The sequence below is a fragment of the Bombina bombina genome, chromosome 5 (assembly GCF_027579735.1).
Source record: "Bombina bombina isolate aBomBom1 chromosome 5, aBomBom1.pri, whole genome shotgun sequence".
Taxonomy (NCBI): Eukaryota; Metazoa; Chordata; class Amphibia; order Anura; family Bombinatoridae; genus Bombina; species Bombina bombina.
This window is the reverse complement of record NC_069503.1, coordinates 172026119-172170297: the sequence shown is the minus strand read 5'-3', so window position 1 is coordinate 172170297 and position 144179 is coordinate 172026119. Positions and strand designations below refer to the sequence as shown.

The window sequence follows — 144179 nt, the reverse complement described above, 5'->3', positions numbered from 1 at the left end:
AGTCTTCATCCGATTGGGGCAGAAGAGGTCCTCTATCCAGCAGAAGTATTCATCCAAGCGGCATCTTCTATCTTCATCCTTCCGGCGATGAGCGGCTCCATCTTGAAGACCTCCGGCGCGGAGCCTCCTTCCAGCACAACGGACTAACGATGAATGACGGTTCCTTTAAATAATGTCATCCAAGATGGTGTCCCTCGAATTCCGATTGGCTGATAGGACCTCACATTCTATTGGCTGATCCAATGAGCCAATCAGATTGAACTTCAATCAATTACATCAGCCAATCGGATTTTTCCTACCTTAATTCCGATTGGCTGATCAGCCAATCGGAATTCGAGGGACACCATCTTGGATGACGTCATTTAAAGGAACCATCATTCATTTAGGGGTTAATACATTTATTATAGTGGCAGCGATGTCAGGTCGGCAGATTAGGGGTTAATAAGTGTAGGTAGGTGGCAGCAAAGTTGGTTGGGGGCAGATTAGTGGTTAATAAATTTAATATAGGTGTCGGCAATGTTGGGGGCAGAAGATTAGGGGTTCATAGGGATAATGTAGGTGGCGGCGGTGTCCAGGGAGGCAGATTAGGGGTTAATAGTATAATGCAGGTGTCAGCGATAGCGGGGGCGGCATATTAGGGGTTAATAAGTGTAAGATTAGGGGTGTTTACACTCGGGGTTCATGTTACGGTGTTAGGTGTAGGCATAGAAAGTGTTTCCCCATAGGAAACAATGGGTCTACGTTAGGAGCTGAACGCTGCTTTTTTGCAGGTGTTAGGTTTTTTTTCACCCAGCTCAGCCCCATTGTATCCTATGGGGAAATCGTGCACAAGCACGTTTTTCCAGCTTACCGTTACCATAAGCAACGCTAGTATTGAGGATTGAAGTGGAGCTAAATTTGCTGAAAGATCACTTTTCTGAGTCTAACGCAGCCATTCAGAAAACACGTAATACCAGCGTTGGCTTAAGGGAGCGCTGGAAAATAAAGGCTCGTTAGCACCGCAGGTCTTTACCGACAAAACTCGCAATCTAGGCGAGAGAAAGTCCAGCACTGTGCAGTCCCCTTCCGTGTTTTGTATATATATATATATATATATATATATATATATATATATATATATATATATATATATTTTATATATACTGTATATTATATATATATATATATATATATATACAGTATATATATAAATAAATTTCATAATGAATTTAAAGGGACATTATACACTCATTTTTTCTTTGCATAAATGTTTTGTAGATAATCTATTTGTATAGCCCATAAAGTTTTTTTTTTAAATTAATGTATAGTTTTGCTTATTTTTAAATAACATTGCTCTGATTTTCAGACTCCTAACCAAGCCCCAAAGTTTTATGTGAATACGCTCGACTACCTACTCCAGCTTGCTCCTGTTTGTGTAAAGGGTCTTTTCATATGCAAAAGAAGGGGGAGGGGGGAGTGTCTTATTTGCCACTTGCAGTGGGCTTTCCAGCTACCTTTTCAACAGAGCCAAACTGACAGCTTCTAAGTAAGTTTTTAAACTGTTTTATACTGGATTTTTATATCAGTATCTGTGCATATTATTCTTTATAGTAGTGTCTATTACATGCAGTTATATGAAAATGAGTGTATACTGTCCCTTTAAGGTTGCCCCAAACCATGCCCTCTCCACGCCCACTTAAAAAGTGTCTAGGGTTTTTTTGGGCAAAAGGTGGGAACCATAGATGTCAGGCAGACATGATTCGCTACAGAAAATCATGTCCGCCCGTCGCTTGATAATTCGGCCCCTTGGTCTTAAAGGACATGGTTTGTAAAATTGTATAATGGGCAAACCTCAGGTTTTGTTGTTAAATACACTCTATATGCTGTGGCATCTGGATAAATATTAGTATTAGTATGTCCTTTTTTTTATGTAAGCTTTACAGAGTATAATGCATAAACTATGAATTACTAACTGGCCAGTGTAGCATAACTGACATAGCGTTTTTAGACTTTTATCCTCTTTGTATCTAAAACTGCAAATGATAAAATGAGAATGTCCTTAAAGGGACACTGAACCCATTTTTTTTTATTTTGTGGTTCAGAAAGAGCATGCAATTTTAAGCAACTTTCTAATTTACTCCTATTATCAAATGTTCTTCATTTTCTTGGTATTTTTATTTGAAAAGCAAAAAAAAAAGTTTAGATGCCGGCCCATTTTTGATGAAGAACCTGGGTTGTTCTTGCTGATTGGGGGATAAATTCATCCACCAATAAACAAGTGCTTTCAAATAAAGATAGCAAGAGAACGAAGAAAATTTGATAATAGGAGTAAATTAGAAAGTTGCTTAAAATTGCATGCTCTATCTGAATCACAAAAGAAAAGAAAATTGGGTTCAGTATCCCTTTAAATGGTGCTGGGCTTATATGTTAAGACTAGTGATGTTGCAAACCTAAAATTTTCAGTTCGCGAACGGCGAACGCGAACTTCCGCAAATGTTCGAGAACCGGCGAACCGCCATAGACTTCAATAGGCAGGTGAATTTTAAAACCCACAGGGACTCTTTCTGGCCACAATAGTGATGGAAAAGTTGTTTCAAGGGGACTAACACCTGGACTGTGGCATGCCGGAGGGGGATCCATGGCAAAACTCCCATGGAAAATTACATAGTTGATGCAGAGTCTGGTTTTAATCCATAAAGGGCATAAATCACCTAACATTCCTAAATTGTTTGGAATAGCGTGCTTTAAAACATCAGGTATGATGTTGTATCGATCAGGTAGTGTAAGGGTTACGCCCGCTTCACAGTGACAGACCAAACTCCCCGTTTAACGCACCGCAAACAACCGCAAACAATCCATTTGCACAACCGCAAACTCCCCATTTGCACAAGGTTGGACCTGAGCTCTGCAATGACGGCATTCTGTTGGTGGCAACAACATGCGTTGATTGGTGTGCTGTCTGGCTGACCCCGGGTTCCGATGCATGCCTGACTGTGCCACTAGCTCCTTGCGACGACCTCCCCCTGCTTCCAACTCGTCTCCTCCTCCTATCTGTTTCCCCATCTGAACTTTCCCCCTGTTCTTATTCTCTTCTAGCGGGCACCCACATGACATCCACGGACGCATCGTCATCATCAACCACTTCACTTGTATCTGACAACTCAGCAAAGGAAGCAGCAGCGGGTACAACATCATCATCATCACACCGTGTGTGTCCATGTGTGTAATGCTGCCTAACTGAGACATATCCCTGTTATCTACATCCTCTGGCAATAATGGTTGCGCATCACTCATTTCTTCCAACTGATGTGTAAATAACTCCTCTGACAGATCAAGTGAAGCGGCTGTGGTGCTAGTGTTGGTGGTGGCGGCAGGCGGGCGAGTGGTAACTTGAGAGGTGCCCGAAGCTAAGCTGGAGGAGGATGGTGCGTCAAGGTTCCAAGCGGAAGCTGTAGAAGATTGGGTTTCCTGTGTTAGCCAGTCAACTATGTCCTCAGAACTTTTCAAGTTCAGGGTACGTGGCCTCTGAACACTGGGGGGTGGCCTGCCTCTACCTGTCATTTTTTTTTTGATTAGTGGTACTACGCGTGCAAGCTACTGTGACAACAGATATGAGTGGCACTGTGCACTGGCAGAAGCCTGAAACACACTCTTGCAGACAACTAACTGCTATTCAATCTATTACAGTCAAAAAAAATTTTTTTTTTTTAAATGTACACTACTGTTATACCAGATATGAGTTGCACTAGGGTGACACTGTGCCCTGGCAGGCCCTGAAACGCACACGTGTGAAGGAAACTGACTGCTATTATTTCACAGTCAAATTTCTAGTTTTTTTTTTAATGTACACTACTGTTACACCAGATATGAGTTGCACTGGTGTGACACTGTGCCCTGGCAGGCCCTGAAACGCACACGTGTGAAGGAAACTGACTGCTATTATTTCACAGTCAAATTTCTAGTTTTTTTTTTAATGTACACTACTGTTACACCAGATATGAGTTGCACTAGGGTGACACTGTGCCCTGGCAGGCCCTGAAACGCACACGTGTGAAGGAAACTGACTGCTATTATTTCACAGTCAAATTTCTAGTTTTTTTTTTAATGTACACTACTGTTACACCAGATATGAGTTGCACTGGTGTGACACTGTGCCCTGGCAGGCCCTGAAACGTACACGTGTGAAGTAAACTGACTGCTTTTATTTCACAGTCAAATTTCTAGTTTTTTTTTAACCCCTTAATGACCGAGGACGTACGCCATACGTCCTCAGAAAAAATACAGTTAACGCCTGAGGACGTATGACGTACGCCCTCAGTTTGGAAAGCAGCTGGAAGCGATTATTGCAGGATGCCTCGATATCGAGGCATCCTGCAATAACAAATTTTACCCCTCCGGTGCAGAGAGAGCCACTCTGTGGCCCTCTCTGCACCGGGCATCGATGGCCGCATTCGTTGGTGGGAGCTGAAGTGGGAGGCGGGTGGGCGGCCATCGATGCGGTCCTTGTCAGAGAGGAAGGCGGGATCAGGGGCGGGATCACCGGGGGCACGCGCGCATGCACGGGAGGAGGCGGGCGGGCGCGTGCACGGGGAGGGAGCGGGTGGGACCCACTACACTACAGAAAAAAATGTTTTTATAAGTGGGAGAAAGCCAGGGGTGCAAAATATTTAGTACTTGGAAATCTAAGTGATCTGGGAGCGGGTGGGGGGAAGCCACACTACAGAAAAATGAAATAAAAAAAAAAAAAAAAACATTTTATTGGCAAACTGGGTACTGGCAGACAGCTGCCAGTACCCAATATGGCCCCCAATATGGCCCCCAATAAGGCAGAGGGGGAGGGCTAGGAAGCTGTTTTGGGGGGGATCAGGGAGGTTGGGGGCTAAGGGGGGGATCCTACACAACAGCATATGTAAATATGCTAAAAATATATATATATTAAAAAAAAGATACCTTTTTTTTTAGTACTGGCAGACTTTCTGCCAGTACTTAAGATGGCGGGGACAATTGTGGGGTGGGGGAGGGAAGAGAGCTCTTTGGGAGGGATCAGGAGGTCTGATGTGTCAGGTGGGAAGCTGATCTCTACACTAAAGCTAAAATTAACCCTGCAAGCTCCCTACAAGCTACCTAATTAACCCCTTCACTGCTGGGCATAATTCATGTGTTGTGCGCAGTTGCATTTAGTGGCCTTCTAACTACCAAAAAGCAACGCCAAAGCCATATATGTCTGCTATTTCTGAACAAAGGGGATCCCAGGGAAGCATTTACAACCATTTGTACCATAATTGCACAAGCTGTTTGTAAATAATTTCAGTGAGAAACCTAAAGTTTGTGAAAAAGTTGACTATTTTTTTTAATTTGATCGCATTTGGCGGTGAAATGGTGACATGAAATATACCAAAATGGGCCTAGATCAATACTTGGGGTTGTCTACTACACTAAAGCTGAAATTAACCCTACAAGCTCCCTACAAGCTCCCTAATTAACCCCTGCACTCCTGAGCATAATACACGTGTGGTGCGCAGCGGCATTTAGTGGCCTTCTAATTACCAAAAAGCAATGCCAAAGCCATATATGTCTGCTATTTCTGAAAAAAGGGGACCCAGAGAAGCATTTACAACCATTTGTGCCATAATTGCACAAAATGTTTGTAAATGATTTCAGTGAGAAACCTAAAATTTGGTTTGCATTTGGCGGTGAAATGGTGGCATGAAATATACCAAGATGGGCCTAGATCAATACTTTGGGTTGTCTACTACACTACACTAAAGCTAAAATTTTCCCAAAAAGCTCCCTACATGCTCCCTAATTAACCCCTTCCCTGCTGGACATAATACACGTGTGGTGCGCAGTGGCATTTAGCGGCCTTCTGCTATTTCTGAACAAAGGGAATCCCAGAGAAAAATGTACAACCATTTGTGCCATAATTGCACAAGCTATTTGTAAATAATTTCAGTGAGAAACCTAAAGTTTGTGAAAAAATTTGTGAAAAAGTGAGCAATTTTTTTTTATTTGATCGCATTTGGTGGTGAAATGGTGGCATGAAATATACCAAAATGGGCCTAGATCAATACTTTGGGATGTCTTCTAAAAAAAAATATATACATGTCAATGGCTATTCTGGGATTCCTGACAGATATCAGTGTTCTAATGTAACTAGCGCTAATTTTGAAAAAAAAAAAATGGTTTGGAAATAGCAAAGTGCTACTTGTATTTATGGCCCTATAACTTGCAAAAAAGCAAAGAACATGTAAACATTGGGTATTTCTAAACTCAGGACAAAATTTAGAATTTAGAAACTATTTAGCATGGGTGTTTTTTGGTGGTTGTAGATTTTGGGGGTCAAAGTTAGAAAAAGTGTGTTTTTTTCCATTTTTTCCTCATATTTTATAATTTTTTTTATAGTAAATTATAGGATATGATGAAAATAATTGTATCTTTAGAAAGTCCATTTAATGGTGAGAAAAACCGTATATAAAATGTGTGGGTACAGTAAACGAGTAAGAGTAAAATTACAGCTAAACACAAACACCGCAGAAATGTAAAGATAGCCCTGGTCCCAAACGGACAGAAAATGGAAAAGTGCTGTGGTCATTAAGGGGTTAATGTACACTACTGTTACACCAGATATGAGTTGCACTGGGGTGACACTGTGCCCTGTCAGGCCCTGAAATGCACACGTGTGAAGGAAACTGACTGCTATTATTTCACAGTCAAAAAAGTGTTGTTTTTTTTAAATGTACACTACTGTTACACCAGATATGAGTTGCACTGGTGTGACACTGTGCGCTGGCAGGCCCTGAAATGCACACGTGTGAAGGAAACTGACTGCTATTATTTCACAGTCAAAAAAAGTGTTGTTTTTTTTATTGTGCACTACTGTTACACCAGATATGAGTGGTGGCACTGGGCAAGTGGGCACAGTATACGCTGTGAGTCTGACACACACGCTGGCAGGCAGGCAACTGCAATTAGATTACACAGGGAAAAAAAAAAAGCAGACTGATGTTCTAGCCATAAAAAGGGCTTTTTAGGGTGCTGTCCTTACAGCAGAGATCAGATGAGTCCTTCAGGACTGTAGTGGATATTGAATACACTAGCCTAGCTATCGATTTCCCTATTAAATCAGCAGCAGCTACACTGTCCCTCCTCTCACTAAGAATGCAGCTTCCGAATGAATCTAAAATGGATGCTGTCCAGGAGGTGGTAGGGTCTGGGAGGGAGGGTCTGCTGCTGATTGGCTGGAATGTGTCTGCTGACTGTGAGGTACAGGGTCAATGATGACGAATAGGGGGTGGACCGAACATCGCATGCTATGTTCGCCGGGAACTATTCGCCAGCGAACTATTCGCGGCATCACTAGTTTAGACTGATATCACACATTATAGAGTTAATGGTACTTTGAATCACTGAGTTAAGTACATGTAAACATCAATAACACCACCTGATATTTTGATTTTACCAAGTATTTTTTAGCTATGTATGTAAATACCAACGTCTGAACAACAGTCAAGATTAGAAAAACAGAAATAATGTAGCCAGAAGCATTATCATTAAAACATGGTTGTCAGATTAAAAAACACTATCCAAACTTGTGAATCTTTTGTACATTAAACACAAGAAGCACAAACGTAGCACAAATGAATGGAACATATCTTTTTGCAATTTAATTACATGGGGTGGAAAGTGGACCATGAGGTCACATGGGCTAAAATATAAAGTGCAATAGCTCAGAAACGAAACCAGCAACAATGTTTTGTTTTTGCGGCACAAATCAGCACAAACATAGCACAAATAAAAGCTGTGTTTTTTTCTTGATTTAATTACATGGGGTGGAAAGTGGACAGAGATGTCACATGGTCTAAAATATAAAGTACTATATCTCAGAAACAAAAATGTTTATTTTCCCGGCACAAACCAGCACAAACAATTGGTGTATTTTTTTTTTACTATTTAATCACATGGGGTGGAAAGGGGGCGGAGACTAATGTCACATGGGCTAAAATATAAAGTGCAATATCTCAGAAATGAAAATATTATGTGCAATATCTCTGAAATGAAACCTAGCACAAACTAATGGTATATTTGTATTCACAATTAAATTGCATGGTGTGCCAACTTCACACAGCTAGGGAAAAGTAGTAGCTATGAAGGAATTTATCTGTATAGCCAGGGACACGATTTCATTACGGTTATCTTGTAGTAAAAACATGTCTACATACATTTTAATAAAGGTTTTTACTATCAGGTATTAGCCATTCACAGCTCCCGTGCAACCTAAGCTCATCTCTTGTATTTTACATACTGTGCTGTGTATGTTTATATTTTTATAGAAAGGGGCATACAAGTGTCAAAGATAAAGCTCTAATGTGTTTAGAGAATTTTATTATTGCACTTTTACTTTTTTATAGCTATGCAAAAGAGTTAAACACATAGAAAAAGGGAGCTTCAGAGCAAGCATGCACTACTAGGAGCTAGTTGATTACATCTGGTTAGCCATTGATGAGAAGCATATGTCTGTAGTCACCAACTAGCTCCCAGCATGCATTGCTGCACCAAGAGAGCAATGTCAATTTGATGACAGAAGTAAGATAAAAAAAGTCTTGTCAAATTGTGTGCTCTATCTGAACCATGAAACTTTCATTGTGACTTTCATTTCTCTTTAAAGATGCTAAACATAAGTAAGTACAATAATAATATTCCCTCCCTAATTCTGGTCTGAAACTCAGTAATTACTCATTTCAATTTAACAATGCGCGCGCAGCCAAAAGAACCCACCTGGATGCAGGGTAAGCAAACCCGAAGCATTAAAAAAAAAAAAAAACATGCAACCGCCCGCACGAAATATTGAAAAAATACATACCGCCCGCAAGAAATAAATAAAAACACATAACCGCCCACACGAAGTTTAACAAAAAAACTACTCGCCCGCACAAAGTATTAACAAACACCTAAACCACAAACCCCCACATTGCAAAATAATAAAGTAATTATCCCTAATCTGCAAATAACATATTTAAAATATTAACCCCTTAACCGCCAACCCCTCAGATCGCAATAAACCTAATTAACCTATTAACCCCTGAACCGACAAACCCCCACATCGCAATAAACCTAATAACCCATTAACCCCTAAACCGACAACCCCCCAACATCGCTATAAACCTAATTAACCTATTAACCCCTAAACCACCAAACCCCCACATCGCAATAAACCTAATTAACCTATTAACTCCTAAACCGCCAACCTCCCCACAATGCAAATAACTAATTTAATTACTACGCCACCTAAGCTAACACTCCCTAAATTAACCCCAATACTAAGTTACACTTAAATAAAACCTAACATTAAATTACAAAAAATAATCTAAAATTACAAAAAATTTAAAACTCTAAAATTCCAGAAAAAAATAAACAAAATTATCAAAAATAAAAAAAATTAAACCTAATTCTTATGAAAATAAAAAATCCCCCCCAAAATAAAAACACCCCCTAAAGTAAACTACCAATAGCCCTTAAAAGGGCCTTTTGTAGGGCATTGCCCTAAGTTAAACAGCTCTTTTACATTTTAAAAATTACTAAATCCCCCCTAACAGTAAAGCCCCACACACCAAACTAAACCAAAATAAAACAATCACTAAACAAAACCCCAAAAATAAAACTAAATCCTAACACTAAGCCCCAAATAGGTACTCCCTACATCCGGAGCGAAGGAGGCATGGAGCTGACTTCCCCGATGCGTGGATCCTCAGTGGTGGTCCTCTGCGGCAGTCCTCAGCGGCGTGGAGGTTCCTTTTCATGCGATAGTCCGTCGCACACTGAAGATTGAATGCAAGGTACCCCATATACCATACGCCGCTGGTGAGGACCGCCGCTGAGGATCCACAGCTCCGCACCGCCTTCGCTCCGGGATGAAGATAGAAGATGATGGAGCCACCTGGAAAAAGACCTCAGCCGGACTTCAGGAACGGTGACTCTGAGTACCTATTTGGGGCTTAGTGTTAAGATTTTTCTTTAAGATTAGGGAATTAATTGCCTGGAAAAGAGCTGATTGCCCTTTTAAGGGCAGTAAAAGAGCTGAATGCCCTTTTTAGGGCAATGCCCATACAAATGCCCCATTAGGGGCAATGGGTAGTTTAGTATTTTTTACTGTTAGTTTTTTTTATTTTGGGGGGTTTGGTGGGTTGGGGGTTTTACTGTTAGGGGGGATTTAGTAATTTTTAAATGTAAAAGAGCTGTTTAACTTAGGGCAATGCCCTACAAAAGCCCTTTTAAGGGCTATTGGTAGTTTAGTATTAGATTGGGGGTGTTTTTATTTAATATCATTGTGGGGTGGTTGGTCCTACTGAAACTAGACGTCATCTTGTTATTGGTCCATCCATCTTTACTTTTTATTGCTCTTCTTGCCCTCATTTTACGCCAACAGGTATTTGCCCCTTTCAAGCTACTCTCCCCATCTTTATTATTATGAGTTATTTGTAGAGTGCTAACAGATTCAGCTGATCATCTTCATCATGGACTCCCACAGGAGGGAGAGGGATATATATGTGTGAAAGTGCTTTTATTAACAAAGGGGAGAACATATGAAATGTAGGGTGAATAGATCATATTTATCTCCTTATGTAAATCTAAGGCTGTAGATTTCTTTTTTTTATTATTTAAACTTTTTTATTTTTTTAATGAGGTGATTGAAGGAATCTTGAACCACTAAAATAAAAAAAAAAAATAAAAAAATAACTGATTTACTCAAGACCAGTAATAAAGTAATTTACACACATTTTGTTTTTTTATAGTACTGTATGTCCAACCCTCTGGCAACTGAGGGGTTAAATATTTAGATGACACATCTCCACTAAATCTGCTTTTATTTAGTCAACTTGTGACTTTGATATTAAGACATGTTCCCAGTATTACGTTGCTAAGAAGCTACACCCACATGCTGCTCTATTCATTTCATTTTCCTTTCCGCTTCTATTACTTCAGCCTGATGTTTATGAGCACTTTGATATTGCCAGGACTATCTCTTGAGCTGAACTCTTTTTACAATATTCCCAGTAATAACTCATTAATTATTATTAGTAAATTTCCATACAGTGGATTTCTTTTTTTTTGCGTTATATGTCAGTTTATATTAAAGGGACCAAAAATGTTTCTTTCATGATTCAGACAGAACATGTGATTTTAAACTACTTTCCAATTTATTTCTATTATATAATTTGCTTCATTCTCTTGGTATCCTTAGTTGAAAAGCATACTTAGGTGCAATAATGCACTGCTTTGAGCTAGCTGATGATTGGTGACTGCACACCTATGCCTTTTGTTATTGGCTCACCTAATGTACTATCTCCCAGTAGTGCACTGCTGCTTCTTCAACAAAGGATACCAAAAGAACTAAGCAAATTTGATAATAGAAGTAAAGTGGAAAGTTGTATAAAATCACATGCTCTATTTGAATTATCAAAGAAAATATTTCGGATTCAAGTTCCGTTAAGGTATGATGCAGTCAATGAACAGATATTTAGTTTATTGATGTATTTCTCCTTGCTACATTTAAATGAAGTTGGATTTAGTATATAGTACTGTAGTTGATGCATATTAAAGTGACATTGATCACTGTTTATACAGATAATGGGGGATATTTATCAAAGCGTCAATCGCGGTGCATTCGCTGGTGTCAATACGCTTGCAAGACATTGCTGCCAAGGAACTGCATACGATACCCTTATTTATCAAAAATTCAGTCAAAAACACACGCATCAAGTACGGCGCAATGAGCATCAGACTGTTGATACATAAGAGTCATCGATGTTGCGGATATTCTGTTTTTTTCCAACGTTATTTCATTACTGTCCATGAACATGCACATTTCTCTAAAGCTAATCTTATTTTTCATCTGTTAATGTCCAAGAAATAGCTAGATGTATACCTGAACAAACCATAATATCTCCGTTATTTTCAATGTATTTGTTATACAAAATCTGATATGATATTTTCACATAAATGAATGTGTGTTTGTATTTCTAGAAATCATGATATGCCCATCTCATTTTTAAAAATGATTATTAATTCTAGAATTTGTACATATATCTTTGCACATACTTGTATATATATATTTGGTATGTCAGAAATCTTTTGCAAACATATTTACATGTCCCTAAATTCTTTTTTTTGTTGTTCTAAACAATGTTTTCTTTCATATCTCTGTGTTTATTTATACCACTTTATGTATATAGTGTAAATATATTATTATTCTGAGCAGGAATATAACATGTCATCAGGGTATCATATGTATTTATTTGCAATCAATGGATATATTAATAGCTGGGCCAGTTTTCTCTCTGCACCTGTGTAACCCTTATTGCAGTGTATTTTTTAACACCACCCCTACACAGGTGTTACAAAATGGCCTGGTATATAAGATGACATTTCTTAATGAAAATGAAATACAAGAGAAGTAAGAAAATCACTGAATATAGCATGACAGTAAAGAGGTGATTTTAATTTCTGCTATATCTGATTCATGACAGTTTAATGTTTGCTTAAAAGGGTTATCCCTTTGAGCTATCAAGGCCTATTTATCATATGTCTGTCAGACCTGATCCTGAATTCCGGCGATTCCTGTCTGCCTCATCAGAGCAGGCGGACAGGGTTATGGAGCAGCGGTCTTTAGAAACACTGGGCCTCAAGCTCCATTAGGAGCTTGATAGATAGGCCCCACAATCTTAAGATTATATTGAATCAAGCATCATTCGATTTTTAAAATCATTGTCGAAAATATTACACTGTGTGTCCTAATGTCAGCATCAATGTTAATTTTAAAAAAGTTTAAAATTTACTTTTATTATATAATATGCTTCATCGTCTTGCAGCATCGAACATAACCTTTCTGTGTTTTCAGACTCCCATTGATTTCTATGGCATCCACGGCCTCAACGGTGGCGGTTTGAATGATAGGTGCGCTGCGTTGGAATAGACGCGAGCATACATGTTGAATGTTTGATAAATTTGAAAAATCGTCAACTAAAGTCAAATGTGAATTCGAAACATTTGGGATGATGCAAGCATCGATCTGCGTCGGATTGAGATTGCGGGAGTGTATATTACGTCACACATTTCAACATTTGACAATCTTGTTAAATATGTCGGATTCAATTTGCGTTGAATATGGCGTGCGATTCAAGCGGATTCCATCATATTATCAGTTGAAGCTTTGATAAATATCCCCCAATGTGTATATTAGTTACATTAAATTTTAAGTTTGATTTTTTGATGAACCTAACCTTGGAATAAAGTTCTAACTGATTTCCTTATATTAAAAACTAAAGAAAATAATTATACCTTGTGCAGATAAGGGGGATCAGCTAATAATTTTCTTCAGTATTTTCCTCCAGAATGACATCTAGGGCCCGATCCAATATAAATCTTCGCCTGCAAAAGCCGGCGACGCCAAAATTTGTGCTGGTTTGGTATCACACGTATATTTCTGCCTTCGGCCGTAGTTTTTTGGCCCATAGACAGGTATACCAAACCAGCGCAGTTTGGTATCCAATATACAGCGTAAGGACTTATGTGGCGAAAATGGAGAAATCTTACTCCATTTTCACCTCACCACAAATTGCAGGCATAGTAAGCCTTACGCTGTGTATTGGAGCCCCGTAACTCCCTAAACTACCTGCAAAAAAAAACTAACACCAAACGCATGCGCAATGTCTATCTACCTGTCAACCGCGAACTGCAAAATAAAACCTAACACCTAACGCATGTGCAATGTCTATCTACCTGTCAACCGCGATCCCCCGCCGCAATCCCTAATAAAGTATTTAACCCCTAAACCGCCGCTCCCGGACCCCGCCGCCACCTACATTAACTACCCCCTAATGTGAGCCCCTTACTCGGCCACCACCTACATTACCTACCCCCTAATGTGAGCCCCTTACACTGCCGCCACCTACATTAACTACCCCCTAATGTGAGTCCCTTACTCCGCCGCCACCTATATTAACTACCCCCTAATGTGAGCCCCTTACACCGCCGCCACCTATATTAACTACCCCCTTATGTGAGCCTCTTACTCCACCGCCACCTACATTACCTACCCCCTAATGTGAGCTCCTACCCCGCCGCCAGCTATATTAAAATTATTAACCCCTAATCTAATCCCCCTACCCCGCCGCCAGCTATATTAAAATTATTAACCCCTAATTTAATCCCCCTACCCCGCCGCCAGCTATATTAAAATTATTAACCCCTTATTTAATCCCGCTACACCGCCGCCAGCTATATTAAATTAATTAACCCCTAAAATACTAAAATATCCCTACCACTAAACCTAAGTCTAACCCTACAAATAGCCCTGAAAAAGGCTTTTTGCGTGGCATTGCCCCAAAGTAAACAGCTCTATTGCCAGCCCTTAAAATGGCTTTTTACGGGCCATTGCCCTAAAGTAACCAGCTCTTTTACCAGCCCTTAAAAGGGCTTTTTGCGGGGCATTGTCACAAAGTAATCAGCTCTTTTGCCTCTAATCTAAATACCCCTACACCGCCGCCACCTATAATAAATGCATTAACCCCTAATCTAATCCCCCTACACCGCCGCCACCTATATTAAATACATTAACCCCTAATCTAATCCCCCTACACCGCCGCCACCTATATTAACTATATTAACCCTAATTATATTAGGGTTAATATAGTTAATATAGTTATTATATTATATATATTAACTATATTAACCCTAATTATATTAGGGTTAATATAGTTAATATAGTTATTATATTATATATATATATATATATATATATTAACTATATTAACCCTATCTAACTCTAACACCCCTAACTTAATTATTATTAAAATAAATCTAAATAATATTAATAATATTAACTAAATTATTCCTATTTAAATCTAAATACTTACCTATAAAAAAAAACTTAAGATAGCTACAATATAATTAATAATTACATTGTAGCTATTTTACGGTTTATACTTATTTTACAGGTAACTTGGTATTTATTTTAACTAGATACAATAGCTATTAAATAGTTAATAACTATTTAATAGCTGCCTAGTTAAAAGAATTACCAATTTACCTGTAAAATAAATCCTAACCTAAGTTACAATTAAACCTAACACTAAACTATCATTAAATTAATTAAATAAATTACCTACAATTACCTACAATTAAATACAATTAAAAAAAACTATTCTATAAAACAAAACAAAAAAAACACTAAATTACAAAAATAAAAAAATATTACAAGAATTTTAAGCTACTTACACCTAATCTAAGCCCCCTAATAAAATAATAAAGCCCCCCAAAATAAAAAAATGCCCTACCCTATTCTAAATTAAAAAGTAACTAGCTCTTTTACCAGCCCACCCAAACCCCCCTTAAAAAAAACCTAACACTAACCCCCAGAGGATCTCCCTACCTTGAGTCGTCTTCACCCAGCCGGGCCAAACTCTTCATCCAGATGTGGTCCTCCATCTCGGCGATGTCTTTATCCAAGCGGCAAAGAAGAGGTCTTCCATCCCGGCGATGTCTTCATCCAAGCGGCAAAGAAGAGGTCTTCCATCCCGGCGATGTCTTCATCCAAGCAGCAAAGAAGAGGTCCTCCATCGGGGCGAAGTCTTCCTCCAAGCGGCATCTTCAATCTTCTTTCTTCCGACCTCCGACGCAGAACATCCAGCTGGCCCGACGATTGAACGACGAATGAAGTTTCCTTTAAATGACGTCATCCAAGATGGCGTCCCTCGAATTCCGATTGGCTGATAGGATTCTATCAGCCAATCAGAATTAAGGTAAGAAAATCTGATTTGCTGATTCAATCAGCCAATCAGATTCAAGTTCAATCTGATTGGCTGATCCAATCAGCCAATCAGATTGAGCTTGCATTCTATTGGCTGATCGGAACAGCCAATAGAATGCAAGCTCAATCTGATTGGCTGATTGGATCAGCCAATCGGATTGAACTTGAATCTGATTGGCTGATTGAATCAGCCAATCAGATTTTCTTACCTTAATTCCGATTGGCTGATAGAATCCTATCAGCCAATCGGAATTCGAGGGACGCCATCTTGGATGACGTAATTTAAAGGAAACTTCATTTGTCGTTCAGTCGTCAGGCCAGCTGGATTTTCCGCATCGGAGGTCGGAAGAAAGAAGATTGAAGATGCCGCTTGGAGGAAGACTTCGCCCGATGGAGGACCTCTTCTTTGCCGCTTGGATGAAGACATCGCCGGGATGGAAGACCTCTTCTTTGCCGCTTGGATGAAGACATCACCGGGATGGAAGACCTCTTCTTTGCCGCTTGGATGAAGACATCGCCGGGATGGAGGACCAAATCTGGATGACGAGTTCGGCCCGGCTGGGTGAAGACGACTCAAGGTAGGGAGATCTTCTGGGGGTTAGTGTTAGGTTTTTTTAAGGGGGGTTTGGGTGGGTTTAGAGTAGGGGTATGTGGGTGGTGGGTTGTAATGTTGGGGGGTGGTATTGTGGGGTTTTTTACAGGCAAAAGAGCTGATTACTTTGGGGAAATGCCCCGCTAAAAGCCCTTTTAAGCTGGTTACTTTTTAATTTAGAATAGGGTAGGGCATTTTTTTATTTTGGGGGGCTTTATTATTTTATTAGGGGGCTTAGATTAGGTGTAAGTAGCTTACAATTCTTGTAATATTTTTTATTTTTTGTAATTTAGTGTTTTTTTTTGTATTATAGAAGAGTTTTTTTAATTGTATTTAATTGTAGGTAATTGTAGGTAATTTATTTAATTAATTTAATGATAGTGTAGTGTTAGGGTTAATTGTAACAGGTTAGGATTTATTTTACAGGTAAATTGGTAATTCTTTTAACTAGGTAGCTATTAAATAGTTATTAACTATTTAATAGCTATTGTACCTAGTTAAAATAAATACCAAGTTACCTGTAAAATAAGTATAAACCGTAAAATAGCTACAATGTAATTATTAATTATATTGTAGCTATCTTAAGGTTTATTTTATAGGTATAATATATAGGAATAATTTAGTTAATATTATTAATATTATTTAGATTTATTTTAATAATAATTAAGTTAGGGGTGTTAGAGTTAGATAGGGTTAATATAGTATATATATATATGATATAATAACTATATTAACCCTAACCACATTATGGGGTAAAATAGTTAAATTAGGTAGCGGCGGGGTAGGGGGCTCACATTAGGGGGTAATATAGATAATGTAGCTGGCGGCGGGGTCCGGGAGCGGCGGTTTAGGGGTTAATAACTTTATTAAGTGCGGCAGGGTCCAGGAGCGGCGGTTTAGGGGATAATACATTTATTATTAGGAGAGTGAGGGGGGATAGCGGATAGAGGGGTATACGTGTCGGGCTATGTTTGTGAGGCGTGTTAGACAGTACGGGAGATTTAATACTTTAGTCAGTTTTTGTAGGCACCAGCAGTTTCTAAAGTGCCGTAAGTCACTGGCGACTCCAGAAATTTGTACTTACGCAGATTTCTGAACATCGCTAGTTTGTCAGACTTACGGCACTTTAGCATCTGACGGCGCCGTATATAAGATAGCTCGAGTTGAGAGCTGAAACTACGGGCGGCGCAGGTTTCCACGCTTGCGCCGAAACCTGCGCCATATATCGGATCGCGCCCCTAATATTGGGGTCTATTCCAATCCACAGACAAGTTGTACAAGATGAAGCACATATGTTTATTAGTGTTTTCAAACTCAAACAATCGGAATACCTGATATTTTTATGGTCTCATAATGTATTGTTTTTTATTAATGAAATTACAGCTTACATATCTTTGATTTATCTAATTCTAATTAATTTAAAAAAAAAAATCTACATCCCGCAATATTTCATTTGTCCAGCTCATTCTAGTCAATACTCACCGGAAAAGAACTCAGCACGTGGAAGTGAACCCAACTTTTCTTACTTACCTAGGTAAAGGTTAGCTGCCTTCAATTCTTCCTTATGCATAGTGGACAGACCTCTCTCCCCTCTTTTGGTTTCCTGGCAGCCTGCTTAGTGTTTGGGGAGTGTTGGCACCTGTACAGGGATGCTTTGGTCAGATACCCTGTAGCCTTGCACAGATTTTTGTGGACAGGTGCCTTGTAGTCTTGTTTCATTTACCAAGTGTCCAGTAGGCTCAAGCAGGTTCTTCCTAGTGCCTAGTGGTACTGGACCTCAGACACTCTTTCCCTGGTAGACTAGTGGTGAATGCCATCTCGAGTGCATATGGACAACCTCTTTGTTTACATTGACACTGAAGTCATTTTTTACAGGTCTCACTTTTGGGACTATGTGGAAGTATTGTGGGAGTGCATATGCACATAGGGTCACAGAAGGTCATGTTAGGTCATGAATGCATGCTCTTGAAAATAGCTGTTTACGCAACAGGACCTCTGTATAAAAAAGTCACCAAACAACAAAGGTCTCTATTCCGATTTATCAATGTCTGTCCAACATGATACGCTTTTAACATTGCACAAGCAGTTCTGGTGAACTTCTTGTGCAATGCCACCCCCTGCAGATTCTGTCAATCAATCCGATTGTATAGGTTTGGGTGGATTGCAGACCGCAGCCTCAGAGATAGCGGACCACTTAAGGAGCAGCTGTCTTAAGACTGCTGCTTCATAACTGCTGTTTCTGGTGAGCCTGAAGGCTTGCACGGAAACAGGGGTATCAGGGGCCATTCGGCCCTTGATAAATCAGCCCCTAAGTCTTCCCTTTGCAAATGCTCTGCAAATATTATAAAACTTTTAATGCAGAAAAATTGGCCATAACGCTGGAATGGCCAGGAATGCATATTACAAGTCGTGTCAGTATAGCTGTAATGCAAGCATTTTAGCCTGTAACCCAATGTCCATTCCGAACTCAAAAAATTACGTTTTTTTGTGGGGGATTTTCATAGCACCAGTATTACATGTTGTGCATTCTGGCTAAAAAGCTTGTGTTACAGCCTATACCGACACGAGCCATACCGCCATCTGAGAGCAGTAGTTATGAATTTTGTATAACAAAAATGTTTCACAAAATTCATAACTAAAATGTTACAAAGTACACTAACACCCATAAACTACCTATTAACCCCTAAACCGCCACCCTTCTGCATCGCAAACACTATATTAAATCTATTAACCCCATATCTGCCGCCCACCCACATTGCCAACACTATTTAAATATATAAACCCCTAAACCGCTGCTCCCCGATATTGCTGACACTACTAAAAGTTATTAACCCATAATCTGCTGCTCCCCGACATCGCCGACACCTAAATAAACCTATTAACCTCTAAACCGCCGGCCCCCCACATCACCAACACTATAGTAAAGTATTAACCCCTAAACCTCCAGTCCCCCACATCGTAACTACTAAACTAAACCTATTAACCCCTAGACTGCCGCCCCCCTATATCACAAAACACAAAATAAAAATATTAACCCCTAAACCTAACACCCCCCTAACTTTAAATTAAAATTACAATATAACTATATTTAAATAAATAAAAACTTACCTGTGAAATAAAAATAAACCTAACATTAAACTATAAATTAACCTAACTATTCTAATAAAATAAAAAAATACTACCAATTAAAAACCTAAATTAGACATTTAAAAAAACCTAACACAAAGGAAAAAAATAAAAAAATCTAAAATTACAAAAAATAATAAACACTAAATTAAGAAAAATAAAAAACACTAAGCTTACAAAAAATAATAAACGAAATTATCGAAAATAAAAATAATTACACCTAATCTAATAGCCCTATAAAAGTAAAAAAGCACCCCAAAATAAAAACACCCCCTTACCTACAATAAACTACCAATAGCCCTTAAAAGGGCCAATAGGATGAGAGCTACTGAAATCCTATTGGCTGATTTGAACAGCCAATAGGATTTCAGAAGCTCTCATCCTATTGGCTGATTTGAATTTGAAGAATCAAATCAGCCAATAGAAATGCAAGGTACGCTATTTTGAAACGGCTACCTTGCATTCAGCTTCAGTGTACGGCGGTGACCGTATGAAAAGGACGCTCCGCGCAGGATGTCTTCCAGTATAGCTCCGTTCCGCACCGCCAGGATGAAGCTTGAAGTCGTCCCCGAGATAGATAAAGGTGTCGCCGCTTGGATGAAGACTTCTCGCCGCCTGGATGAAGATGGATGTCCGAACTTTAGGAACCGCGAGTAGATTTTATGGGGTTAGTGTTAGGTTTTATTTTATTTTTTTTTGGTGGGTTTTTTTTTTAGATTAGGGATGGGCACTTGTAAAAGAGCTGATTGCCCTTTTAAGGGCAGTGAAAAAGAGCGGAATGCCCTTTTAAGAGCAATGCCCATACAAATACCCCTTTAGGGGCAATGGGTATTTTAGGATTCTTTAGAGTTAGCTTTATTTTATTTTGGGGGTTGGTTGGGTGGTGAGTTTTACTGTTGGGGGGACTTTGTGTTTTTGTACAGGTAAAAGAGCTGTTTAACTTAGGGCAATGCCCTACAAAAGGCCCTTTTAAGGGCTACTTGTAGTTTATTGTAGGTTAGGGGGTGTTTTTATTTTGGGGGGGCTTTTTTTTATATATATGGCTATTAGATTAGGTGTAATTGTTTTTATTTTTGATAATTTTGTTTATTATTTTTTGTAATCTTATTGTTTTTTTCGTTTGTAATTTAGTGTTTATTATTTTTTGTAATTTTAGATATTTTAAATTTTTTCGTGGTGTTAGGTATTTTTAAATTTGTTATTTAGATTTTTTAATTGGTAGTTTTTTATTTTATTAGAATAGTTATGTTAGGTTAATTTATAGTTTAAATGTAGGATTTTTTTTATTTCACAGGTAAGTTTTTATTTATTTTAAGATAGTTATATTTTAATTTAAAGTTAGGGGTGTGTTAGGTTAAGGGGTTAATAGTTTAATTTAATTTTTTGCGATGTGGGGGGCTGGTGGTTTAGGGGTTACTAGGTTTATTTAGTGGCGGTGATGTGTGGGGCTGGGGGTTTAGGGGTTAATAACTTTATTTAGGTGTTGGCGATGTCAGGGGCGGCGGATTAGGGGTGTTTAGACTTGGGGTTTATGTTAGGGTGTTAGGTTTAAATGTAACTTTTTTTCCCCATAGACATCAATAGGGTTGCGTTACAGAGATTCTTCATTCCGCACTTCAGGTGTTAGTTTTTTTCTAACACTCTCTCCCCATTGATGTCTATGGGGGAAAGCGTGCACAAGCACGTCAAATCACCCCTTGGATTTTGTGTGGTATGGAGCTTAACAAACCATATCACACAGCACAAGGGAGGCTTTTCAGTAATTTGTAATGGCAGCGCTATGGAGAGTGAAATAAGGAAACTTTTTGGCGTTAGTTTCGCACCCTGTTTAGCACAAAACTCGTAATCTAGGCATTTGTTTGGTAATTAAAGACTCTGCTCATATACACTCTCCAAACTTATATTCAGGTGCCAGGAACTCTCCCTTACACACAGACGCACAGACAGCCTCCTACTGTTACGTACACACATGAAAGTACTTTTCCTTACACCCCAAGGTCCTTTGTTCCTTTAAACACACCCACCAATTGCTTCCCATTCCTTGCATATATAGGTACTTTTCCACCCACATGCAAACCCACAAATACTTTTTCTATCCTCACACACCCCAGGCATTTTCCTACTGTTACTAATGCCCACTAGGTTCTCTCCCACCCATGGGCATCCTCCCAGAAGCACTTCCACCTTCTACACACCCTAGTAGGCATTCTCTCACAATTATATAAACACAACCACATGAATTCAAACAAAATTTGCGCTCTTCGGCTTAGCACGACTAAAGACCTCACGTAAAAGGTTAGGGATAAATAAAAAGTTGCACCAAACACAACATGAATACATTAAAATAAAGTGTTACACTCATATAGACACTGTCTGATGTAAATTATTCACAAAAATATTAAAAATAAAAAGTTAGAGGGGCTGAGCCAACTAGAGGGGCGGAGCCAACTACCAACATGGATGGTCGCACATGAAGAGAGCTCTGAACACTAGCAAATTAAAGAGGCCAACTATTACTTAATAACTGGTAAACAACTACCACAATAGCCTTCTAATAGCTCCTAAACTACTCTGAAACTAATTTGCCACCTCTCGGAGTTGTACGTTCCTGCTGTGTCTATAGGACCGGGAGACACGGGGACGAAGTTTTGCGGCCTTCTTTGGGTATTGAATATGGAGGACCCTTACGCTACGCTACAGTCCTTGCTTAAGCATCTAGAAGATAAGATGGACAACCACTTTATTGATCTCGCAGCAGCATGTAGAGGCGTAGACAGAGATTTTTCAGATTGGCCTAGTACAGTGACGCCGGCATCCATTAGGGTGGGAGACCAAACTGAGCCGCTTCATAACGATCCACCTTCAGACTGCACTGAATCGACGGGGAAGTTTGCGCTTCTCCCAGCAGCAAAAGAGCTTTGTGAGAGTCAGATGGCAGTAGCGGCGGAACAACTCCTTAAACTGAAGAAGTATAGGGGTACTAGGATTCCTGCTGACAGATTCCTGGCTCCCTGCGATTCTAACTTGTTTTCAGATAAGTCCTTGACTTCTACATACTTCGGGAGGCTAAAGGCCCACAGCATTCTTGATACCTATGGCTGCTGTAGCAGCGCAACTCACCTAAGCTCCCCTGAATACTTGTGCTACATCGCGTCGCTTGTTTTACGGCCGGATGGGACCCAGCTGGGGTTGAAGCTGCTATGGAACACTGTGGCTATCCAGATCGCCGGGCGGGGCACGGGATGGATCCGCCTGGGAGTCGGCTAGATTGGTGCTTTTTACTCCGACTGGGTATGAGATCAGACTCACACGGGACGTGCTCTGGCCTTAGCTCCCCTGAGGATAGACTTTAGTCACTGACACCAATGATCTATACCCGCTACCACTGTGGACACTTCACTCACCTATACATACCTCCCTCTGACATTAGGTACTACTATAATTTACCGAGTACTGTTGCTTGTTATTTTGACTTCAGTGAACTTTTCTCTAGTTCGGGACTATACTTTGGCCCAAATTATTTTGCCTGCTTGTGCGATACCTATGCCTTGCTCATGTAATCCATGCTGGGACTCTAGAGGTTTATTCTTGGGGATCTTGTCAAAGAACAGGGTTTGACTGAATACTCGACAGGGTTATGCTTTTTTTGAGCCAGCTATACATGTTTTATTGTTATTCGCTTATGCTATTTCTTCAGTGAGGTTCCGACTGCAGCAGTTTTAACTCTAGCTCTTCCAGCCTACTGGTTATATGTCACTCTGTAACGGCTTGGACAGAGCCATATATTGACTTAACATTTCAGTAGAGCTTTTTAACTTATAATTAAGGCAAAGTGATTAATACCGCTATGTGTTATGTTTCATCCATTGTTAAACGTATATTCTAGCTCTTAAGTCCTACTATTAATGTGTATAAATGCTGTGCGTACATACTTCACTGTATGAGAGGTCAGCTGTCTCTGCCCTCATGTTTATTTTTATGTAGAGTCCCCTTTAGCTTGTAGGTACAGCAGGGAAGTGCCCAGTGCCCTCGTCATATCTTGCTCACACAGAACTAGCCTTGAAGCATTGCAAACCCTCATAAGTTTTAACGGTCTCACATATAAACAGGACAGCACCTAAGACTTGGCCACTCATTATTAAAAACCGAATTTTCTATGTTATCATGCAACATTTTTTTTTATATCTTATATATACCATATATTTTGCAGGCAATTTCTGTATAGATTAATCCAGATGAGTTGCAAAGTTTGCCATGTCTTTGACAGTATGTGTATATATATTTACTGTTGCCTACTACCTAGTCCTGATGTAAACATAAAGGGGTGACCTATTACAGCTATAAAACATATAAATTGATTCCTGTAAAACATGAAGAGCAACTACATAGATGAGTCTTATTGCTCTTGCTAGCATAAGTGAAGTTTTGGCCTTCACCTCTGATCTTACTATGGATGTCATTCATTTCTCTCTCCCCACATGGGTATAGCCACATAAAACTTTAATATACACCTATGGTATTTTATGTACATGTATATGCATAGATATGGGTATATATATGTTTATATATATGTCATTACTATTTCTTCTCCCCTTAACATATGTGTAGCTATACTCCCTTATCTAAGTACTTTTCATGGCTCCATACTAATCTCTACATGCACTGTACTGTCAGGTCATATCAGTTATATAGTTGTGTTTCACTGCACAACCATTTTTATACAAAACTTAATTTTATACATGGGGATACTCCCATATCATCTACATCGATACTTGTCATATATATCCTGGAGCTCAGACTATTACCCCATGCTCTAATATCAGTGGTCTATGGTATGAGTCACAGGACTATTTCTTGTATCTTTCTTATACCACACTATTACATTAGGCTAGCTACCAATCATTATATTCCTTATAGCCATCAAATTTATCGATTTTGCTATCTGAAGAATATTATTGTACCATAGGTTTCTGTATCAAGGCTTACACTAGAGCTGATATTGATCCACGAATGTAATCCTGGTAAACCCTTTGTCTTTCTCTTTATTAGATTGACCCTACCTTTCCTACAATTCAGAACTGGAAATTTTTAAGCTTATTCAGATATATGGAACTGCTCTCCCCAAATGATACTCTTTAATCTGACTCAATCTACAGCGACCCTTATAGGTTGCTTTCATACTTCTCCCTATTATAGCTGTTCATATTACATTATAAGGACCCGGAATCAATCCTATTGTACCGGAGAGATAGAGAGCTTTGCCATTGCATGTGATACCCTAACTCAATTTCCCCAAGGTATTAATAGAGAGTAACTTTACTAGCATTGTTTTGGAAAACTTAGAGACCCAATATTTAGTAACCACCATTCTGATTTGCGGACTGGCTCCGCCCTCCATCCCCATTCCCCCCCCCTATTCCATTTTGAGTGGCTCTCGCTCCGCTGCACTCCCTCCCCCCTTAAAACTATAAAACTAACTCCCCCTGGCCCTATCAGTAACTGAATAGATATTGTATTTTACTATTTCTATGGCTCGGAGAGGACCATTTCTAGCTTATTATATATATAAATTACACAAGACCGTGATACCTAACTATATTCTCATAGTTTGGAATTTATTCATTTTGCTATGTTTTATTAAACATCATTATATTTCACCCTGTTTATACTCCAATAAACAGTGAGAGTTAATACTTTATACTAATATGTACTGTATGGTAAGCGGTCTACAATGTAAAGTTTAATGAAAAATGAGAAAAACCCTCTCAGATAAGCAACCTCTAGATGAAGATTACACTTAGATTTATGGAAACATTATTAGTATGTTCTCTTTCACCTCACTTAACCAAGTCTATTGACAATTCTTTCTTAACCATAGGACTAACTGCTTAGTAAGATGTACTGTTGACTCTTGTATTGTTGTGATGAGTTTGACTCGCAGATCTGTTGCGTTTATTTGATGTTATTGTAATTTCTCAATAAAAACTTTATTTAAAAAAAAAAAAAAAAAGTTATAAGAGTTGAAAGGTATTTGAATGAAAATGACTATAATGCATATATACATACATATGTGTGTATGTATGTGTATATATATATATATATATATATATATATATATATATGTATATATGTGTATACATGTGTATGTTTATATTATGTGTGTATATGTATATGTGTATGTATATATATATATATATATATATATATATAATTATATATATATATATATATATATATATATATATATAATTCAAAAAACCCACAAACAGCAAGCAAATAAGTTGGAAGTGTCACTCTCTGGATTTTCACAACAGTGTTTTTAATGTGATGTTTCGGGGTAGTTAACCCCTTCTTCATAGATATATATTTTACAAAAAAAATCATATATACATATTTAAAAATAAATCGCATTTTCTTTTATGTGAAGAGCATTGTAATGTAAAATATTCCTAACAGCCTGCAGGTAGCGCAGTTGGTCTAATGCTTGTCAGGTTAGCTCACAAGCGTTAAGTGATATATTTTTTTTAGTTTGAGTGCTCCATTGAAATCTAGGGGGAGAAGAAGTTAGCTTGCGTCAGCTTACGCTTGCACGCAAACAATTTACTTTCAACTTGTAATAAGCGGGTGTTAAAAGGTTACTTCTGGCGGTGTTTGTGTGCGAGTAAAAGTGCTAAATAGCACACCACTTGTAATGTGACCTTTTCTTTTGGGGAGCTAACAATTCTGAGCTTTTGTTGAAGGTTGAATGCACTACTGGGAGCTAGCTGAATACATCAGATGAGCCAATAATAAGAGCCTTATATGCGAAGCCACTAACTAGCAGCTAACTCCAAGTAGCGCTTTGCTACCCCTGGGCCTATCTAGGTATTCTTCTTGAAAATGATAGAAAATTAGTTAATAGTAGTGTGATGAGAGTGGGAGGTGACGTCACTGGATGGGGGTGTGGCTTATAGTTGTTATTGTCTATGTCGCAGTTACTAAATTAGATGTGTTGTACAAGCTGTATACTTCTATGCTCTGCAATAAAATAGTGTTGTACCTTCTATGCTGTGTCCTGCATTTCATGACATGAAAGTACTTGCCTACGCTTCTGTTTCCTGAGTAATGACGATGTCGAAGTTTACCCCACATGAGCCTTTTGATTTCTCTCAGCCTGCAGCTTGGCCCACATGGTGTCAGCGGTTTCAGCGCTTCAGGATTGCTTCCAAGATGGACAAGGAGAGTAGTGAAGTACAAGTTAATTCTCTTTTATACTCTATGGGGAAAGATGTGGAGCCAGTGTTCAATGCTTTTACTTTCCAAGAAGGGGAAGAATTTGTCTTTGAAATAGTTATGAACAAACTCAGTGCTCACTTTGTGCCCAAAAGAAATGTCATTCATGAGAGGACTTGTTTTCACAAACGTGCTCAGCGTGTGGGAGAATCTGTGGAGTCATTTGTGCACAGCCTGTATGAACTAGCTGAATTTTGGTGTTGCTAAAGAAAAGCAAATCAGAGACTAAATAGTCACAAGAATTGCAGATGCTGAGGTCTCACTGAAGCTACAGTTGGAGGCTGAATTAACGTTAGATGGGGCTTTTAAGATGGCCCGCCAGAGGGAACTGGTGAAAAAGCAAAGTGCTGATCTGAGGTCTGAGAGTATTGTGGATGAAGTGCAGCAGTTCAGGAGAGCTACAGGTGAAAGGCACAGTGTGAGCGGCAGACCAAGGGTAACAGATAGGCCCAGAAGCGAACAGGCGCAGCAGGCTCGCTGCATGCGGTGTAACCGTACCCATGATCAGAATGTCATATGCCCCGCTAATGATAAAAGATGTAGAAAGTGTAACCGAATGGGCCATTTTGAAGTGGTGTGTAAAACTGAATACATTAAGGAGATGCAGGTGGATAGTGACCAGGAGGGTCAAGAAGTGTCCTTTGTAAGGTCTGTTGTTGAATGGTCTGGTTCAGACGAAGATTGGCGGGTTACCCTTACTGTAATGGGAGCCAAAGTTGTCTTCAAGATTGACACGGGAGCAGACATCAATGTTATGTCCCTTGCAGCATTTATAAAACTGCCTTGACAGCCTCAGCTGGCGAAAGTTACAACGAAAGTTCATAGTCCTGGTGGCCGCAACGATTGTGTGGGGAAATATTTGTGCCAGCTGCGAGTACAAGCCAAGGAAATTCACCATGTGGGTACATGTGATTAGAGGTCAGTATGTTAACAACCTATTGAGCAGAAAAGCAGCCTGTGGTTTGGGCCTGGTCGCCAGAGTAAATGAGATTTTGGAAGACATGTTTGGTGAATTGGGCCTACTGAATTGCAACCCAGTCCGAATATCACTTAAAAGTTATGCAGTCCCACACAGCATTACCACTCCTCGTAGAGTTCCATTCCCGCTTATGCCTCAAATGGAGAAGGAACCTCTGCGTATGAAGAATATGGGAGTTATTGAAGAGGTTGTTGAAGCAACTGACTGTTGTCCCCCCATTGTTCCTGTTGTGAAGAAAAATGGGAAGGTACACATCTGCGTAGATTTGAAAAGGCTGAATGAGGCGGTGAAGAGAGAGAGATATGTGCTGCCGACGCTTAAAGACATAGCTCTGAAACTGGCTGGGGCAAAGTTCTTCTCTACACTGGATGCTTCCAGTGGCTTTTGGCAGATACCTCTAGATCCACAATGCCGCAAACTGACCACCTTCATTACACCGGCAGGTAAGTTTTGCTTCTGCAGGCTCCCCTTCGGGATATCCTCTGCTCCTGAAATCTTTCAAAGAGAGATTAGTTTCCTCCTAAGGGACCACGAGGGCACGGCAGTCGTCATGGACGACATTCTAGTGTGTGAGTCTACATTGTAAGAACATGATCAGCGATTGAGCTGTGATGAATTCCCTCCTAAAGGACCACAAGGGCATGACAGTCATCATGGATGACATTCTAGTGTATGGGTCTACATTGGAAGAACATGATCAGTGATTGAGCTGTGTGCTGCACACCATTAGAGAGTCCAGGCTGAAATTAAATAAAGAGAAATGTCATTTTAGAAAATCTGAGTTATGTTACTTTGGGCATATCATCAATGGAGATGGCATCAAGCCGGACCCTGATAAAATCCTTGCTATTGAACAGAGGAAAAAGTCCTTCTGATGTACACGAGTTGAGACAAATATTGGGCCTTGTGAATTATGTGGGCAGGTTCCTTCCAGATCTATCCACAGTACTACACCCAATCACAGAGTTGTTGAAGAAAGATGTTGCCTGGGTCTGGGGTCCTTCACAGAAAGAAGCTTTTGTACAGGTCAAGTCCTTGCTGGGGTCTCCCCAGTGTTAGGGTTCTACGACTCTTCTAAAAAGACTGTGGTTAGTGCTGATGCGAGCAGTTATGGGTTAGGGGCCAACGTCCTGCAGCTGAATGAGAACAAACTACAGCCCATCACCTACTGTTGCCATACACTGACGACTGCTGAGTCAAAATATGCCCAAATTGAGAAAGAGTGCCTGGCTGCAGTTTGGGCCTGTGAGCACTTCCAGCGTTACCTAGTGGGTTTAGAGAAATTTAGTCTGGAGACTCACCATAAACCGCTAGTCCCTCTAATAAACTCCTAAGATATTGACAAAACACCCCTAAGATGCCAGAGACTTCTGATGAAGCTGCTCAGGTTCAATGTTCAGGCAGTGCATGTGCTGGGAAAACAACTGGTAGTGGCAGATACACTTTTCAGGCTCCCGCTGGCTGCTGCTGAAGAATCCATTTTGTCAGGGAAGCTAGAGCAAATAAGAAAGGAGACACATTTAGATACAGACCTTCAAGAAGTTATTAAGTACATAAAAGAATGTCGGCCTGAGAGCCGGGCAGCCTGGATGTCTTTAAGTTCTTACCAGTCAGAGAGGTCACAGCTCACAGAGCTGGATGGGTTGGTGCTGTTCCAGGACCGTTATTCCTGGTAGCATGCGGCAGGAGATGTTAATCAGGATTCATGATGGCCACTTGGGCATTACAAAGTGCAGAGAAAGGGCAGCTATGGCAGTATGGTGGCCTGGGATCAGTTCCGACATTGCAAGCCACTTGTCAAAATGTGCCTTTGGCCGGGAATGCCGGCCTACTCAGAGAAGGGAGCCCTTGATTTCTACTCCGCTGACTGCAGGCCCATGGCAGAAAATAACTGCTGATTTGTGCGAACTGCACAGGAAAAAGTACCTAGTCGTGATTGACTACTATTCCAGGTATTTGGAGATTGCACCTTTGAATGAGATCACCAGTCAAGCCGTTATCACTCGTCTCACGCGCTTGTTCACCCGGTGCGGCATACCAATGGAGTTAGTGAGTGACAACAGAATGCAGTTTGCTTCTTTCAGCAGTGAATATGATTTTGTCCATTCTACGTCAAGTCCATATTACCCGCAGGCCAATGGAATGGCTGAAAGGGCAGTTCAAAAACAAAGTTCATTTTGAAGCAATCTGAGCCATACATAGCCATACATAGCTCTCTTGGCCTATAGGGTGACTTCCATCCAAGCCACATGTTTTAGCCCGGCACAGCTGATGCTAGGACATCAGATTTGCACCACTTTACCATCTGTATGTGTCTTCCAGTCAACCAGCACTGTTCCTTGGGATGAGGTCCTTAGGAGGGATGAAGATGCTAAAAGGGATTATCAATTCTTCTACGACAGAAAACACTCTGTGAGGCCCTTGCAGGAGCTTAATGTGGGGCAAAGTGTCAGAGTTAAACTGGATTATGAGAAGAAATGGAAGACGTCTGCTACGGTAATTGGGCGTTCTCCAGAACCAAGGTCTTATGTAGTCCTTACTGATGGAGGGACAGTAACACATCGAAATAGAAGACATCTTCAGCCAGTTGCGCTTCCATAGGCTCCTATAGAATCCTTGTTCTCATGCTGTGAGACACGCCATAAGAACTAGCGCAGCGAAGGGGGTAAGTCGCAAAGTAATGTGCAGCAAATTGAAATATATATGTATATGAATATATATTTCAAAGATGACTCCAACTCATATAACTTGTCTTTTCAAGAGCATTTATTTTCATACACGTATGAACACATAAATATATACAGTAAGTATATAAGCATATACATATATATTTATAGAGAACACATAGTTCCCCATAGACTGCAATGTAAATGCACTTTTCAGTACCTTTTTTTCTAACACTCCATACCCGCTCACTTTAACACCTAAAAACTGCTTTGTGCAGTTTTTTTCTTTATTAAAATAAATGCTATTTTTTTTTAATAAACAACTATGGGGCACATTTTGCAAATTAACCAGAGTTCTGATCTCTGGTTAATTTCCGAAGGGCTAATTGCTACTGCGAGCTCACGGTAGCAATAATCAGTCACTTGTAATGGCTCGTTATTTATTGCACACCAGTACATGGTTGAATTTTCCTGTTTACGGGCGTCCAATAAATTAGCGCTCCACTTGTAATCTAGCCCTAAACCAGCTAATGGTAATCTTTGGTTTAGCAAATAAACACCTAGATTACAAGTTGTGCGGTACGGCTATACCGCTGAAAAATTGGCCTTTGCGAGCGGAATATTCAGCTCACCCGTATTACAAGTCACGGCGGTACGGCTATTCCACTAGTGTTTTAGTCTATACCGCAACGATCCATTCCGCACTCAAAAAATGGCTTTTGAGTGTGGAATATTCAGCTCACCTGTATTAAAGCTTGTGCGATACGGCTATTCCGCTAGTGTTATAGCTTATACCGTTACGATCCATTCCGCAATCAAAGACCAGTAGTAATGGATTTTGCGAAACAAAAATGTTTCACAAAACTCATAACAAAAATGTTACAAAGTACACTAACACCAATAAACTACCTATTAACCCCTAAACCGCCACCCCCTCACATCACAAATACTATAATAAACCTATTAACCTCTAATTTGCCACCCACCCACTTCGCCAACACTACAATAAACCTATAAACCCATATTCCGCCTCCCACCCGCATCGCTAACACCTAAATAAAATGATCGGTCCCCCGAACTGCACTCCATACTCAATGCCTCTTTTAATGCATGCTAGTATCTTATTAGCCTTTGTAGCCGCTGCCCTGCATTGTGCACCCATCTTTAGCTTGTTTTCTATTACTACTCCCAAATCTCTTTCCTCCTGTGTTTGGCTAAGTCTTGTCCCATTTAAATAATACGTTGCCTGCTTATTTTTACTTCCAAAATGTAGAACCTTGCATTTTCCTGTATTAAATCTAATTTTCCATTTACCTTTCCATTTACCTGTAAATTAAAGTTACAATATAACTACCTTAAAATAAATAAAAACGTACCTGTGAAATAAGAAAAACCTAAGCTTAAACTATAAATAAACCTAACATTACTATTTTAAAAAAACAAAATATACCAAAAATAATAAACCTAAATTACTAAATTAAAAAATCCTAACACCACGGAAAAAAAACCCTAACATTACAAAAAATAACAAACTTTTAAATTAATAAACGAAATTATCCATAATAAAAAAAATTAAACCTAATCTAATACCCCTATAAAAACAAAAAAGCCACCCACAAATAATAAAAATCCTAATCTAACAATAAAATACCAATATCCCTTAAAAGGGCCTTTTGTAGGGCATTGCCCTGAAGAAATCAACTCTATTACATAAAAAAACTACAAATTAACCCCTAACATTTAAAAACCCCACCCACCCAACCCTCAATTTAAAAGGGCAATCAGCTCTTTTGCTGCCCAGTAAAAACTAAAAAAAGCCTAATCCAAAAAACACCCCTCAAAAAAACAAAAAACTAATGCTAACCCCAAAAAATGTACTCACCATTCCTGAAGTCCGGACATCTTCTTCCAGGCGGAGCAAAGTCTTCATCCAGTCAGTGAAGATCTACTTCCAGGACAGCACCATGTTCCATCTTCATCCCGGTGGCACGGAGCGAAGGCCGCGCAGAGCAGAGCTGGAACGGCGTTCGCGCAGACATCCGATGTGGAGGGTCCTCTTCATGCGATCGTCCACCGCACACTGAAGATTGAATGCAAGGTATCCGTTTTATATTGGGGTACCTTGCATTCCTATTGGCTGAAATTTTCAAATCAGCCAATAGGATGAGAGCTACATAAATGAGAGCTACCGAAAACCTATTGGCTGTTCAAATCACAGGTACATTTTTATTTATTTTAAGGTAGTTAAATTGCAACTTTAAATTAAAGTTAGGTGGGTGTTAGGTTTAGGGCTTAATAGTTTAATTTAGTTTGTCGCATTGTGGGTGTTTTTAGCAGTTTAGGGGTTAATAGTTTTAGTTGAGTATTTGCGATGTGGGTGTTTGGCGGTTTAGGGGTTAATAGGCTTAGTTTAGTGATTTGTGATGCGGGGGCGGCGTATTAGTGGTTAATAGCTTTATTTAGGTGTTAGCGATGCGGGTGGGTGGCGTATTAGGGGTTAATAGCTGTATTTAGGTGTTAGCGATGAGGGTGGGTAGCGCATTAGGGGTTAATAGGTTTATTGTAGTGTTGGTGATGCGGGTGGGCGGGGGATTAGGAGTTAATAGGTTTATTGTAGTGTTGGCGATGCGGGTGGGTGGTGGATTAGGAGCTAATATCTTTATTTAGTGTTGGCGATGTCGGGGGACGGCGGATTAGGGTTATTTAGACTAGGGGTTTATTTTAGGGTGTTAGATTTATAATAAACTTTCTTGTCTCCATAGACATCAATGGGAATTGCGTTATAGCGATCGCCATTCCGCAATCACAGTTTTTTTCTAACACTTTTTCTTCATTGATGTCTATGTAGGGATATATGCACGAGCACATCAAGTCAGCACAAGAAGGTTTTTTTTAAAAAAATAATGGCAGCGCTATGGAAAGTGCGGTACCGCTAAATGTTTAGCGTTATTTACGCACCGTGTTTCACTTGTAACTTGTAATCTAGGTGAAAGAAAAAAATGAGCTCTTATTATGTAATAAAATTGCCTCTAAATTAAGAATACCAATATATAATTGGTGCAAGTCAATGCTCAGGAAAGAAGTCCAAATGGATCCATAGCAAAATGATGAAAATACTGTATGGCTGGACTCCAGCAATAAAAAAATAATCATCAAATCCTTGGCACTGAAGGGATTAATTGCTTGTCTTTCATTTATATAATAGAAAAGATTAATGACTATTTAATGCAGTTAGATGTCTGCAAAATGATAATATAATGATGAAATCAATATTTGTAGGGTCATTTGAGGGAAACTCTTAGAGGCAACTCTCACAATAAGGTACCTCTGTATTGCAAAACTGTTGATACTTTTACAAGAAAAGTTTTGAATTTTTTATAATTAAGATATTACATTGTGACTGAATAAATTATGAAACCAAAATTGAATAAAAGAAAAATGATAAAAACACATGTTGTTAAGAACTCAATGTCTCTTAAAAATCCAGAACCCAATTTGGCTCTTAATGACCAAACCACAAACAGTAGACAAGTCATTTAAATCTATTTGAATATTTCAATGTGTTTCTCTTCGGGCCACAACATCTTAAGCAAGGAGACAGGAATCTTCCCAGTAGGCTAATAAAACTAGCATTTTATATACGGACACATCTGCTCATGATTTATCTAACAAAAAGACTTCAGAACATTCAGAATACAATGTATATTATGTATACTGTATGCTATGTTGTCTAGTGATATTGCCATATCTAACAGACATTTTATTCAGACTTTTTGTGAAATGTTTTGTGCAAGTCTGTGAAATTGATGATTAAGACGGGACTTCTGTAGTCAAAAGGCAGGACTTTAATCATTTTATTCTATTAAAATATAAGATTTGTGGATTAAATAATACCAGAGTAATGTTTCTTTTATTACAAATGCATGCAAATGAAAAAAACTATTTTTTAAGTCTGTATGAATTATGCCCTTGGTGAGAAACCTACATAACCAGCGGCATAATTTCAAAGGTTTCAGTAAAGACTAGGCCCACATTTCTAAAAGATCTATTTAGCCCTACAATTAGTAGCATCATCAGTGCACAGACGGCTGGTGGGCCCTGGTCCCACTTGTATCCTGTCTGGCCCCTTAGTGTGCCCTCCTGCAAAAAAGGGCTTACAGTTTATGGAAAGTGCATAGATTTGCCTTTAGAATTGTTAGGGTTGTCAGGTGTCCAGTATTCAATCAGTCAACTATTTTAGCAGGTTGTTGTTTCGCTGTCTACCACTTCCAATACAGGTACTTTATCTCAACCATTTTCAAGCTATTTCCACGTCATACATTTGGGAGCATTAACCTCCTTGGACATCATTGAGACGACTTCTGCTGCTTTTGGTTGGGGGAATGTTGGTTCCAAGGGGCATATCTATCAAGCTCCAAATGGAGCTTGACGGCCCGTGTTTCTGGCGAGTCTTCAGACCGCTGCTCCATAACCTGTCCGCCTGTTCTGATGAGGCGGACAGAAATCCCCACAATTCAACCCGATCGAGTACAATTGGATTGATTGACACCCCCCCTGCTGGCAGCCGATTGGCCGCAAATCTGCAGGGTGCGGCGTTGCACCAGCAGCTCACAAGAGCTGCTGGTGCAATGCTGAATACGGAGAGCGTATTGCTCTCTGCATTCAGCGAGGTCTGGCGGACCTGATCCGCACTGTCGGATCAGGTCCGCCAGACCTTTGATAAATAGGCCTCCACATGTCCATTACTACTATAAAGCAGCTATGCTCTTCGCATAGTCGTTTAAGAAAGACCCTTCCAGGTGGAGACAGATGGAACAAGCTTCACTCCCAGCGGGATTTGAGCTGGTAGATCTGATCTGGATTCCAGGTCATGAGCCAGTGCTTCTAAGCATGACTAACTAAATTTTTAAGTCCTGTTTACAGTGCTGGAAATCTAATAGACATGAAAAATTCACTGCCCCACATCCTTCTGCTCATTCCATTCATGCCCTTCTATTCTGCCTGAGGGATTCACATCCAAAGTTGTGGGAAGATAATGGCTTTATACACTAAAGAGACACGGGGGGGGACATTATTGACATTATCGCATTTGCTAGAGAGAAACCCACTTCCTAGGTGAATGCATTTTGAATATATTAGGTTCCTGGCATCACTGAGATCCTGGGGATTTCCTATGCAAGACTTTAGACAGACAACATTGTGGGAGCAGAAATTTTTGGCTGCTAATTACCATACAAGGCTCTCAATTTTTATTATCAAATAATCCTTAATTGTCCAACTATCATTTAATCAAAATCTAAACAAAATCACTGTTACTCTAATAAAATGATACAATATAACAATGAACAAACTTGAAAGGATACAGTCATTTAAACTGATATCTTACACTCCTGTGCTGGTAATTACCTACTCTACACAGAGCTTCACTACATAATATTTATTTTTTCCCTGATGTCTACAGCCCAGCACAAGAGCAGAAGACATCAGTTTAAAGGACTATATCCTTTCAAGTTCTGAGTACATTAGAGTGTGCAATTCCAATTTATAATTTTCTCATTAAATCAAGACAGATGAGGGAGTCTGAGACTAAGTGGGATAGGGAATTCATGGAGATACATTTTGCATTGCCATTTCCTATACTTGATTGGCCATCCACTGTGCAAAACTGTATGAATTATAGCTGCAGCTTCTCATTAAATGGCACAGGGTCCGTGATAAACTTCATAGCATCCTCCCACCTTGTACAAACTTATGTTGGAGGGGCTGCAGTGAGATTGGTTCACACCTCTATACTTGGTGGAGCAGCCCTAAACTACAAAATTATTGGACTTCTGTGATGCTTTTTTTTGTTTGCATTAGGTCTATTCAGCTTCAGAGGCGCTCTTTTATCTGGGTAACTAGAGGCTCTCCAAGCAGGCCAAATACTTATCTTTGTACATACTATTGGCAGCTACGCTGACAATAGCACGTAAGTAGTTGAAGCAGGAGGAGCCCACCTGGAACTAAGCCCTGGAGATTATCACAATTAAGGAACACTCCTTTATGACAGATGGCTGAGTGGCCCTTCCTAATTCAGTATGGGTTGCCTGGGATAAATGGGTAACTAAAACCTGAAAAATAAAGCTGTGGAGTTTTTGTTGTTTGTTTGTTTTTTGCCTTTTCTTTCTTTTATTCTCCCTTTCCTCCTCCCTTGAACTTGACATAGCTGACTCTTGGACCACATATAGGTTTCAAGCCAGATTTTTATGACGTTTTCTGGAAAGTTTTAATATTTGTTCTGCTTTTTGGCCCCTCAGAAGTCATGACACAGCTGCCCTCTATTTGAAAATATTATAGTTTTCATTTTTCTTTTAACTTTCTTAGATGCATTGTTATATTGATGTTCTTTTATGCTGTTATCTGATCGTGAAGGTTTTGGCCTTTGGACTAAAATATGGACTGAAATTATATGGGGCCATTGATCACATAAAAGTGACTAGTTAATGTTACAACATAATCTAGGATTTATGACCCCTGCTTATTTTTAGTTTTGGACTCACTCAGGCCATGAGAAACGTTTAAGGACACTAGCGCAGTAATGTCTGTGGATTTCTAAGGGAAATGTTAAAAAAAGTGCACTTTCTCGCCCAGATAAAAAAAATTAAAATAAGAGAAGGCTCAAACCTGAAATATTCTGCATGCAAACTATACTTATCTAGGTACCCTCTAAAAAGATTTAGGACTGAGACTCAAACCCTTTCCATTATAAATTGACCATAGAAGTGGACCTTTTAGCGATTTTCATAATTACATTAGGATTAGTTCTAAGTCTAACAATCAAGAATATGAAAATTATTTATATATGAACATGTATCTTGTAATGTGATCTAGAGATTAGTTTTTGTTCCAAGGAGCTAAGACCATCCTAACCTGAAATATTGAGGCTTCTTTAAACATCTGTATAACAAAAATGTATTGTGCGCAATGAAACAAAGATGGCTGCTGTGGTTAAACTAAGTAAAATACAAATAAAAAACTGGTGGTTTTGCAATACCAAGACATAGAGGTAATAACTCAAAAGCAACCAACTTTACAATTATTGGACAACTTGAGATGGACTGACCCAGTTACAATTGATATGCTGGTAGCCAAGAGGAAGAGTGTAGTCACTCATGCCAAAGGTTCGCTATCCCTGTCCAAAGTAGAAGTAGAGATGGCTTGCAACAGCTTTTCTTGAAACATAAAATCAAATATGTCACCAGACTCATATCAACACTTATAAACAGAAAAATTATAATTTTATCATGTATTGCCTTATAAGCATAACTATTATTTACAAAAGTCATATAAACATCTTAAACTTCCCTTTACAAGAAAATATCACCATAAAAATATTGTATGGTAGCCAGATATCCCCAACCCCCAACTGAGAGGTTGAATGCCTGTAAATATTACTACTAATTAATAAACAGCAACCTAAAAGAATTAAACAAATCTCCTAATCATAGAATTAAATAACAGCACAAGAACAATAAGGACGAAATAATTTCAATGCTGTCTCAAGATGTGGCCACAAAACATTATGTCCTCATCTTGTATTTTATTTGTTTAATTATACAATTAGTCTTTTTTTTAGTCCTAATTTTGAACTTAATATAATGCAAATATCTCTTATTTGTGGGAAAAAATAGTGGTGACAATAAAATGACAAACTGTTAGTGGTGATACATCCCACAAGTTCAGATGATTTTGGCATAATATTCATCTGACAAGGTTGTAAAGGGTGACCCCCAGTTGCAGTTTCAGAAACCTTATAATGGGTCAATTACTCCTGAATGGAGTCGTTGGTGTTCCACAGGTGTGGAAAAGATGGATGGAGGTGAATTTACGGGAGTTTAATGGGCAGGGGCAGGGCAGGATGCAGATGTTATGAGGGCAAAGCCAGGTGGTCCAGGGGTTTAGTAAGACACTTGTAGCCTGCCTAAAAGGACTGAGGCAGGGAGTAGTAATTTACTTTCCCCTTTTTCCCTCCTGTTCAGCCCAATAGTGGTGCAAAATGAAAGAATGGTGGTGTTTGCTCCCTGCCTTGAGCCGCCTTTGGTGATCCCTGTGCACATTATTTCATAATAAAGGAGCATAATAAAGGTATCTATCTATCTATCTATCTATCTATCTATCTATCTATCTTTATATCTTTATATCTATCATTTATCTATCCAGCTATCTGTATGTATGGCTGGCTGTCTCACTGTCTTACTGTCTATCTATCTGTTATATGTTTTGAGTTAACTGTGAAATGTTGACCATAACTCTCTAGAAATGAACTTTGTATCTGCATTTCGTTTTAGCAGGTTAAAAAATTAATGCTAAAATTGCCTTAAGAGGGCAGGCCTGTTTCTGGTTTCTCTTGCAGTGTTTCTGATACTGTGTGTTCCTCCCACACTCCCTCTTATGGACAAATTTGTTAACATCATCCCTCTGCAACTACTGTATTGGCAACTTCTGGCAACTACCTGTCTCTCAGTGATGATGTAACACCAGTTTACTATATAACCATCACCCAGTCCATTTTGTCTCCGCCCTTGCTGGAGTCCAGATCTACCAAGTGCACTCTTGTATTTTGTTCCTGTTCTCCATGTAGGACATTTACTGACTGTTTTCCTAGTTCCGGGCTCTAGCTATTGTTCCTGTAGTTCCTACTCTCTGTGTTCCCTGACCTGGCTCAGCTGTCTACCCGCTTTGGCAACTGTTCTCTGGCTTAGTACTGACTTCGTCCTGGAAATCCCAATTGCTGTTTATTGTTATTTTAAATAAAATTGATTTACATTCTAACTTGCACTTTCTGTTTCCCTCTGTTTCTTGCCCTGACCGGCACCAAATGTTGCAAGTGATCATTTGATATACTTGGGTACTTTTGTGTATTATTAGCAAATAAATGTAAATACAAGTTCTGTAATCTTATCAGACTGACCACTATGATGATACAAGGGTTGAACATGATGTGATATAGTGGTGATCCTTGAAGGACTAAGAACTTAACTTTTGTGCTTATCTGTATCTTAACGACTTTAATTTGATCTTATAAGGAAAAAGATCAAATTAAGTGCACAGCCTATGTAGTGTAGCAGCTTTTGTAACACACCCCAGATTATATTGGACTGTTCCAAGGTACCAAATTGACCTGATAGATCTAGAAAAATCAGGGCCCTATTTTCGCCACTAGCGATGGGTGAATGTTTCTAAAAATTCAAAATTCAAAACGAATTTTGATACATTCGTTCGTTCCAATTGAATTTTGAATGTTTATATAACAATATAACATTCTATTTTCAAATTTTTTAGTAATTCGAAAATATTTGTTCGAATAATAGAATGTTTAGCTATGTATTTTATATCGCATTCAATTTCGAAATGTAATATTCAAATTCGAAATAGTATTTCTAGTCTAATACTGTGTTTTATAAATCTAATATTCGAATTTGAAATAGTATTTCTAGTCTACAACTGTGTTATATAAATGTAATATTCAAATTCGAATGTCACATTTAAATTCAAATATAATATTTGAAGACTGTAAATAACATTTGATAATAGAATTTTTAAGAATATTCATTCTTATCAACATTCGATTTCTACAATAACATTCGTTCAAACATTCTAATTCTAATATAAACACATTCGCCCATCCCTACTTGCTACATGTCAAGATTATGAGCCCCATGTACTAAGGGGCGGGCGGATAGATTCTCAACTTGCAAAGCTGTCCACCCGCCTTCGCTACATACAGGCAGCGGATCTGTTTGTCTGCTGGCCTATATGTATCATTACACACTCATCGCAGTGTGTAATACTCGCCCCTTCATTCACACGACCTGACTAGAGGGGCTGTCAATCATTGAGAGTGAGCAAGTTCTCTGTGATTTTCCCTCGCCACCTGTATATATATATATATATATATATATATATATATATTTATTTATATATTAGCTATGGATTATCACATAGGCTATAGTGATAAAATAACTTCCCTAAATGACTAGAAAGGTCACACCTAGGACTTTAATATTCCCAAAAAACAAAAGGAGGGAGTATGAAACATTTATATAATAAAACAAGTATTTTTTGTGTCTAGAAGCTGCAAACATTTGTCCTAAATTATTGAAAATACTGTATATATACCAACTATGGATTATTGCATAAATCTCTTGTTTATAAACTTCATAAACACGTCTATTTTAAATAGTTTACAGAAATGAATATATCTCTATTGGCTTCATAAACATACCTATTAACTAAATCTAGGGAGGTGAGAAATATCTGAAGGATGTAAACATAGCTATAACTAGTACTTACATAGTCTATTGATTGTATAAACAAGACAATAAAAGATTACATATACTATCCTATATAATCTAGAGAAGCAAAAAATCTCTGTAGGTAGCTGTCCTATAAATGAGAACTATAGACCTTCATTAGGTGTCTCTGATGAACTAAATAGTGTTTCTGACCACAACTATGGAGTTCTAATAAGTCTATCCTCTAAGAACATTAAGAAGATAAATAGCTCTTACAAATGAGTACTTTATAGATTTAGCTTTCACACAGTCAAGTCTTCCAAAATGTGCAAGGGTTCAGGTATAGCTTAAATGGGAACAACACTAATAAAGGTGAGATAAGATATAGTTAGCTATGTCTCTGTAAGGGCATCAGCAGAATCAAATCCCTTGTCTACAAGGAAATATGGCAACTAAATAATGGTTATCTACTACGGACTTGTAAAGGTTGCTACTAAAGTACACTCTAGTTTCTACTTGTCTCCCAGTAGAATATGTAACAGAGGATTAAATAAACTAGTGCTTAAGAGTTAATATCCCTTGGCCTTCTTCTCCTACTATCTACTTCCCAGATAGAAAAGGTGTGTAAAGTGAAGAAATTATGGAGATTAGGCGCTTAATCAGCAGAAGGGATAAAGGAGTGTAGTGGAAATAGTTAATATATAAAAATGAACTAGACTATTGGCAGAATAAACAAAAATTCTTTGCAATTTATTTTCAAATAAAAACATGATATTATCAAGATAAAATAAATCACAATTCCTAAGTGTTGCAACACTATATCGATCAATTTATAAAATTTCTAAAACTAGAATATACTTACGTTCCATGCACCAATAAAAGGTTAACCACTCTTTTGTTTTTCTATATTATTTGCTCAAAAATATTTCAATAGGATGTAGCTTCTTAATCTACACAAATAATAATGTTTGCCCCTATTTGATATTTTGCAAAGTTGATGAAATATTGATGCAAAATATCAAATAGGGGCAAACATTATTATTTGTGTAGATTAAGAAGCTACATCCTATTGAAATATTTTTGAGCAAATAATATAGAAAAACAAAAGAGTGGTTAACCTTTTATTGGTGCATGGAACGTAAGTATATTCTAGTTTTAGAAATTTTATAAATTGATCGATATAGTGTTGCAACACTTAGGAATTGTGATTTATTTTATCTTGATAATATCATGTTTTTATTTGAAAATAAATTGTAAATAATTTTTGTTTATTCTGCCAATAGTCTAGTTCATTTTTATATATTAACTATTTCCACTACACACCTTTATCCCTTCTGCTGATTAAGCGCCTAATCTCCATAATTTCTTCACTCCCAGTAGAATACCCATGAAACATAGAACAAGGGGGTTGCTACAGGACATTGTAGTAAAAAGTATCCATGTCTCAAGGAAGTTTAAACAGGTGAGAAGGCAGTGAGAGCTCTTGACAATATATTGGCAACTGCTAAGCTGGTGGCATTCCTTGCAGACTATGTTACATTAGCTCATGTAAGGATCAGTCCCTGAAGAACCCATCCCCTTCTAGGATGGCTGGCTGCATCCCTCCAGGTAGCCTGTAGATTACATTTTAGGGCAAGTCACCACAAATGACCATCCAGTGATGAGCTTCATGCACCCAATATGGTTGATGTTTGCCGGTAAGCATACATACCACTGTACTCACTCTGTGCATATTCAAAGGTTTCCAAGTCATAACTCCACGAGACTAGAGAGGGGAGGTCAGATCCAGATATGTCTTGCACCAATGTTCCATTGCCACTGCCTATCAAGCAATCTGTGCAGCCTGGTCTATGCAAAGTAGGCGGTTGCAATTTGTTCTGTGTTTTTTCTCTCTGTGTAATTGCGTTATATGCTGGATTGGGTGTGGTCAATATGGGGAGGGCTCGCTCTATTCTCATACAAATTGTCTCTACATGTTCCTTCAGCAATGTCTTAATAGAAAGGTATAGTTCCTCCATATTACACATAAGCCAGCAGTTCATTTGCAGCTTATACCTAAGACTGCATTACAGCAAACATCCAGAGATACCTGCTGGTGGGTTGGTGTGGAGACCGAAGCCTCAAGATAATTTCAAGATTATTAGGGCTGCAAAATAGCACAATATAAAGTTCAATCAATGCAGGAGCCTCTCATAGATTAGGCTCTAGAGGTCTGGACATTGAATTCTTCCAAATATTATAGATTTTGAAAAAAATAGCTTACAGTCCGGAGAAGCTCAAGATATTGTGACCTAAGATGGCCGCTGCCCGGAAGTTCCCCCCTCAATCTGTAATTTATAGTTTTAAAGTTTTAAAAATTTTTTTAAGAAAGACAAAAAATCAGAAAGTTGTAAACCTTCAGAATTGTTTTCCTGATCTTGAGTCTTTTTTTGAGTTCAATTGAGTCAATTGAGTCAATTGAGTCTTAAAAATTCTTCATTCTCTGATTTTGATAATCCTGAGCTTTATAGGTTAAAGAAATTTTGTCTATATCTCGTAAAATTCTTGCAGAATAATTATAGATTTTTTTACAATTTGGTTTTTCTTTTTTGCATATATTTTTTTATAATTAGCTGCCATGTTTTTTTCTCTTTTGCTTTTTTAATGCCTTTTTTAAAATCATTTGTAGCTTTTATGTGAATGAGGCTAGGGAAGTTACTAAGAGGGCTGCTCTGTTTGATTATATCACTCAGAAAGGGTTACAGATTTCTTATTTGCAGGAGACTAACAGTTATGTAGAAAATCAGACACACTTTCACAATCGTTAAAAGAATGGAAAGGGGATTTGTTTTTAAGTCATGGCACTAATTTATGTGGTGGGGTTGCAATTTTATTTTTTGCAGATTTTAGACCTGATTCTTTCAGTGTTCTTGAAATAATTAAGGCTAGATAGTTAAAAGTGACTACTTCCTTAGAGGTAAAATATTTTGTTTTTATTAATGTTTATGCTCCATCCGTTGGTAAGGAGAGGGTTATTTTTTTCAATACCCTTAGTAACCTCTTAAAATACTATAATACTGATGATGTTTTACTTTTGGGAGTTGATTAGAATTGTGCAGTGTCAGATCAGTTAGACCGTAATCATAAAGAACCTCATCCACAATCTGCTAGAGAACTTTGCTCTATTTTAAATACTTTTGATTTATAAGATGTCTGGCGAAATTTACATCCCACTGCCAAACAGTATTTTTGGATAAGAGCAACTTCAAGTATTATATCTATGGCTAGATTAGATCAATTGTATGGCTCAAAGTATAGTATGAATCTTTTGTACAATCTAAAATTATTCCTAATGGGTGGTCAGATCATAATTTAATTTCTATAAAAATTGTTATCCCTTCTGTAAAATGTAAAAATTCCTATAGACATTTTAATCCCCGACTTTTGCATGATTTACATTTTGTGGAGTGTTATACTTTTTTGGGGGGGAAATTAGAGAAGTAAGCAAAGTTCTTTTTTCTCATTGCTACAATGGTGGGATGTTGGTAAGGTACAAATTAAGCTTTTTTGTCAGAAATACACTGAGGATGTTACAAGAAGTATGAATGTAGCTGATAGCTCAGCATGCTAAGGCACTGTGGCTGAGCTCTGTAGCAACCCAAGGGTTGCAGGTTCGATCCCTGGTGAGGTCCACTAAGCCTTTCATTCTTCCGAGGTCGATAAAATGAGCCACAGTGCCTTAGCTGCTGCTGAGGGCTGCCACAGATGACAAGTGCCTGGACCTCTGCTCCTTTGCTGTGGATGAAGATGATGGACCTGCCTGGAAGAAGACTTTCTCTGCCAGCTTCTAAAACCGTGAGTACCTACTTGGGGCTTTAGTGTTAGGATATTTTTAATTTTTGAAGGGGTTTTGTTTTTTTAGATTAGGGTTTTTTAAGACAAATTTCAAAAAAGCTGAATGCCCTTTTAAGGGCAGTGAAAAAGAGCTGAATGCCCTTTTAAGGGCAATGCCCATACAAATGCCCTTTTCAGAGCAATGGGTAGATTAGGTTTATTAGTGTTATTTTTTTTTATTTTGGGGGGTTTGGTGGGGGTTTTACTGTAAGGGGGGACTTGGTTTATTTGTAATGTAAAGAGCTGTTAAACTTAGGGCAATGCCCTACAAAAAGCCCTTTTAAGGGCTATTGGTAGTTTAGCATTAGATTAGTGGGTTTTTTATTTTAAGGGGCCTTTTTTATTTTCATAGCGATTAGGTTTAATTTTTTATTTTGGCTAGTGTTGTTTATTATTTTTTGTAATGTTAGTGTTTTTTTATTTTCTGTAGTTAGATTAATGTAATTTTTTTGTATTTTTATTGTAATTAAAGGGGTTAATTTAGGGGGTGTTAGGTCAGGGGGCTTACTCATTAAATTAGTTTTTGCGTTGTGGGGGTTGGCGGTGTAGGAGTTAATAGGTAAATTAGGTTTAATGCGTTGTGGGGGGTTGGCAGATTAGGGGTTAATATATGTATTAGGTAGTGTGTGATGTTGGGGTTTGCGGATTTTCGTGTTAATAATTTTATTAGGAAGTTGTTGTTTTTTCTTAATACTTCGCGCGGGTGATTAGTTTATTTTTTCTTAATACTTCGTACGGGCTGATAGTTTTTTTGGTAAATACTTATTTAGGGAGCTTAGATTTTTTTTTTAATACTTATTGCGGGCGGTTAGGAGTTTTTTTAATACTTATTGCTGGCGTTATTTATTGTTTTTGTAATGCTCCGTTTGCCTTCGCTGCATCCCGATGGATTCCGAAAAAGGCAGGGTGGTGTGGATTCTTTCACCACCCTGCCATTTTCGGAATCCAACTGGATGCAGCTTCACTGTATCCAGGTGAGTTCTTTTGGCTGCGTGCACAGCCAACATTCCTTTGAGGATGCGTGCGCAACTGCCGACGGTGACGGACATTACAAAAGCAATTATAGTATAGATACGGAAAAAAATACATACAGTAAAATAAAATCAAAAATACTAAATACGTAACATAATTTACAAAATTTAGAGAGAAAAAGAGAGAGAAAGCAATCACTATCTCTACAAAAACGAAAAATGGAAGGCTGCTGAGCAACGGATAAAAAAGTAGGTTTTATTCCATTAAAAAATATATGACATAAAGACACAACAATGCAGGAAGGGTATTAGCCATCTAGATAGATTTGAGATTGTATATATATTAATGTATATTGATATCCATACATATATTTTCATATTAGTGTGTTTTCAATACTCATTTTTACAATCTATTAGATAAGTTTCTTTATATATTTATATATGATTAACTTCCATTCCAATTTTAGTTTATTTTCTAATACACATACATTTTTTACATATGTGTTTGTTCATGCATATATCTTGTTCACTCAAATGACCCCCTTAAACTTGATCTGACGAGAATATCTATTTTATCTATTTTTTTCTACTTTTTTCATGAATTATATGCACTAAATACATGGTTATAATGCTGTCTTTTATGAATAACTGAACATGGTTACCTCTTTAAGAATTACTTTGTGGTTTAGATATTTTCATTAATCTTTCACCATGTTATATATGTGGATGACATATATCAATTGTGCTCTAATATGAATTTATTATGTATTATGTACTAGGCAATATACAAGTAATATGTATTTGTTTTTAATATACAAACTATTGCATTTATACAGGGCAGACAACTTTAACAAATAGGGAGAAATTATTTGTGTGACATCTATTGTATTACGTCACTTAACAAATCTGTTTCCTATTGGTGCCTGGCCCTTTAAATGCATTAGCCTTTCTTACTTGCACTTAGCATCTATGAGTAAGCGCTTGTCTGCGCGAAACATGTTAGATGGTTAATACCCTTCCTGCATTGTTGTGTCTTTATGTCATATATTTTTTAATGGAATAAAACCTACTTTTGTACCTGTTGCTCAGCAGCCTTCCATTTTTCGTTTTTGCTGAGTCTTCTTGTGGTAGTCCTCCGCTTTTTGGTTGGCTCCACACACCCCTCTCCTGTCCTTGGTCTGGTCCGCTCACCCCGGTCCTTTGCGGAAGTACACTGCAGCAGCACCGCCTTCTCTCCTCTCAATCACTATCTCTACCACTAAAAAAAAAAACTAACAAAGTCCCTATGCACTATGCCTAAAACTAAAATAACACTCATCTTCACAACACCTACTAATCCCTAACACTAAACTATTTCTGACCCTGAAATGACCCTTCAGCAATCCCTAAGTCCCTCTATACTGACCCTATAGAAAGAAAAGGAGAGGAGAAAAAAAATAGTAAACTAATAACAAAACCAAAGTATTAACAGTTTCCCTAATAAAACAAAACTATACAAGTCTTCAGTTCCTCGCCTTTTGCTGTCAAGGTAAAAATCAAAAAAGCACCTTCCATGGATCAACCTGCCAGATCAATCACATCCTTTCTGAATACTAAAATGTTACTAACATCCCACAAGGTTTCCTTAACGCAACACACCAAAAACCCTAACACTGCACCCCAGTCATACTTATAATCATTTCCCAAGCGCTTTCTATACTTCTCTCACATACTCACAACTCCAGAATATATGCACCACATTCTCCATTGCCCCACAATGGGCCCTCGGACAACATGCATTCTGAACCAAACTTCTTTTATGCTGAAACTCACCTGGGTCCACGTCACATCCTTCTGTCTCTTCACTATAACCTTATCATTAACTCTACTTTTACACCATAATTCTCTGGACGTGCCTCTCAGACCATATTTCTGAACACACTCGTTCACCAAACCATAAAATCAAGGAATATTTAAACACACCAGGCACCTATTATCCACACAATTAAATTAAACTTACGCAAGACACTACTAGCCACATATCTAGCCATACACCCATCAACATTATCCTTCCTACTCATGTGCACTCACAAACTAACATACTTAAGAAAACTTTTAATCTCAGTTATATTTCTTCCACCCTTCTCTTTCGCACACACAATGTTCTCCCTATTCAGCCTCTCCATTCGGAATATATATATATTTATACATATATAAGAAGGAGTCCTGACTGAATGACTGACTGACTGAGTGATTCATCAATGCCCAAGCTCAAACCATTTAACCTAGGAACATGAAATGAAGGTACATTGTTTTTATGACTTAGGCACCCACTAAGGAAGGATTTTTGGAAATGACGTCCCTAAGGGGGGTGATTTTTTTTTGAGGATACCAATATCTCAAAATCCGATGAAGTTACAGACATGAAAATTGGTATTTAGATTCTCCTTGAAAAATAAAGAAACACCTGTCTTACCATTTCCCCAAAATCCACTTAAGGGGGTCAAAAGTGGGGGGCTGATTTATGTGGATACCTATATCTCAAAAACCAAAGAAATTACAGATGTGAAAATTGGAATTTATATTCTCCTTGAAAAATAAAGAAACATGTGTTTTACCATTTCCCCAAAATCCACTTACGGGGGTCAAAAGGGGGGGGGGGGGCTGACTTATGAGGATACCTATATCTCAAAAACCAAAGATGTTACAGGAGTAAAAATTAGTATTTCGATTCTCCTTTAAAAATAAAGAAATACTTGTTTTAACATTTCCCGAAAATCCACTTTAGGGGGTCAAAAGGGGGGGCGTGATTTATGAGGATGCCTATATCTCAAAAACCAAAGATTTTACAGACGTGAAAATTGGTATTTAGATTCTCCTTGAAAAATAAAGAAATAAGTGTTTTAACATTTCCCAAAATTCCACTTAAGGGCGTTCAAAAGGGGGGGCAATTTATGAGGATACCTATATCTCAAAAACCAAAGATGTTACTGACATGAAAATTGGTATCTAGATTCTCCTCGAAAAATAAAGAAACAAGTGTTTTACCATTTCCCCAAAATCCACTTAAGAGGGGTCAAAAGTGGGGGGTTGATTTATGAGGATACCTATATCTCAAAACCCAAAGATGTTACAGATGTGAAAATTGGAAATTAGATTCTCCTTTAAAAATAAAGAAACACATGTTTTAACATTTCCAAAAAATCCACTTAAGGAGGGTCAAAAGGTGGGTGATTTATGAAGATACCTATATCTCAAAAACCAAAGATGTTACAGACGTGAAAACTGGTATTTACATTCTCCTTTAAAAATAAAGAAACACGTGTTTTAATATTTCCCGAAAATACACTTAAGGGTAATCAAAAGGGGGGATGATTTATGAGGAATCGGGATACCTATATCTTAAAAACCAAAGATGTTACAGACGTGACAATTGGTGTATGTTTACATTTGCCTTTAAAAATAAACGCATTTTAACATTTCCCAAAAATATAGTTAAGGGGGGTCAAAAGGGGGGAGTGATTTATGAGGATACCTATATCTCATAAACCAAAGATGTTATAGAAGTGAAAATTGGTATTTACATTTTCCTTTAAAAATAAAGAAACGTGTTTTAACATTTCCCAAAAATACAGTTAAGGGGTGTCAAAAAGGGGGGGGGGGGGGGATTTATGAGGATACATATATCTAAAAAACAAAGATATTACAGATGTGAAAAGTGGTATTTAGATTCTCCTTTAAAAATAAAGAAATAGGTGTTTTAGTATTTCCCGAAAATCCACTTAAGGGGGGTCAAAAGGGGGACTGATTTATGAGGATACCTATATCTCAAAAAACAAAGATGTTACAGACATGGAAATTGGTATTTAGATTACAAGAACACAGAGAATTAATGGAAACTCAAGAAGTTCATGTCAGCGAGTGTGCAATCCGAATGGGCACACACGTGAGGGCACACGTCGTTGTGAGTGGTCGCTTTTTTTTTACAAATCACAAAATCCACATGAGCAAAGCCGCGGGCAACAGCTAGTTCCAAATAAACAGAAAAATAATTCACACAATCTTCCTCAAACCATCATATCGGCAGGAAATACACAATTCACATACAACAAAATTGGAATCAACACAGCCTTTGCCACAAGCACCTTGCCTTCCATACTCAGACTGCTCAACAACCAGGGGCATAACTAACAGTAGTGCAGAGGTCGCACCTGTGACTGGGCCCGGCAGGTACAACCCTCAGGGGGGCCCAGCTTCAGCTCAACAAACTTTTTTTTCCCCACAAACATTTTTTTTTCAACACTCTTGTTTTTAAAAAGTTTTTGTTTCCCATCATTTTTTTTCAGTGGCTGCGTGCCCCTAACAGTTTTAAAATAAGAGCGTTGACGTGGGTTACCATGGCAACGCTCTGAAACATTTTCTGCTGAGCGCGGGAAAGGAGGCTGGAGCCTGGAGCTGTCTGTGCGTGAATCAACGCAGCCACCAGCCAGTAACGCAGTTGAAAGCGTAGAATGTTTGTGAAGTGAAGGGAAGTAAGAAGAGGTAAGTCAGTGCGTTGCTGAAGTACCTAGCTAGTAGAATCTAATTCTACTCGGTCATTTAACCAACCAGGCAGTCGGCAGAAAGAAAGCAAGTTGTGTGTGTGAAGAGTACTGTAGGAGAGTGCATGGTGGCTGTCACCTGGGTTGAGCATAAGGGTGCGTGCATGTCCGTATGCAACTAGGGTGCAAAGGATACCTGGGGCATGTAAATGACAGTAGAAGACCTAATGGGTGTATGTACATAAGAATGCCTGAGGAAATGCATATGTACAGTATGTGAGAACCTCCCCACCCAGAAGCTCTGCATTGAGCACCATTTGTCCTGCTACACTTAGTCTCCTTGTGTGCTAGAGCTGGGAAGGAAGTCTCAGGTGACATTATTAGTGACTCAGTGGGTACTATCCACCTAAATGTCACCAGTCACGTAGATTAGTGCGGGAGGATAGAGAAAAAATACTGCCTGCAGTGCTTGGTTTGTGCTTCTGGTGGGAGGCTGCTCAAATGCTGGTGTTTCCCACTGCCAGGAGGAACAATGGGATTTTTGTAAGTAAACAAAATGCATTCAAGTTACAAATAGAAATGATGATCAGCTTAATTCTGCTGAATGTTAAATTAATGTACTTGGCACAAATACCACAAATTAAAGCCTCTGCTGCAAGCTTATGGTGAAAACTTTTATATTAGGCTCCTGAAAACTGTTTCATTAAATTGATCATTTAAAAAAAAAAAAAAAAAAAAAAAAACATTTTGAATAAGGCAAATTTGGGCAATAAATGTTCTCAGCTGTAGGGTAGGTAAGGTAAGTACAGAGTATTCTTCTGTTAAATGAATGTTGTTTACATGTACCAGCATAAATTTCTATCAGCCAGAAAAATAATACTGTAGATTATGTTGCAATGTGAGTGTTTTTTCTCTTAACTATGCAATGGTTTAGACAGACCCCAGAGCAAGCCAGGGATAAGGGGCATAGAGAATTGCTTTCCTGTATAGACTGACAGAAGTTTCTTTATCTCTGGGTTGTATGTGCTGCTCTGTAGGGACATTATTGTCCATAGTGCTACATGACAGCATTGTCCCTTCTGCAGATAAAGACATATCTCATGTCCCCCACCTCTGATGTGTGACAGCTCCCTAAAACTAACCCCTGCTCCCTATCAAACAGCTTATGAGAGCCTTCCTTCCCTGTTAGCTATAGTCTATGTGCAGATAACTTAATTCAACCCATTGTGCTTATTCCCTGACCTCTGCAATTATCTAGAGTTTAACTGATGATTATTTTGCCAATATTTAAACAGCTAATGAAACTTTAAAAAAATACATCTAGATGTTATTCTCAGACTAATCTTTTCTTTGAATGCATCATTCTATATAGCATTCTATATAGCATTTATTTTGCTTAATGTCCCTTTAATTCTTTACATTTTGTTGATATGGTTTCAATAACATAATTTATTAAGTCTTCGCAAAATTTAATAAAGGTGGCACTATATAGATTTAGGATGTTTAGAGTAATTCCAATATTAAATATAGGCAAGTAGATAAAGTGAAACAGTATTGTAAAGTTCCACTGAAATTGGAATGGATTTTTTTTTTTTTGGGGGGGGGGCCCTTCATGTATTCTTGCACCTGGGCCCTGAGGTTTCTAGTTACGCCTCTGTCAACAACCAAAACCATTTGTGGGCTATTTTCCCTAGAGGTCATCTGTGGGTAGGTCATCTGTGGGTAGGTCATCTGTGAGAACTACAAGGCTATCCTGTGACTCTATACAGTTGAAGGAGAGGCTTTTATTACACTTTGCTCAACCCTTATTTTTGCTACATGTATCACTTATGTTTTATAAGCATTTTACTGATCATTAATGCATTTATTCACCTATTATAGCATTCATAACTCCTACCATAACATTGAAGCAAGCACTTATTCTTGAAGTATAGGGCGTGAACACAGATGTGTAAGTGGCATGGCTGCATGCCCACATTGATATTAGCTGGAGGACCTTAAAGGGATGTTAAACAATAAATCCCTGGACATACTGGATTTTGTTAAAAGAATGGAGTCCTATGTCTCCCATGTCCACGGGTCCACAGACCTTCAGTCCCAAATTTGGGCACTTCGCCCAAAGTAATTCCCCCTACAAACACTTTGGGGACTTTAGGTTCCTCGGGTTAGCTGTAACCAGTGCTACTAATGTCCTCCTGCCCATTCCCCCTTTCTTCCCCTTATCTGAACCCTCCCAATCTCCCCCGCTCCTATCCCTTGTCGATGTATACCCCCCTCCCTTTTTTTTTTTTTTTTTTCTCCTTTTTGGATAGCTTGACACAGTTTCCTTTTTTTCTTTTTTCTATGTATAATCTGGTTAACATTTCTGATTGTCATATTTTATGTTTAAGCTATAATTTTGGTATGAACATTTATGGTGATGAAACCTCTATACACTAAGGAGTTTGCTGACTTAAATGGGTTATTAATAATATGGGTCTTTTTCCACAACAAATGGACTTTTGCACCCTCCCATGGAGAGGTGGGTATAAGATTATTGACCAACAGACACCGAACATGGACTTAAACATCCAGCATTCTCTCACTTGTGCTCCTTATTTTATGTGATTGTTTTATATAATACTACCTCTGGTTAATCCTGTTATTCCTGTTGTATGTACTATTGATATGTATGTACATGCTTTTGATGCTCTTATGTTCATTTATCTTTTAAAACAATAAAAACTATTTAAAAAAATAAAAAAATAAAAAATAAAACAATAAATCCCTGCTAGATATGGTGATGCATTCAATGCAAAGATTAGCATTAAAATAATATGTAGATGGAGGGCGGAGCCAACGCCTAAGGAGACAAGACGCAGCTTCATGAGACTCCTGTAAATATGTTTAAAAAACCTGCAAATTCAAGTAAAGTTGCCATGAGGAAATGTATTTTTTTTTGGCAGAGGCTCTCTTATAGATCTGGCAGCATACAGATGCTGATATTTTGATTACTATCCCATGCAAAGGCCTGCTAGAATAGCCACATGGTAAAACACTGCGCAGCTCTGGGAGTTATCTTTTGAATATAGCTGCTTGCTTTGTGCCACTGAGACTTTTCAGGGTAAGACTGTTCGTGTATGCTGTCGCAATGTCTTATACCTAAGGGGGTCAGATTAGTGGACACAGCGATTCCTCTCCACAATTTTGATAGCGCCTATAAAAATAAAGAAACAAAAGGAAAACAATGGAGACCACCACTTCCATATTAGAGGAGATTGGTTTACTGCTTCGGGAGCACCACTTAGCTTTTTCAGAAGCACTAAACAACGCTGTTATACCTCTAAGAATCAAAATCACTGAAAAACAAAGCGGAGGCAGCGAGACTGAGGGGTTGCCGCCATTGCCTCCTGCCATTTCTACAGCCATGAGTGTATCGGTCAAAGAAGGAGGATTCTTCTGGGAATGCCAGCAAGCTTCACCCCTGGTCTTGTTTGTGAGGACGAGTTCGGCAGCATTTAAGGTTCTTGACCCTAAGGACAATGGTAACTGCCATGCTGGTCAGCACAAAGCCCTAAGAGATGATAGCTGGAAAACAGAAGAGAGGTCTTCCCCACTAGATTACATCACTACCGTGCTACTTACCCACTTGAAACAGCCACATAGGAATGGGATGAAAGGAGTTCAGCTGCTTCTGATCTCTATTGGATTCTGGATTCATGGCACAGTTTGTGTTGCTGGAAGGGGAGGATTTGCAAGTCCGGCCACATTGAAGCCCCGGTATAATAATAATACTTTCAGACTGCGAAAAAAGAGTGGAATTGGCTAAGCTGGGTCTAGAGATACTGCTCCCTTGTAGACTAATGCTGGCTTGGGACGTTTATGGTAACTTTTTCTCTCACATCATGGTTACCATATTATGATAAGTGACAATTGGAAATACTTGGTTGTCGCATTGGTCATTGTCTTCAGGGTTACTAACTTCTTAGCAACTAGCAAGTCTAATATAAGATATCTATGTCTTCCTTAATGTGCCGTTCCTTTAGTTCTAGTTGGAAGAATGTGTACACTTTTCTGTAGCTAGGCTATTAGTTTTATGTAATTTAGCCTTCTTATTCCATGCTTAGTCACTAATTCAATAGCTAATGCTCTATGGGATGTGTATAACTGTTTCAGATTGATATTATTATACAATTGTACATACTAGTGAATAGACTTGAAAATTACATATCACTTTAAATGAAGATACCATGCTGGATTACTTTAATTGTTTTCTAGTATAGCAGTCTCTATTCTCACACCCTACTAGGGAAAAGGGGCACAAATTAAGCCGTTGACTTTATTTTATTGCATCTTCAGAGTCGCTAACTTGTATTAGGGCTACTAGCTGGACACAAAAAGGTTTTTTGCACCCTAAATTTGCTTTTTAATTTAGGAAACGTTGTTCCTTGTTCTCTAATATCAAGGCGGAGACATGTTTGTGTGGTTATAATTCTTTAAAATTAATATTCTGGGGGGCACTGTGTATCTAGCAATATTTATGTTCTGATTATAAGTCACTTTTTCACTAAGATGTTGAGATAAGTAAGTTCATTATACACTTAAATCTTTGATTAGATGTCATCTACAAGACTACAATTATTTAAGAAAGGCAAAGAGCCTTCACTTTTATATATATATATCATGGTTTATTTTTATACTACGCTTAACTACAATTACTATCTATAATGTTGGGTATTATGTGTATTATTTCAGTGTTTTCCTGTTGCTGGGTGTAGGGCCCACACTTTGGGGACAGGATTTACACCTGCATTTCTACCCTGGGCTAATGTATATGGTAATATTTGTTATGTATTTGGAAGTAGTCTTAGCTTTATATTAATTTAAGAGATCAACTCTTGTTCAATCACAATTTCCTATGCACCAGTGTCTAACCAGGCATATTATAATAACCCCACTAGTTCTCTTTTTGTTAATAAGCCTTACAAGATTATTTATGTTATGTAAATCGGTTGGCCTCCTGCCCCCCCACCCCCATATAGTATTCTGGTTCTTTATGATTTAGACCAGAAACTTACTTTGCAGTTTCCCTTGAGAATGACCGCACTTATCAGCAATATACTTTATATACCTAAGCTCTATAAAAAAAAAAATATATATATATATATATATATATTTTATTTTTATTTTTTTTTCTCACAGCAATGTAGGGCCATATAAAACATTTTGTTTAAAGGAAAAAAATCAAACAAAAATTCTTTAATGTTACAATATATTTCTTTTTGGTTTCATCTGGTATTCTGTTATATAACTGTTAAACGTGTGTTATTTGTGAATAGGGGTACTTTATGTTTATATGCTTATACCTTAGATATGAATCCCCTTTCAAACAAAACAAATAGGAAAAGAAAAAGAGGTTTATTGCGCATTATGGTACTTGAATATACAGTGTTTTTTCTGAAACTTTTTATATCCTAGCATTTTGAGATGTATGTGATGTAAGTTTAATTTCTTGTACCTTGGTGCCTAAGTGTATACGACTAGAGTTTATTTTTTCATGTATTGTATTTTATTTCCTGTATGTATTTTAATTTTCAAACCTCAATAAAAATATTAAGGAAAAAAATAAATAATAATATGTAGATGGATTTTTACAATTATAAGTGTAAAGGTTTAATTTAATGGGTGTGCCTTGTGTGAACTAGTTTTCTAGTTCACTGAAGAGGCCCAAAGAAGGCCAGAACAATCGTCTGGGGTTGCCATGTTCCTTGTTCAGAGAAGGATTGCCTGGTATTTCGGGACTGGACTGACCTTGTTAGACGGACTTAGACTGATATACTTCAGGAACGTTCTTCTCTGTGAAAAGCACAATTGGACTAAAAGATGCTGCTCCTAGGCGGTACATTTCCATAGAACAAGGCATTGAGCTGTTCTTTGAACTGTTGAGAGAGCGCTTCTCTGTCGGTATGTAGTGTTCTTTTTATCTCTCTGCAAACAAGTCTGTGTGGAATCACTTTTAATAAATACTATGTTCCACACAGCCTTGATTGAGCAGTCTCTTTTATTGCCTGTTTCATAAATGTACCTAATTGATCTCACAAAGAAAAATAGAGAAGAGGAAACTTAAAGGGACACGAAACCCAATTTTTTTCTTTCATGATTTAGAAAGAGCATGTCATTTTAAACAACTTTCTAATTTACTTCTATTATCTAATTTGCTTCATTCTCTTGATATCACTTGCTGAAAAGCATATCTAGATATGCTCAGTAGTTGCTGATTGGTTGCTGCACATAAAGGCCTTGTGTGATTGGCTCACACATGTACATTGCTATTTCTTCAACAAAGGATATCTAAAGAATTGAGAAAATTAGATAATAGAAGTAAATTGGAAAGTTGTTTAAAATTGTATGCCCTATCTGAATCATGAAAGTTTAATTTTGACTAGACAGCCCCTTTAAATTAAAACATGAAGGTCCCCATTACTTTATAGAAACTCAGTAGAATTTAGAAAAACAATAATTTTAATAGATAAATTAAGGGGAAAAAATGATAAAATAAATAATACATTTATATTGCAAAGTTTTATTTTAGCTACACAAAACTCAAGATTTTATATTACAATCTCAATATTTAATATCCCTTTAAAATTTCAATAACATATAATCTACCCCTTTCTCTGTTATCTGGTAAACTCCAAAATGTCCAGGACATTCCTAGGTAATCTGGGTAAAGGTTTTCTGCAAAATAGATGTCAGTAAATTTATATTCCTTAATCTATGAAGGTCCAACAAATATACTAGAAAACAAAATGATCATTAAACATCAGAGTGTGCAGGATAGAATGTAAGTTTTTTAGTCCAAAAGATAAAAACAGACAATAAAGTCCCTTTGAAATCATCAAAGTCATTTTTTTAACACATTCACAGTATACATCAAGGTTTAAGATACGGGTTGCAAAACAGCATGTACAATATGTCTCAACAGTGTTTAAACTGTAATTTTATTTGCATTCTTGGGGTACTAGTTTTGTTCTCATTATATTTTTTGTTGAAAAGCATGCCTAGGTGGGCTCAAGAGCTGCTGATTGGGGGCTGAACATATATGCTTCATGGTATTGGCTCAATCAATGCTTTCAGCTGGCTCCCAGTAGTGCGTTGCTGCTTCTTCAACAAAGGATAACAAGAGAATTAAGCAAATTAGATAATAGAAGTAAATTGGAAAGTTGTTTGGGTTTCATGTCACTTTAAATAAAAAAACGTACATTTCATAGAAAATTATTTAGATTTTTCTGTTAAATAATCTCTTGAATAGATGTAGTGCGTAAGTAACAGGAACATTTGACAGTTCCTGCCACCTACTCAGTCAGTATAACACAGCATCAGACAGACATTCCTTGCTGTCTTGCACCATCCCGGAAACACTGTGTGCTAGCTCGGTCACAACCTCACGTCCTTTTCTCACATCGCCTTTAAACATTGAGTTTACTGAGTTTAAAGCTGGCAAAAAGTGTCACGGTTGGTAACAGGTGGAATCTGTAATGCATACAGCAGTGAAAGGAATTTTGCTTTGCATTCTTGCGGCTTGTGGAAGAAGTCAGACATCAATTTGCTCACAGGAAGCACAATAATTACTGCAGTACGGTAAAGATAAATAATTAGCAATGTGAGCAAAGGTCAGATTTTGTTTCAAAGTAGTTATTACAGTAAGTACCTTATACATGTGGGATATCAAGCAGATTATTGTACGGTTTTAAATTATGTAAATGTAACATTATGCTATAGTGCTGTAAATGCCTTAACATTATAGTAAATAAATCTAATCAAATAAAATACATTTATTTAAATATAATAGAATAGCATAATCAACAAATGTATAATAAAAAGACAGTAAATCACACTAACTTTTGATTTCAAATGAGAAGCAGATTTTTTTCAGACAAATTTCAAAGTTTTCTTTCATTTTCCTGTCTCCATGTTTCATGTAACAACTGTTAGCCAATCAAAGAGTCATGTATGCATATGAGCTTTGAACTCTTTCCTCTTCAACAAAGAATAACAAGAGAACAAAGTAATTCTGATAATGGAGATACATTTTTTTTTTTTAATTGTGTGCTCTATCTGAATCAAGAAAATGTATTTTTGACATTCATGTCTGCATTATGAGTAATTAGAGGCAGTGATGGATTGACCGTCGGGATACCAGGAGTTTTCCTGGTGGACCGCCAGTGCCTTAGGGCCACGCTTGGAGGTCACAAAGCGAGCCTTGTGTGCATGTGAAGTGCATTTATTTAAGTCTGCTCCGCTCCTGCTGAGGGTGTTTGGGGCAGATAAGTGGCCCCTTAAAACAACTAAGGCCTCGCTTCCATTGAGTCGTTAAAAATGGAGCCGTAAGCTACCGAAGCGGCCGACAGCTAAAAGTAATTTACGGCTGCATTTTAGTACCAGGTTTCCATTGAAAAGATTAGCGTGTTGCGCGCAGTCGCTCTTTTCGTGTAGCTGTAAGTTAACGTTGTGTTAACGCTTCCATCTGACGTCGGATTTCTTGAAAATCAATTAGTTGCTAAGGTAACCCGACCTTACGCTATAGAATTTACGTTTAACGTCCGTGCTTCTTACCTGTGATCGCCTCTCAAGAAAAATAAAAAAACACTTATCCATATTTTTAATAATCAAATTATATTTAACACTTCATAAATATAAGTAATATTTATTGCTGCCCTAGGCATAGGTCTAGTTTGCATTCTGTAGATATGTTCTTGCATATATTATTATATTTAAATATATACTGATATTTCTATTAGAATATAAGTTCAACTATTTCTATACATGAGACAACAATAAATATTACTTATAACAATTTATTTCTACATTAAAACACTTGCATTATTTGCAAGTTTTATAATTTCAATAGAAAATAGGTCTCAAAAAGCACAATTTTCCTCTTTTACACCTAGTTGAGCTGGGGGTAATATTTCTCAATGTATCGACAGCCTCCGACAATGTATTAACGGTTAGAGCTTTCATTGGAAACCTGGTATAATTTATCGATTAACGGCTTCTATTACTTTCTATGGGACGCGAAGATCTTTTCGGCAGCCGAAGTCCGGCTGCCGATATTGAGGTATAACGCGCCATTGGAAACAGTCGATAAACGATATTGCTTCCGACAGCATATTTATCGGTTTGCGAGTGCACGCAAACTGAATTACGACTCAATGGAAGCGAGGCCTGTGTTGGCAGCAATGGAGAAACAGTGGAGCAGATCTTTAGAATAAGTTGCTCCTGATTGACTCACTGGATTTAACTATGTGTTTAACACTTTGAAGAGATATTCCTGAATTTGTACACACATAACAACTTGCATAGTAATTGGAGTATTAGAATGGCAGGGCTAGGTTAAAAAGTAAGTTACAGTGTATCTTTATTAGAAGGGATCAATTAAAGTCCAAATAAAATAGGGCTTAGATTCTGGACCTGATTTTCAAACATAAAGTTTACCATCACTTTAAACAAATTAAAAACTAAAAGAAACAGGTATATGTCGTGGTTTTCCAGTAGGTTTTTGCAGGGATTTGTAGTAGAAACTATTCTGCTAAATAAAGTATTGTCTTTTTTTTTTTTTGCATGTCCAAAGAGCAAATTTTGAAAAACCAATGAATTCTTCAGAATGCTGATAGAAAGGTGTTTGGGGTGTTAAAATATCCTCATACAATATAAAACAAAGAAGGTCAGAATTTAATTGCAGGTAAAAATGTTTATTGAAAATATAGATATGAACAAACTAGGTACATAGAGGCTGCACTCCCACTTATCTAATGCATTTCGCATATGGTCACACATCGTGGCCGGACTGTTATCCAACGGACATTTGTCCGCCTGACATTTGTGTGATGGATAATATTTCAACAGACAAAAGGCCGTTGGATAACAGTCCGGCCACGAGATAGATAGATTAGATAGAAAGATTAGATAGATAGATAAGTATAGATACCGTTTTACCCAGACAAAGAACCACAAGACGTGCGTGGGACCCATGGTTAGGTTCCCAGAGGTGGTTGCGGCGCCTGAGGCTCTGATTAGAACAGAACACTCTGGAGCGTATCTGCACTTGGCCGAAATCGTGACATAGTCTCACGGACATATGTCTGAAGGACAACTGTGCTTTGGCATTCTGTCCATCTGCATTCTATCCGAGAACCGTCACATGTACTTGCTCATAGATAAATTGGCAACTGTACACATTAAGATATATTAAAGGGCCATAATACCCAAATGTTTAAACACTTGAAAGTGATGCAGCATAGCTGTAAAAAGCTAACTAGAAAATATCTCCTGAACATCTCTATGTAAAAAAGAAAGATATTTTATCTCAAAAGTTCCTCAGTAGCCACCTCCCATTATAAAGGATTTCTAAGCAGCATTTTAGTGTGTTTGTCCTGGGACATCTGAAGGGACTAGCATCGTGCACTCTCATATTATTTCACCAATCAGGTAAAGGAAGCTTACTATGAAATCTCATGAGAGTGAAGTCAAATCTCATGAGATCACAGTAAGAGTTCATGACCTCAGCACTGCTGATGCTGATTGGCTGCTGTTCATTTCTTCATTTTTTTTAATTTTTTTACCTGCAGCTGAGAGCAGCTGAGTATAACTTTTTACACAGAACTTACTCTGCTGAGCTGAGGAAATTGTGAGGTAAAATATCTTCCTTTTTTACATAGAGATGCTCAGGTGATATTTTCCTGTCAGCTTTTTACAGTTATACTGCATCAGTTTCAAGTGATTTAGCATATGAGTATTATGTCCCTTTAAGGAACAGGCAACCAATGAGGGCAGGTTATTTACTTCCCAGCAAGTGCCATTCATTTTCTAAACTTTATTGATCCCTTAGGGCTACACTGTCCTCATTCAGTGCCTAAATATACTAATACACATGAAGAATCTAATACAAAACATAAAAATATTGTTATTTTTGAGCCGCAAATGCATATGTAAAGCTTTTATCACTGGGTTTCCATATGAACTGGAATGGGTAAGAATGTGAAAACTATAAAAAAAAAAAACATGCAATGCAAGGGAATTATGATTGATTGGAACGTAACTCATTTTTACCATGTAAGTAAAGCTGAAACTCTGCAAAGTGTCATTGGCCATTCCTATTGCTGTAGCTTCAGGCGTAACTGAAATTCTTAGGTGTCTGATCCCTTAATAGTGAGAGACAGCTGCTGCTCTGCATAGGCCAAGGGCATCCTAGACAGCACACGCTGTGGAATGATAAAAGTCCAAGTCATGTAGGGAAAGCTATGCTGAGTCAGAACCTGTTGTCTTCCTGGATTCTCTTCCCCAGTCATTTCAAGATGTTATTTGACACAAGATATTTCCTATGAGAGAATTACCTATTTCATACATGACTCAATAAATATTATGAGATAGTGGAAGAAACAGCTGCTCCCTGTACAGGAAATCTGTTAGATGATTAGTGCACATGATGAAGCAGACTATGATGCCTATTTATCAAGGGTCTGTCGGACCTGATCCGACAGTGCAGATCAGGTCCATCAGACCTCGCTGAATGCGGACAGCAATACGCTCTCCGTATTCAGCATTGAACCAGCAGCTCTTGTGAGCTGCTCGTGCAATGCCGCCCCCTGCAGATTCGCGGCCAATCGACCGCCAACAGGGGGGTGTCAATTAACCCAATCGTACTCGATCGGGTTGAATTGTGGTGATGTCTGTCCGCCTGCTCAGAGCAGGCAGACAGGGTTATGGAGCAGCGGTCTTTAGACCGCTACTTCATAACTGCTGTGTCTGGCTAGCCACAAACAAGAGAGGGTTTTGAGAAGAGGCACGAGTGTTAGATAATCTGAAAACCTTCGAGTTAAATCACAGTTTCCCCTATTAGATTTCTACTTACTATCCCCAATCAATAGGAGATAAATGCCACGTATGTTATAAGTTAGAGAAGTCTCTCTGTGGATTTGGTTATGAGAGAAAATAAAAAGGAGAAAATAGTGATAGTGCAATATTGTTTTAATAAAAGATCTGCCAGTGTAATAATAAACGGTGCACTCACATTACATGCCCTCAATGCAGAATGAGGTAACAAAAGCACGCAATGAGTTCACATATTATTTGTATCTTGGTTAGGGATTTTCTACCTCCAAACCCCACTGGATATTACTCAGTTCATATATTCTAACAAACTCGAAGTCCAATTGTAGTTTAAAGTTCTAGGCGCCGATCCCAGATCCATCGCACTACCTACGAAATGCATAAAGAATGCTATTAACCCTGTTACAATTAGATAAATTTAACTTTTAAGCTACAACTATTATTATCATTTTGCATAATTGAATATAACAAAGTACATCATTTCTATTTAATTCACCACTGACTCTAGTGTCCCCCTACATATACCATATATTGTTGCATTAACTATACCTCAAAGCTTTTCCTCTGCTCTGTAGTTGGATATTATATATATTTATAGGTGTGTTTGTGTGTATATATATATATAAACAAAATATATGTGTAAGTACTGACAAGTATACCAGATAACTAAATATTATTTGAAACTTGATGAGAGAATACAAAAGAATCAAATAACCAGATTAATGTTTGCTGTTATCGGTAGTTTAAAAAGGGTAGGCTGGAAAACCCTTGAATGCTGCTATCTATAAAATAGACTGAACCTTTAAAGTCACTAAAATAAAGGAAGTCTATATAAAGTTTTATGTGTAAAAAAGATGATTTTAGACAGCGCTTTCAAGGGAGAAGAAATGGTACACCCAAAAATTGCTTTTATTTTAGTAATTTGAGTATTTTTATACAGAGTCTTTTAAAACTAGGATACCGTTCAATTAGACTTTTGAATGAAACTTCAAGCATCCATTCACCTAGATTACGAGTTCTGCGTTAGAGGCTATGTGGTGCTAACGAGCAGTTTTCTCTCACTGCTCACTTACCTACAGCGCTGGTATTACGAGTTTTCAGAAACCCGTTGTTAAAATGAAGATAGAAGATGCCATCTGGATGAAGACTTCTGCCCGTCTGGAGGACCACTTCTGCCCGGCTTGGATGAAGCCTTCTGCCCGTCTGGAGGACCACTTCTGCCCGGCTTGGATAAAGACTTCTGCCCGTCTGGAGGACCACTTCACCCAGCTTGGATGAAGACGTCTCCCGGTAAGTCGATCTTCAGGGGGTTAGTGGTAGATTTTTTTAAGGGTGTATTTGGGTGGGTTTTATTTTTTAGATTAGGGTGTGGGCGGCAAAAGAGCTAACTGCCCTTTTAAGGGCAATGCCCATCCAAATGCCCTTTTCAGGGCAATGGGGAGCTTAGGTTTATTTAGTTAGTATTTTATTTGGGGGGTTGGTTGTGTGGGAGGTGGGTTTTACTGTTGGGGGGTGGTTTGTATTTTTTTTTACAGGTAAAAGAGCTGATTACTTTGGGGAAATGCCCCCAAAATGCCCTTTAAAGGGCTATTGGTAGTTTAGTTTAGGCTAGGGTTTTTTTTTATTTTGGGGGGGCTTTTTTTATTTTAATAGGGCAATTAGATTAGGTGTAATTAGTTTAAATTTCTGTAATTTGTTTATTATTTTCTGTAATTTAGTGGGGGGGGGGTTGTACTTTAGCTAATTTAATTTAATTTATTTAATTGTATTTCATTTAGTTAATTTATTTAATTATAGTGTAGTGTTAGGTGTTAGTGTAACTTAGGTTAGGTTTTATTTTACAGGTAAATTTGTATTTATTTTAGCTAGATAGATATTAAATAGTTAATAACTATTTAATAACTATTCTACCTAGTTAAAATAAATACAAACTTTCCTGTAAAATAAAAATAAATCCTAAGATAGATACAATTTAACTATTAGTTATACTGTAGCTAGCTTAGGGTTTATTTTATAGGCAAGTATTTAGTTTTAAATAGGAATTATTTAGTTAATGATAGGAATATTTATTTAGATTTATTTAAATTATATTTAAGTTAGTGGGTGTTAGGTTTAGGGTTAGACTTAGGTTTAGGGGTTAATAACTTTAATATAGTGGTGGCGACGGTGGGGGCGGCAGATTAGGGGTTAATAAATGTAAGTAGGTGGCGGCTATCTTAGGGATGGCAGATTAGCGGTTAATAATATTTAACTAATGTTTGCGAGGCAGGGGTGCGGCGGTTTAGGGGTTAATATGTTTATTATAGTGGCGGCAACGTTGGGGGCGGCAGATTAGGGGTTAATAATTGTAGGTAGGTGGCGGCGACATTGGGTGCGGCAGATTAGGGGTTAATAAATATAATGTAGGTGGCGGCGATGTTGGGGTCAGCAGATTAGGGGTTCATAAATATAATGTAGGTGGCGGCGGTGTCCGGAGCGGCAGATTAGGGGTTACAATTTTTATTTTAGTATTTGCGATGCAGGAGGGCCTCGGTTTAGGGGTTAATAGGTAGTTTATGGGTGTTAGTGTACTTTTTAGCACTTTAGTTATGAGTTTTATGTTACGGCATTGTACCATAAAACTCTTTACTGACTTTTAAATGTGTTAGGGATCTTGACAGGAGAGGGTGTACCGCTCACTTTTTGGCCTCCCAAAATACCGGCGCTATGGAAGTCCCATAGAAAAAATACTTTACGAAGTTTATGTAAGTCGTTTTGTGGTAAAGCCAACAAAGTGTGTGGTGCCCCTATACCTGCAAGACTTGTAATACCAGCGGGCGTAAAAAAGCAGGGTTAGGACCTCTTAACGCTGCTTTTTTACCCTAACGCACAACTCGTAATCTAGCCGATTGTTTTTAAACAAGTGGGATTAAAGTGTTTTTTACTTCATCTTTATTCATTCAGAATTGGAGATTATTAGATTCATCTTTACCACAGTGGGGATTATATATCCTATCCATACCCATTACATACCTCATATTTATGAGTTTGAACCAGGTAAGCGTAATATAACTCACACTTTTTAATTATAATATTGCACTATGATGTTGTTTTGTGTCCTCTTCAACATTTTATAAGTTGAAGACTTTATGGGTATACCATCTCTTCTCCCTTGAAAGCGCTGTCTAAAATCATCTTTTTTGCATATATATATGCCAACTTTTCCCTCTCTCTCTCTCCTTCTCTCTCTCCTCTCTCTCTCTCTTGTATATATATATATATATATATATATATATATATAATAAATCAATAGCTATATATCTATATGACAATATTGTGACACAAAAATACCCTTCTTCTTGGGATTTTTTCCCAGGAACAATATTACTCCGTACAGCCTGAATTAGGTGTAAAAGCATTGGCCTGTTTAGTCAAAGACATTTTGCAGGAATAACATTTTAACATAAACATTACAAAATAAATCCTTGCTCAATAGAGCTTGCTAAACAGAATAAAGCAATCCTGACTGAAGTTTGGTGGATTCTCCACACAACTGCAAAATACAATCAATATCAAAACTTACAGGCCTAGAACTTTTAGACAGCAGCCAAGCCCAGCGTCATTTCTGTCACTCTCACACAGGTTCTAACTAAAAGCCCCATCACACACTATTTAATGAGAGCTAATTGACATTAATTAGCTGCATGTGAGAAAGCCTTAGCTTGTAGGGAAAAACTTGAACTTGATCCCTAGCCTGCAATTTTCCGCCGCATTCAAACTGTGGAGTGGATTACCAGCCCATAAAACACAATTAATAGCACATTTTCGATACCACAAAATTTGGGAAAACATATACTGCATTGTACACAATCCCGCTAGCTCTGTCACATATCCCCCCCCCGCTCAGACCTACTGGGATGAGCGGCCTTAGCAACAAGTCACTGAATTCTGGCATTTCCTGTTTACTTTCTGCTCTGTGATCGGACGAGTAACTGTACTGTTTTTCTTTTTGATTTCCCTCATCTATGTTAGTGGAGCATAATCAGTTACCAATCTGAATTTTATCCTTAAAAGATGTCTACTAACTATATTATCTTAAGACGCTCCTTTTCCAATACTGCATATTTCCTTTCATGAGGATCAAGCCTCCTGTATAAATAGAGGACAGGGCGCTTTCTACCCCTGTCTCCCCTGAGGACCGCTCCAAGGCCTAAATCTGAAGCATCTGTCTGCAAATAATGGGGTATCCATGCTGTTAAATAATTCAAATGACAGTAAATGAATAGAGTTAAACATTTCCGGATAGAATATCACCATAGTAATTAACCATAAAATTCATGGTATAACTATATAATTATATTTACAACCATTTAAAAAAGCAATATGTGGCATAGAAGTCTTTAAGAGCACAGTACAATATTAAAGGGACAGTATACACTCATTTTCATATAACTGCATGTAATAGACACTACTATAAACAATAAGATGCACAGATACTGATATAAAAATCCAGTATAAAATGGTTTAAAAACTTACTTAGAAGCTTTCAGTTTAGCTCTGTTGAAAAGGCAGTTGGAAAGCCCACTGCAAGTGGGAAATAAGACACTCCCCCCTCTCCCCCTTCTTTTGCATATGAAAAGACCCTTTACACAAACAGGAGCAAGCTGGAGAAGGTAGCTGACGGTATTCAAATAATACTTTGGGGCTTGGTTAGGAGTCTGAAAATCAGAGCAATGTTATTTAAAAATAAGCAAAACTATACATTTATTTAAAAAAAAAACTTCATGGGCTATATAAATAGATCATCTACAAAACATTTATGCAAAGAAAAAATGAGTGTATAATGGCCCTTTAAAGGATTATATTGGATGCACCTATGTCCCCAAAGAGAAGATAACGTACAAGGCATAGAAAATGTGGGGATAGAGTACATACATATCCATAAAAACAAAGCAGTAGTGCCCACTAAAAAATAATATATGGCTAGAAAAGAGTCTCTCCATATATGTACATGTGCATGTATACACACACACGTATACACACACATATACACACGTATACACACACACGTATATACACACATATACACACGTATACACACACACGTATATACACACATATACACACGTATACACACACACGTATATACACACATATACACACGTATACACACACACGTATATACACACATATACACACGTATACACACACACGTATATACACACATATACACACGTATACACACACACGTATATACACACATATACACACGTATACACACACACGTATATACACACATATACACACGTATACACACGTATACACACACACGTATACACACACATATACACACGTATACACACACACGTATATACACACATATACACACGTATACACACACACGTATATACACACATATACACACGTATACACACACACGTATATACACACATATACACACGTATACACACGTATACACACACACGTATACACACACATATACACACGTATACACACACACGTATATACACACATATACACACGTATACACACACACGTATATACACACACAGGTATACACACACACGTATACACACGTATACACACACACGTATACACACACACACGTATACACACACACGTATACACACACACGTATACACACACATATACACACGTATACACACACACGTATATACACACATATACACACGTATACACACACACGTATATACACACACAGGTATACACACACACGTATACACACACACACGTTTATACACACACACACGTATACACACACACGTATACACACACACGTATACACACACATATACACACGTATACACACACACGTATATACACACATATACACACGTATACACACACACGTATATACACACACAGGTATACACACACACGTATACACACACACACGTTTATACACACACACACGTATACACACACACGTATACACACACACGTATACACACACATATACACACGTATACACACACACGTATATACACACACAGGTATACACACACACGTATACACACACACACGTTTATACACACACACACGTATACACACACACGTATACACACACATATACACACGTATACACACACACGTATATACACACATATACACACGTATACACACACATATACACACGTATACACACACATATACACACGTATACACACACACGTATATACACACATATACACACATATACACACACACGTATATACACACATATACACACGTATACACACACATATACACACGTATACACACACATATACACACATATACACACACACGTATATACACACACAGGTATACACACACACGTATACACACACACACGTTTATACACACACACACGTATACACACACACGTATACACACACATATACACACGTATACACACACACGTATATACACACATATACACACGTATACACACACATATACACACGTATACACACACATATACACACGTATACACACACACGTATATACACACATATACACACGTATACACACACACGTATATACACACATATACACACGTATACACACACATATACACACGTATACACACACATATACACACGTATACACACACACGTATATACACACATATACACACGTATACACACACACGTATATACACACATATACACACGTATACACACACATATACACACGTATACACACACATATACACACGTATACACACACACGTATATACACACATATACACACGTATACACACACACGTATATACACACATATACACACGTATACACACACACGTATATACACACATATACACACGTATACACACACACGTATATACACACACATATACACACGTATACACACACACGTATATACACACACACGTATATACACACACACGTATATACACACACGTATATACACGTATACACACACACGTATATACACACACACGTATATACACACACACGTATATACACACACACGTATACACACACGTATACACACGTATACACACACACGTATATACACACACACGTATATACACACACACAACATATGTTTAGATTAAAAAAAAAATATATATGAAATATTTTTCCACCTATTTGAATGTGTAGCGGTAACAGTTACACTCGAGCGATAAGGGGTTTATTATGGGTGTTTGCGCACGTCAGGTTTTTCCCTCATATAGAAAGTAAACACGATTGCTTGATTGCAATTGAAGTTAAAGCACTCCAGGTTAACGCAAACTCAGAGCTCTACCTAAATGTTTTGCGAAACAAAAAAGTCTCACAAAGCACTTAAAAATATATTACAAAGTACAGTTAAACTAATAATAAGATGATCTAATAAAAATTATATACAAAAAAAGTTATAAGGGCTCAAAGATATGAAATCTCAGGTGTTAGAAAAATAAAAGGCAGACAAAGGGCTTTAATATTGAGATACATACATATACTTTTAGGGGTTAATACTTTATTTAGGTACTTTGCAATGTGGGGCGATGGCGGTTTAGGGGTTAATAGTTTATTTAGGTACTTTGCGATGTGGTGGGATGGCGGTTTAGGGGTTAATAGTTTATTTAGGTACTTTGCGATGTGGTGGGATGGCGGTTTAGGGGTTAATAGTTTATTTAGGTACTTTGCGATGTGGAGCGATGGCGGTTTAGGGGTTAATAGTTTATTTAGGTACTTTACGATGTGGTGGGATAGCGGTTTAGGGGTTAATAGTTTATTTAGGTACTTTGCGATGTGGTGGGATAGCGGTTTAGGGGTTAATACTTTATTTAGGTACTTTGCAATGTGGGGCGATGGCGGTTTAGGGGTTAATAGTTTATTTAGGTACTTTGCGATGTGGTGGGATAGCGGTTTAGGGGTTAATAGTTTATTTAGGCACTTTATGATGTGGTGGGATAGCGGTTTAGGGGTTAATAGTTTATTTAGGCACTTTGTGATGTGGTGGGATAGCGGTTTAGGGGTTAATAGTTTATTTAGGCACTTTGTGATGTGGTGGGATAGCGGTTTAGGGGTTAATAGTTTATTTAGGCACTTTGTGATGTGGCTCGATGGTGGTTTGGGGGTTAATTATTTATTTAGGTAGTTTGTGGTGGGGGGATGGTGGTTTAGGGGTTAATAGTTTATTTAGGCACTTTGTGATGTGGTGGGATAGCGGTTTAGGGGTTAATAGTTTATTTAGGTACTTTACGATGTGGTGGGATAGCGGTTTAGGGGTTAATAGTTTATTTAGGCACTTTGTGATGTGGTGGGATAGCGGTTTAGCGGTTAATAGTTTATTTAGGCACTTTGTGATGTGGTGGGGGGATGGTGGTTTAGGGGTTAATAGTTTATTTAGGCACTTTGTGATGTGGTGGGGGGATGGTGGTTTAGGGGTTAATAGTTTATTTAGGCACTTTGTGATGTGGTGGGATAGCGGTTTAGCGGTTAATAGTTTATTTAGGCACTTTGTGATGTGGTGGGATAGCGGTTTAGCGGTTAATAGTTTATTTAGGCACTTTGCGATGTGGCTCGATGGTGGTTTGGGGGTTAATTATTTATTTAGGTAGTTTGTGGTGGGGGGATGGTGGTTTAAGATTTATTAGACTAGGGGTTTATGGTGATTCAGGTTTTTTAACTTTTTTGCTCCATTGACTTCTATGGAGCAGTAGGTGATCGTGCTTGCAGCAAATAAGAGTAATAATTTGTAACTTTCATTTTATATCAGCGCAATTAGCAATCTAGCGAAAGGGCTATTTATCGCTTCACTTGTAATCTAGCCCTATGTGTTTTTTTAAACCTTTATTTATTGAAGTTTCCACACATAACACATTAACAAAAGTAAAATAGCACTGTTTCATAGGCAATGCTGATCATAAATATACTAAGGCCTCTATTTATCAAGGTCTGTCGGACCTGATCCGACAGTGCGGGTCAGGTCCGACAGACCTCGCTGAATACGGCGAGCAATACGCTCGCCGTATTCAGCATTGCACCAGCAGCTCACAAGAGCCGCCCCCTGCAGACTCGCGGCCAATGGGCCACCAGCAGGGGGTGTCAATGAACCCGATCATACTCGATCCGGTTGTTTTCAGGCGATGACTGTCCGCCTGCTCAGAGCAGGCGGACAGGTTATGGAGCAGCGGTCTTTGTGACCGCTGCTTCATAACTGTTGTTTCTGGCGAGTCTGCAGGCTCGCCAGAAACACGGGGCATCAAGCTCCATTCTTAGCTTGATAAATATGCCCCTGTGTGCCTAAATACCAAGAAACATTTATAACATTAGTTGTTAACTGTGTTACTTGAACCTGAAGGAAACACATTTGTAAATATTATGCACTAGATTGCAAATGATGGGCTGACTAACTTTTCCGCTTGCGCTGTAACTGCACTCAAAGTAAAATTTTAAGGCAGCCAGGTTCACTGGCGTATTATAAGTTGGAAGAGCGCGCGACTGAAAGTCTGATGCATGCTAACTCCAGGACTACGCTAACTTCTCCCCGTAGATTTCTATGGGGTGCAATTTTAAAAAAAATGTTATCACTTGCACACTAACCTGACACAACTGACCAACTGCGCTAAACCCAAAGGGCAAGATTACAAGTCGCGCGGCAAATCAATTGCGCATTTGGGGCTGCGTAGCTATTACAAGTTGCAAAATAACTTATTTTGTGTGCACGTTAAGCAGTGTAATGCAAACAACCTAATCGCGTGCACGTTCACGTATTCCCCATAGAAGTCAACGGAGAAGACAAATAGAAAAAAACGACACACTAAAACCCAAATATGTTGCGCAAAGCTCATGACGTATTCTCCTTGATAAGTGTACATGAAAATGTGAATATTTCTAATTGCGAAAATGTTTTCGCAACAGAATATTTAATATTTCTCTATACATGTGATGATTTTTGAACTGATATTTCTATTTATAGCGAGATATGTATATGAATATAAATATATATATATCGGTCTAGATATCTCGAGATCTATACGCGAATATCAGTTTGAAAATACATCTGAGATATTGTTTAATGTGAATAAGATTGTAATGTAAAATATTTTCATTATCTCCATAGTTAAACATATGTCTATACATATAAATCAATGTTTCTCTATGTATGTGTATGTTTGTCAATGTAAAATCCCTCAGTCTGCTTTTTTATCTAACACCCGAAATCTCATATTTTTGATCCCTTATAACTTGTGTGCAATATTTTTTTTTAAATAATTTTTATTAGACAGTGTTAATATGAATGTTAGTGTATTTTGTAATGTATTTTTAAAGTGTTTCGTGAAACTTTTATGCTGCACGAAACTGTTAACTACAACTCTTTGAGCGCAAAAAGGATTGTTGCGTAAAAGGTGAATATGTGCGTGCAATAGCAATTTTTCAAGACTTGTAATACCTGCGCAATGGAAATTGATTGTGAAAAGACCACATCGCCCGCGGAAAACTCATAACCCGCTACTTGTAATCTTGCAATCTTGTAATCTTGCCCATAGTGAGTTATGAATACTTTAAATTCCAATGTTCTTCACAATGAGGAAGATTACAAGTTGTGCGGTATAGCCGTAGCGTACACACCACGCAAAATGGGTTTGTACTACTATTTCTATACCGCAGCCATTGCAAGTTACAAAAAAACGTTCTTTTGTTGTGCGGTATGGTAGGTTAAGCTCCATACCACACAAAATCCAAGTCCTGACTTGACGTGCTCGTGCACGTAACCCCCACAGACATCAATGGAGAAAAAGTGTTAGATAAAAACTTGCGATTGCGGAATCGTGATCGCTATAACGCATTCCCCATTGATGTCTATGGAGGCAAGAAAGTTTTGTTTAAATCTAACACCCTCACATAAACCCCTAGTGTAAATACCCCTAATCTGCTTAGGCAAAAACATAACATTTGGAAAATTTGGAAAAAGCATCCAATGATGACCAAGTGGCCGCCTTGCAAATCTGTTCCATTAAAGCATAATTTTTAAAGGCCCAAGAGGAAGCGACAGCCCTAGTGGAGTAAGCCATAATTTTCTCTGGAGGCTGCTGTCCAGCTGTCTCATAAGCCAATCGAATAATGCTTCTTAACCAGAAGGAGAGAGTAGAAGAAGAGGCCTTCTGATCTCACCGTTTACCAGAAAAGACAACAAAAAGAGCAGAAGATTGACGAAAATCATTCGTAGCCTGTAAATAGAACTTCAAAGCATGCACAACATCCAGATTGTGCAACAACCGCTCCTTCTCAGAGGAAGGATTAGGACAAAATGAAGGAACAACAATTTCTTGGTTAATATTGCGTTCCGAAACCACCATAGGTAAAAATCCTAATTTAGTACGGAGAACCGCCTTATCCGCATGAAGAATAAGATAAGGAGAATCATACTGTAGATACGAAAGATCAGAAACTCTATAGGCAGAAGAAATTGCGAACAGAAACAAAACCTTCCAGGACAATAACTTCATATCAACAGAATGCATAGGCTTAAATGGAGCCTGCTGCAGAACTTTAAGAACCAGATTAAGACTCCAAGGAGGAGCAATTGACCTAAACACAGGCCTGATTCTAATAAAAGCCTGGACAAAAGATTGAACATCTGGCAAAATTGCCAGATGATTCTGCAGAAGAATCGACAGAGTTGAAATCTGACCCCTTAGGGTACTGACTGATAAACCCTTCTCCAGGCCCTCCTGAAGAAAGTACAGAATATGCGGAATTCTCACCTGACTCAAAGAAAAACCCCTAGATCCACATAAATTAAGGTATTTACGCCATACCTTATAATAAATTTTGTGAGTAACAGGTTTACGAGCCTGAATCATAGTCTCAATAACTTTAACATAAAAAAACCTTGTCTGGACAAGACTAAGCATTTAATCTCCAAGCAGTCAGCTTCAGAGAGACTAAGTTCAGATGGAGGAAGTAGAAGATCCTTCCTCAGAGGCAATTTTAACAACAGTCCACTGCTCATCGCCCCGTACTTGTTGCGCGGCTTTTTGACAGCTTTTTTGGTAACTTTGGAGAACGTATTCAGGTCCGCGGCAGCGAAGTTAGGCGATCTTAGGCGAGCGTATTGGTTCCGTTGAATGCAAGTAAGTTGACAGCTTGATAAGTAGATGCCCAACACTTTAACCAAAGGACTCTGTGGGCTAGTATAGCAAAACTAGAAATCTTAGCTCCCAGCCTAACAACTTGCATACTGGCATCACAGATAAAAGTATTAGCCAGCTTTATAGCCTTGATCCTATCCTGATTCTCCTTTATAGTAGTCTCCTCTGAAATTAGATCAGACAAAGAATTACACCAATAAAAGGTTGCACCAGCAACTGTCACAATACTAGCAACTGGTTGACACTGCAAACCCAGATTAAGAAAAATCCTTCTTAAATAACCCTATAGTCTCTTTCCATAGGGTCTCTAAAAGAGGAACAATCCTTGAAAGGAATACTAGTTCTCTTGGCTAAGGTAGATATAGCGCCCTCTACTCTAGGAACAGTGCACCACGGATATCGCACTGAATCAGCCACAGGAAACATCTTTTTAAACACAGGGGATAGATTAAAAGGAACACCCGGCTTCTCCCATTCCTGTGAAATAATGTCAGACATGCGATCTGGAACAGGAAAAACCTCCACAAATTTAGTTTTGACATTAACAAACTATTTAGTTTATTAGCCTTTCTAGGAGCCTCTGCAACAGTTTCAGAGTCATCCAAAGTAGCTAAAACCTCCTCAAAAGTAGACAGAGATGCTCCAGTTTAAATCTAAAATTAACCTCCTCAGAATCTATTGTACTAGAAACTGCAGATTCTGAAGCAGAGATCTCACCCTCAGACGCTGCAGAGGAATGATCCTTGCTAGATAACTAAAAAAGACTAACCAAATCAGTCTTGGCAAAATCAAAACCCATAGAAATGTTCGTAGATTTCATCTTCCCTTTTTCCAAACTAGCGCCTAGATTTAGAGTTCTGCATTAGCTGTCTAAACCAGCGTTAGGGGGTCCTAACGCTGGTTTTGGCCGCCCGCTGGTATTTAGAGTCAGTCAGGAAAGGGTCTAACGCTCACTTTCCAGCCGCGACTTTTCCATACTGCAGATCCCCTTACTTCAATTGCGTATCCTATCTTTTCAATGGGATCTTTCTAACGCTGGTATTTAGAGTCTTGGCTGAAGTGAGCGTTAGAACTCTAACGACAAAACTCCAGCCGCAGAAAAAAGTCAGGAGTTAAGAGTTTTATGGGCTAACGCCGGTTCATAAAGCTCTTAACTACTGTGCTCTAAAGTATACTTACACCCATAAACTACCTATGTACCCCTAAACCGAGGTCCCCCCACATCACCGCCACTCTAATAAAAAATTTTAACCCCTAATCTGCCGACCGCACACCGCCACAACCTACATTATCCCTATGTACCCCTAATCTGCTGCCACTAACATCGCCGACACCTACATAATATTTATTACACAATAATCTGCCCCCCCAACGTCGCCGCTACCTACCTACACTTCTTAACCCCTAATCTGCCAACCGGACCTCGCCGCCACTATAATAAATGTATTAACCCCTAAACCGCCTCACTCCCGCCTTGCAAACCCTATAATAAATAGTATTAACCACTAATCTGCCCTCCCTAACATCGCCGACACCTAACTTCAAGTATTAACCCCTAATCTGCCGACCGGACCTCGCCGCTACTATAATAAATGTATTAACCCCTAAAGCTAAGTCTAACCCTAACACTAACACCCCCCTAAGTTAAATATAATTTTTATCTAACGAAATAAATTAACTCTTATTAAATAAATTAATCATATTTAAAGCTAAATACTTACCTGTAAAATAAACCCTAATATAGCTACAGTATAACAAATAATTATATTGTAGCTATTTTAGGGTTTATATTTATTTTACAGGCAACTTTGTATTTATTTTAACTAGGTACAATAGCTATTAAATAGTTAATAACTATTTAATAGCTACCTAGTTAAAATAATTACAAAATTACCTGTAAAATAAATCCTAACCTAAGTTACAATTAAACCTAACACTACACTATCAATAAATTAATTAACTAAACTATCTACAATTATCTCCAATTAAATCAACTAAACTAAATTACAAAAAAAAACACTAAATTACAAAAAATAAAAAAAGATTACAAGAATTTTAAGCTAATTACACCTACTCTAAGCCCCCTAAAAAAATAACAAAGCCCCCCAAAATAAAAAAATGCCCTACCCTATTCTAAAATAAAAAGTTAACAGCTCGGGCGGAGTTTGGCCACAGCTAAGATGGCTGCATAAATCCAGAGCTCCGGAATAGCAGGCACTTTCAAAGTATATAATTTTAAGCAACAGTGTCTCTGAACACCTATATTGTTGAGGAGGTGATTGCTCGACTACCCAGAGATAAATTGCAGCTGCAGTTTGGCTATCCACTCTTGTGGAACACTGAGGAGCGGAACGAAAGGAGGCCCGACATCACAAACACACCCGGTGAGCACGTCGCAACCTCACGAGGTATGATCCCTGCGGCATCTGCATAAATAACTGCAGTGCTCACTAGTTAACAGGCCGTCTTAATCGTCCTGCACCTCACATAACTTATGCGACGGGTCACTTTTATGGCAATATAGGAAAGGACACATAACGGCACCGCTCAGGCACACGCAGCAAAGTTTTTCCTTACTATATGAATAAAGAGCGGGCTGCCAAATATCGCATAGTGGAGTCTGGCTTACAGGACTTAACCTCATCTTCCCTCTCAGAGGCCTAGATTTGGAGTTCGGCGGTAGCCGTCAAAACCAGCGTTAGAGGCTCCTAACGCTGGTTTTGGCCGCCCGCTGGTATTTGGAGTCAGTGATTAAAGGGTCTAACGCTCACTTTTCAGCCGCGACTTTTCCATACCGCAGATCCCCCTACGCCATTTGCGTAGCCTATCTTTTCAATGGGATCTTTCTAACGCTGGTATTTAGAGTCGTTTCTGAAGTGAGCGTTAGAGCTCTAACGACAAGATTCCAGCCGCCTGAAAATAGCAGTAGTTAAGAGCTTTCTGGCTAACGCCGGTTTATAAAGCTCTTAACTACTGTACCCTAAAGTACACTAACACCCATAAACTACCTATGTACCCCTAAACCGAGCTCCCCCCACATCGCCGCCACTCGATTTAAATTTTTAACCCCTAATCTGCCGACCGCCACCTACGTTATACTTATGTACCCCTAATCTGCTGCCCCTAACCCCGCCGACCCCTATATTATATTTCTTAACCCCTAACTTGCCCCCCACAACGTTGCCGCAAGCTACTTAAAATAATTAACCCCTAATCTTCCGACCGCAAATCGCCGCCACCTACGTTATCCCTATGTACCCCTAATCTGCTACCCCTAACATCGCCGACCCCTATATTATATTTATTAACCCCTAATCTGCCCCCCTCAACGTCGCCGACACCTGCCTACACTTATTAACCCCTAATCTGCCGAGCGGACCTGAGCGCTACTATAATAAAGTTATTAACCCCTAATCCGCCTCACTAACCCTATCATAAATAGTATTAACCCCTAATCTGCCCTCCCTAACATCGCCGACACCTAACTTCAATTATTAACCCCTAATCTGCCGACCGGAGCTCACCGCTATTCTAATAAATGTATTAACCCCTAAAGCTAAGTCTAACCCTAACACTAACACCCCCCTAAGTTAAATATAATTTTTATCTAACGAAATAAATTAACTCTTATTAAATAACTTATTCCTATTTAAAGCTAAATACTTACCTGTAAAATAAATCCTAATATAGCTACAATATAAATTATAATTATATTATAGCTATTTTAGGATTAATATTTATTTTACAGGTAACTTTGTAATTATTTTAACCAGGTACAATAGCTATTAAATAGTTAAGAACTATTTAATAGTTACCTAGTTAAAATAATAACAAAATTACCTGTAAAATAAGTCCTAACCTAAGATATAATTAAACCTAACACTACCCTATCAATAAATTAATTAAATAAACTACCTACAATTACCTACAATTAACCTAACACTACACTATCAATAAATTAATTAAATACAATTCCTACAAATAAATACAATTAAATAAACTAGCTAAAGTACAAAAAATAAAAAAGATCTAAGTTACAGAAAATAAAAAAATATTTACAAACATAATAAAAATATTACAACAATTTTAAACTAATTACACCTACTCTAAGCCCCCTAATAAAATAACAAAGCCCCCCAAAATAAAAAATTCCCTACCCTATTCTAAATTAAAAAAGTTACAAGCTCTTTTACCTTACCAGCCCTGAACAGGGCCCTTTGCGGGGCATGCCCCAAGAATTTCAGCTCTTTTGCCTGTAAAAGAATAAATACAATACCCCCCCCCCCCAACATTACAACCCACCACCCACATACCCCTAATCTAACCCAAACCCCCCTTAAATAAACCTAACACTAAGCCCCTGAAGATCTTCACCATACCAGGTTCACCGATCCGTCCTGAAGAGCTCCTCCGATGTCCTGATCCAAGCCCAAGCAGGGGCTGAAGAGGTCCATGATCCGGTCAAAGTCTTCATCCAAGCGGGGCAGAAGAGGATCTTCCATCCGATTGAAGTCATCATCCAGGCGGCATCTTCGATCTTCTTCCATCCGGAGCGAAGCGGCAGGATCCTGAAGACATCCAGCGCGGAACATCCATCCGGACCGACGACTGAACGACGAATGACTGTTCCTTTAAGGGACGTCATCCAAGATGGCGTCCCTCGAATTCCGATTGGCTGATAGGATTCTATCAGCCAATCGGAATTAAGGTAGGAATTTTCTGATTGATCAGAATCAAGTTCAATCCGATTGGCTGATCCAATCAGCCAATCAGATTGAGCTCGCATTCTATTGGCTGTTCCGATCAGCCAATAGAATGCGAGCTCAATCTGATTGGCTGATTGGATCGGCCAATCGGATTGAACTAGATTCTGATTGGCTGATTCCATCAGCCAATCAGAAAATTCCTACCTTAATTCCGATTGGCTGATAGAATCCTATCAGCCAATCGGAATTCGAGGGACGCCATCTTGGATGACGTCCCTTAAAGGAACAGTCATTCGTCGTTCAGTCGTTGGTCCGGATGGATGTTCCGCGCTGGATGTCTTCAGGATCCTGCCGCTTCGCTCCGGATGGAAGAAGATCGAAGATGCCGCCTGGATGATGACTTCAATCGGATGGAAGATCCTCTTCTGCCCCGCTTGGATGAAGACTTTGACCGGATCATGGACCTCTTCAGCCCCCGCTTGGGCTTGGATCAGGACATCGGAGGAGCTCTTCAGGACGGATCGGTGAACCTGGTATGGTGAAGACAAGGTAGGAAGATCTTCAGGGGCTTAGTGTTAGGTTTATTTAAGGGGGGTTTGGGTTAGATTAGGGGTATGTGGGTGGTGGGTTGTAATGTTGGGGGGGGGGGTATTGTATTTATTCTTTTACAGGCAAAAGAGCTGAAATTCTTGGGGCATGCCCCGCAAAGGGCCCTGTTCAGGGCTGGTAAGGTAAAAGAGCTTGTAACTTTTTTAATTTAGAATAGGGTAGGGAATTTTTTATTTTGGGGGGCTTTGTTATTTTATTAGGGGGCTTAGAGTAGGTGTAATTAGTTTAAAATTGTTGTAATATTTTTATTATGTTTGTAAATATTTTTTTATTTTCTGTAACTTAGATCTTTTTTATTTTTTGTACTTTAGCTAGTTTATTTAATTGTATTTATTTGTAGGAATTGTATTTAATTAATTTATTGATAGTGTAGTGTTAGGTTAATTGTAGGTAATTGTAGGTAGTTTATTTAATTAATTTATTGATAGGGTAGTGTTAGGTTTAATTATAACTTAGGTTAGGATTTATTTTACAGGTAATTTTGTTATTATTTTAACTAGGTAACTATTAAATAGTTCTTAACTATTTAATAGCTATTGTACCTGGTTAAAATAATTACAAAGTTACCTGTAAAATAAATATTAATCCTAAAATAGCTATAATATAATTATAATTTATATTGTAGCTATATTAGGATGTATTTTACAGGTAAGTATTTAGCTTTAAATAGGAATCATTTATTTAATAAGAGTTAATTTATTTCGTTAGATAAAAATTATATTTAACTTAGGGGGGTGTTAGTGTTAGGGTTAGACTTAGCTTTAGGGGTTAATACATTTATTAGAATAGCGGTGAGCTCCGGTCGGCAGATTAGGGGTTAATAATTGAAGGTAGGTGTCGGCGATGTTAGGGAGGGCAGATTAGGGGTTAATACTATTTATGATAGGGTTAGTGAGGCGGATTAGGGGTTAATAACCTTATTATAGTAGCGCTCAGGTCCGCTCGGCAGATTAGGGGTTAATAAGTGTAGGCAGGTGTCGGCGACGTTGTGGGGGGCAGATTAGGGGTTAATAAATATAATATAGGGGTCGGCGATGTTAGGGCAGCAGATTAGGGGTACATAGGGATAACGTAGGTTGCAGCGGTTTACGGAGCGGCAGATTAGGGGTTTAAAAAAATATGCAGGGGTCAGCGATAGCGGGGGCGGCAGATTAGGGGTTAATAAGTGTACGGTTAGGGGTGTTTAGACTCGGGGTACATGTTAGAGTGTTAGGTGCAGACGTAGGAAGTGTTTCCCCATAGGAAACAATGGGGCTGCGTTAGGAGCTGAACGCTGCTTTTTTGCAGGTGTTAGGTTTTTTTTCAGCTCAAACAGCCCCATTGTTTCCTATGGGAGAATCGTGCACGAGCACGTTTTTGAGGCCGGCCGCGTCCGTAAGCAACTCTGGTATCGAGAGTTGCATTTGCGGTAAAAATGCTCTACGCTCCTTTTTTGGAGCCTAACGCAGCATTTGATTAAACTCTCGATACCAGAGTTAAATTTATGGTGCGGCCAGAAAAAAGCCCGCGGAGCGTTAGCAGCCCTTTTACCGCCGAACTCCAAATCTAGGCCAGAGAGATTTAACTTGCAAGGATCCCTATGCCACTTCAGATAATTTCATCTCATAGGAGTGCTGAAAAGGGACTGTGTTAAAAGAAAATAAAGGGGAAGGAGAGCAGAGTGAGGAAAGAGGACATTTTTCTTTCTTGTCTTTTTATTAATATAGCTCGCTCTGACACAGTGTTAAAACCTGACCCTCCCCTTGTAACTTACTATTTACCCTGTTCTGAATACTGAATTGTGACAAATAAATAAGGTCATTATGGCCGGAAAGAAAAATACCAAGCCCAATAAACAGCTGAAAACAATAGGGAGAGAACATACAGTGAGCTCTTTTTTTTTTCTACACCAGACAATAAGAGGCAATCTCTATCAAAATCAATAAGAGAGCCTTCGTCACCTGGTTCCCCTGTAGATGATGAAAACTCCCAAGATCAAGATATCTCTACACAAATACCCCTCTCTTTGCTCTCCTCTCTGCCGTCCAAACAAGATATAGCTGACATTGTGAGGACATGTATGAGAGAAGAAATGGCAGAAATTAAACAAGACATTCATACTCTGGGCTTTAGGGTCGAGGCCATAGAGGATCAATCAGATATTGTTAAGGAGGAGATTGCTGTTATACAAGACCAAGTGTCCTCTCAGGCGTCTATTATTGAAGACCTCAATGACAAGCTCGAGGACCTCGAGAACAGAGGTCGGCGGAAGAACCTCCGCATTAGAGGCATTCCCGAATCAGTCCTCCCTAAAGATTTTTATACCTACTTTCGATCTCTGTTTGCTCACTTGAAGGGATCACAGCAAGAGGTAGACATACAATGGGTCAGGGCCCACAGGGCATTGAGACCAAAGCCTCCTGATACTGCACCCCCCAGGGACGTTATAATGAAAGTTAAAAATTACTTGGAAAAGGAAGAAATTCTCACCTTATCACGAAAACATCAACCAGTGAGGTTCAGGGGTACAGTGTTACAATTCTACACCGACTTGGCTCCTAGGACCCTACAAAGATGACGGGAATTGGCACCTTTGACAAAGCTACTGCGTGACAAAAAAATCCTGTACAGGTGGGGATTCCCTTTCCACCTATATGTGCTACGTGATACCAGAAGACTGGTGTGCAGGAAAATATCAGATGTTCCAGAATTTTGCAGAGGCCTAAATCTTGATCCTCCGGATTTCCCACTGTCTGATACCCAACCACACCCTTCCAGGAGACAGGAGAAAAGGCAACAACCTGAAAAGTGGTCACCAGCACCAACAAGACCTATCAAAAAATCCACAAATTCAGGAGCTCCACCAGAAAAAAGGAAGGCAATTAATTCCACTGCAGTTGAAGGAACTTGAAAATCTAAGAAAAAACCCTGGAGATTTGAGTCAACCTTCCTGATTATGAAGAGTAACAATCCCGTAAAGTATAGTTTTGACTTTAATAGTTTATATGTTTGAGACTCAAAAGTTTACACTGCAATGTTACTACTCTCTCTCACCCACAGAGGCAGGTAACGGTGAAAGTTTGAATGTTAAGGGGTTTAGTATTTTACCAAGTACAGAATATATGGGCATCTACCTTACATTTAGGAATGGAAAGTTATGGAGGAAGGTGAGAGGGGGGGGGGAAGTATGGGGAGAGACAGCCCCTAGTTTTATATGATTAAGCAATAAGATACTCTGCAAATTGTTCTAATTTAGCCTGATCCTCTTTTGAATTTGGATCAATATGGTCCAATGGCTTCTCTCCGGAGATAGGAGAGGCGCTGATTCATTGTTTTTGTTTGAGATATGTGTGTTGTATTTTTGTTTTTATTTTTGTTTGAATTTTTATGTGAATTTCCTACGAAGTTTGTATAAATTACAAATTGAATGTCATAACAGAAGAATAATATTGTTCAGAGCTGGATGTTATATGAGACACCTTTCAGTGATATCAATTAGTCTAATTGCCAATGACTGCCCCAAATAGAACACTTAAATTTATTACACAAAACGTTAGGGGTTTAAACTCTCCAATTAAAAGATCTGTAGCCATGTCAGATTTTTATAAAAGAAAAGGTGATATCCTATTTCTGCAAGAGACACACTTTAAACGTTCACATGAACCACGCTATATGAGCTCACAGTACAATAGGCATTTCCATAGTTCTGGCATTTCAAAGAAATGCGGAGTGAGCATTCTGATGCACAAATCTATCCCTTTTCATCATATTCAAACACATAATGACACTGAAGGCCGTTTTTTAGGGGTTTTTGGACTGCTATATGGTAGGCCAGTAACTTTAATTAATGTCTAGGCGCCCAATACCCTTCAACTACCCTTTTACAAAAAGACATTTAGACGTATACTGGACATAGCTAAAGGGCTAGTTTTTATTGGGGGGGACCTTAACATACCCATACATCCAGAGATGGACAGCTCCAACCCGAACCCCAGCACATCTAGGCGTACACTTAAACATTTATGGAAACTGATGCGCGATTATAATCTGTATGACACTTGGAGATTACACAACCCTGACAAGAGGGAATACACCTTTTTCTCCTCTCCAAATAGGACATATAGCCGTCTTGACTATCTGCTTACTAACCAGATAGGGTTGTAACACATTAAGAAAGCAGGGATCATGCACACAGTGTGGTCAGATCACTCAGCAGTATTCTTTGACATCTCATGGCCCCATACCCCAGTTCCCCCGTATAGATGGAAAATGGATGACTCCTTACTAAGAGGAGAAATACAATTACCTAAAACACAAGAAACACTTCAAGAATATTTTACTTTTAACTCAACTGATGATATGGACCCTATTACAGTTTGGGAAGCGCACAAGTGCTTCATGAGAGGGGAATTCATTAAAAGAAAAGCACAATTTAAAAAAATAGCAAGACAGAAATATCTAGATCTTACCTCAAAACTTTCAGTTTTAGAACATAAACATAGACAAAACCAGGAGGACCAATCTGTACAACTGTCACTCCAAAACACTAGAAAGGCCCTTCATGACTTGCTATTACAGGAACATGCAGCCACCACTTCGAAATTTAAGCAACGCTTTTTCTATGAAGGCAATAGGGCAGGCAAACTACTAGCGAGGGCTCTTAAAATTAAGAAATTTAAATCTTTTGTACATGAAATAAAAACAGCTAAAAACAAAAAGGTCCACTCTACTAAAGACATTCTCACACAATTCGAGCAGTACTATACACAGCTATATAATATCTCTGATACCATAGATAGGCCCAGGGAGGTCCCAGACCTACAAAACTATTTGAGGGAAATCCCGCTCCCTATGTTAGACGAAGATCAAGCTGCAGACCTGGAAGCCCCGTTCACCCCGGAAGAGGTGAAGGCGGCGATTTATGATCTCAATGCAGGGAAAAGCCCCGGGGCAGATGGTTTCTCCGTCTCATACTATAAAACTCTTGCCCCATTGCTAATCCCCCACCTATTAGAGATGTTTAACAAAGTTAATGTCCACAGCCCATTTCCTCCAAACATGCTAGAAGCCCACATAACAGTAGTTCCAAAGCCAGGGAAGCCCTCAGATGAACCTCAAAGTTATAGACCAATTTCCCTTTTAAATGTGGATGTAAAATTATATGCAAAGATTCTAGCCCAAAGACTAAATAAAATTCTCTCGAAACTTATACACACAAATCAAGTAGGCTTTATCCCCCATAGAGAGGCGAGAGACAATACCATTAAAATTTTGAATCTGATGGAATATGCACAAACACGTAACATCCCAGCTGTTTTTTTGGCCATGGATGCAGAAAAGGCCTTTGATCGGCTAAACTGGTCCTTCCTAAAAAGTACATTGATAAGATTTGGCATGAGTGAAAGCTTTATAAACAAAATATTTACACTATATAACGCCCCCACAGCTAAAATTAAATTAAATGACTCCCTTTCCAACAAGATCTGGATCAATAACGGAACCAGACAGGGCTGTCCGCTGTCGCCCATTTTATTTGTACTGACAATTGAAACTCTTGCAGCAGCGATTAGAAACAACCCGAATATAAAAGGTATTACGGTACAAGACACCCAATACAAACAGGCATTATATGCCGATGACCTCATATTATCACTTACATCCCCGTTACACTCCATAGCAGCATTAAGAGCCAAGTTGGATATATATAGTAAATTCTCTGGGTTCAAAATCAACCCCACGAAATCAGAAATGTTAGGAATACACACCCCTGAAATAGACATGCAAGAAATAGCACAAGAATATCACTATCGCATACAAAACTCATCTATAAAATACTTAGGGGTTCAGAAATCACATAATCAGCAGCTTTTGTTCCAACAAAATTTCCAACATCTCCTGAGAGAATTCCAACAAGAATTACATAGTTGGGAAAATAAAAGTTTATCCTGGATGGGAAGGATGGAGGCACTTAAAATGACTAGTTTACCAAAAATTCTTTATAAATTTCAAACACTCCCCATCCCAGTCTCACAATCATACCTGAATACCCTGCAAGCAATGTTTAACTCATATATTTGGCAAAATAAAAGGCCACGAATAGCCAAAAAGATTATGTATCGTAATAGGAAAAATGGCGGACTAAGCGTTCCTAACCTAACTTATTACAGACAAGCAGCTATTCTTACCCGAGTTATAGACTGGTGTAAACATGGGGAACATAAGGAATGGGTCAGGTTGGAGCAACAGTTAGCTAACAGCCCTAACCTAGGTGGGATTTGCTGGACCACTAAGATACATAGAGATATTAACAAAGCACCTCCCCGTATTGTGACAGAGACATTAAAAGTATGGGACAATATCACTAATAAGAATACGGGTATCTCCACAAATCCCTCTCCACTTACACCGATACTCAATAACCCTGAGATTCCTTTAGGACGTCAACCTACGAAGGAGTCCTCATTCACCATTAACTCACTTATCCCTATTTATACACTTGTACGCGAAGGCAAGTTAAAGTCAGAGGAGGAAGTGCTGGAATTGACTCCCCTTTTAGCAAATGATTGGTATATTAGACAACAACTGTCACATTTTATATTTAGCAACCCTCAGAAACCCAAATTACTTAGACCCCCCACTATGTTTGAGAGCACCTGTCTCTCACAATTCCCTACTAGAGGAGGTGTATCACTGTTATACCACTTATTAATAACCTACCACTCTAGATCACTACCAGCCTACTGTAAGGCATGGGAAACTGAATTACAGAGAGAAGTCTCACCTAGTGAATGGGAAAAAATCTTTATAAATATGGGAAGGACTTCTCCTTCGATATCTATTACTGAAATGAATGTGAAATTATTGTATAGATGGTATCTAACCCCACTTAGGCTCTCAAAAATATATGCTAACGTAGAGAATGTATGCTGGAGAGGCTGTGGCGAAGTGGGATCTATGTCCCACATATGGTGGAAATGTCCGTATATCCGGAAATTTTGGATGGACATTGATAAAGAAATAGAAAAGTGTATATCCTATAAGATAGGGATGGATCCATTGTTTTTTCTGTTTAATTTCCCCCCTAAACTGAAATGTAAACTGAGATTGAAATTAGTAAATGTTATGATAAATGGGGCTAAACAACTGATACCACGATTGTGGAAGAAACAGCAGGTCCCTACAGTATCTGAATGGAAAGAACATATTACACATCTACTGTCTCTAGAGAGATACCACTATGGTCAATCACAACAACTGGACTTTTATGGTAATATGAGATTCCTTTGGGAGGACTACTTGGCACCCCACTGATCAAGTGTTTTATGTTTTCAATGAAAAAGACGACTTGTAATAGAATTATGATGTCCAGCTTGTACTCACTGTTTTATACTATGTTTTTCATTTGAGATTGTTCTGTATTTACTATACTATCAACAATAAAGGAAATTTGAAAAAAAAAAAAAAAAGTTAACAGCTCTTTTACCTTCTTGCCGTATAGGATGAAGACTTCGGACCCTCTTCTGGACCTCTTCTTGCCGTATAGGATGAAGACTTCGGACCCTCTTCTGGACGGATCGGTGATACCCGGCGTGGTGAAGATAAGGTAGGAAGATCTTCAGGGGCTTAGTGTTAGGTTTTTTTAAGGGGGATTTGGGTTAAATTAGGGGTATGTGGGTGGTGGGTTGTTGGGGGGGGTATTGTATGTTTTTTTAAAATGCAAAAAGAGCTGTTTTCTTTGGGGCATGCCCCACAAAAGGCCCTTTTAAGGGCTGGTAAGGTAAAAGAGCTGTTAGCATTTTATTTTAGAATAGGGTAGGGCATTTTTTTATTTTGGGGGGCTTTGTTATTTTTTTAGGGGGCTTAGAGTAGGTGTAATTAGTTTAAAATTCTTGTAATCTTTTTTATTTTTTGTAATTTAGTGTTTGTTTTTTTTAATTTAGTTTAGTTGATTTAATTGTAGATAATTGTAGATAGTTTAGTTTATTAATTTATTGATAGTGTAGTGTTAGGTTTAATTGTAACTTAGGTTAGGATTTATTTTACAGGTAATTTTGTAATTATTTTAACTAGGTAGCTATTAAATAGTTATTAACTATTTAATAGCTATTGTACCTAGTTAAAATAAATGCAAAGTTGCCTGTAAAATAAATATAAATCCTAAAATAGCTACAATATAATTATTCGTTAGATTGTAGCTAGTTTAGGGTTTATTTTATAGGTAAGTATTTAGCTTTAAATAGGATTAATTTATTTAATAAGAGTTTATTTATTTCGTTAGATAAAAATTATATTTAGATCAGCTGAATCCCCGCACACATAAGGTTTATGAAAATAGGGTGAATGTAAATAATGTACCGCCAGTCCAATGGCTTAAAAATAAAAAGCTCCTTTATTTAGAAATACACGTAAAAGGCATACACGCCAGCAAGGTAACAAGGTCAAACGCGTTTCATAGTTGTAACTTCTTCAGTGACCTATAACAACACCTGGAATCTCATCCTTAATAAAGGTATTAACCACTCCCCCATTACAGGTGCAAATCATAGTACAGGTGAATCAGAAAAGGAGGGCAATCACATTCAACACATGCAATATATAATTTCTAACAGATAAGCATATTTACATAGTTACAGAGTGTAAAATAAAATGTAGTTTCATTTTAAAGTGAAAGCATTTATTTATTGAAACGTCTTTTATTTAACTGATATCTGGGGCATAACCTTATTTCTATTAGCATATACCAAATTAATAACTGAATCAAAGTCATCCATAATATTAAATACCTAGAGCTACCTTATAATTATATCATATGAACTAAGTACAAATAACCATTTACTAAAAGGTATTACTCTAGTGAAAATGTGATATGACAGATCCTCATGCTTAAGGGCTAAATAATTTTTAATTTTTGAAATGTATATGATTATCACCTTATTGCAGGAAGGAATATTGCTAGATCAGATTCTTAAAAACCTAGAAACTTCCCAATTTTTCCCAATCAATATCATCATCAATACTTTATGGATAAAGTTATTACATATATTTGTGACTAGGTATGAGTAACAAAATATGCACTAAAGACTCCCAAACAAAGGAAGTACATACCAAAATTCATAATGCTTTCTAATATAGTGTAAATGCATGCATATTTCCCACCCAAGTCTAAGTCCAATTACTCTACATAAAGTTTAATGTCCCAGTCAGAATTTAGTCCCATAGGGACCCTTGTATTTAATTGGAAAATCCAATATACTTCCTTCTGGCTTAGAAGTTTAAGTCTGTTTCCTCCTCTTTTGGGTCTTCTTACATGTTGTATACCCTGGAAACTCAATAAATTTTTGTTCCCATTATGTTCGTTCTTAAAATGTTAGGCAACTGGGGTATCTGAGTCCTCATCTCCAATTGACCTCAGGTGCTCCAAAAATCTCGTTTTGAGAGTTCTGGTCGTTTGACCAACATATTTAATATTGCAAAGTTTGCACGTGAGTAAATATATCACGTACTAGGTGTTACAATTTATGTACTCTTTAATTTTAAAAGACTTTTCATCACCCGTGGACTTGAAGGTATCCCCCAATTGAGCATAAGAACATGATGTACATTTCCTACTTCCACAGTGGAAAAAAACATTTCTTGGTGTAAGCCAATTACCTGTAGTACTTGTAGGTAGCATGGATGGGGAAAGAATGTTAGCCAACGTTCTTGATTTACGTGTCACATATTTACACCCTCCCTCAATTATTTTATCCATAGTCTCATCAACTCTAAGAATAGGGAGAGACTTTTTGATAATATGACAGATATCATTATATTCCTTACTATACATTGTTGTGAATACAGGTTTCTGCTGGTAATCAGCTTTTTTCCTAACTTTGCCTTTAATCATGTCTTGTCTAGCCATAGAATCTACTTGTTGTTTAGCCTCTCTCAGATCCTGTAATTTGTATCCTCTTTCCAAAAATCGTTCTGTAGTTTTCACCGAGTGGGCTTCATAGGCCTCTACGGTACTACAATTTCTTTTTGTCCTCATGTATTGGCCTTTTGGTATGGCCTTTATAACATGTCTTGGATGGCTAGATTTAGCCATCAAAAGAGTATTGCCTGCACTCTCCTTTCTATACAACTCTACTTCTATACTATGTGTATTAGTGTTAGGTTTAATTAGTACATCAAGGAAGGGCATTTCTTTTCTACTTGTGTTCATAGTGAACCATAGATTCTGTTGGTTATCTGATAGATAATCAAAAAAGTCATTCACCATCGAATCATCACCCTTAAATATGAACACAAGGTCGTCTATATAAAGACCGTAATACCTGATGTGTTCTTTGAAGGGATTATGGTCACCAAAGACACGGGACAGCTCCCACCAACCTAAAAATAGGTTGGCAGACGCCCCATAGTGGCAGGCATTGGTTCATTAAATGAACCACTAAGCGCCATGATTGACACTTTACTGCAACCCATTGTATTGAGCCTTAGGAGTTATATTAGGGATACAACAGAATTCATTAAACAGATTGAACAGGTGGAATGGCTGGATGATCAATGTATTGTCACCATTGATGTTGTATCCCTCTATACCTCCATCCCTCATGATAAGGGTATTGTGGCAATACAATCGTGTCTAGAGATGTTTACTGATTATGATGTTAATCTCAGAGAATTCATTTTAAAATCTATTGAATTTTTGTTATCACATAATTTTTTTCTATTTGAGGGGGATTGTTATCGCCAAAGACAAGGGACAGCTATGGGGGCGAAATTTGCCCCCACGTATGCCAACCTACTTTTAGGTTGGTGGGAGCTGTCCCGTGTCTTTGGTGACGATAATCCCTTTAAAGAACACATCAGGTATTACGGTCGTTATATAGACGACCTTGTGTTCATATTTAAGGGTGATGATTCGATGGTGAATGACTTTTTTGATTATCTATCAGATAACCAACAGAATCTATGGTTCACTATGAACACAAGTAGAAAAGAAATGCCCTTCCTTGATGTACTAATTAAACCTAACACTAATACACATAGTATAGAAGTAGAGTTGTATAGAAAGGAGAGTGCAGGCAATACTCTTTTGATGGCTAAATCTAGCCATCCAAGATATGTTATAAAGGCCATACCAAAAGGCCAATACATGAGGACAAAAAGAAATTGTAGTACCGTAGAGGCCCATGAAGCCCACTCGGTGAAAACTACAGAACGATTTTTGGAAAGAGGATACAAATTACAGGATCTGAGAGAGGCTAAACAACAAGTAGATTCTATGGCTAGACAAGACATGATTAAAGGCAAAGTTAGGAAAAAAGCTGATTACCAGCAGAAACCTGTATTCACAACAATGTATAGTAAGGAATATAATGATATCTGTCATATTATCAAAAAGTCTCTCCCTATTCTTAGAGTTGATGAGACTATGGATAAAATAATTGAGGGAGGGTGTAAATATGTGATACGTAAATCAAGAACGTTGGCTAACATTCTTTCCCCATCCATGCTACCTACAAGTACTACAGGTAATTGGCTTACACCAAGAAATGTTTTTTTCCACTGTGGAAGTAGGAAATGTACATCATGTTCTTATGCTCAATTGGGGGATACCTTCAAGTCCACGGGTGATGAAAAGTCTTTTAAAATTAAAGAGTACATAAATTGTAACACCTCGTACGTGATATATTTACTCACATGCAAACTTTGCAATATTAAATATGTTGGTCAAACGACCAGAACTCTAAAAACGAGATTTTTGGAGCACCTGAGGTCAATTGGAGATGAGGACTCAGATACCCCAGTTGCCTTACATTTTAAGAACGAACATAATGGGAACAAAAATTTATTGAGTTTCCAGGGTATACAACATGTAAGAAGACCCAAAAGAGGAGGAAACAGACTTAAACTTCTAAGCCAGAAGGAAGTATATTGGATTTTCCAATTAAATACAAGGGTCCCTATGGGACTAAATTCTGACTGGGACATTAAACTTTATGTAGAGTAATTGGACTTAGACTTGGGTGGGAAATATGCACACATTTACACTATATTAGAAAGCATTATGAATTTTGGTATGTACTTCCTTTGTTTGGGAGTCTTTAGTGCATATTTTGTTACTCATACCTAGTCACAAATATATGTAATAACTTTATCCATAAAGTATTGATGATGATATTGATTGGGAAAAATTGGGAAGTTTCTAGGTTTTTAAGAATCTGATCTAGCAATATTCCTTCCTGCAATAAGGTGATAATCATATACATTTAAAAAATTAAAAATGATTTAGCCCTTAAGCATAAGGATCTGTCATATCACATTTTCACTAGAGTAATACCTTTTAGTAAATGGTTATTTGTACTTAGTTCATATGATATAATTATAAGGTAGCTCTAGGTATTTAATATTATGGATGACTTTGATTCAGTTATTAATTTGGTATATGCTAATAGAAATAAGGTTATGCCCCAGATATCAGTTAAATAAAAGACGTTTCAATAAATAAATGCTTTCACTTTAAAATGAAACTACATTTTATTTTACACTCTGTAACTATGTAAATATGCTTATCTGTTAGAAATTATATATTGCATGTGTTGAATGTGATTGCCCTCATTTTCTGATTCACCTGTACTATGATTTGCACCTGTAATGGGGGAGTGGTTAATACCTTTATTAAGGATGAGATTCCAGGTGTTGTTATAGGTCACTGAAGAAGTTACAACTATGAAACGCGTTTGACCTTGTTACCTTGCTGGCGTGTATGCCTTTTACATGTATTTCTAAATAAAGGAGCTTTTTATTTTTAAGCCATTGGACTGGCGGTACGTTATTTACATTCACACTATTTTCATAACCCTTATGTGTGCGGGGATTCAGCTGATCTAATAATTGTTCTCTTGAGGGAAAAAGGTGAAGTTCCCTGTACATATCCCTTTCTGCACCAGTCGGACCGGAACCTTTGTTTTAGCTACAGCTCCCGTGGGGAGCGCTGAAGAGGAGAGACGGAGCGGTGCTGCAGAGGCAGTGAAGACACAGCATAGCACGGCATTGAGAGAGGCGAATGGAATTGCCAAACAATTGAGCGCTTACTCACGGATTCTGGCAAAAAATTATATTTAGGCCTTTGACCGAGTTAGATGGCAATACCTATGGGCGGTCCTTGCACGCTTTTGTCTCCCTAGTGATTTTATAGGTGCTGTCAAAGCCCTATATTCAACTCCCACAGCTTCGATTGGTGGTCTGGGTTTCCGTTCTCCCCCTTTTCCCATTACAAATGGCACTAGGCAGGGTTGCCCCCTGTCTCCGCTGCTATTTGCCCTATCTATCGAGCCCTTGGCGGAACAAATAAGAGCTGATCCTATGTTTCAGGGCGTCACTCTATTTGGCACCTCGCACAAAATCGCACTCTTTGCGGATGATGTCACGTTATTCTCGGCTCAGCCCATGCAGAATATTCCTAGACTATTAGACACGCTTACTTCTTTCGGTGCTCATTCTTATTATAAGTTGAACCTGTCAAAAACGAAAGTGTATACACAAGGTTTTACAAGTGCACAATTGGCCTCCCTGAGAAAAAGATTTGACTTTACTTGGACAGATCATTCTGTTTTACATTTAGGAATTAAACTATCTAGTAGTTTCTCCCAAATTATCAAAGATAATTACCTTCCCCTTCTTGCATCACTTCTCTCTCTGAGGAGAGACTGGAACATGCAGCATGTATCCTGGCTAGGTAGGGTTACGGCCTTGAAAATGTCGTTCCTCCCTAGACTCACCTACCTGTTTCGCTGCCTTACCATTAAGATTCCCAAATATCTTCTGCTCCAATTCCAGAGTGGCTTCACAAAATTTATCTGGCAGGACAAACCTCCCAGAGTTGCACATAAACTTCTCCAACTTTCTAGAACTGCTTGAGGTATAGCCTCTCCGTTGGTTTTCCGATATTATGAGGGAGCCATGCTCACCCATGTGTCTCAATGGGGAGTCAAATCGTCTTACTCTAAATGGAGAGCAATCGAGCAAGCCTCCTTACCTCACTACCTCAACTTACGAGACCTAATATGGACCCCTCAGCACTGTCGCAGAGAGTTAGAGTTAATCAACCCAGTTATTATAGGTTGCCTAGATTTCTGGGACAAAATTAGACATCATCCTAATATCGCCCCACACCCTTCCCCTATCACTTCACTTTCGGGTCTCCTCTTGGGCCTACGGGACTCTCACCCCAATAAATGGGGACAATTTGGGGTCAACCTAGTGTCAGACTTGTGGTCTGTGACCTCCCGTGATTCTTATAAGCAGCTTTCCCAAATTGGAGAAGGAGCAGAAATATCTCTCTATTTGTCCTTTGAGTTCCATAGAATTAAGAGTTTTTTAAATAGTTGGGGTTTCAAACCGAATCTTTCCCGCCCGTTAACCGTGTGGGAGTCCACCTGGGACAGAGGGGCCAAGCTTTGTAGACCCCTTACCCTGCATTACACACTATTAAGCGGCTCGCAAAGCCCAGAAACACCAGCCCATCTGGCCAGGTGGGAGACAGTACTAAATATGCGGGTCACGCCTGAAAGGTGGGAGCGTGCCTTTTCCTTGACTCGGAAGGCCATCCACTGTACGACACTGTACGAAGTATACTTCAAACTCCTATCTCACTTGTACTATGTGCCCACTAGGTTAGCAAAAATGTTCCAGAGTGCGTCTCCCGAGTGTTGGAGGAAATGTGGACATAGAGGTAATGCGCTTCCTATCTGGTGGGAGTGCCCTGCGATTCAGCCTTTATGGCGGCAATGCTTTGCAGCCCTCTCTCGTGTTGGAATTTCCCTTTCTAGGTCACCTGCCTCAGCCCTCCTACACTTGCACCTCCACGACTTACCCAAACACCATGCATACATCTCCATATACCTATTCATGACCATTAAACATGCTATAGCTTGTTCGTGGAAAAAGGATTTGCCCTCTAGCTGGGCTACAGTTTGTAGCACCATGGCATAAATATATATATTGGAGAAGGATATTTTTTATAAATTAAACAACTCCGACCTATTTGAACTGGTTTGGTCAGATTGGAAGGAACATAATGATACTAACTGGAAGCCCAACACAACTTCTAGCGATGCCTAATTTGGGACCTCGCCCCAGCAGACGATAATGACCTGTACAAACTGACTAAGTGTTAGCACTCTGCACCCTCCCTTTTCCCCCTCTCCCCTCTACACTTCTCTACTTCCCTCAACTTCTATGTTCTACCCTAAATGTATATTTATGTAAACCTAAGAGAGCAAGTAAACCCTCTCCTAGAACCCAAGTCACTTTCAAACCCATCTATCGGAAACCTTGGGGGCTATCCTTGAGCCCCCTAAGCGAGGCCTTATAGTTGGTCACAATAACCTGTCCACCCTCTCTTTGTTACCTACATCTTATCAGCCTGAGAAACAGGTTAAATACTAGATCATGACAGGTAGAACTCACCTTGGCCTAGCAATAGATTGTGTCGTTTATTGTATGCCTTATGGGTTTTCTGAGTAACCTATGTTTATTTCTTGTTTATACTTGCTACTGTTCTGCTACTGGAAATGTTTATCCAGATTTTGTATTGCAATTTTATTATCTTCAATAAAACATAAAAAAAAAAAAAAAATTATATTTAACTTAGGGGGGTGTTAGTGTTAGGGTTAGACTTAGCTTTAGGGGTTAATACATTTATTATAGTAGCGGCGAGGTCCGGTCACCAGATTAGGGGTTAATACTTGAAGGTAGGTGTCGGCGATGTTAGGGAGGGCAGATTAGGGGTTAATAAAATTTATTATAGTGTTTGCGAGGCGGGAGTGAGGCGGTTTAGGGGTTAATACATTTATTAGAGTGGCGGAGAGGTCCGGTCGGCAGATTAGGGGTTAATAAGTGTAGGTAGGTAGCGACGACGTTGGGGGGGTGCAGATTAGAGGGTAATAAAAGTAATATAGGGGTCGGCGATGTTAGAGGCAGCAGATTAGGGGTACATAGGGATAATGTAGGTTGGGGCGGTGTACGGAGCGGCAGATTAGGGGTTAATAATAATATGCAGGGTTCAGCGATAGCGGGGGCGGCAGATTAGGGGTTAATAAGTGTAAGGTTAGGGGTTTTTAGACTCGGGGTACATGTTAGGGTGTTAGGTGCAGACTTAGGAAGTGTTTCCCCATAGGAAACAATGGGGCTGCATTAGGAGCTGAACGCTGCTTTTTTGCAGGTGTTAGGTTTTTTTTCAGCTCAAACGGCCCCATTGTTTCCTAAGGGGAAATCGTGCACGAGCACGTTTTAGCTGCTTACCGCTACCGTAAGCAACGCTGGTATTAAGAGTTGAAGTGGCAGTAAATTATGCTCTAAGCTCCCTTTTTGGAGCCTAACGCAGCCCTTCAGAGAACTCTAAATACCAGCGTTTTTTAAAAGGTGCGGGGGAAAAAAAACATGCGTAGCTAACGCACCCCTTCTAACGCAAAACTCTAAATCTAGGTGTAGGTAAAGCACTTAGGGCTGCAGAAACTGCAGAAGTCAACTGTGCAGCAAAAATCTTTAGGCAAGCAAACACTCCCAAAGACTGACTGAGAGAAACCGCAGGGCACTGCATGTGAATCTGTCAAAGACAGGGACATGTTAACAGAAGGCTGAGACAACCCCTGAACACCATTATCCTGAGAAAAAGAAGGCTCAGATAAGGAATCCTTAGCCATAGATAATAAAACCTTATTAAAGGGACATTATACACTATTTTTTTCTTTGAATACATGTTTTGTAGAATATCTATCTATATAGCCCATAAAGTTTTCTTTTTAAAAAAAATATATAGTTTTGCTTATTTTTAAATAACATTGCTCTGATTTTCAGACTCCTAACCAAGCCCCAAAGTTTTCGGACAATACCGACAGATACCTACTCCAGCTTGCTCCTGTTTGTGTAAAGGGTCTTTTCATATGCAAAAGAAGGAGAGTGAGGGGAGTGTCTTATTTCCCACTTGCAGTGGGCTTTCCAGCTACTATTTCAACAGAGCTAAACTGAGAACTTCTAAGTAAGTTTTTAAACCATTTTATATTGGATTTTTATATCAGTATCTGTGTATCTTATTCTTTATAGTAGTGTCTACATGCAGTTATATGAAAATTCAGATTATTATAGCCTATGGTGAATAAATATTCTTGATTTTATTAAGGACAGGAGGCGAATATTTTGCATCAAATCTTTACTGAATCCAAACAGCAGCAAAGAAAACATCCAGAGAAAAAAATAATAACAATAGCATAGTAACAAGACTGCACCAATCAGCACACAGCAGTCTAATAAACTGTAATGAACAAGTCCAGCACTTCCTCTTTTCTTTGATCATAAGACAGAGGAACCAGTGATGAAGGAAACAAACTCCAAAATATCCATCCTAGACCAAAATGGAACAGGGATACCCAGGAACGGAGAAACAACAGATGACCTGGTCCGTAGATAAGGGAGAGCATAAAAGCCACAGAGTCACTGAAAAGAGAAAAAACACAAAGTAACAACAATCCTAGTAAAGGAAAATCAACAGCAATAACATCATTAACCCCTTAACGTCAAGCATCGTACAGGGTACGTCTTACACAAACTGGTCTTTAAAGACCAGTGACGTACCCTGTACGACCTGATAGCTTCCAGCTGCTTTCAAGGTATTGCTGTGATGCCTCGATATTGAGGCATCATGGCAATACCTTTTCTGGCACACCGATGCAGAGAGGGCCACTCTGTGGCCCTCTCTGCATCGCCCAGCGATGGAACCGATCGTTGGTGGGTGGGAGCAGCTGCTGGAAGGATGGTGGGCGGCCCATTGCTGGGAATCTTCTTCCGGAATAGTCCCTGGTGCGTGCGGGAGCGCGCACTGTGGCGGGGCTTTGTGTGCGTGCATGTGCGCACGCTCCCCCGCGATCTAAATGGTCCGGTTGTGATGGGAGTGGGTGGTGATCTGTGGTGGGAGCGGGTGGTGATCTGTGGTGGGAGCGGGTGATGGGGGTTACATTTTTATTTATAAAAGGGATCTGGGAGAGGGGGAGGGGGGTATTGAGGGGGGGGCAACTACACTACAGAAAAAAAATATATATATAATAAAAAATAAACAAAAGTTTGAAAAGTGGGTACTGGCAGACAACTGCCAGTACCCAAAATGGCACCAAACAGTGAGAGGGGGAAGATTTGAGAGCGGTGTGGGGGGGCTCAGGGAGGTTGGGTGCTATGGGGGATCCTACACAGCAGCATATGTAAATATGCTATAAAAAATATTAAAAGATAGCTTTTATTTTAGTACTGGCAGACTTTCTGCCAGTACTTAAGATGGCGGGGACAATTGTGGGGTGGGGGAGGAAAGAGAGCTGTTTGGGAGGGATCAGGGGATGGGATGTGTCAGGTGGGAGGCTGATCTCTACACTAAAGCTAAAATTAACCCTGCAAGCTCCCTACAAGCTACCTAATTAACCCCTTCACTGCTAGCCATAATACATATGTAATGTGCAGCGGTATTTAGCGGCCTTGTAATTACCAAAAAGCAACTCCAAAGCCATATATGTCTGCTATTTCTGAACAAAGGGGATCCCAGAGAAGCATTTACAACCATGTGTGCCATAATTGCACAAGCTGTTTGTAAATAATTTCAGTGAGAAACCTAAAATTGTGAAAAATGTTACGATTTTTTTAATTTGATCGCATTTGGCGTTGAAATGGTGGCATGAAATATACCAAGATGGGCCTAGATCAATACTTGGGGTTGTCTATTACACTACACTAAAGCTAAAAATTAAAATTAACCCTAGAAGCTCCCTAATTAACCCCTTCACTGCTGGGCATAATACACGTGTGGTGCACAGTGGTATTTAGCGGTCTTCTAATCACCAAAAAGCAACGCCAAAGCCATATATGTCTGCTTATATGTCTGCTATTTCTGAACAAAGGAGATCCCAGAGAAGCATTTACAACCATATATGCCATAATTGCACAAGTTGTTTGTAAATAATTTCAGTGACAAACCTAAAGTTTGTGAAAAAAAATTGTGAAAAAGTGAACATTTTTTTTTTATTTGATCGCATTTGGCGGTGAAATGGTGTCATGAAATATACCAAGATGGGCCTAGATCAATACTTGGGGTTGTCTACTACACTACACTAAAGCTAAAATTAACCCTAGAAGCTACCTACATGCTCCCTAATTAACCCCTTCACTGCTGGGCATAATACACGTGTGGTGTGCAGTGGTATTTAGCGGCCTTCTAATTACCAAAAAGCAACGCCAAAGCCATATATGTCTGCTATTTCTGAACAAAGGGGATCCCAGAGAAGCATTTACAACCATATATGCCATAATTCCACAAGTTGTTTGTAAATAATTTCAGTGACAAACCTAAAGTTTGTGAAAAATTTGTGAAAAAGCAAACAATTTATTTTATTTGATCGCATTTGACGGTGAAATGGTGGCATGAAATATACCAAAATGGGCCTAGATCAATACTTGGGGTTGCATAAATAAAAAGAGAGAAGCGCTCAACCTGAGAACAAACAATAGCATAATAGCTTGTTCTATGGCTAGTTACCACCCAAGAAGCAGCCTCTTTTTGCTCAAATGTGCCTTTCACAGAGAAGAACTTTCCTGAAGCATATCAGTCTGATCCTGACTTCACAGTACAGTCCAGCCCCGAAATACCAGGAAATCCTTCTTTGAACGAGAGAAACAGCAAAACCCCAGACGTACGTTTCGGCCTATTGTGGGCCTCGTCAGTGAGGTGCAGCCATATCCCTCTAGGCACACTGAGCAACGGGTCCACGTCTGGATTCCCGCATCACACTTAGGGAGACTTCCCTAAGTGTCATAAATTGCATAAATAAAAAGAGAGAAGCGCTCAACCTGAGAACGAACAATAGCATAATAGCTTGTTCTATGGCTAGTTACCACCCAAGAAGCAGCCTCTTTTTGCTCAAATGTGCCTTTCACAGAGTAGAACTTTCCTGAAGCATATCAGTCTGATCCTGACTTCACAGTACAGTCCAGCCCCGAAATACCAGGCAATCCTTCTTTGAACGAGAGAAACAGCAAAACCCCAGACGTACGTTTCGGCCTATTGTGGGCCTCGTCAGTGAGGTGCAGCCATATCCCTCTAGGCACACTGAGCAACGGGTCCACGTCTGGATTCCCGCATCACACTTAGGGAGACTTCCCTAAGTGTCATAAATTGCATAAATAAAAAGAGAGAAGCGCTCAACCTGAGAACGAACAATAGCATAATAGCTTGTTCTATGGCTAGTTACCACCCAAGAAGCAGCCTCTTTTTGCTCAAATGTGCCTTTCACAGAGAAGAACTTTCCTGAAGCATATCAGTCTGATCCTGACTTCACAGTACAGTCCAGCCCCGAAATACCAGGCAATCCTTCTTTGAACGAGAGAAACAGCAAAACCCCAGACGTACGTTTCGGCCTATTGTGGGCCTCGTCAGTGAGGTGCAGCCATATCCCTCTAGGCACACTGAGCAACGGGTCCACGTCTGGATTCCCGCATCACACTTAAGGAGACTTCCCTAAGTGTCATAAATTGCATAAATAAAAAGAGAGAAGCGCTCAACCTGAGAACGAACAATAGCATAATAGCTTGTTCTATGGCTAGTTACCACCCAAGAAGCAGCCTCTTTTTGCTCAAATGTGCCTTTCACAGAGAAGAACTTTCCTGAAGCATATCAGTCTGATCCTGACTTCACAGTACAGTCCAGCCCCGAAATACCAGGAAATCCTTCTTTGAACGAGAGAAACAGCAAAACCCCAGACGTACGTTTCGGCCTATTGTGGGCCTCGTCAGTGAGGTGCAGCCATATCCCTCTAGGCACACTGAGCAACGGGTCCACGTCTGGATTCCCGCATCACACTTAGGGAGACTTCCCTAAGTGTCATAAATTGCATAAATAAAAAGAGAGAAGCGCTCAACCTGAGAACGAACAATAGCATAATAGCTTGTTCTATGGCTAGTTACCACCCAAGAAGCAGCCTCTTTTTGCTCAAATGTGCCTTTCACAGAGAAGAACTTTCCTGAAGCATATCAGTCTGATCCTGACTTCACAGTACAGTCCAGCCCCGAAATACCAGGAAATCCTTCTTTGAACGAGAGAAACAGCAAAACCCCAGACGTACGTTTCGGCCTATTGTGGGCCTCGTCAGTGAGGTGCAGCCATATCCCTCTAGGCACACTGAGCAACGGGTCCACGTCTGGATTCCCGCATCACACTTAGGGAGACTTCCCTAAGTGTCATAAATTGCATAAATAAAAAGAGAGAAGCGCTCAACCTGAGAACGAACAATAGCATAATAGCTTGTTCTATGGCTAGTTACCACCCAAGAAGCAGCCTCTTTTTGCTCAAATGTGCCTTTCACAGAGAAGAACTTTCCTGAAGCATATCAGTCTGATCCTGACTTCACAGTACAGTCCAGCCCCGAAATACCAGGCAATCCTTCTTTGAACGAGAGAAACAGCAAAACCCCAGACGTACGTTTCGGCCTATTGTGGGCCTCGTCAGTGAGGTGCAGCCATATCCCTCTAGGCACACTGAGCAACGGGTCCACGTCTGGATTCCCGCATCACACTTAGGGAGACTTCCCTAAGTGTCATAAATTGCATAAATAAAAAGAGAGAAGCGCTCAACCTGAGAACGAACAATAGCATAATAGCTTGTTCTATGGCTAGTTACCACCCAAGAAGCAGCCTCTTTTTGCTCAAATGTGCCTTTCACAGAGAAGAACTTTCCTGAAGCATATCAGTCTGATCCTGACTTCACAGTACAGTCCAGCCCCGAAATACCAGGCAATCCTTCTTTGAACGAGAGAAACAGCAAAACCCCAGACGTACGTTTCGGCCTATTGTGGGCCTCGTCAGTGAGGTGCAGCCATATCCCTCTAGGCACACTGAGCAACGGGTCCACGTCTGGATTCCCACATCACACTTAGGGAGACTTCCCTAAGTGTCATAAATTGCATAAATAAAAAGAGAGAAGCGCTCAACCTGAGAACGAACAATAGCATAATAGCTTGTTCTATGGCTAGTTACCACCCAAGAAGCAGCCTCTTTTTGCTCAAATGTGCCTTTCACAGAGAAGAACTTTCCTGAAGCATATCAGTCTGATCCTGACTTCACAGTACAGTCTAGCCCCGAAATACCAGGCAATCCTTCTTTGAACGAGAGAAACAGCAAAACCCCAGACGTACGTTTCGGCCTATTGTGGGCCTCGTCAGTGAGGTGCAGCCATATCCCTCTAGGCACACTGAGCAACGGGTCCACGTCTGGATTCCCGCATCACACTTAGGGAGACTTCCCTAAGTGTCATAAATTGCATAAATAAAAAGAGAGAAGCGCTCAACCTGAGAACGAACAATAGCATAATAGCTTGTTCTATGGCTAGTTACCACCCAAGAAGCAGCCTCTTTTTGCTCAAATGTGCCTTTCACAGAGAAGAACTTTCCTGAAGCATATCAGTCTGATCCTGACTTCACAGTACAGTCCAGCCCCGAAATACCAGGCAATCCTTCTTTGAACGAGAGAAACAGCAAAACCCCAGACGTACGTTTCGGCCTATTGTGGGCCTCGTCAGTGAGGTGCAGCCATATCCCTCTAGGCACACTGAGCAACGGGTCCACGTCTGGATTCCCGCATCACACTTAGGGAGACTTCCCTAAGTGTCATAAATTGCATAAATAAAAAGAGAGACTACTACACTACACTAAAGCTAAAATTAACCCTAGAAGCTCCCTCCATGCTCCCTAATTAATCCCTTCACTGCTGGGCATAATACGCGTGTGGTGCGCAGTGGTGTTTAGCGGCCTTCTAATTACCAAAAAGCAACGCCAAAGCCATATGTGTCTGCTATTTCTGAACAAAGGGGATCCTAGAGAAGCATTTACAACCATATATGCCATAATTGCACAAGTTGTTTGTAAATAATTTCAGTGACAAACCTAAAGTTTGTGAAAAAATTTATGAAAATGTGAACAATTTTCTTTATTTGATCGCATTTGGCAGTGAAATGGTGGCATGAAATATACCAAAATGGGCCTAGACCAATACTTTGGGATGTCTTCTAAAAATACACGTCATATATATTCAAGAATTCCTGAAAGATATCAGTGTTCCAATATAACTAGCTCTAATTTTGAAAAAAAGTGGTACATGTATACACCTAGACATGTATATATATATATATATATATATACACACACACGCATATATTCACCTACACATGCATACATAAAAACATGTATAGGAACACACATACACATAAATATGTACATATACACACATGCACACACATAAATATAGCTACATATGCCTACATACAAACGTGTAGAGGTACATCTAGACACAAAGACCTGTATATATATATATATATATATATATATATATACACACACACACAAATATTCACCTACATACAGATTCCTGCAGGCTTTTAAAAGGTTAATACTGGATCCTTAGATCAGCATCTGAGTCTATAATACTTTATAGTCTATAACAAGAAATACTTTTTAATTCTGTCAGACCCAGAGGGCCATCAAACCTGGGTCTAACAAGTGAAAAGGCTTACATTAAAACAGTTTAAAAATCCCCAATATGAAAGCTCTGGAAGGCAAGGAATAAAGGATTTCATATCATTAAGTAAGAGACGGCTAGATTACGAGTTTTTGTCGGTAAGGCTTGCGGGGCTAACGTTCCTTTTTTTCTTACCGCTCCCTTAAGACAACGCTGGTATTATGAGTTTTCTGCAAGCCGGCGTTAGCCTCAGAAAAGTGAGCGTTGAGCAAAATTTAGCTCCACATCTCACCTCAATACCAGCGTTACGGTAGCAGTAAGCTGGCTAAACGTGCTTGTGCATGATTTCCCCATAGGAAACAATGGGGCTGAGCTGGCTGAAAAAAAACCTAACACCTGCAAAAAAGCAGCGTCCAGCTCCTAACGCAGCCCCATTGTTTCCTATGGGGAAATACATTTTATGTCTGCACCTAACACCCTAACATGAACCCTGAGTCTAAACACCCCTAATCTTACACTTATTAACCCCTAATCTGCTGCCCCGCTATCGCTGACACCTACATTATAATTATTAACCCCTAATCTGCCGCTCCGAACACCGCCGCCACCTACATTATACTTATGAACCCCTAATCTGCTGCCCCCAACATCGCCGACACCTACATTATATTTATTAACCCCTAATCTGCTGCCCCCAACTTCGCCGCCACCTACCTACAATTATTAACCCCTAATCTGCCGACCGGACATCGCCACCACTTTAATAAATGTATTAACCCCTAAACCGCCGCTCTCCCGCCTCGCAAACACTAGTTACATTTTATTAACCCCTAATCTGCCCCCCCAACGTCGCCGCCACCTACCTACATTTATTAACCCCTAATCTTCCGACCCCAACGTTGCCGATACTATAATAAGTTTATTAACCCCTAAACCTAAGTCTAACCCTAAGTCTAACCCCCCTAACTTAAATATAATTTAAATTAAACGAAATTAATTTAACATAATTAAATAAATTAATCCTATTTAAAACTAAATACTTACCGATAAAATAAACCCTAAGCTAGCTACAATATAACTAATAGTTACGTTGTAGCTAGCTTAGGGTTTATTTTTATTTTACAGGCAACTTTGTATTTATTTTAACTAGGTAGAATAGTTATTAAATAGTTATTAACTATTTAATAACTACCTAGCTAAAATAAGTACAAATTTACCTGTAAAATAAAACCTAACCTAAGTTACACTAACACCTAACACTACACTATAATTAAACTAATTACCTAAACTACCTACAATTAAATACAATTAAATAAAATAAAATAAATTACGGAAACCCCCCCCCCACTAAATTACAGGGGAAAAAAAGAATTAAAAGAATTTTAAACTAATTACACCTAATCTAATCCCCCTAATAAAATAAAAAAAGCCCCCCAAAATAAAAAAAATTCCCTACCCTATACTGTACTAATTTACAAATAGCCCTTAAAAGGGCCTTTTGCAGGGCATTGCCCCAAAGTAATCAGCTCTTTTACCTGTAAAAAAAAATACAATACCCCCCCAACATTAAAACCCACCACCCACACACCGCTACTCTAAAACCCACCCAATCCCCCCTTAAAAAAACCTAACACTAACCCCCTGAAGATCACCCTACCTTGAGCCGTCTTCACCCAGCCGGGCACAAGTGGTCCTACAGAGGGTTCGAAGTCTTCATCCGATCGGGGCAGAAGAGGTCCTCCAGACTGTAGAAATCTTCATCCAGGCGGCATCTTCTATCTTCATCCTTCCAGAGCAGAATGTCCATCTTCAATCCAGCTGACGCGGAGCATCCTCTTCAAACGAAGTCCTAACGAAGAATGAAGGTTCCTTTGAATGACGTCATCCAAGATGGCGTCCCTTGAATTCCGATTGGCTGATAGAATCCTGTTCCAATCAGCCAAAATTGGAGACCAGTGATTTATTTTTTTTCAAGAAAAAAAAAAAAATTAAATATTTGTTTTTACATTTTTTTTTACACTTTATCAGTGGCGGACTTCCAGGTCCCAAAGGTCGCATAAAACATTTGTTGTGGCCACCGGGCCCTGGAGATCCGCCACTTGCGAGGGCCCAGCAGCACCGTTCCTAACTTCTAATACTCTAAGGTGCCTCAGTCAGTGCCGGTATAAGCTCCTCCTCCTCCAACGCAGGCGCGGCTCTCCCTCTGTTACCCTGACTACTCATCCCGCTCTTCCATCCCTGGCGGCACATTGGCTTTCACTGTCTGTTACACTACTGACAGTCCAGTTATTGGGGCTTCAACTTCTTCAAGAAGATGATGATCGCATGTAACCCTGCTCCACCTCCAGCCTTCTGTGAGTACCAGGTTGTTAGGGAACTCGAGCTGTGTCAGTACCTGCTGTGGGATGGCAAGGTGTCCTTATATATGTACCCATACCCTGTTATATATAGCATGTATATATATACTGTATATATATATATATATATATATATATATATATATATATAGTATGTATATATATATATATATATATATATATAGTATGTATATATATATATAGTATGTATGTTTATATATATATATATATGTGTGTGTGTATATATATATATAGTATATATATATATATATATATTATACATATATGTATATATAGTATATATGTGTGTATATTAAAATATATATATATATGCATGTGTATAGTGTGTATATATATATATATATGTATATATATTATATATATATGTATGTGTATGTATATATATATATATATATATGTGTGTGTATATATATATATATATATATATATATATATATAATTCAAGAGAAAAACGAGGAACCAGAGCTCTATGCCAAAGTGGGTTTATTCAAACACAAAGTATGGAGCACAATCACAGTGTGCAAGGGGTGCTAGGACTGACGCATTTCGCGCATGCTCACATGCGCTTCATCAGATATATAAGTGTGTGTATATAATTATCTTTAGGGTTTTTAGTACATCTTTTTAACATTTTGTAAAAATCAGAAATGGTATATGGTATGTAATTGAGTGGGCGCAAAATTTATCCTCGCCTGTGTGACCAAAAATCCTAGCACCAGCCCTGGATCGGCTTCCATAGTAAACAAAATATTCCTTTATTTCCCTTTTACTGTAATTTCAATATAAAAAATTAGAATAAAATTCTAAACATAGATAAAAAAATTATTAAAAACGGTACCTCTACACCCCAGTCATGCTGGAGAGACTCACCCAACCGGTAACCAGGAATCCAATCCACACCAGTAGATAAATCCTGTTCAAACTGCAGATCCTAGAAATCTGCAAATATCAGAGAGAAGCGATCGGCAGGAAAAACGATCTAATGCTAGAAAATCCTGTCTGTCTCCTTGAAAATCCGGCTTCCAAACAGCCGGCTAGAAACAAACTGTTCAGCACTCAGGAAGTAACAGAGCAGTCACATGAGTGCAAATTCAAAATTAAGGTGCTGTCCAACAACTTTCTTAAATAAATATTACCCAAACTAAATAAAAGGTAAACTTGTGCAAACAAATCCCCATAGCCAAAAAAAAAAAACTTTACATGACAGAGCAGTGCCCTGAACTGCTGCCCAATAAACCTCCAACCTTTAAAAGGGATATTCAGTCCCATAAGGACCCACCTTGTTCTCTAAGTAACCTTTTTTTCTTCTTTTTTTTTTTAAAAAACAAGGAACTCCTAAGTGTTGCATCCTTCTCACCTAGAAGGTAAAAGCACTTAACTGGGGATCAGCTGTAAGGCAGGTACAGCAAACAAGTGTGACAGAATCCTCACTGACATAGATCTGAAGATAAAGAAAAAACAGAGTAACCAAGCCTGGTTTCTTTATGTAAGTGGCAAGAGTCCATGAGCTAGTGACGTATGGGATTACAATCCTACCAGGAGGGGGCAAAGTTTCCCAATCCTTAAAATGCCTATAAATACACCTCCCACCTCACACATACCTCAGTTTTTACAAACTTTGCCTTCGTTGAAGGATGGTGAAGCAAGTCGTGCTTGATTTCTTCTGTGAAAGGAGCTTCTAAGCATTTTTGAAGCCCATTTCCTCTCAAAGTACAGTGTTTGTCTGAGGGATGTGAAGGCAGTATTGCCTGATGATGCCATGTTTTCACCTGTGGGAAATCTATTCTAAGGCTCTCTGTAAATTCGGTCGTGGGGATTAATCTACCACCTCCCTTTACAGATCAACATTATACTCCTCTACCATTACCTCTGCTGATATGTTTCAGTACTGGTTTGGCTATCTGCTATAGTATATGTGGATGAGTGTCTTCAAGTATATATATATTTTTAAGACACTCTCAGCTATAGTGATGTCGCGAATAGTTTGCCAGCAAATAGTTCCCGGCGAACATAGTATGTTCGCGTTTCCTGCGGCGGGCTAACATATGCGATGTTTGATCCGCCCCCTATTCTTCATCATTGGGTAAACTTTGACCCTTTACCTCACAGTCAGCAGACACATTACAGCCAATCAGCGGCAGACACTCCCTCCCAGACCCTCCCACCTCCTGGACAGCATCGATTTTAGATTCATTTGTAAGCTGCATTCTTAGTGAGAGGAGGGACAGTGTAGCTGCTGCTGATTTAATAGGGAAATCGATAGCTAGGCTAGTGTATTCAGTGTCCACTACAGTCCTAAAGGACTCATCTGATCTCTGCTGTAAGGACTGCACCCCAAAAAGCCATTTTTAGGGCTAGAACATCAGTCTGCTTTTTTTTTTTTTCCTGTGTAATCTAATTGCAGTTGCCTGCCTGCCAGCGTGTGTGTCAGGCTCACAGCGTATACTGTGCCCACTTGCCCAGTGCCACCACTCATATCTGGTGTAACAGTAGTGTAGATTTAAAAAAAACAACACTTTTTAGACTGTGTTAAATAATAGCAGTCAGTTTCCTTCACACGTGTGCGTTTCAGGGCCTGCCTGCCAGGGCACAGTGTCACCCCAGTGCAACTCATATCTGGTGTAACAGTAGTGTAGATTTAAAAAAAAAAAACACTTTTTGGACTGTGTTAAATAATAGCAGTCAGTTTCCTTCACACGTGTGCGTTTCAGTGCCTGTCTGCCAGGGCACAGTGTCACCCCAGTGCAACTCATATCTGGTGTAACAGTAGTGTAGATTTAAAAAAAAACAACACTTTTTTGACTGTGTTAAATAATAGCAGTCAGTTTCCTTCACACGTGTGCGTTTCAGTGCCTGCCTGCCTGCCTGCCTGCCAGGGCACAGTGTCACCCCAGTGCAACTCATATCTGGTGTAACAGTAGTGTAGATTTAAAAAAAAAAAAAAAACTTTTTTGACTGTGTTAAATAATAGCAGTCAGTTTCCTTCACACGTGTGCCTTTCAGGGCCTGCCTGCCTGCCAGGGCACAGTGTCACCCCAGTGCAACTCATATCTGGTGTAACAGTGGTGTAGATTTAAAAAAAAAAAACACTTTTTGGACTGTGTTAAATAATAGTAGTCAGTTTTCTTCACACGTGTGCGTTTCAGGGCCTGCCTGCCAGGGCACAGTGTCACCCCAGTGCAACTCATATCTGGTGTAACAGTAGTGTAGATTTAAAAAAAAAAACACTTTTTTGACTGTGTTAAATAATAGCAGTCAGTTTCCTTCACACGTGTGCGTTTCAGTGCCTGCCTGCCAGGGCACAGTGTCACCCCAGTGCAACTCATATCTGGTGTAACAGTAGTGTAGATTTAAAAAAAAAAAAACACTTTTTTGACTGTGTTAAATAATAGCAGTCAGTTTCCTTCACACGTGTGCGTTTCAGGGCCTGCCTGCCAGGGCACAGTGTCACCCCAGTGCAACTCATATCTGGTGTAACAGTAGTTTAGATTTAAAAAAACAACACTTTTTTGACTGTGTTAAATAATAGCAGTCAGTTTCCTTCACACGTGTGCGTTTCAGGGCCTGCCTGCCAGGGCACAGTGTCACCCCAGTGCAACTCATATCAGGTGTAACAGTAGTGTACATTTAAAAAAAAAAAAACTTTTTTGACTGTGTTAAATAATAGCAGTCAGTTTCCTTCACATGTGTGCGTTTCAGGGCCTGCCTGCCAGGACACAGTGTCACCCCAGTGCAACTCATATCTGGTGTAACAGTAGTGTAGATTTAAAAAAACAACACTTTTTTGACTGTGTTAAATAATAGCAGTCAGTTTCCTTCACATGTGTGCGTTTCAGGGCCTGCCTGCCAGGACACAGTGTCACCCCAGTGCAACTCATATCTGGTGTAACAGTAGTGTAGATTTAAAAAAACAATACTTTTTTGACTGTGTTAAATAATAGCAGTCAGTTTCCTTCACACGTGTGCGTTTCAGGGTGGGCCTGCCGGCCAGGGCACAGTGTCACCCCAGTGCAACTCATATCTGGTTCTGGTGTAACAGTAGTGTACATTTTAAAAAAAATACAATTTTGACTGTAATAGATTGAATAGCAGTTAGTTGTCTGCAAGCGTGTGTGTCAGGCCTACAGCGTCTACTCTGCCAACTTCTGCCAGTGCACAGTGCCACTCATATCTGTTGTCACAGTAGCTTGCATGCGTAGTACCACTAATCGAAAATAAAATAACAGGCAGAGGCAGGCCACCCTGCATGGGCCGTCGTGTTCATGGTGCTGTGATTTCCTTTGGCCCTAGAATAATGCCCAGTGTTCAGAGGCCACGTACCCCGAACTCGAACATTTCTGAGGACATAGTTGACTGGCTAACACAGGACACTCAATCTTCTACAGCTTCCGCTCTGAACCTTGACGCACCATTCTCCTCCAGCTTAGCTTCGGGCACCTCTCAAGTTACCACTTGCCCGCCTGCCGCCACCACCAACACTAGCACCACAGCCGCTTCACTTGATCTGTCAGAGGAGTTATTTACACATCAGTTGGAATAAATGATTGATGCACAACCATTATTGCCAGAGGATGTAGATAACAGGGATATGTCTCAGTCAGGCAGCATTACACACATGAACGTACGGTGTGGTGATGGTGATGTTGTACCCGCTGCGGGAGTTTGGTCTGTCACTGTGAAGCGGGCGTAACCCTTACACTACCTGATCGATACAACATCATGCCTAATGTTTTAAAGCATGTTATTCCAAACAATTTAGGAATGTTAGGGGATTTATGCCCTTAATGGCTTAAACTCAAAAAGGTAATTTTCCAGCCTCCAGTAGATTTTAAAAGACCTTTATTAGTTTCTTACAGGGTCCATTATAATAACGACGTTTCAAACCTATACCAGGTTCTTAATCATGATTAAGAACCTGGTATAGGTTTGAAACGTCGTTATTATAATGGACCCTGTAAGAAACTAATAAAGGTCTTTTAAAATCTACTGGAGGCTGGAAAATTACCTTTTTGAGATTGACATTGGGGTTTGGCTAACCCTTTCCTGTGCCCCTGTTTGAAAAGGTGCTGTCTCTCACCACTTATTTTTATATTCTTAATGGCTTAAAACCAGACTCTGCATCAACTATGTAATTTTCCATGGGAGTTTTGCCATGGATCCCCCTCCGGCATGCCACAGTCCAGGTGTTAGTCCCCTTGAAACAACTTTTCCATCACTATTGTGGCCAGAAAGAGTCCCTGTGGGTTTTAAAATTCGCCTGCCCATTGAAGTCAATGGCGGTTCGCCCGGTTCGCCGGTTTGCTGATTCGCAAACTTTTAGGGAAGTTCGCTGTTCGCGAACCCAAATTTTTAGGTTTGCGACATCACTACTCAGCTATGTTTGGCACTTTATATTGTAAAGTTTTAAAATATATTGCATATATTTGCCATGAGTCAGGTCTATGTTTATTTCCCTTTGCAGTCTAACAGCTTCAGCATGGAAAATTATGTTTTGGGAGAAATTTAGTAATTTTCTCTTACCTGGGGTTTCAGTTAGTTGTAACTTCGGACTTGTTTTTTTCAAATTTTCGCGGGCAAATTAGACTTACGATGACGCAAATATTTTTGGCGTGGAGGTTGTGTTTGTTGTCACGTGAGACATGTCATTTCTTGCGTCTTTGCTGACGCAAATATTTTTGGTGCAAAGTCATGCCTGTTATGACGCGAATCGTGTCATTTCCTGTTAACCTTTGTGCCAAAAGTTTTTTTTCTCTGCATTTGCGTCATCTTTGTTAGCGTAATTTTTAGCACCAAAAAATTTGTTATATTGTCTCTTTCACTCTCTGCTTTTGTTTGTTACAGAGGGCTATGATGTTTGCTTCTGTTTTGCATATAAGTATTTTTTAAGCATTTTTTCTTATTCCTGAAACTACTAATTTGAGGAAATTGGATATTTTGTTGATGTCTCAAACTGATCCTGCCTCTGATGTTACTGAGGAACCAAGTTGCCTGAAAACAAATCTACCAAAGCTAAGTGTGTATGTTGTAAATTAGCTGATCTTCCTTCTTCAGCTCAATCTGACACAGATTGATGCTTACGTCATTAAAGATGTTCCGAATACACATTCGGCACTATCTGACAACTTTTGCAAGTTATCAAATAGTTAACCAGTACGCTCGCCACTATTCCGGCCCAGCGTACCTGGTTTTCAATCTGCAACCCTGGAGGCCGCGGATGCCATAGGAATCAATGGGAGTCTGAAAGCAGTGAAATCTTATGTTCGATGCTGCCAGATATCCCATTGATTTCTAAGGTAGAAAACCAGTTACATTTACACCTAACATAAGCCACGAGTCTAAACACCCCTAATCTGCTGCCTCAACATCTGTAATGACGTAAGCATCGATCTGTGTCAGATTGAGACCGGCGGATCGTATGTTACGTCACAAATATCAAATTTTGCTGGTCTGTAGGCTTTGATAACTAGGTGGGATCAGGCTTGCAACAATTACGATGCAGAATTCCAGCGTGTTTGCGGTTGACGGCTTGATAAATATACCTCATAGCCTTTTCTATGGCTGCAGCAATATAATATTTTAGAATGTACACTAGACTATGAAAATTTAACAGTAGATGTATTTGTACTTATAGAAACATTATCAGCATGAAATAATTTATCATAACAACTAATTAAATGTATTAACCCCTATCTCTCTGCTCCCGGAGCCCACCGCAACTCTAATAAAGTTATTAACCCCTATCCCGCCGCTCCTGGACCCCTCTGCACCTAAATAAATGTATTAACCCCTAAACCCCTGGCCTCCCACATCACTACCACTTACTAAACCTATTAACCCCTAAACCACCAGCCCTCCACATCACCATAAAATAAATTAAGCTATTAACCCCTAAACCTAACAACCCGCTAACTTTACATTAAATATTAACTAATCCCTATCTTATAATAAATTTAAACTTACCTTTAGAATTAAAATAAACTATATTAAACTACTAATTAACCTACCCTAACTATTATCCTACAATTACATTAAACTATATCAAACTATTAATTAACCTACCCTATTATACTAAAATTACATTAAACTATATTAAACTATTAATTAACCTACCCTAACTATTATACTAAAATTACATTAAACTACAAATTAAATTAACTATATTACATTTCTAAAATTCTAACCCTACTCAAGTTATTTAAATCTACAATAAAGTTGAATCTTCCTTCTTTGGGACAATGATGCCATTGGAATCAATGGGAGTCTGACAGCAGTGGAAGCTTATGTTCGCTGCTGCCCGATAACCCATTGATTCTTATGGGAACGTGTACACCTAACACCCTAACATGTACCCCAAGTCTAAACACCCCTAATCTGCCCCCCACACACCGCCGCCACATAAATTATACTTATTAACCCCTAAACCGCCGCTCACGGGCCCCGCCGCAACTAAATAAAGTGTTTAACCCCAAAACTGCCACTCCCGGACCCTGCCGCCACCTACATTATATTTATTAACCCCTAATCTGACCCCCCTACACCGCCGCCACCTACATTAAATTTAACCCTTGAGTCTTGATAAAGGCCTGTGTTACAGGGACGAAACACGTTGACCCACTGGTAAGCACCACTCCAAGGAGATTACTTCATTGTGGACGTATTACACTATGTTTACATTCTTTTTACAGGGACGGTTCTAGGACATCGAATTAACAGCTGACTGCTATCAGGGAATCGCCTAGGGGATTTTTATCACCAGGATTCAAGGGACGGTTCTAGGACATCAAATTAACCGCTGACTGCTATCAGGGAATCACCTAGGGGATTTTTATCACCAGGATTCAAGGTTCTTTTTGATTTTGTTTTTAATTTTTGCTTTTATTCATTGGGATTACAAATCATATACTTTTCTGATCATTGCTAACATTTGTTGAACATCACTGTGTTTTCCACTTTTTTCACATTTTTATTGGATCTTTTTCATTTTTTGGTTTGCTTCACATTAATTGTGTCTTCTTACTCCATTTTTTTCATCATTTTTTCACCATGTTTCCACCTTTTTTTGCATAACACTCATTTTTTTGCACTACAGTGCCATTTGCATACTGAACTGTTATTTTTCACTTATATCACTCCAATATCTTATTTCATTGTTTGTACTAGGTAGAATAGTTATTAAATTGTTATTAACTATTTAATAACTACCTAGCTAAAATAAGTACAAATTTACCTGTAAAATAAAACCTAACCTAAGTTACAATTATACCTAACACTACACCATTTTTAAATTAATTACCCAACTAATAACACCTAATCTAATCCGCCTAATAAAATAAAAAAGCCCCCCAAAATAATAAAAATCCCTACCCTACACTAAATTACAAATAGCCTTTAAAGGGCCTTTTGCGGGGCATTGCCCCAAAGTAATCAGCTCTATTACCTGTAAAAAACAAATACAATACCCCACAACATTACAACCCACCACCCACACACCCAACCCTACTCTAAAACCCACCCAATCCCCCCTTAATAAAACCTAACACTACCCCCTTGAAGATCACCCTACCTTGAGACGTCTTCACCCAACCGGGCAGAAGTGGTCCTCCAGACGGAGAGAAGTCTTCATCCTATCCGGGCAGAAGAGGACCTCCAGATGGGCAGGAGTCTTCATCCAGGTGGCATCTTCTATCTTCATCCATCCGGAGCGGAGCGAGTCCATCTTCAAGACATCCGACGCGGAGCATCCTTCCAGGCCGACAACTACCCAATGAATGAATATTCTGATTGAACTTCAATCCTATTGACTGATTGCATCAGCCAATAGGATTTTTTCTACCTTAATTCCGATTGGCTGAATTCTATCAGCCAATCGGAATTCAAGGGGCGCCATCTTGGATTACATCATTTAAAGGAATATTCATTTGTCGGGTAGTCATTGGCCTGGAAGGATGCTCCACGTCGGATGTCTTGAAGATGGACCCGCTCCGCTCTGGATGGATGGAAGATAGAAGATGCCGCCTGGATGAAGACTTCTGCCCATCTGGAGGTCCTCTTCTGCCCAGATAGGATGAAGACTTCTGGCCGTCAGGAGGACCACTTCTGCCCGGTTGGGTGAAGACCTCTCAAGGTAGGGTGATCTTCAAGGGAGTAGTGTTAGGTTTTATTAAGGTGGGATTGGGTGGGTTTTAGAGTAGAGTTGGGTGTGTGGGTGGTGGGTTGTTTTTACAGGTAATAAAGCTGATTACTTTGGGGAAATGCCTCGCAAAAGACCCTTTTAAGGGCTATTTGTAATTTAGTGTAGGGTAGGGATTTTTATTATTTTTTTATTTTATTAGGGGGATTAGATTAGGTGTAATTAGTTTAAAATTCTTGTAATTATTTTATTATTTTCTGTAATTTAGTGTTTGTTTTTTACTTTAGTTAATTTTATTTAATTGTAATTAATTGCATTTAGTTTAGGTAATTAATTTAATTATAGTGTAGTGTTAGGTATAATTGTAACTTAGGTTAGGTTTTATTTTACAGGTAAATTTGTCTTTATTTTAGCTAGGTAGTTATTAAATAGTTAATAACTATTTAATAACTATTCTGCCTAGTTAAAATAAATACAAAGTTGCCTGTAAAATAAAAATAAATCCTAAAATAGCTACAATGTAACTATTAGTTATATTGTAGCTATCTTAGGGTTTATTTTACAGGTAAGTATTTATTTTTAAATAGGAATAATTTATTTAATTATAGGAATATTTATTTAGAGTAATTTAAATTATATTTAAGTTAGGGGGTGTTAGGGTTAGACAGGATTAGGGGTTAATAAATTTAATATAGTGGCGGCGGTGTAGGGGGGCAGATTAGGGGTTAATAAATATAATGTAGGTGGCGGCGGGGGCCGGGAGCGGCGGTTTAGGGGTTAATACATATAATGTAGGTGGCAGCGGGGTCCTGGAGCGGCAGTTTAGGGGTTAATACATATAATGTAGGTGGCGGCGAGGTCCGGGAGCGGCGGTTTAGGGGTTAATACATATAATATAGGTGGCGGTGGACTCAGGGAGCGGCGGTTTAGGAGTTAAACACTTTATTAGAGTTGCGGCGGGCTCCAGAATTGGCGGTATAGGGGGTAAACTGTATAGTATAGTGTGGGTGCTTAGTGAGCAGCGAGATCGATGACTGTTAGTTAACAACAGTCCGCTGCTCATCGCTCCGTACTTGGTGCGCGACTTTTTGACAGCTTTCTTGATAATTTGGGAGAGCATATTCAGGTCCGTGGCAGCGATCTTAGGAGAGCGTATTGGTGCCGTTGAATGCAAGAAAGTCGACGGCTTGATAACTAGAGGCCTATTTATCAAGCTGTCAACCGCAAATATGCTGGAATTCCGCAGCGTATTTGTGGCAAGCCTGATTCGCCGTAGTTATCGAACCCTACAGACCAGCAAAAGTAGAATATAGTGACGTAACATACGATCCACCGGACTCAGTCCGACATAGATTGATGGTTACGTCACTACAGATGTTCCGAACGCAAGTTCGGCCAAATCTGACTACTTTTGCTAGTTATCAAAAAACTAGCAGGTACGCTCGCCACTATTCTGGCCCAGCGTACCTGGTTTTCAATCCGTTCAGTTCAGAGAGGTGTACTGTTTTCCCTCCTTGTAAATCTCACATTTGATGATGGACCACAGGTTCTCAATGGGGTTCAGATCAGGTGATCAAGGAGGCCATGTCATTAGATTTTCTTCTTTTATACCCTTTCTTGCCAGCCACGCTGTGGAGTACTTGGACGCGTGTGATGAAGCATTGTCCTGCATGAAAATCATGTTTTTCTTGAAGGATGCAGACTTCTTCCTGTACCACTGCTTGAAGAAGGTGTCTTCCAGAAACTGGCAGTAGGACTGGGAGTTGAGCTTGACTCCATCCTCAACCCGAAAAAGCCCCACAAGCTTATCTTTGATTATACCAGCTCAAACCAGTACTCCACCTCCACCTTGCTGGCGTCTGAGTTGTACTGGAGCTCTCTGCCCTTTACCAATCCAGCCACGGGCCCATCCATCTAGCCCATCAAGACTCACTCTCATTTCATCAGTCCATAAAACCTTAGAAAAATCAGTCTTGAGATATTTCTTGGCCCAGTCTTGACGTTTCAGCTTGTGTGTCTTGTTCAGTGGTGGTCGTCTTTCAGCCTTTCTTACCTTGGCCATGTCTCTGAGTATTGCACACCTTGTGCTTTTGGGCACTCCAGTGATGTTGCAGCTCTGAAATATGGCCAAACTGGTGGCAAGTGGCATCTTGGCAGCTGCACGCTTGACTTTTCTCAGTTCATGGGCAGTTATTTTGCGCCTTGGTTTTTCCACACGCTTCTTGCGACCCTGTTGACTATTTTGAATGAAACGCTTGATTGTTCGATGATCACGCTTCAGAAGCTTTGCAATTTTAAGAGTGCTGCATCCCTCTGCAAGATATCTCACTATTTTTTACTTTTCTGAGCCTGTCAAGTCCTTCTTTTGACCCATTTTGCCAAAGGAAAGGAAGTTGCCTAATATTTATGCACACCTGATATAGGGTGTTGATGTCATTAGACCACACCCCTTCTCATTACAGAGATGCACATCACCTAATATGCTTAATTGGTAGTAGGCTTTCGAGACTATACAGCTTGGAGTAAGACAACATGCATAAAGAGGATGATGTGGTCAAAATACTCATTTGCCTAATAATTCTGCACACAGTGTAGTTATTAAATAATTATTAACTATTTAATAACTACCTAGCTAAAATAAGTACAAATTTACCTGTTAAATAAAAGCTAACCTAAGTTACAATTACACCTAACACTACACTATCATTAAATGAATTACCGAAATTAACTAAAATTAATTACAATTAAATAAAATGAACTAAAGTACAAAAAAAAAACAACACTAAATTATAGAAAATAAAAAAATAATTACAAGAATTTTAAACTAATTACACCTAATCTAATCCCCCTAATAAAATAAAAAAAGCCCCCCAAATAATAAAAATCCCTACCCTACCTATTACCTGTAAAACAAAATACAACACCCCCCCAACATTACAACCCACTACCCACACACCCAACCCTACTCTAAAACCCACCCAATCCCCCCTTAATAAAATCTAACACTACCCCCTTGAAGATCACCCTACCTTGAGACGTCTTCACCCAACCGGGCAGAAGTGGTCCTCCAGACGGTCAGAAGTCTTCATCCTATCCGGGCAGAAGAGGTCCTCCAGACGGGCAGAAGTCTTCATCCAGGCGGCATCTTCTATCTTCATCCATCTGGAGTGGCGCGGGTCCATCTTCAAGACATCCGACGCGGAGCATCCTTCCAGGCCAACGTCTACCAGACCAATGAATGATTCCTTTAAATGACGTCATCCAAGATGGTGTCCCTTGAATTCCGATTGGCTGATCAGAATTAAGGTAGGAAAAATCCTATTGGCTGATGCATTCTATTGGCTGTTCCAATTAGCCAATAGATTGCATCAGCCAATAGGATTTTTCCTACCTTAATTCCGATCGGCTCCGCATCGGATGTCTTGAAGATGGACCCGCTCCGCTCCGGATGGATGAAGATAGAAGATGCCGCCTGGATGAAGACTTCTGCCCGTCTGGAGGTCCTCTTCTGCCCGGATAGGATAAAGACTTCTGGCCGTCTGGAGGACCACTTCTGCCCAGTTGGGTGAAGACGTCTCAAGGTAAGGTGATCTGCAAGGGCGTAGTGTTAGGTTTTTTTAAGGGGGGATTGGGTGGGTTTTAGAGTAGGGTTGGGCGTGTGGGTGGTGGGTTGTAATGTTGGGAGGGGGTATTGTATTTGTTTTTTACAGGTAATAAAGCTGATTACTTTGGGGCAATGCCCCGCAAAAGGCCCTTTAAGGGCTATTTGTAATTTAGTATAGGGTAGGAATTTTTATTATTTTGGGGGGCTTTTTTATTTTATTAGGGGGATTATATTAGGTGCAATTAGTTTAAAATTCTTGTAATTATTTTATTATTTTCTGTAATTTAGTGTTTGTTTTTTTGTACTTTAGTTAATTTTATTTAATTGTAATTAATTGTATTTAGTTTAGGTAATTAATTTAATTATAGTGTAGTGTTAGGTGTAATTGTAACTTAGGTTAGGTTTTATTTTACAGGTATATTTGCTATTATTTTAGCTAGGTAGTTATTAAATAGTTAATAACTATTTAATAACTATTGTACCTAGTTAAAATAAATAAAAACTTGCCTGTAAAATAAAAATAAATCCTAAAATAGCTACAATGTAACTATTAGTTATAGTGTAGCTAGCTTAGGGTTTATTTTATAGGTTAGTATTTTGTTTTAAAAAGGAATAATTTAGATAATAATTGTAGGTTTTATTTAGATTTATTTAAATAATATTTAGGTTAGGGGGTGTTAGGGTTAGACTTATGTTTAGGGGTTAATACATTTAGAATAGTGGCAGCGACGTTGGGGCGGCAGATTAGGGGTTAATAAATGTAATGTAGGTGGTGGCGGTGTGGGGGCGGCAGATTAGAGGTTAATAACATAATGTAGGTGGCGGTGGTCTCCGGGAGTGGCGGTTTAGGGGTTAATAAGTTTATTTTGTTGCGGCGGGGTCCGGGAGTGGCGGTTTAGGGGTTAATAAGTACAAAGTAGGTGGCGGCGGTGTAGGGGGCGGCAGATTAGGGGTGTTTAGACTCGGGGTACATGTTAGGGTGTTAGGTGTAAACGTAACTTTATTCTCCCATAGCAATCAATGGGATATCGGGCAGCAGCGAACATAAGCTTTCGCTGCTTTCAGACTCCCATTGATTCCTATGGCATCCGCCGCCTCCAGTGTGGCGGATTGAAAACCAGGTACGCTGGGCCAGAATAGTGGCGAGCGTACCTAGTGAATATTTGTTAACTTCCAAAAGTAGTCAGATAGTGCCGAATTTGCATTCGGAACATCTGTAATGACGTAAGAATCGATCTGTGTCGGACTGAGACCGGCGGATCGTATGTTACGTCACAAAATTCTACTTTTGGTGGTCTGTAGGTTTTTATAAATATGGAGAATCAAGGTCTCCACAATTACGCTGCGGAAATCCAGCGTATTTGCGGTTGACAGCTTGATAAATAGGCCCCATAATGTGACCTATAAACTGTACAACTCAATTGAAAAACAAACTGAAATGTTTTAGGTAGAGGGAAGAAAAAATATAAAAATAAAATAATATGGTTGCATAAGTGTGTACACCCTTAAACTAATAGGCCTAGATTTGGAGTTTGGCGGTAGCCGTGAAAACCAGCGTTAGAGGCTCCTAACGCTGGTTTTAGGCTACCTCCGGTATTTGGAGTCACTCACAAAAGGGTCTAACGCTCACTTTTCAGACGCGACTTTTCCATACCGCAGATCCCCTTACGTCAATTGTGTATCCTATCTTTTCAATGGGATTATTCTAACTCCGGTATTTAGAGTCGTGTCTGAAGTGAGCGTTAGAAATCTAACGACAAAACTCCAGCCGCAGAAAAAAGTCAGTAGTTAAGAGCTTTCTGGGCTCACGCCGGTTCATAAAGCTCTTAACTACTGTACTCTAAAGTACACTAACACCCATAAACTACCTATGTACCCCTAAACCGAGGTCCCCCCACATCGCCGCCACTCGATTAAATTTTTTTAACCCCTAATCTGCCGACCGCCACCTACGTTATACTTATGTACCCCTAATCTGCTGCCCCTAACACCGCCGACCCCTATATTATATTTATTAACCCCTAACCTGCCCCCCACAACGTCGCCGCCAGCTACCTACAATAATTAACCCCTAATCTGCCGTCCGCACGCCGCCGCCACCTACATTATAGCTATGTACCCCTAATCTGCTGCCCCTAACACCGCCGACCCTTATATTATATTTATTAACCCCTAATCTGCCCCCCACAACGTCGCCTCCACCTGCCTACACTTATTAACCCCTAATCTGCCGAGCGGACCGCACCGCTATCATAATAAAGTTATTAACCCCTAATCCGCCTTACTAACCCTATAATAAATAGTATTAACCCCTAATCTGCCCTCCCTGACACCTAACTTCAAACATTAACCCCTAATCTGCCGACTGGAGCTCACCGCTATTCTAATAAATGTATTAACCCCTAAAGCTAAGTCTAACCCTAACACTAACACCCCCCTAACTTAAATATAATTTAAATCTAACGAAATAAATTAACTCTTATTAAATAAATTATTCCTATTTAAAGCTAAATACTTACCTGTAAAATAAATCCTAATATAGCTACAATATAAATTATAATTATATTATAGCTATTTTAGGATTAATATTTATTTTACAGGCAACTTTGTATTTATTTTAACCAGTTACAATAGCTATTAAATAGTTAAGAACTATTTAATAGCTAAAATAGTTAAAATAATTACAAAATTACCTGTAAAATAAATCCTAACCTAAGTTACAATTAAACCTAACACTATACTATCATTAAATTAATTAAATAAAATACCTACAATTACCTTCAATTAAACCTAACACTACACTATCAATACATTAATTAAATACAATACCTAAAAATAACTACAATGAAATAAACTAACTAAAGTACAAAAAATAAAAAAGAACTAAGTTACAAAAAATAAAAAAATATTTACAAACATAAGAAAAATCTTACAACAATTTTAAACTAATTACACCTACTCTAAGCCCCCTAATAAAATAACAAAGCCCCCCAAAATAAAAAATGCCCTACCCTATTCTAAATTACTAAAGTTCAAAGCTCTTTTACCTTACCAGCCCTGAACAGGGCCCTTTGCGGGGCATGCCCCAAAGAATTCAGCTCTTTTGCCTGTAAAAAAAAACATACAATACCCCCCCCAACATTACAACCCACCACCCACATACCCCTAATCTAACCCAAACCCCCCTTAAATAAACCTAACACTAAGCCCCTGAAGATCTTCCTACCTTGTCTTCACCTCACCGGGTATCACACCGATCCGTCCTGGCTCCGATATCTTCATTCAACCCAAGAGGGGGCTAGACATCCATCATCCAATGGCTGAAGAAGTCCAGAAGAGGGTCCAAAGTCTTCATCCTATCCGGGAAGAAGAGTAGATCCGGACCGGCAACCATCTTCTTCCAAGCGGCATCTTCTATCTTCATCCGATGAGGACCGGCTCCATCCTGAAGACCTCCACCGCGGACCCATCTTCATCCGGCGACGTCCAACTAAAGAATGACGGTTCCTTTAAGGGACGTCATCCAAGATGGCGTCCCTCGAATTCCGATTGACTGATAGGATTCTATCAGCCAATCGGAATTAAGGTAGGAATATTCTGATTGGCTGATGGAATCAGCCAATCAGAATCAAGTTCAATCCGATTGGCTGATTCCATCAGCCAATCAGAATATTCCTACCTTAATTCCGATTGGCTGATAGTATCCTATCAGCCAATCGGAATTCGAGGGACGCCATCTTGGATGACGTCATTTAAAGGAACCGTCATTCATCGTTCAGTCGTCGGCCAGAATGGATGTTCCGCGTCGGAGGTCTTCAGGATCCTGCCGCTCCGCTCCGGATGGATGACGATAGAAGATCCCGCTTGGATGAAGACTTCAATCGGATGGAAGACCTCTTCTGCCCCGCTTGGATGAAGACTTCTACCGGATGGAGGACCTCTTCTTGCTCCGCTTGGATCAAGACTTCGGACCCTCTTCTGGACCGATCGCTGAACCCGGTGAGGTGAAGACAAGGTAGGGAGATCTTCAGGGGCTTAGTGTTAGGTTTATTTAAGGGGGGTTTGGGTTAGATTAGGGGTATATGGGTGGTGGGTTGTAATGTTGGGGGGGTATTGTATGTTTTTTTTACAGGCAAAAGAGCTGAACTTCTTGGGGCATGCCCCGCAAAGGGCCCTGTTCAGGGCTGGTAAGGTAAAAGAGCTTTGAACTTTAGTAATCTAGAATAGGGTAGGGCATTTTTTTATTTTGGGGGGCTTTGTTATTTTATTAGGGGGCTTAGAGTAGGTGTAATTAGTTTAAAATTGTTGTAATATTTTTCTTATGTTTGTAAATATTTTTTTATTTTTTGTAACTTAGTTCTTTTTTATTTTTTGTACTTTAGTTAGTTTATTTCATTGTAGTTATTTGTAGGTATTGTATTTAATTAATTTATTGATAGTGTAGTGTTAGGTTTAATTGTAGGTAATTGTAGGTATTTTATTTAATTAATTTATTGATAGTGTAGTGTTAGGTTTAATTGTAACTTAGGTTAGGATTTATTTTACAGGTAAATTTGTAATTATTTTAACTATTTTAGCTATTAAATAGTTCTTAACTATTTAATAGCTATTGTACCTGGTTAAAATAAATACAAAGTTACCTGTAAAATAAATATAAATCCTAAAATAGCTATAATATAATTATAATTTATGTTGTAGCTATATTAGGATTTATTTTACAGGTAAGTATTTATCTTTAAATAGGAATAATTTATTTAATAAGAGTTAATTAATTTCGTTAGATTAAAATTATATTTAAGTTAGGGGGGTGTTAGTGTTAGGGTTAGACTTAGCTTTAGGGGTTAATACATTTATTAGAATAGCGGTGAGCTCCAGTCGTCAGATTAGGGGTTAATAATTGAAGTTAGGTGTCGGCGATGTTAGGGAGGGCAGATTAGGGGTTAATACTATTTATTATAGGGTTAGTGAGGCGGATTAGGGGTTAATAACTTTATAATAATAGCGGTGCGGTCCTGTCGGCAGATTAGGGGTTAATAAGTGTAGGCAGGTGGAGGCGACGTTGTGGGGGGCAGATTAGGGGTTAATAAATATAATATAGGGGTCGGCGATGTTAGGGCAGCAGATTAGGGGTACATAGGGATAATGTAAGTAGCGGCGGTTTACGGAGCGGCAGATTAGGGGTTAATAATAATATGCAGGGGTCAGTGATAGCGGGGGCGGCAGATTAGGGGTTAATAAGTGTAAGGTTAGTGGTGTTTAGACTCGGGGTACATGTTAAAGTGTTAGGTGCAGACGTAGGAAGTGTTTCCCCATAGCAAACAATGGGGCTGCGTTAGGAGCTGAACGCGGCTTTTTTACAGGTGTTAGGTTTTTTTTCAGCTCAAAAAGCCCCATTGTTTCCTATGGGGGAATCGTGCACGAGCACGTTTTTGAGGCTGGCCGCTTGCGTAATCAACTCTGGTATCGAGAGTTGAAGCTGCGTTAAATATGCTCTACGCTCCTTTTTTGGTGCCTAACGCAGCCTTTATGTGGACTCTCAATACCAGAGTTATTTTTATGGTGCGGCCAGAAAAAAGCCGGCGTTAGCTTTTCGGGTCCTTACCGACAAAACTCTAAATCTAGCCGATACTTTGTTGAAGCACCTTTTGATTTTATTACAGAACTCTTTTTGGGTATGAGTCTATCAGCATGGCACATTTTGACTTGGCAAGATTTGCCCACTCTTCTTTGCAAAAACACTCCAAATCTGTCAGATTGCGAGGGCATCTCCTGTGCACAGCCCTCTTCAGATCACCCCACAGGTTTTCAATCGGATTAAGGTCTGGGCTCTGGCTGGGCCATTCCAAAACTTTAATCTTCTTCTGGTGAATCCATTCCTTTGTTGATTTGGATGTATGCTTTGGGGCATTTTCATGCTGAAAGATGAAGTTCCTCTTCATGTTCAGCTTTCTAGCAGAAGCTTGAAGGTTTTGTGTCAATATTGACTGGTATTTGGAGCTGTTCATAATTCCCTCTAGTTTAACTAAGGCCCCAGTTCCAGCTGAAGAAAAACAGCCCCAAAGCATGATGCTGCCACCACCATGCTTCACTGTGGGTATGGTGTTCTTTTGGTAATGTGCAGTGTTGTTTTTGCGCCAAACATATCTTTTGGAATTATGGCCAAAATGTTCAACCTTGGTTTCATCAGACCATAACACCTTTTCCCACATGCTTTTGGGAGACTTCAGATGTGTTTTTGCAAAATGTAGCCTGGCTTGGATGTTTTTCTTCGTACGAAAAGGCTTTCATCTTGCCACTCTACCCCATAGCCCAGACATATGAAGAATACGTGAGATTGTTGTCACATGTACCACACAGCCAGTACTTGCCAGATATTCCTGCAGCTCCTCCCAGACCAGTTTTCTTCTCGTCGTTTCATCAATTTTGGAACGACGTCCAGTTTTTGGTAATGTCACTGTTGTGCCATATTTTCTCCACTTGATGATGACTGTCTTCATTGTGTTACATGGTATATATAATGCCTTGGAAATTATTTTGTACTCTTCTCCTGACTGATACCTTTTAACAATGAGATCCCTCTGATGCTTTGGAAGCTCTCTGTGGACCATGGCTTTTGCTGTGGGATGCGACTAAGAAAATTTCAGGAAAGACCTACTAGAGCAGCTGAACTTTATTTGGGGTTAATCAGAGGCACTTTAAATGATGGCAGGTGTATGCTGACTCCTATTTAACATGATTTTGAATGTGATTGCTTAATTCTGAACACAGCTACATCCCCAGTTATAAGAGGGTGTGCACACTTATGCAACCACATTATTTTAGTTTTTTTTTTTCTTCCCTCCACCTAAAAGATTTCAGTTTGTTTTTCAATTGAGTTGTACAGTTTAAAGGTCACATTAAAGGTGGAAAAAGTTCTGAAATTATTTATCTTTGTCTCATTTTTTTACATCACAGAAACCTGACATTTTAACAGGGGTGTGTAGACTTTATATATCAACTGTATTTACATATGTTTTTATGTATTAATATGTGTAGAAATGTATTTACAGACATATACACATATAAATACATATATAAATACATAAATACATATGTATACATATATAAACAAATATATAAGGTCTAGATTACAAGTGGCGCTGTATTTTCTTTTTTTTTTATCGTAAAAACTCCACTAGGATTTTTCGGGTTGCGTTTGTATTACAAGTTCCAAAAAAACTTATTTTGCACTAGCGTTAAACTGGATAGCGCGAAAAATAAAGTTAGTTCTTTTGCGCAATCCGGTTTAACGCTAGCACAAAATAATGCACATGCATGTATTCCCCCATAGAAATCAATGGAAAACAAAAAGTGGAAAAAACCTAACACCTGAGATCGCACAAACGCCATCGCATTTTCACATTCCCCATAAAAGTCAATGGAGAAAACAAAATTGTTGAATAACACCCTTAGCGCAAGCAACATGAAATATTCGCATTTGAAAATTTACAGTAAATATATAGTTAAAATCTTTATTAAATATGAATATTGCATAAATATGTTTTATCATGTTTTCATCTACTTAAAGGGACATGAAACCCAAGTTTTTCTTTCATGATTCAGATAGAGAATACAATTTTAAACAACTTTCTAATTTACTTCTATTATCTAATTTGTTTCATTCTCTTGGTATCATTTGTTGAAGGAGCAGCAATGCACTACTGGTTTCTAACTGAACACATGGGTGAGCCAATGACAAATCTGTATATATATGTAGCCACCAATCAGCATCTAGAACCTAGGTTCTTTGATGCTCTTAAGCTTGCCTAGATAAACCATTTAGCAAAGGATAACAAGAGAAGGAAACAAATTAAATAATAGACGTAAATTGGAAAGTTGATTAAAAATGTATTCTCTATCTGAATCATGAAAGAAAATATTTGGGTTTCATGCCCCTTTAATGACAAAGGAATATAATGCACTTATATAAATGTCTATATATGTGTACATATATATATATATATTAATGTTTTTATATGTGTGTATATATGACTTTAAATACCTATATACACATATAAATACATTAATATATATGTACACATATATTAACATATATATGTATGTATATATATATATATATATATATATATATATATACATCTTTAGTAATGTACATGTATGTGTCTCAATGTTAAATCCCTTTGGCTGCCTTTTTTTTTTTCTAACCGAGATCTTTAATCTTTGAGCCCTTATAACTTTTTGTGCAATATTTTTATTAAAAACATTTTTTATCAGACAGTGTTAATATGAGTGTAACTGTAATGTATTTTTGTGTTTTGTACAACTTTTTTGTTTCGGAAAACAGTTAACCACAGCACTGATATTGCGGTAGGAGAAAAAACTCTTGAATTAAAACAGATATTTCTGTTGGACTGCCTACATCCAAAAGGCCTTATTAATAAAGAAGATCTTGTCCATCTTTTGAGTATATAACCATCAATGATAATCGAATGTGGAACCCCCAGTTCACATGTTTAATCCTACTAGTCCTCTGGGAACATTCGATTCTCTATTTCATAGAAGAAAACAGCAAAATGCCAGCCTTATATAAGATATCGTCCACGTTTCAATTTCTTTTAAGACCTAAGATTCAAGATTGGATCAATCTTAGCTCTTTTCCACTACTCCCTAAACAACCATCTCTGGACTATTTGAACAAATATGAACCTGATATATAGAAGATAAAACATAAAATCGACTCTTATCTTCAAACAGTGGACTATTTCATAATCCAGCACTGATGGCAGATGAAATTTAACACTGTCAGAGTCAATACTCCTGCTGTGTAGTATGTTACAATAATTGATCCAATGAGATGAGATCTTCTTACAATTTCCCTTCCCAAACTCCATGTTTTCTTTGTAATAGAGTCCTTAGGGACCATTGAGATGCTTTTAAGGTATCATGAGGAGAATATGTCTAGATTGGACATTATAGCTATTCCCACCAAATTGACAAATCACATATTACAATCTATTCCTTCCCCAGGTCACCCTCTGCAATTTGATAATTTGACATCCAAAAATTTGAATAATAGGTTCCATATCTGTTTATAGCCACCAACACTATATGGGCACATAAACCATGATTTTATTAAGGACACTGACTATTTTAATATTAAGGATTCATATACCATTATAGGAATTAACCCATAAGATATCAAGAGTCCCAGAACCTGTATGCATACGGGACCAACATAAGATAAATATTGACAGCTTATATAAGGAACATTATCGATTACAATCCTCCTCTTTAGTCAAGCTAATGCCCACTATAATAAGCTATTAATGATACACTATACTGTGCATCTGGTTTTTAATAATCCAATTTAAATATAAGGAATAAATCCATAAGATACCAGAGTCCTGGACCCTGTATACAAACTGGACCAATATAAAATATAAATTGACAGCTGATATAAGAGAAACTGTCAATTTCCAGCCTCCTCTTTAGTCGACTTAATGTTCACTATTATAAGCTAAAAGTGATACACAACACTCTGGTTTCTAATAATCCATTTTAATATAGATGTTTTTTGTTTTTTTTTACATCTACCCACTAGAGCGAAGACATAATGTCATCTAGTTCCTAACACTATCTAGGAGCTGTTTAAACATAGTTCAGCCTAGCCTTCACAGGATTATCCAACAGACCCCTCTGCAAATACAGATTATGTGGATGTTTTAAACATCCGTTCCAGATTACTTATAGAACCACTGCTATATTTGATAGGCAGACCACATCTACACCCAATCATCCGCAACAAAATAAATCATCCAGTCACTGGTCTAACTCTCTCTTTTATCTCTTCATCTAATCAGTCTCATATCTTACAGCAGACCACATTCACCTCTGCACAAAGATACACACCAAACATTTTCTAAAAAATTGCCTAATTTCTCTCTTTTTTATTCAATGTATTTTATATATTTTACACTTTTTATTTAATGCATTTTATTTAATGCATCCATTTTCTGACAATTCTGAAGACCCCACAGATTAAGAAACTGCTCCCTGGCTTTTAATGCTTGCTGATATAATGGAACATATCGACAGCATAGTAATATCTAACCAATCACTATCATAAAATGACGCAAGTACCCCAACTCGATCATGATTGGATGACCCAATTTGACAGACGGCTTCTTCATATTTGATATAAACATATATTACAAACAGCTGATAGAAGATATCAAGCAATTGATAGGTCACAAGAATAATGTCCATATATTCATAGCCAATCACGGAGCAGATCAACAATGCGCCCTTAGCCAATCATGATCGAGGAAAAAACGGGATTAGCATATACTCAATCCTGATTGGGTTACCTGCAAAACATATGGCTGAATCATAACAAACCATACGGAGTGGATAAATATACACAAATGAAGATGACAACATGGATATAACACATTGTAGGTATACATTTTAAATCACAAAGAATACCAAACTTGAAGCACATGTATATAGTTAAATACACTTAGAGGCGAAAAGAAAACTTTAAATATATTTACTACTTCCGGTTTCACACATCCGGTTTAGGAGGCGCCTAGATTATGCTAATCAGGCAAACAACCAGTACTTATAGCCACCAGCTACAGTAAGATACCAGTCTTGATAAAGGCCTAAATTAGGCCGAAACGCGTTGACACAGCTGGTAAGCACAATTACACTACTATTCTTCATATTCGTACAATCTACACTATTGGTTTTATTTCGATAGAGACACTCAGAATCGGATAAGGAAGACATAAGGAACATCTAAGAATACTATTTGAGGATCACTTTTATCAAACAAACAAGTTGGTTTACTCTCTTCTCATTTATACACCAGGAGCTACAACATTGACTTATTTCACTATTTTTAAATATTTTTAATTTTATTTTGATCTCTATTTTATTTTTATTTTTATTTTGATCTTCATTTTCTATCATCCTTTTAATTGTATATTTTTAATTTTATCCTATTCACTGTGGAAACAAACTAGGATTGTTTGCACTTTTTTGCACTTCTTTGCAATTTTTTATGTAACTTTTTCTGACATTTTATTATAATTTTTTTGCACAAAATTTGGATGGTTTAATACACCACTTTGGACACTTATTACATTACAACATCACCATCTTGTTGGACACTATTACTAGTACCTTTGGACACTATTAATAACGGTTCACATTTATTTATAGTGTGGACACCATACATAATTAAGTTGTATTAATACATGCATAGTTGCTCCAACACATGTATAGCTGTATCAACACATGATCAATTGTATCAACACATATTCCAAGTATAGGAGTCTCATCCACTCACCCCACAATCATTTCAATGCTAAGAGTGAAGTCGGAACAATCCATTGCACATTGTCACCCCCTCTGAGGAAGCGTATAAGTGAAACGTGACCGCGTCAGGGGCTTCGTGTTTATTTTAACTGCACTCTGTCAATTTCAGACTATCTACTAAATTGATATTTTTATTTGTTGTTGTAACATTTGTTGTAACATTTGGGACATATTGTGGGAAGGATGGGGAAGGGATTTATAGCATATTTAGTGTAAAAAAGTAGCTTATCTACCCTAATATAGGGCAATACAGGACACAGCTCCTAAATAGAGGCTCTTATATTTACCTAATATCATTGATTTTTCCCCTCCTCCTCATATGTGATAAACAACCTAAAATCAGCAACATTGAGGTACAGTTACAGAGTTGTGTTTTTAACTATTTTTCTGGCACGCTAGATACAATTTCTATTTCTGCTGCCTTTGTTTAACTACAACTAGTAAAAGTTAAATTTTAAGTGGAAAAATATAAACTTTATGTGTAGAAAGAGCATACTGTTCCCTATTCTCTTAATAGGGTTTTTTTTTCTTTGATTTAAATGCAGTGGGAAGCTGTCTGGTGTGTGTGAAGTTGTTTGGTAGTGTAGGCTTTGATTGTAGTGGTGTTGGTATTGTAGGCACAGTGAAATTGAAGGCCTGAACAAATAGCGAGGCTAAAATGTTAAGATGGTTCCCTTAAAGGGGTATTTTCTTGCTTATAGGTTCCTACCCTTACAGTGTTCACAGTAGCTCACGGGAGAGAAAACACCTGGCTTAGGAATGGGTGGAATATTCTCCATTTCATAACTGTTCCTGAGGAGACTTGATGAGGGGTCCATTCTTCAATCATTACCTCACCCTCCCCAGCAGCACAATCAGCTATTCACCCCTGTTCTTTGGCTTTCAGCATTGTCACAGTTTATGAAATATCTATTTAATTAAGTAATTAATTAACAAGACATAAAAACAATAAAACGCCACTTAGAGCAGCCCATTTAAACAGTGTATGGAACGTATGTGAGGGGAACGACATAATGGAGGGGCTGCTGGGGGAGAACAATAGGATAGTTAGGTGTGCCTGGTATGGGGGTTGTAGCAATATAAGAGGAAAAGACTGCTGGACCCAAAAGAACAGGCATTGGTCAGGAAAAGGGACAGGGGAGGGGCAGGAAAGAAGGGATATAAGAAGGGGGACTGCAAGGAGTAGTCACTAACCTTTTTTCTTTGTTTCCCACCCACCCACCCTAGAAGCAACAGAACACGATGCAATAATCGGAGAGGTCACGTGAAGAGAACGGTAGCGGCACGGCTAGGGGCAGGACGTTGACTAATTGGTTGAGTCGCAGTAAGGCCGCCCGTGCTCCTCAATAAGGGGAAGAACACAGTGCAACCGAAGGGCAGCAGGTGACCTGGCGGTCTACGCTGGCTGGAGGATAAAAATCAGCAGCTGTTTTTTTTTTTGTTTGTAGTTAAATAATACAATCACAACAAGCAGTGAAGTTTGGCTCTGGCACGTGGGCGGGGCAGAATGGGGGTGGGAGGATCCCGCGGCATACTCAGCCCTGAGGGGTGATCCGGTGGTCTATCTAGGGGGAGGGCTATGTCATGGGTTCTCACTCCTCCAACTGCCCTGCCAGGGGGGGGGGGGGGGGTTCAGGTCCACCCCCCCCTAGGCGTGGGTCCCAAAATTCTGGTTTCTAATGCAGTGGCATTGTTTGGTGTTTAAAGTTTATTTATGGCTGAGTTTTGCAAGACAAAGCTTAAAGGTGGCAAAATTAATGTAAGATAATAAATTGTGACCTTTCCACATTTCGCCATAACTACTGTGTCTGCGTGTTTATTTTAGATAAGATCTAGATAAGTGAATTGGGGAAATGGGGTGAAGGGGTTATTTGTGTGGTGGGTCAAAGGAATGCAGCCTCCTGACCTTAAGAGTTATTTTGTAATGGAGCTCATGCTAATAATTTCCTGAGTGTGGCCATTACTGTAACATCACTACCAAAACGCACTTCTTAGCAATGCAGTCTGTCTGTCTGTCTGTCTTTCTATCTCTTTATCTACAGCAAAAAAGCAGGAGTAAAAAATTTGTGTGTTTTAAAATAAGAAGCCTAAATGCAATACGTTTATGAGAGTTACACAGAGATCTTAGCAAACAAATAAAAATCATATATGATTTATCATAAAGAGTGTTATGTTCCATAGCAGAAAATATTTTAATATTTGATAGACCAAATATTCTTTTTGTTTCATATATCAGCAAGTGATTAATGAGTATCAATACAAATGTAATATTTTAAAATATTAACCAACATGCAGATGGTAGTGCACCCTTGAATTTTGCTTGAGTGCAAATATATTACTTACAACTTGTAACATGAGCACAAAAAATAAAAGCAACATTAATTGCACTCAAGCAATGCTAGCACGCAATAGTGTTAATATTTATGTGCTACACTTGTAATCTGTGCCCAAAAACAGAAAGAACCCTATATAACAGACCCCATAAACATATGCACAAAACAAACCCTTAAAAAGGTGAAAGAAAAACAATCAAGAGAACCCATCAGCTTTGAAATAGCGAGACCCCGCAAAAAGGTAGGGCAGACGCTTGTGTAGATGAAAATCCCGACCAAGAAACAGAACTCTGCAAACAGCCACGGTCAACCCCTCATTCATGTCTACAAGGTCATGAAGACACCTTGCGTTCTATTCAGCAAACCTTTTCTATAATAAAACATTTAGGTGAAGTGATAAGCAATGAATTTCGAATTTGACCTTTCCATCAATGCAACCTTACGGTAGGCTGACCATATTGCCACATATGAAAAATACATATGTCAGGGCTGTTTTCAGGGCTGTTTAAAGAAATGTTTTGTATAAGAACCCTGATGTATGTATTTTTCATACGTGTCCCTTTGTAAAGCGGCAATATGGTCACCCTACCTTACAGGCATCTAAGAATCGAGTCCACTGTGTAGCATGATCAGGTAATCTACAGCATATTTTACATTTCTGTTTTGTGTTGGCAGGTCACAATTTTTCTAGGTAAATTAAAGGAAAAGTATTAAAAAATGAATATGCATTGCAAGTTTTTTTTTTTTCTTAAAGGGAAATAAAACCCCAATTTTTTCCTTCATGATTTAGATAGAACATACACTTTTAAACAAGTTTCCAATTTACATCTATTATAAAATGTTCTTTGTTTTCTTTTTATCTTTTTGTTGAAAAGCAGGAAGGGAAGCTCAGAAGTGTGCACGCGTCTGTAGAACTATATGGCAGCGGTTTTGCAATAAAGTTATACATTAGCAAGAGCACTAGATGGCAGCACTATTTCCTGCCATGCAGTGCTGCAGACATGTGCATACTACATATCTTTATATCTCTTCTACAAAGAATAGCAAGTAGATTGAAACCTTTTTCTTTTTTTTTAAACTGTATTCTTTTTGAATAATAAAAGAACAATTTAGGGTTTCATGTCCCTTTAATGAATGGTATATAAAACTTTGAGTTGTATGTCCCTTTAACCAGAACATTTAGTAGAAAATATCCATCTGCACCCATTGAACCAATTTTGACCATAATAAATATGTAATACAGTCAATTAAGCTATAAAGAATTTATGAGTACAGATAAAATATTAGAAATATCCTCATATGAATATTAATGTTCATGTTAATTGTTTTTACTTAAGAAAATGCAGAGTTTACCATAATCTTGCATTAATGCTAATGTATCTCTTTCAAGTTTAAATTCCCTTTATTCTTTGCTGCTGTCTCCTTAAATACTTAGTTACATTATATAGCTCCATCGGGTCTTTGTGCAATGTTTTTGGCTAGATTACGAGTCTTGCGTTATGAGTTAAAAAGCAGCGTTAAGCCTCATAATGCTGTATTTTACTACGGCTGGTATTACGAGTCTTGCAGATTTAGGGGCACCACACACTTTTTTGGCCTTATCGCAAATCAACTTACGCAAATTGCGTATAGTCTTTTTTCTATGGGACTTCCATAGCGCCGGTATTACAAGCTTGTCCTGGGAGGCCAAAAAGTGAGCAGTACACCCTATCCCGTCAAGATTCGTAACGCATTCTAAAGTCAGTAGTTATGAGTTATGCACTACAAAGCTGTAGCATAAAACTCGTAACTAAAGTGCTAAAAAGTACACTAACACCCATAAACTACCTATTAACCCCTAAACCGAGGCCCTCCCACATCGCAAACACTAAAATAAAATTATTAACCCCTAATCTGCCGCTCCGGACATCGCTGCCACTATAATAAACATATTAACCCCTAAACCGCTGTACTCCCGCCTCACAAACATTAGTTAAATATTATTAACCCCTAATCTGCTGTCCCTAACATCGCCACCACCTACCTACATTTATTAACCCCTAATCTGCTGCCCCCAATGTCGCCGCCACTATACTAAATTTATTAACTCCTAAATCTAAGTCTAACCCTAACCATAACACCCTCTAACTTAAATATAATTAAAATAAATCTAAATAAAATTTACTATTAATAACTAAATAATTCCTATTTAAAAATAAATACTATTTACTAACTACCTAGCTAAAATAAATATAAATTTACCTGTAAAATAAAACCTAACCTAAGTTACACTAGCACCTAACACTACACTACAATTAAATAAATTACATAAATTAAATACAATTAAATAAATTAAATACAATTAGCTAAATTACAAAAAAAACACTAAATTACAGAAAATAAAAAACTAATTTCAAGATATTTATACTAATTACACCTAATCTAATAGTCTTATCAAAATAAAAAAGCCCCCCCCCAAAATAAAAAAAAACCCTAGCCTAAACTAAACTACCAATAGACCTTAAAAGGGCCTTTTGCAGGGCAATCAGCTCTTTTACCTGAAAAAAAATACAAACAACCCCCCAACAGTAAAACCCACCACCCACACAACCAACCCCCCAAATAAAACCCTAACTAAAACAACCTAAGCTCCCCATTGCCCTGAAAAGTGCATTTGGATGGGCATTGCCCTTAAAAGGGCATTTAGCTCTATTGCGGCCCAAAGCCCTAACCTAAAAATAAAACCCACCCAATAAACCCTTAAGAAACACTAACCCCTGACGATCCACTTACAGTTTTTAAGATCCGACATCCATCCTCAACGAAGCCGGGAGAAGTCTTCATCCAAGCCGGGAGAAGTGGTCCTCCAGATGGGCAGAAGTCTTCATCCAGACGGCATCTTCTATCTTCATCCATCCGGGGCGGAGCGGGTCCATCTTCAAGACATCCGACACGGAGCATCCTCTTCTTCTGACGACTACCCGACGAATGAAGGTTCCTTTAAGTGACATCATCCAAGATGGCGTTCCTTAGATTCTGATTGGCTGATAGAATTCTATCAGCCAATCGGAATTAAGGTTGAAAAAATCCTATTGGCTGATGCAATCAACCAATAGGATTGAAGTTCAATCCTATTGGCTGATCCAATCAGCCAATAGGTTTGAGCTTGCCATCTATTGGCTGTTCCAATAAGCCAATTGAATGCAAGCTCGATCCTTTTGGCTGATTGGATCAGCCAATAGGATTGAAGTTCAATCCTATTGGTTGATTGCATCAGCCAATAGGATTTTTTCAACCTTAATTCCGATTGGCTGATAGAATTCTATCAGCTAATAGGAATCTAAGGGACGCAATCTTGGATGATGTCTCTTATAGGAACCTTCATTCGTCGGGTAGTCGTCGGAAGAAGAGGATGCTCCGCGTCGGATGTCTTGAAGATGGACCCACTCAACGCCGGATGGATGAAGATAGAAGATGCCGTCTGGATGAAGACTTCTGCCCATCTGGAGGACCACTTCTCCCGGCTTGTATGAAGACTTCTCCCGGCTTCGTTGAGGAAGGATGTCGGATCTTTAAAACTGTAAGTGGATCGTCAGGGGTTAGTGTTTTTTAAGGGTTTATTGGGTGGGTTTTATTTTTAGGTTAGGGCTTTGGGCTGCAATAGAGCTAAATGACCTTTTAAGGGCAATGCCCATCCAAATGCCCTTTTCAGGGCAATGGGGAGCTTAGGTTTTTTTAGTTAGGGTTTTATTTGGGGGGGTTGGTTGTGTGGGTGGTGGGTTTTACTGTTGGGGGGTTGTTTGTATTTTTTTTCAGGTAAAAGAGCTGATTTCTTTGGGGCAATGCCCCGCAAAAGGCCCTTTTAAGGGCTATTGGTAGTTTAGTTTAGGCTAGGGTTTTTTTTTATTTTGGGGGGGCTTTTTTATTTTGATAGGGCTAAATTAGGTGTAATTAGTTCAAATATCTTGTAATTTGTTTTTTATTTTCTGCAATTTAGTGGGGTTTTTTTTGTAATTTAGCTAATTGTATATAATTTATTTAATTGTATTTAATTTAGGTAATTTGCTTAATTGTAGTGTAGTGTTAGGTGTTAGTGTAACTTAGGTTAGGTTTTATTTTACAGGTAAATTTGTATTTATTTTAGCTAGATAGTTATTAAATAGTTAATACCTATTTAGTAACTATTCTACCTAGTTAAAATAAATCAAACTTGGGGGGCGTGGCTAAGCAAAGAACATGGCCGGTTGCAATTCTTGAGACTGCAAAAGGGAACTGAGAAATCCATCAAATATCTCTTGGAATAGCCAGCATCTTGCATTCATACAGTGATATACTAAAGTCGGAACATTTATCAAACAAAACCTTATGAAAGTTATGCTGGATTAATTACCTTTTCGCATTCCCTGGATCTAGAAGACGGCCTACCAAGCACACTTTCTACCCTTCCCCTGGTAGCAAGGGTTTAGCTGCAAATGCACTAAATCTATCCTTCTAACAAAAGGAGTATACTATAAAGGCAAATATGGAGGAGATGCACTGTGTAATATATACACTATTAAAGAATTTCGAGCAGGACTTCTGCAAGAAAATGGAGGACCTGAAGACATTACAGAGGTCAGAGATGGAGCAGATGGATGGGCAGCCATTCCAGGTGGACCTCCTTGAGGTAACTGCACACACCCAAAATAAGATGAGATCCGAGGTCCTAAAATCCCCTAATCTCTTCATGAGGAAGCTGACTCCATTGACGAGCCCAGAAAAGGAACTGCTTACCCTCCAGATCATACCGGTATCTCAAGCCACCACCCCTGCTGAGTGCAGATTGAGGGAGAGTGCTTCACTATCTACCAGCTGTGTAGAAGCACGGGAGGGAAATACCTATCTACAAACGAGCCCTGAGTGGCAGAAAATCTGCACGTGTCCGGGCGGTAGTGTTGGGGGATGCAGCCGGCCCTCTGATGTTCTGACCTGACTTGTCCTTGCTAGTTAAGGTACTTGGAGGATCGTCCTTGCACTGGCAACACCAACGTTTACACTCCTTACTGACAAAGGGAGGTGTTTTTCCAATGGCAATGTACAGATTCCTAACCCGGTTTCTCCCTGCTTCCTGCATTAAGATTGGCATTGGGTAGTGTTCCCTAAGACTTTCTACTCCTCCTTGGACATATACCTTTGGGTTACTAACCTTATACTCACCACACAGATGACGACTGTAAAGTCCGATGCTTGATCCTCTTATGTATATGCCCTTAATTAACAGTTGGGAAACATATTACGTTCACCTTCTGACAAGGCTTAGTCTTTACTAACACATGCTTTATATGTTTTGTCCTGTTTGATAAAACCTTATATATAGGGTTTTTGCTGTTAGAGAACTCCATACAGTGGCGGCTGGTGACTTTTGAAGATGGGGGAGCACTAGCCCCGCCCCTCAGATGGCTCCGCCCATTTTATATATATATATATGCTGGGTATAAGAGTCCTGTCACTGGGGCAGCCGCAGTATAAGGATATAGATATAGATATAGATAGATATATATAGATATATATATATATATATATATATACATACACACATATAAATACATATATATATATATATATATATATATATATACAGGGAGTGTAGAATTATTAGGCAAATTAGTATTTTGACCACATCATCCTCTTTATGCATGTTGTCTTACTCCAAGCTGTATAGGCTCGAAAGCCTACTACCAATTAAGCATATTAGGTGATGTGCATCTCTGTGATGAGAAGGGGTGTGGTCTAATGACATCAACACACTATATCAGGTGTGCATAATTATTAGGCAACTTCCTTTCCTTTGGAAAAATGGGTCAAAAGAAGGACTTGACAGGCTCAGAAAAGTCAAAAATAGTGAGATATCTTGCAGAGGGATGCAGCACTCTTAAAATTGCAAAGCTTCTGAAGCGTGATCATCGAACAATCAAGCGTTTCATTCAAAATAGTCAACAGGGTCGCAAGAAGCGTGTGGAAAAACCAAGGTGCAAAATGACTGCCCATGAACTGAGAAAAGTCAAGCATGCAGCTGCCAAGATGCCACTTGCCACCAGTTTGGCCATATTTCAGAGCTGCAACATCACTGGAGTGCCCAAAAGCACAAGGTGTGCAATACTCAGAGACATGGCCAAGGTAAGAAAGGCTGAAAGACGACCACCACTGAACAAGACACACAAGCTGAAACGTCAAGACTGGGCCAAGAAATATCTCAAGACTGATTTTTCTAAGGTTTTATGGACTGATGAAATGAGAGTGAGTCTTGATGGGCCAGATGGATGGGCCCGTGGCTGGATTGGTAAAGGGCAGAGAGCTCCAGTCCGACTCAGACGCCAGCAAGGTGGAGGTGGAGTACTGGTTTGGGCTGGTATCATCAAAGATGAGCTTGTGGGGCCTTTTCAGGTTGAGGATGGAGTCAAGCTCAACTCCCAGTCCTACTGCCAGTTTCTGGAAGACACCTTCTTCAAGCAGTGGTACAGGAAGAAGTCTGCATCCTTCAAGAAAAACATGATTTTCATGCAGGACAATGCTCCATCACACGCGTCCAAGTACTCCACAGCGTGGCTGGCAAGAAAGGGTATAAAAGAAGAAAATCTAATGACATGGCATCCTTGTTCACCTGATCTGAACCCCATTGAGAACCTGTGGTCCATCATCAAATGTGAGATTTACAAGGAGGGAAAACAGTACACCTCTCTGAACAGTGTCTGGGAGGCTGTGGTTGCTGCTGCACGCAATGTTGATGGTGAACAGATCAAAACACTGACAGAATCCATGGATGGCAGGCTTTTGAGTGCCCTTGCAAAGAAAGGTGGCTATATTGGTCACTGATTTGTTTTTGTTTTGTTTTTGAATGTCAGAAATGTATATTTGTGAATGTTGAGATGTTATATTGGTTTCACTGGTAAAAATAAATAATTGAAATGGGTATATATTTGTTTTTTGTTAAGTTGCCTAATAATTATGCACAGTAATAGTCACCTGCACACACAGATATCCCCCTAAAATAGCTATAACTAAAAACAAACTAAAAACTGCTTCCAAAACTATTCAGCTTTGATATTAATGAGTTTTTTGGGTTCATTGAGAACATGGTTGTTGTTCAATAATAAAATTAATCCTCAAAAATACAACTTGCCTAATAATTCTGCACTCCCTGTATATATATATATATATATACACGTATATATATATATATATACACACATATATATATATACACACATATAAATATATATATATATACACATATATATATATATATATATATATATACACATATATATACACACATATAAATATATATATACACATATATATATACACATATATATATATATACACACATATATATATATATATATATATACATATATATATATATATATATATATATATACATATACATATACTGTGATATTTAGAAGTAAGTCTAATCAGAACAGGGAGTCAGGGAGAAAAAAAATATGTCTTGTAGTTGTAATACTGTAATAATAGGGCTGCAGGGCAAATTTAAAAAGGGTGATTGGAAGAGAAACAAACAATGAGTCTGACAACTGTGGCCGAAAAAGGGTCTTAATTCTCAGTTATCCCACTGTGGTTACATTTACTTGATTTTTTTGTGATGCTCACACTCACCACACCACAGTAGTCAGACACCGACCTCCAGGCTCCAGCCTCCAGTCCAGCACAGCACCAGTCTTAAATAGCAGCAGCCGGCCAGGCACTACTAGCAGCCTAATATCGCTGCTTGTCTCAGCACTCGCCACTCTCAGTCAGTCACGAGTACTCACTGCGCTCTTCCCGCATCACATAGAAGGGCTGTAGAGTAAGCAGCTGCAATTCTAATGCGCAGCTGCTGGGACTAACGCCAGAAGTGAGGAGGAGTCAGGAAGCGCTGAGTGAGAGAGCGTGAGGCCCGCCCCGGGCCGACAGTGGCGGCACTGGTCTGATCAATCAATCAATCTGACTCATTATCTGAGAGTCTGACAGTGACTGCCCCTGCCCTGATCAGCCACAGCCGGCCCGGCCGGGTGGTCACATCACATCGGCTCACATATTATCATCCACTATAGTGCACAATAGGGTTGCACCGATACCATTTTTTTATGACCGAGTACAAGTACCGATACTTGTTTTCAAATACTCGCCGATACCAATTACCGATACTTTTTTTTAATGTCATGTGACAGTTTACCAAGCACAATACAGACTAATTATTTAAGATTCCTTCTTTATAATTATAAAGGACTGTAATTCAAAAGACATTATGAAATAATAAAAGTTTTATTTGTCTAAAGTTTACTGAATATGTTAATAAATAAAAAATATTACAATAAAATATTAAATTTAATGGGGTGATGCAATTGGGTTGTAGGGCTGTTATATAACATCAATCTGACATTTGTATGGAGGTTCGACTCTAAGCTGAACAGTCTTTCACTTTCCACACTACTGCATGGGACAGAAATATATGTTTGGGCCATTTTAGCCAGAGCTGGAAATCTGTTTATTAACTGCCCAGTACTTCAGGGGTTTGTCTGAACGAGGTACAGTGATCTCTACTACAATAATACAAATAACAGCAATTTGTATTGGCAGAACAGTAGTAAGCAATTTTTAGTTTAGTCTCCATTCCAGTTTAAAATGAAATGGGAACATGCAGTTTGAAAAAATGCCACAAGGTAGCATATGGGTAGGAAGTGGAGGTATCGGTTTAAGTATCGGTGCATTTGCACGAGTACAAGTACTCATGCAAATACTTGGTATCGGTACCGATACCGATACTAGTATCGGTATCGGTGCAACCCTAGTGCACAATAATATCACATCGATCATGACAGAAATTAAAAATTATCACAGTGTCACAAACAATAAAAACTAAGGAGACTCAGGATTGGAATAAATTTTATTAGTCACTCAGCACTCGTTGTCTAATAGCGCATAGCGCAAAGATAACACACTGTCACTTTCACTTATTATTTTTTCAGCCAGGCTGGCCTGCGGCCCATTTCACAGCATCAAAGAGGCCCAGGGGGCAATTGCCCCTGGCCCAGTCCGCCCCCCAGGCGACTGCATTCTGCAAGTAGTTGTGTAGTTACGGCGTAACTGTTACGCCCCTGCCTCCTCCCACACACATAGTCAGCTCAGCTCTTAGTGTGCGAGTGTCACGTGACAGCTGGCTCCCGCACACTAAGAGCTGTGCGAACAGGAAGGCTATGGGCTGGCCTGTAGGTGGCGCTGCAGTCAATGCAGTTTTAAAGTGGAAAGTGCTTTTGCCTATACTTCTATGTATCGCACTGCACAGCATGTGCGATACATAGAAGTATAGGCAAAACAGCCCTTGCTTTCCACTTTCAGGTTTCAGCCTAAAATCTATGCATGATGATAGTTACACTGCACAGTCTCACAGACACAGACAGCACACAGGAAAATAATACATTTATTAATAAATATAATAAAAAATAATATAAATAAAAAATAAAAATAAAATTTTTCATAATTTATTTTTCTCTTTTTTTTTTTCTTCTGCTCATTTTTTCCCCCTCCTCTGTCCCCTGGGGGTTCACGTGCGACAGTGCACATATAGATGAGCCTCCACTGACTCCATACATCCTTTATACTTCCCAGTTTGCTGTTACAATTCACAAGGCGCAATATAAATTGTTCATTCATGTTTTTCACTAACTTCTCACAGATATGAACTACAGTGACAGAATCCATGTCCTATACATTATATGCTATATGGTGAAGAGAAAAAGAGAGCGCCTCATAGTGCAGATATCTCTAAACAAGTGGAAAAATTTAGTATTAACCAAAAGACAGGTACTCACAAGTGGAGTGGCACTTTTCGTTAAAAAAGTGCATACGAGCAGGCTGACATTCTCAGCAGTCAGCACGCTGACCAAAGCGATAAGGTGCTGGTCTCTCGGTGTCTCACGATCCAAGGACAAAATTCCCAAAATCTCCTCTGTTGGATGCCATACTTAGCAAGGTGTTTGTTTATTCCAGTTGGAATCGGAACCTCTTGAGCAGCAAACAGTGGGAGTTGTTAAGGGCTGTAATATACGTCTCTTTGCACAAGAAAACAAAACTCAGTCCAGGCTGAGTAACTGAAGATTATGTCTAGTAGTTACAACATGCAAGTCAAGATAGGAGCTGTTGATTCAATCAACAGCTCCTATCTTGACTTGCATGTTGTAACTACTAGACATAATCTTCAGTTACTCAGCCTGGACTGAGTTTTGTTTTCTTGTGCAAAGAGACGTATATTACAGCCCTTAACAACTCACACTGTTTGCTGCTCAAGAGGTTCCGATTCCAACTGGAATAAACAAACACCTTGCTAAGTACGGCATCCAACAGAGGAGATTTTGGGAATTTTGTCCTTGGATCGTGAGACACCGAGAGACCAGCACCTTATGGCTTTGGTCAGCGTGCTGACTGCTGAGAATGTCAGCCTGCTCGTATGCACTTTTTTAACGAAAAGTGCCACTCCACTTGTGAGTACCTGTCTTTTGGTTAATACTAAATTTTTCCACTTGTTTAGAGATATCTGCACTATGAGGCGCTCTCTTTTTCTCTTCACCATTTAGATTTCTGACTCACCGACAGCACCAAGAGAAGCAGCCCCGCCGCACGGATTTCGCTTGTTTGATTGAACTTTTACAAGACTTTTATTTTTGGTATCACTGATGGACTTTTTTGGGTTTGCATTAGTTTTTAACCATTAATCACTGTATTGTTCACTTGATTATCTATTTTCATGTTTTAAATTGTATCACATCACCAAGTTATATAAGCACTACCATTATTATCATTAATTCTACCAGATTCTACCTCAAAATCACTCATCAGTCTGAGATATAACACAAATATCACTTTAGCATCGAAATATTTTTGTTTATTTATAACAAACATTCTGTCACACAGATACACACTTTTTCCATAGATTTTTTAAAGATTTTATTCTTAGTACTCAGCAACGTATCCTTTCTTTTAAGAAATTTTCTATATGGCGCCCCCTATCTATATTCAATAATATTATATGCTATATACCTACTGTAAGGGACACATGTATTAGAATATGTAAAGTATAGCTCTAGTTCATGTTTGATCTATTATTTCTTAATATATATTGATAACACTGCATAAGATAAATGTGCTAGTCTGATACGTAACTTTCATAGGTCTATATAATATCCCTAGCCTGCTCTGTATAGTCTTTGTTTGTAGACCACCTACCATCTGCGATGGGATGCTGCTTCACAGTACATATACACTTTCCTAAGGTACCTGAAAATAACTAGTATACTGATCATCAGTGTGTAATACCATTCACCATAAGCTATGGATTATTTTAACCTGTATGTGGGGAATTTATCTCAGTGAGTTGTATACATTTTGCTTTTTCGCTCTTACTAACTATATCCACTGTTATATACTGAGTCCCACTTATATATTTTTCTGCTAATGCAGGGCCTATGTGATCCATGCCACACGGACATTTCGGGGATAGTTTTGTATTAAATACAATTAGCACAGCTAAAAGATAGATGATGCAGGTATATGCATACTTCCCTCCACTCCCTTATAGTAAAAATCTTCACACAAGGCTCAGCCTTTACTTACGCATGCTTTAAAATGTTTTTATTAAGCTCTGGGTTACGGGATTCTTAGCTGTTGGCCTGTCTGATAAACCACCTTATATATAGGTTCATTGAATGTATAGCAACAACCACTGGGATCAAATATAACTTACGTTATTTCTGAACCTCATCGATTTAACGCACACAAAAACTACACAGTAGGTTATCGAGAGAAGTTACCCTGAGATACACAGCGCTCCGATACCCATGCACTAGTAAAGAGTACTATTGAGGTGTCTGTAAATCACTTTAGACCTGAAATAGGTAATGTAGGGCAACCCTTAGCTAGCCTACATGTCATCGTATTTCCTACAACTATCTAGTTATATAAGATGAGGATATCTGCAGGAGAACCACACACTTTGACCTTTGTTCTTCCTACTTTTAATGTTACAACTCACAAGGCACAATAGAAAATTTTAAGTCACACTTTTTTATTATCTTATAACAGATATGAACTTCTGTGACAGACTTCCTGTACTATACATTATATGTAATATACCGGCTGTAGGGGACACAAGTATAAGAACATGTAAAGTATTGCTCTAGTTCATGTTTGATCTATTATCTTGGTAATATATATTGGTATCACTGTTAGCCCAACCCATAGGTGAATGTGCTAGTCTGTTGTATATTTCTCTTCAGTTTATATAATATTGTTTGCCTGCTTTGTACAGTTTCTGTTTGTAGTCCTAACTATACTCCTAGTGAAATTCCGGTGTCCTACTTATGCTTATTGTAGCTAACCCAAGTTATAAAGACACTTCAAAGATGGTCTTGTATTAAGTACAATCAGTACAGCTGAAGGATAGATGCAGTACTATATATATATTTCCCT

General features: G+C 38.7%; 1 long non-coding RNA gene across 2 annotated transcripts; it reads left to right on the top strand.

Annotated features, from left to right (window-relative positions):
* Positions 1-57501: 57501 nt before the first annotated feature.
* Positions 57502-130863, top strand: LOC128659269 (uncharacterized). 2 transcript variants are annotated; one of them, XR_008402323.1, is made up of 5 exons: positions 57502-57739; positions 86833-86937; positions 96183-96363; positions 112930-113087; positions 130588-130863. It is a non-coding gene; the product is annotated as an uncharacterized LOC128659269 (long non-coding RNA). The 2 variants fall into 2 exon arrangements; XR_008402322.1 differs by lacking the exon at positions 112930-113087.
* Positions 130864-144179: the final 13316 nt, after the last annotated feature.